General features: G+C 45.9%; 10 protein-coding genes and 1 long non-coding RNA gene across 27 annotated transcripts in view; 2 read left to right on the top strand and 9 right to left on the bottom strand.

Moving 5' to 3' along the window:
- The window catches only part of ift122 (intraflagellar transport 122 homolog (Chlamydomonas)), a 26,223-nt gene extending 20,400 nt beyond the window's left edge, over positions 1-5,823 (bottom strand). For all 3 annotated transcript variants that reach the window (XM_060044392.1, XM_060044402.1, XM_060044436.1), the window contains exons 1-10: positions 5,667-5,823; positions 5,085-5,151; positions 4,785-4,869; positions 4,633-4,711; positions 4,456-4,532; positions 4,229-4,295; positions 3,986-4,132; positions 3,265-3,340; positions 2,197-2,388; positions 919-1,057 (exon numbers count right to left, since the gene is read on the bottom strand). In XM_060044392.1, the coding sequence (XP_059900375.1) occupies positions 919-1,057; positions 2,197-2,388; positions 3,265-3,340; positions 3,986-4,132; positions 4,229-4,295; positions 4,456-4,532; positions 4,633-4,711; positions 4,785-4,869; positions 5,085-5,151; positions 5,667-5,725 (988 nt within the window). In that variant the 5' untranslated portion in view covers positions 5,726-5,823. The remainder of the gene's footprint in view (positions 1-918; positions 1,058-2,196; positions 2,389-3,264; positions 3,341-3,985; positions 4,133-4,228; positions 4,296-4,455; positions 4,533-4,632; positions 4,712-4,784; positions 4,870-5,084; positions 5,152-5,666) is intronic.
- A 17-nt stretch (positions 5,824-5,840) lies between these two features.
- Positions 5,841-8,627, top strand: mbd4 (methyl-CpG binding domain protein 4). 2 transcript variants are annotated; one of them, XM_060045989.1, is made up of 8 exons: positions 5,841-5,971; positions 6,167-6,378; positions 6,489-7,300; positions 7,420-7,485; positions 7,629-7,763; positions 7,884-8,033; positions 8,135-8,238; positions 8,337-8,627. In XM_060045989.1, the coding sequence occupies exons 2-8, from the start codon at positions 6,191-6,193 to the stop codon at positions 8,409-8,411; spliced, it is 1,530 nt and encodes a 509-aa protein (XP_059901972.1). In that variant the 5' UTR covers positions 5,841-5,971; positions 6,167-6,190; the 3' UTR covers positions 8,412-8,627. The 2 variants fall into 2 exon arrangements, with proteins under 2 accessions (XP_059901972.1, XP_059901964.1); XM_060045981.1 differs by having other exon boundaries at positions 5,846-6,378.
- Positions 8,628-8,757: 130 nt separating this feature from the next.
- Positions 8,758-11,694, top strand: LOC132453280 (uncharacterized). 2 transcript variants are annotated; one of them, XR_009524623.1, is made up of 6 exons: positions 8,758-9,209; positions 9,313-9,449; positions 9,551-9,678; positions 9,818-9,933; positions 10,077-10,266; positions 10,488-11,694. XR_009524623.1 is itself a non-coding variant. In XM_060046092.1 (6 exons), exons 1-6 carry the CDS (start codon positions 9,083-9,085, stop codon positions 10,596-10,598), a joined length of 753 nt encoding a protein of 250 aa, XP_059902075.1. In that variant the 5' UTR covers positions 8,758-9,082; the 3' UTR covers positions 10,599-11,694. The 2 variants fall into 2 exon arrangements, 1 of the variants encoding a protein (XP_059902075.1); XM_060046092.1 differs by having other exon boundaries at positions 9,818-9,877.
- Positions 10,855-17,031, bottom strand: LOC132453095 (protein disulfide isomerase Creld1). Of its 2 annotated transcripts, none has more exons than XM_060046024.1 (11): positions 16,681-17,031; positions 15,371-15,497; positions 14,672-14,754; positions 14,362-14,472; positions 14,142-14,233; positions 13,805-13,984; positions 13,586-13,681; positions 13,391-13,474; positions 12,944-13,039; positions 12,704-12,844; positions 10,855-12,236 (listed from the first exon to the last, which is right to left on the bottom strand). In XM_060046024.1, exons 2-11 carry the CDS (start codon positions 15,485-15,487, stop codon positions 12,016-12,018), a joined length of 1,221 nt encoding a protein of 406 aa, XP_059902007.1. In that variant the 5' UTR covers positions 15,488-15,497; positions 16,681-17,031; the 3' UTR covers positions 10,855-12,015. The 2 variants fall into 2 exon arrangements, with proteins under 2 accessions (XP_059902007.1, XP_059902016.1); XM_060046033.1 differs by having other exon boundaries at positions 16,805-17,031.
- Positions 17,032-17,126: 95 nt separating this feature from the next.
- wu:fl23c11 (uncharacterized) lies at positions 17,127-23,285 on the bottom strand. 2 transcript variants are annotated; one of them, XM_060045242.1, is made up of 16 exons: positions 22,873-23,285; positions 22,347-22,374; positions 22,021-22,155; positions 21,676-21,804; positions 21,460-21,560; positions 21,159-21,267; positions 21,031-21,072; positions 19,842-19,975; positions 19,680-19,742; positions 19,531-19,588; positions 19,198-19,448; positions 19,039-19,089; positions 18,871-18,922; positions 18,655-18,750; positions 18,529-18,567; positions 17,127-18,439 (listed from the first exon to the last, which is right to left on the bottom strand). In XM_060045242.1, the coding sequence occupies exons 1-16, from the start codon at positions 22,993-22,995 to the stop codon at positions 17,622-17,624; spliced, it is 2,229 nt and encodes a 742-aa protein (XP_059901225.1). In that variant the 5' UTR covers positions 22,996-23,285; the 3' UTR covers positions 17,127-17,621. The 2 variants fall into 2 exon arrangements, with proteins under 2 accessions (XP_059901225.1, XP_059901297.1); XM_060045314.1 differs by having other exon boundaries at positions 22,021-22,158; positions 22,353-22,374.
- A 3,454-nt stretch (positions 23,286-26,739) lies between these two features.
- Positions 26,740-35,074, bottom strand: LOC132452662 (interleukin-17 receptor E). The gene is made up of 13 exons (XM_060045411.1): positions 35,020-35,074; positions 34,827-34,926; positions 34,196-34,335; positions 33,979-34,047; positions 33,807-33,873; positions 33,447-33,625; positions 33,276-33,323; positions 32,842-32,887; positions 32,582-32,733; positions 30,187-30,255; positions 29,806-29,857; positions 29,570-29,677; positions 26,740-29,371 (listed from the first exon to the last, which is right to left on the bottom strand). The coding sequence occupies exons 1-13, from the start codon at positions 35,020-35,022 to the stop codon at positions 28,563-28,565; spliced, it is 1,842 nt and encodes a 613-aa protein (XP_059901394.1). The 5' UTR covers positions 35,023-35,074; the 3' UTR covers positions 26,740-28,562.
- Positions 35,075-35,083: 9 nt separating this feature from the next.
- Positions 35,084-36,739, bottom strand: LOC132453289 (uncharacterized). The gene is made up of 4 exons (XR_009524625.1): positions 36,081-36,739; positions 35,954-35,969; positions 35,369-35,473; positions 35,084-35,282 (listed from the first exon to the last, which is right to left on the bottom strand). It is a non-coding gene; the product is annotated as an uncharacterized LOC132453289 (long non-coding RNA).
- Positions 36,740-37,871: 1,132 nt separating this feature from the next.
- brpf1 (bromodomain and PHD finger containing, 1) lies at positions 37,872-55,138 on the bottom strand. Its single transcript, XM_060044364.1, has 16 exons — positions 54,675-55,138; positions 52,699-53,486; positions 51,646-51,835; positions 50,926-51,213; positions 49,926-50,443; positions 49,099-49,297; positions 48,414-48,545; positions 46,175-46,303; positions 45,310-45,772; positions 44,899-45,198; positions 44,115-44,393; positions 43,226-43,373; positions 41,438-41,571; positions 40,575-40,690; positions 39,300-39,454; positions 37,872-38,369 (listed from the first exon to the last, which is right to left on the bottom strand). Exons 2-16 carry the CDS (start codon positions 53,439-53,441, stop codon positions 38,186-38,188), a joined length of 3,978 nt encoding a protein of 1,325 aa, XP_059900347.1. The 5' UTR covers positions 53,442-53,486; positions 54,675-55,138; the 3' UTR covers positions 37,872-38,185.
- A 332-nt stretch (positions 55,139-55,470) lies between these two features.
- Positions 55,471-89,416, bottom strand: LOC132451183 (serine/threonine-protein kinase WNK2-like). 11 transcript variants are annotated; one of them, XM_060043568.1, is made up of 31 exons: positions 88,703-89,415; positions 87,488-88,309; positions 78,039-78,211; positions 77,535-77,755; positions 76,961-77,118; positions 75,917-76,005; positions 75,243-75,462; positions 72,943-73,216; positions 72,714-72,829; positions 71,461-72,354; positions 69,891-70,829; positions 69,742-69,780; positions 69,087-69,260; positions 68,478-68,879; positions 67,752-68,135; positions 67,491-67,534; positions 67,117-67,276; positions 66,898-67,014; positions 65,950-66,123; positions 65,639-65,690; positions 65,161-65,259; positions 63,803-64,581; positions 63,332-63,389; positions 63,162-63,223; positions 62,350-62,993; positions 61,821-62,032; positions 61,442-61,672; positions 60,625-60,723; positions 58,995-59,039; positions 58,172-58,476; positions 55,471-58,018 (listed from the first exon to the last, which is right to left on the bottom strand). In XM_060043568.1, exons 2-31 carry the CDS (start codon positions 88,139-88,141, stop codon positions 57,680-57,682), a joined length of 8,157 nt encoding a protein of 2,718 aa, XP_059899551.1. In that variant the 5' UTR covers positions 88,142-88,309; positions 88,703-89,415; the 3' UTR covers positions 55,471-57,679. The 11 variants fall into 11 exon arrangements, 10 of the variants coding, with proteins under 10 accessions (XP_059899551.1, XP_059899676.1, XP_059899613.1 ...); XM_060043693.1 differs by having other exon boundaries at positions 72,976-73,216; XM_060043630.1 differs by having other exon boundaries at positions 88,944-89,415.
- A 9,489-nt stretch (positions 89,417-98,905) lies between these two features.
- On the bottom strand, positions 98,906-108,313 carry LOC132460336 (caspase recruitment domain-containing protein 19-like). The gene is made up of 8 exons (XM_060055329.1): positions 108,108-108,313; positions 105,127-105,318; positions 104,645-104,798; positions 104,373-104,540; positions 102,456-104,121; positions 101,985-102,222; positions 100,393-100,458; positions 98,906-98,946 (listed from the first exon to the last, which is right to left on the bottom strand). The coding sequence occupies exons 5-8, from the start codon at positions 102,537-102,539 to the stop codon at positions 98,906-98,908; spliced, it is 429 nt and encodes a 142-aa protein (XP_059911312.1). The 5' UTR covers positions 102,540-104,121; positions 104,373-104,540; positions 104,645-104,798; positions 105,127-105,318; positions 108,108-108,313.
- Positions 108,314-117,575: 9,262 nt separating this feature from the next.
- The window catches only part of fgd (faciogenital dysplasia), a 52,923-nt gene continuing 29,991 nt past the window's right edge, over positions 117,576-140,507 (bottom strand). The window contains exons 2-19 of the mRNA XM_060043446.1: positions 134,822-134,983; positions 133,312-133,513; positions 132,319-132,937; positions 130,495-130,584; positions 128,256-128,392; positions 127,296-127,452; positions 126,889-127,027; positions 126,279-126,337; positions 125,142-125,288; positions 124,944-125,036; positions 124,729-124,808; positions 124,464-124,494; positions 123,587-123,691; positions 123,048-123,101; positions 121,789-121,890; positions 121,434-121,565; positions 118,906-119,046; positions 117,576-117,834 (exon numbers count right to left, since the gene is read on the bottom strand). Of these exons, the coding sequence (XP_059899429.1) occupies positions 117,586-117,834; positions 118,906-119,046; positions 121,434-121,565; positions 121,789-121,890; positions 123,048-123,101; positions 123,587-123,691; positions 124,464-124,494; positions 124,729-124,808; positions 124,944-125,036; positions 125,142-125,288; positions 126,279-126,337; positions 126,889-127,027; positions 127,296-127,452; positions 128,256-128,392; positions 130,495-130,584; positions 132,319-132,937; positions 133,312-133,513; positions 134,822-134,983 (2,699 nt within the window). The 3' untranslated portion in view covers positions 117,576-117,585. The remainder of the gene's footprint in view (positions 117,835-118,905; positions 119,047-121,433; positions 121,566-121,788; positions 121,891-123,047; positions 123,102-123,586; positions 123,692-124,463; positions 124,495-124,728; positions 124,809-124,943; positions 125,037-125,141; positions 125,289-126,278; positions 126,338-126,888; positions 127,028-127,295; positions 127,453-128,255; positions 128,393-130,494; positions 130,585-132,318; positions 132,938-133,311; positions 133,514-134,821; positions 134,984-140,507) is intronic.

Raw genomic sequence — 140,507 nt, 5'->3', positions numbered from 1 at the left:
TGCAGGTTATTTTTGTATGTATTTTATCATATGAAACATTATAATCGTAAGAATACTCATGAAAGAATATTGAGGCTGGATATTGCTCGCCAAACTAAAGAATCTTTTGATTTGTTTTTCTCGTTATACGTTGTTAACTTCCTTCCACACCACGCTACTGTTACCCGATATTGGATGTCAACACCTTCCTCAAGCACCGTTAACACATAGTGGCAGCTAAATTACTGGGATAACATTGCAGGCAGTGTTAGTGATTTATACTATTCACACATGCAGGTAGGTTCGGGAACATTTTGCTTGCACCCGTTCATGCATGGCATAGCAATACCGGAGTATGGGCCACGAGACCAGCAGAGGGCCGTAATGCAACACTCAGAGGAGTCACAGACTCAGTCTTGAGAGTGGTTCGATCCCTCCACACGTATGGCTGGCAGCTGCCATAAAACTCATGGATTGAGAGGAGCTCCCTTATTTCGGATCCTTTCCAGAAAAAAAAAGCTTGTGTACGAACATCAGAAGCTGTGTTGATATGCTTATCGGATCACCCGATAAGCATTGGGGTGTTGAGATAAACAGTCGCCGATTTCATATACGTCCTCAGTGGAGTCTTGTGATTGTTTCGCTCAAACTATGTGTTAGAGTCTTAAGCCAGTCGACGTAACGCTTTACGTGCCTTGACCCCGGCCACGTGACTGCTTTCATTCACTACCCGGACGTAAAGGAAGCGATCCGGAAATATTACCACGTCATTGTCAGGGAAATTGACGGTGCGGATTTGGTGAAATATAGATCCTGGTTCCCATCCCCACATGAAAATGAAAATCTTCGGGAACTTTGCAGGGTAAGACTGCATGTGTGAAAAGGTGCTTAGAAAAGACAGACATAGAGGAGGACAGAGAGGCGGACAGAGCCCGGCACCTTTCTGCTCGGTGATGAGGTGCTGCACGATGACATCTGTCATGCTGTCCCTGTACGCGTAGCGGTCCTTGTAGAGGCCGTGAACCGTGCTGAAAATCAGCTGGTAGAAGGCAATGGTCCCGTCCTGGCAGCCCAACACCTGGCACGCGAGAGGGAGACAGAATGAAAGGAGGGACAGATAAGAATATAACAGCACATCCCATTAACACGTCTATAAAAAGAAATGTAAGAGTGGCAGAATGTTCGCGTTGTTAAAAAAAACGGTGTCTCGCGCGGCGGCACCAGGGCTACTCACAGCTCCTGCTCTCTCGCGCTCATACGCCATGTCACACTCCGTTTAGTTATAGGGTGTGTGGGGGGGGATGTGCAGGGGTGTGAGGGAGGGAGAATAAGTACGACTTTGTATGACTGGAATTCAAAGTGGTTGCTGGTAAAATATGTAAATGGTGGATGGTTGATTTTTTTTATAATTGATACGTCATCTTCTTTCCTATCGATAACCTTTTTTTTTTTTTTACTCACCGTAAAGAACTTTCTATATATAACCTACAGGAGTCATAATGTACAGGGAGACATAAAGAGAGTCATAACCTACAAGGAATCATAACCTACATGGTGTATCAACCTACAGAGTAATAAAGGGAGTCATAACCTACATGGTGTATCAACCTACAGAGAGTGATAAAGGGAGTCATAACCTACATGGTGTATCAACCTACAGAGTAATAAAGGGAGTCATGACCTACATGGTGTATCAACCTACAGAGTAATAAAGGGAGTCATGACCTACATGGTGTATCAACCTACAGAGTAATAAAGGGAGTCATAACCTACATGGTGTATCAACCTACAGAGTAATAAAGGGAGTCATAACCTACATGGTGTATCAACCTACAGAGTAATAAAGGGAGTCATAACCTACATGGTGTATCAACCTACAGAGTAATAAAGGGAGTCATAACCTACATGGTGTATCAACCTACAGAGTAATAAAGGGAGTCATGACCTACATGGTGTATCAACCTACAGAGTAATAAAGGGAGTCATAACCTACATGGTGTATCAACCTACAGAGTAATAAAGGGAGTCATAACCTACATGGTGTATCAACCTACAGAGTAATAAAGGGAGTCATGACCTTCATGGTGTATCAACCTACAGAGTAATAAAGGGAGTCATGACCTACATGGTGTATCAACCTACAGGGACTCATACAGCGAGTCACAACCTACAGGGGCTAACCCGGGGGATAGTCATCTCCTGGAGACGTTGACCCACCACATAGTTGGAGTCAGGCTTGACCCGGCACGTCCACACCCAGGAGTTCTGCTCCCCGACAGTGCCTAGCCGAACCCCGTCCTTGGTGTAGAGGGAGGCCTGCTTGTCCGAGCCGCACATGACGATGTACTCGCCCTTGGAGAAGTAACTGACGCAGCAGGGGTCGTAGGTCAGCGGCCGGTCTTTACCGATCTTTGATGAAATGGAAAGAAAGAAAAAAAACATGAAGGAAAAAAGTGTTCTTCTCAATTCTGAAGGATAAATCATGTAGGATGAAGGGACCCAGGACAACCAGAGATCACTGTCAGAGACACCAATCAACACACTGCAATCTATTGAACCCTCACTTTGGGAATACAATGAACACAAAAGAAAAATGTTTCTCTGTCTTTATTGTGGTGGTACTCAAGGTCCATTGCGCATAATGATATCACTTTCAGCTGGGTGCATCTGTTTCTGCTCACTCTGGGAAGGAACAGTCTCAACCGTCAGCCTACTTGTACACTGAAATACACATTTGGACAGTTGTTTTATTACGAGCTATTTTGAGCCACCGTAATCAAAACAGCATGTTCACTTAAACAGATAAACAGGCCGCAGACAATGCCTGAGCCGAAGGTTTGACGCCGGAGAAATTAAGAGTGCATAATTGTCCATAATTACAGCGCTGCCAAAGGAGATTATGGAGGGAGGAAGAAATTCTGGGGGAATTATTATTGGAAGAGGAGCCAAATCGCTTCCAATGCACCAATGTTATGGATTCAACCGCACCTAGCTACAAAAGAGGAAAAAACCTGGTCCCCGCCAAAGCCTTAAGAATAACTTGCATTTAAGAAGAGACGATAAGTATTGTCCTGTTTGTATTTTTATCAGCACAGTGATGATATCAGTTATCTTGTGTTCCAATCAATCAGCCAAACAAATGATGATAAAAAAGAAATATGTTAACTGCACTCGTCAATCACCTCCTTCAAGCTCCGACAGTGTTTCACACTTTTCGCACAGAGGTGCAAATTGGTGACAGCCTGGTTGTCTGTACTTGCTTACATGGGAGCTGCCGTTGCTCACCTGCTTTCCACTTAGCTGGTAGAAGGACAGCTTCTGGCCCCAGTCCGCCACAGCCAGAATGTCATTGTGCTCATCCCTACGAAAGTGACCAGTAAATAGTTGGTTAACAATGAAGTTATAATGATCAACCATAGTCGTTGGTGAAACCATGGTGAGTTTAGCTATTCATCTTGCTATATTCCGTAGTGTATATACCCCTCCTAAAGACATCTTTATTTACTTCCCCTTTCAGTCTTCCTATACCATATGCCTTATGTAGATATCTGAATTGAAGAAGCTTTCCTGCTGTCCTTTTTCCGCTGACTCTTCCTCCCACATATTATCTCCATCTGCCGGTTTCTCCCTTCAGTGATTCTCTCGTATAGCTGCTGCTGATGACGAAATGTTTGCCCTGACTGTAGGGGGCGTTATAGAGCAGACACAGCTGCTCTGGCACCAACAGCCATACATCTCCTCATAGTATTCTTGCTCCCAAAACGATGTCCCTCCAGCAGTCCCTGTCATAATGGGAGTGGTTAAACACTGCCATCTGCTGGCCCTGCATTAGATCTGCATCTAAATAACCCTGTATTCTCGATACCTTCTTATATATTTATTATTTTCATCTAGGTGACCTTGAATTTACAATGTAAACAAGGACAACCGTTTTTTTTACACCCGTCATAGAATAAAAGTGCTGTGCAGTGCAAGTATGATTAAATCGTTTCTGAGAAGGACTAACTTGGAAGGGTTCCAAGCAATGGACCAGATTGGTGAGGAGGAGCCCCCTGGTTGCTCAATCTTGACCTTCTCTTCCCCGTTCTTGTTCCTGATGCTCACCACTCCGTTCATCATGCCCAGGGCCAGGTACTGGCCGTCATTTGTCCATCTGTGGATAGCAAAACGAAGGAATCAGAAACGCAAAAAATATAAGAATAAGGCTGAAATGTTAGTCGACACTAAAGCGTGTCTGTATGTCACTTACCCACAACATGTTATCTTGCTGCTTACTTTATGCTTTGAAACAGATTTCTGCTCAGGGGACCACAAACCTAAGAATTGTGTGAGAAATTAATGAAACTATCTGTTTGACTTGTGTTCCGACATGAATACATTATTTTCATAATTGTCTGAATACATTTATAAGCAATGCTACAGAACCATCCAAAATCAAGCACAGACATGCACGCACGCACGCATGCACACACTTACCAAAGTCCCCAGATGAACAGGAGGCAAGTTGGTGGGTGACAGGGTTGTAGGCAACACATTGGATGGAGTCATTATGTCTACGTAAGATACAAAAATAAATACGACTATTAAGATCCAAGAATTCTAGCTATATAGAACTACTTTTTACCTGTTATAGTGTGCAAAGAGGACACCCACGTGTATTTCAAAATGCCCTCCAGCTTAGATGTCCATATGATTATGCTTTTGTCAGCCGAACCCGATGCAAACCTCTTTCCTACAGAGAGAGCATGTTAACGTATGGTTTTGCTTGTATTTCAATGATAGTTATGATTCAAAAAAAAAATTACCATCTTTGGCGTAGGCAACACAGTAAACTGTGTCTTTGTGTCCTTTGAGCGGTTGAATAAGAGTGCCATCTGATGTGTCATACACCTGGAAAAACAGCGTTAGGGACCAGGTAGCCTATCATTAATTTATTTGATACAGATGTTATTAATATTTTATTCTTGTGTTTATCAGCTGTGTTTATTCATAATACTTTGTGATGATTTCTGTTGCTATTAACCATAATTCCCCCTCGAAGATAAATACAGAACAATCTATCTATATTCTATAAGTGTGCAATAAAATACACCTGACAGTCTTACCAAAACACGGTTACCAGCAGCAACAATGAGTTGGCTACCATCTGGTTTGAAGGCAAGGTCGTAAATACTGAAAGGGAGGAAAGGAAAGGAAATGAAAATATGAGAGAAGACACTTCAGTGAATCTGACATGTCGTAGCTGTATTCCTTTACATAGACTTGGTGCGTTCATTTAAAACACAGGAAACTTCATTCCTGTAATACAAATAACGGTCACTTGCAGGATGAATCTCACTAACGCCGAATATTGTGCAGCAGCTTCCTATCCATAGAGATGTTAGCCTAGCGGAGCAGCTAGAGACCCCAGCTAACGTTAGCTCCCCTCCACTATATGCTGTGATTACTGAGATGAAGTCCTCGTATACTATTATGTTATAATGCATGAGAAGTAAATCGTCACGACAAGACATTGGGAAGGTTAAAAATGCTGTAATTGAAGGAGTGACAAACGTCAAGAAGTATAAATTGGCTAGCTTGGTTACGAGTTAACGTTAGTTGACATAGCAACCCCCGTTGCTACCCATATCCATGCATCAAGTAGAGCTCAGAATTACTCCAAATAGCTCATACACTTTGGTTCTTACCATTGTTCAATTTTGTCGCGATCGTGAACTTTGTCTATCCATGTCGGCACGGCTCTCATTCTGTCTTTTTACTGTGAATATAATATAGAAACGTTTATTCAACAGGTTTGCACCAGGATCGGCTCACAAATCTACTCCTACTGCGCATGCTCCGAGATTGTGCTTCCTGTGTTTTGATCGGCGCGCGTAGCAAGTCGACGTCAGGGTTGTTTACAGAATGTAAGGAAAGAGCAAAGCAAAGCTATTTTCTGCTCACAGCACCATGAAACATCCCATTGTCAAATTTCAGAGCTGAGGAGATTGAGGTAGGCATGCGTTCGGATGTAACTGCATTATAATTTCGCATTTACAACTAGATACCTAGTTCTTGCATTGTTAGGATGTTCGATATTCGATCTGGGATTCTGAGCAGTCTACTTTTCCCATCAATCGATAGATACCATTAAGATGGCTAAATAAATTACAGCCCTATCTTTATTATATACCCCTGTTAAAACCAGGAATATAAACAATACATAACCGCAATGGATCATCCGATGGCTACATGCAATAGTCAGTTGGACAGTGACACAAATAGAGAAATTATAAATATTCAGACAGACAAGGATGAATCATCATCACATACTTTGAGAATGCCTACTGGCTGGACAAGATTAGTGAAACAACGGAAAGCAGGCAAGACAGCAGGCAAAATGGACGTCTACATTTCAAGGTAATTAAATTGGTTCAGATCACATGCATCGATCTAGATGCATGTTAAAAAAAACAATAGAAGATTACAGCTAATAACCTTAAAATAATAATTTACATCTACTCCTACAGTTCCCAAGGGAAGACATTCCGGTCCAAAGCATCTTTGCAAGCTTTCCTTCTGAAAGATGGAGAAGGAGGTTTACATGTAGACCTCTTTGATTTTAGCACCTCTCAGGATGGGGTGAGACACACATCTCTGGCTGTTCCCGTGGATAAGAGGCCGAGAAGAAGAAAGCTGGCAACAGGTGCCAAAAAGCTGGAAATTAAATCAGAAAGTTTGACTGAATTGTCAGATCTGCTTCCAAGTAAAATGGACAGAAAAAAATCGTCCCCGACCAGAACTGAACATCAAGAAGCCTTTGCATCCAAGCAGACTTTGGACGTCTCGCCTATAATCAAAGAGCAGATCGTAGAAAAGGCAGAGAAAGTTGACATTGGTACTGTGAAAAACATGCAGGTATTTTCAAGGGGAGGGCGGTGTGATACTATGAACGCCGGGGAATGTTTAACGCAGTCTGTGTCTTTAGCATCGTTGGGTGATTGTCAACCGGAAAGTAACCTAAGAGGTCGGCTGAGGGAGAAGCTCTTCAAACCGTCTGCTGCTCTGACAAGCCAAGCAAACACCTGGCAGAGGCCGGAGAATACACAGCCAGGCCCCCCGCCTCTGGCTATCATTGTGACTGTTGATGCGGCCGGCCAGAGAGTGAGTGAAGCTGAGACCGAGCAAGGAAGGTGTGAGGAAAAGATTCCAGTTGAAGAAGAGCTGAAAACTCTTTCTGAGTTCCAATGTGCTAATAGGGAGAATGAGAATGTCAAGGAGGAAGTGTCCTCGTCACCTGACACGCGTGATGAATGCTGTTCACCAGCAAGAGAACGCCAGAGTATGTATGGTTTATGCATGAGTTATGTTTTTGCGCATGTCATGATATGATATGCATATACTGGTGGCATTAAAAGCATACCTGCATGAGGACGATTCTTGTTGTATGTATTTAAACAGAGTCCACAACCTTGGGTGACAAACGAAAGACCAGCCCCTATTTCAGCGGTAAATCACGAAGAGACGGTAATTGTTACTGAATAAATATATGCAAATAACATAATTGACAATACTAATGTCAATATCAGATGTTTTTTATTTCTGTATTTTATTTTTGTATCTATTTTTTTTAAACAACATTGTGATTGCCCTGTCTTCTCATATTGTAGTTCTCAGCCCACCAAGGAGAAAAGCTTTCAAGAAGTGGACCCCCCCACGCTCCCCATTTTACCTGGTGCAGGAAACCCTTTTTCACAACCCCTGGAAGCTGCTCGTGGCCACCATATTTTTAAACAAGACCAGTGGTGAGTGGATAAATACGGGCAGACAGACAATAAACGCATTCATCATGTAGTACTAGTTCAATTATGTTTATAAGTCAGACGATATTGGGTTGATGTATGATCTTTATTATTTACCTTCAGGAAAAGTGGCCATTCCGGTTCTTTGGCAGTTCTTTGAGCATTACCCATCTGCTGAAATAACTAAAGATGCAAATTGGAAGTCAATTTCTGAACTTCTGAAGCCACTTGGATTGTATGAGATCAGAGCCAAAATAATAATTCGCTTTTCAGGTAAAGTTTTTACAATTTTCCCACTGTCAAACTGTTTCATGCTAAATATTGATCAAGCACATGTGGTCACACTACTGATCCATGTGCTTTTTCTATTACAGAGGAATATCTCGGTAAACAGTGGCGCTATCCAATTGAACTACATGGCATAGGAAAATACGGCAACGATTCCTACAGGATCTTCTGTGTGGAGGAATGGAGAAAGGTACCAAAGATTGTTTTATTACCAGCGGTTTACATTGTCATTGTACAAAATAACTTTCTTAAATCACACGTATGGATTGTTTTGTCGTAATATCTAAGGTCACCCCTCAAGATCACAAGCTGAATAGATACCATGCCTGGCTGGTTGAAAACCACAAGGAGCTGGGCATATGAGGCGGCACAAAGAAACTGCTCATGGTTTTAATTTCAAAGCGACAATCATTATTCCCCATATTGAATACCCACTCTGACTATAGAACCATATTAAAAAGTTGTAATGTTAGAAGAGTGAGTTGCTTCAAGTTAACAGGTGCAATGATCCTGCTTCCATAAATGCTAAAGTAAATTATGTTGAATAAAGTATGTTGAATAAAGTATTTATTAATATCCTGATGTTGTGATGTGTATTTAACCCCCCGAACCCCATTTTTTCTTACTCCATCCATCAATCAATTTCCTTGAGGGAGTCATCCCAAAAGGATCAATAAAGCCTAATCTAATCTAATCTAATCTAATCCAGTATATGTCTCTATTGGTAGATGCCGACCTAATCACACAGTCTCCTAATCACACAGTTGTCTGTTGTTTTTGCTGGAGTCTAGAGTTTTTTGTCTGTCCTTTGTCAGAGGCTATTCAACTTCAAGTCCACCCTGCTTACTGCTAACAATGGGGCTGGAGGTAAAGTGGTAAAGTGTGTATCTCCAAGGCAACTGTTGCCAATGCAAAACACTCAAGGACAACATTCCGCTTAACAAACACATGATTAACTAGTACTGTATGGACTGGGATTATATGTATTTATTTTTCATACATCCATTATAGGCTGCACCAGCCGTTTTCTTGGGATGTATGACGATGTAGGGTTCAAAAACGAGAATAGAGAGAGAGAGTTGGAACGCCTGCTAGAAATGGAAAGAATGAAACTTCACCGACTGAGGGACACAGCCGGCTTCAACTTCACCATGAAACTACGTAAGGAAAAAAAACGTTTCACCTGCATTTGAATGAGTTCAATCTCTGTTTAGATCGTTTTAACTTTGTATCAGTTGACCGTGCGCTGTTTACATCACCGTAGCAGGCATTCGCTTGGCCTCCACTCCGGTGATTATTCCTCACAGCTCACCTCCCTCACGCCAGAGTCGTTGCCTGATGGTCACGTCTTTGGCGTTGCCAAAGATCTCACATGTGACCCAGTCCTGGAAAGACTTTCAGGTGAATTGAATAGGTCGACCACCAGGCTGAAAACTACAATGCATTACTACTACAGCCTTCTCGATTAAAGATCAATTATTTAGATAATGCTTGGTCTCCAGAGCCTTCCCAGGCTGAACCCTCTGCATCCCCCGCTGGTCCCTAAACGCACCGTATGCCTGGAGACGTTGGCTGTCCACCACCACAATCAGCAGAGGTCCCTCTGCATGCAGAGGAAGGAACACTACACGTGAGACAGTCTGTCTGTGAACTGCTCTAATCCAGTCTGATTGTCAGGCGAAATTTAAAAGGGCGAGAAGAGCTTTGCTTTCTTTGAAAATAGGAGTATGAGTCAGTGATAAACGTCACCTCTTTTCCTGTTCTGACAGGTATCATCAAGGGTGGCGGAGACCTTTCTATGGTACCAGCAGTGAGAGAGAGGATTATCGGTATAAAATAGCCCCCCCCCCCATTGATTCAACAAGCCTCGGGGTCGTCTTTCATCGTAGGCCTACACCTGCCATGTGTTCCCTACTGCAAATAACAATACAATACCTACCGATCCTGTGACACCGCCGTTTCACTGAAATTCTATCTTTCACTGTTTACTGATGGGGAAGAAAACTGAATGTGCTGTCCTTTCACCAGGAAAGAGATACGAGAGCAGCTGAAAAAGCAGATAGAGGAGAAAGGGGTTGGGTTGAGGCTGCAGCTGGCCAGTAAAGTGAAGGAGGCTGACTACATGCGCGATGAGGAGCGCCGCGCTGTGACCAGAGACAGAGAGGAGCGCATCAAACACAACAGAGCGATGACGCTTTACCGAGATGAGAATAAGAAGGTATAAACACTTATATCTCAATGATCATCAACACACGCTTACGATCACAAAATAATTCCTGCACCGGGAAGTAGAAAATTATTCCAGTTTCACTTAAGGTTGCTGTAAGGGAATTAACCGACTTCTCCACTGTGTGTGTGTGTGTGTGTGTGTGTGTGTGTGTGTGTGTGTGTGTGTGTGTGTGTGTGTGTGTGTGTGTGTGTGTGTGTGTGTGTGTGTAGCTAATGGAGCAGACATGGAGAGACAGAGCACTAACCCGATCCCTCGGGGCTCTGGAGGAGAGGGAACTACTGCGCTTAAACCCCATTAACTGGAGTGGAACACTGAAATAGACTGAACCTCAACACATCCACTCTGATCGAGATGCATCTTTTTGGCAGATGGGACAGACTGTGTAATTGCTAATGGGTGGGTTATATTACCCCATTATAATTGGACACAATGAGACCACACTCAAAGTCTCATTCTCCACAGTGCTGGGTAATTGCATGATAACGTTTAGATTTTAATAGAATCAGTTTGTTTTTTGAGGATTTTCCGAGTTCATTGATAAATTGAGAAACATGCCATTATAGAGAATTTCTCAGATTATGTTTAAAGATTTTATTGAAAGTGCAAAAAAGGGAAATATTTTAGGAAAAAATGAGTCAAAGCTATTTAATTAAATGGGAAATAATAGTTAGCAAATTATGTTTTTGCAGCAGGGAAGTGAGCCTTCTAGTCTAATAAAGTGGGGGGAAATCACAATCAACCAAATAGCTTGATGGTTTCTAAAAGTCATGGCACACATAATTCTGTAAAATAAAAAAAGAAAGCAGAACATTTGGAAACATATCACAGTATTAAATTCCCCCCAAAAAATATTCTTTGAAACCAATGTCCAGGAAATAAAATAGAGTTTATGTCTTGCATTAAGGAGTGCAAATACATTTCTAAAACACACGTAACCACTCTAGTGTTAGAGCTCATCTGGCAGTTTGACAAATAAATTAAATGAACATGCAGCAGTCGATTCTCGTCCTGAAAAACAGATAATAAATAAACAGACAAAGTCATTGAAGTAACTTTTCACATGCATTCATAAAAAAAAATCAAGTTAAAAACAATGGAAATTAATAAAACAGTTCTTCATAATGGATGGATTCCAGAGTATTTCAAGGAGCTTGCTTTGAAATGATAAAGGCTCAACCCCACCCAAGCAGCAGGCCTACATAGTGCAACACCTTACCCAGCAACACCATATCAATAGCTCTACCATTCATTCTGAGAAAGCTTCGGTTTAAAAGCATACAGCCAAATTAAATAACAATAGGATAGACATGATAAATGCTCCGGACGTTCATATTATGTGAATAAATAACTTTCTTTCTTGTGCAATATTTTCCCACAGATGTAAAATGAAAATGCATAATAAATGTGTGACAATCAGTGGTGGTGTAATTGATTTCTTGACCCCTGCTTTTTGCAATGTTGAGGTAGGGGATCAAGTTCAATTCCATCATTTCATTGCATTGCGGTCGTTGCCAAGTACTCCTCCAATGCTCGCGGCTACATAGATATATTCTCCTGCATAGCCTGAGTTTTTGATTCAAAATTATCAGTCCTGTATTTCTAACAGCAGTCCAGGCAGCATTCAAGTAACTTCCCAACCGGAAAGGAGAATTCTGATTGGCTAGTACTTCGGGAGTCACCTTTACCTCTTGCCTGGTTAGCATTCCCATGTTTCCTTTATCTAACCCAGGGCTAGGACTAGCGTCCCTTCAGAAAGCCGTCAAGCATGTAATCTCCCTTTTCAGTGAACCAGTAGCCAGCCATCGCCGCCACGCCTCCGATGAAGATGGCAGTAAAGACCATGTCTCCCTTGGCGGCAAGTGTCGCCAGCGCACATATCACCACGCCAAAAAACATCTGCTGCAGCACCAGCACCTCGTCTTCAGTCATATCGTCGAAGAGACCTTTCTCTGGTCCCGCTGGGAAAGTAGACATTACCAAGTTAACAGGGGCTTTCTTAAAATGCTAGTTCTTTGTTTGTTGTTGTTGAATTTGAAGTTGATGTTAAAGCTGGAGGCAATTTGTTGAGATGTATGATCACCGAAATGTATGATGAAGAAATAAAATAACTAAGTGAATCTAGCTAATGATGGGGGGGATGGGTATCTCACCACTAGGATACTATAAGAAATGTAATGGCGCAAGACATTCAGTGATTACATTACATTCTCTAAGGTCAGATATGCATGTGCCCCGGCAAAGAAGTTCTACCAATGATGTCTTTTCGATTCATATAGCCATTCTTTTTTTCTTTCACTTTTGAGTGTATGGTTGCTTGGATATTGTTCTTGGATGCACTTGGATGGATAAAAGCGTCTTCCCAATGGCTAGCAGCAAATGTACCAATGTTTTGTGTCTGCCAGTGCATACTACGACTAGTACTTACTGGGTAGCTTGTTCTCCACACAGATGCTGTCTCGTCGGATAAAGCCCTGAGCGCAATCACAGTGGAAGGAGCCCTCCTCGTTGGTACATGCCTCGTTCAGCCCCGGACACGCTATCGCCCGTTCGCTACACTCGTCTATGTCTGCAAGAGAGGAGGAGGCAGGAGAAGATGCACGTTTATCAGGGGGCATACTGAAATATTGAGGAATAGATGTGGCTCAATGAATATTTTGTCACCTACCAATACATTTGGATCCTCTGAGCCTGTAACCGCGGGCACACTTCTTACAGCGGGCCGGCCCGCTTCCCATGCAGCCCACACATGCCTGGTCACAGCCTGAATACAGAGAATATTATACAGATATTTCAAAAACGAATTTGTGTTGTTATTTAATGTTGTCATAATAAGATTCCCTTCTGAGTATATCATTTTAAAAGCTTACAAATTTCATTTAATGTGTACAGTTATTGTCTCTATACAAATACGGTCTAATACTGAGCAGAGCTGGCATGATAAAGAAAGAACAAAAGATACATTGTTTTGCCTTCAAAATAACATTGCAATCAATTCTCAGGTCATGTCATCGTGTAAACATGACATTCCTGACCTGTGCTTCAGGAAATCAGTTACTTGACAGCGTGGCTGACACGTGTGAGCCAGTAAGGTGTGTGCGGCACGAGAGCTCACCTCTGCACTCGTACGACCCATCGGTGTTGTGACAGTAGGTATTTGTGGGGCAGCGCGCCAACTCGGTGCCACATTCATCAGTGTCTAAAGGAGACGATGAGGGCAAGGTAAACAACCTGTGCCACTTCTGACAAGACAGGTTAGCGCTGAAAATATGCGGGTGAAAAACGAGGAGGGGAAAGAGACCACACTCACCTATACACTTGTTGTCGTGGAGGATCCAGCCTGGTTTACAATCCAGGCATTTGTAATCCTGTGGCCCCAAGCATTTATTACATGAATGGTAGCAGGCTACAGAGGGAGAGAGAGAGAGAGAGAGAGAGAGGATAAGTCTTACAAGCAGTGCAGAACACATCGACAGATAAGGAGGCCGTCTTGGATCCTGAGGGAGGGGGGGCTGGGGGGGTTAGTCACCTGCACAAGCTGCCGTGCTGTGATTAGAGCTCTTCTCTCTGTAGTAGCCATCCCCACAGTTCTGGCACAGCTGGCCCGAGTATCCCGGGTCACAGACGCACCCTCCGTCCCCCAGACGGGTGCCCTCGCCTTCACAGCGGCCCAGGCCTCCGCACACTCCCCCCGGACCGGAGAGACACTCTGCCATGCAGGAAATCACACACACACACACACACACGCACACATTTATTACTTTTATTATAACAATTTGTGTAGAGATTGAGAACTTTGATTAAAGTGGATCTATGCAGTTACTGAAAAAAAAGGTACAATAATATAGCATGTGTTTTTGTGGAACCTTTGCACTGAGGTCCATAGCGTCCTGGTGGACAACAGAGTCTCAGTTCCTCGATGCACAGCCAATCAAAAAGGTCGGGGGCCTCCTGCTGTCTACAAACAGAAGGACCGTCATTGCAGGTCATATGTGTTGAGTGCACAGTGATACGTTCACAGCATCAATATCAGAAGCGCTGCATCCACGTCATCAAGAGAGGTAGAGAACACACAGCATGGCCTACCTGTGGAACCACCACGTCTCCACCTGGTCCTCGATCTGCTCCAGCAGCTGGTTACATTCAAAGTCAGTCTTCTCACACGCACTTTCGACAATCTCGAGCAGCCTGGTCTCACTGAAACACGGACAGCACAACATAGACTCAGACATCGCAGTGCATGTGAAACCAACAAAACTAAAATAAACTGTCACAAAACAAAACAAAACATGGACGCATGACGTAGCACGATTTTGATGATGAAGGGAGTTTGACGGAGGTCCATGAATGTGTCCACTTAACAAAGTAATGTTGAGGGAGTAGACCTCTCTCTTACCTGCGTGCATATTTAGCTAGCTTCTCCTCCTCCCACGCTGTGTTGCCACCGCCAAAGTTCTTACTGGACGTTACTTCCAAGCCCTGAGGAAAGTCAAAAGGAGGTTGAGTAGAAAAGTAGAAAATTACGTGCAAGATCAAAATTTATCATACAAAAATCATTTGAGTTATGCGCTTTTGGCCAAACCACAGTGATTCGGACCTATGAGGAACTACAGGATGGACGGTGATAGACAATTGGTTCCTCCAGTGACAGTAAAATATTTCTTATAAGGTGTACAACTTCCTTTCTTTGTAACGAACCATCTTGCGCGTCAAGTAAGGGCAAAGGTAAACCAGAATACAGGGCTGATAGGAAGTGAAATGATCTGTGCCTGAAATTATCAAATACATTCGAAGACACCAGAGAATTGCCTTTCTTGACAACAATAAAAGGAGCGGAACTCGCACACCATGTAGCCGATGCAACAATACGTTTTTATTGCATAAAAGTGTAGGGTGCACCATTCAGGCACCACGCCTGAACTCTATCAGGCCTATAAAAGGATTTCTAGAGAAATTTTCTCATGATGGATTTACTAATGGATTGCCCCGTTTTACACTTGACAAGTATTTGTAGTTTAGATTTTTTTTTTTTTTAAATACCTGCATTAGAAATGTTATATAGTGCAGGTTTGAAGAAGATGGAAAGATGAGTTACCTTAATGAAGCTGTCAGTAAGTTTGTGGCAGGTCTGGCATGGTGCCGTCTCTACTCTAACCACAGATAGTTCCCAGACGAGTACCAGTAAAGGCAGCGAAGACCAGTCACACCACATCGCTCCTTTCCTGTTGGGGAAGTCACATCATGGCATTTAACAAACCCAAGCATACCATTACTGGGCATAGAAAACTAAGACTTTCTTTATAGAATGAAACAATATGTTGTTTATGTGAACATAAAAAAATGTGTTTCCTTCTTATTCAAAGTAAGGTGACTGCCCTATTTAAAAGTATGAAATCTTGTATGAAAAGAAAGTGAGAAGCGCTGAGTTTCAATACTAGACAATCAGACCACACTTTCAACATTCAACAAAACATTTTTTTCTAACCAAGGGTGATAAGACATTGACATGATGTTCTGTCACTTTCTGTCAGTATTTTTCTAAATACCTCATTCAGATAGGTTTTTGAAAATTCCCATATCAAAACACTATTGATGGACTATTAGAAATAAATATAAAGAAAAGAGAAGCAGTGTGTCGAGTCGACTCTAGTCCGGTTATACAACTCACTAGTTATAAACCGATGAATAGTTAGAAACAATTGTTTTTATTAGTTAACAGACTTTCCTCATTAGTTGAAATATGTTTGTTATTATAATTTGAGGTGTCAACGAATGAGTAGGCCTACTGCTATCCGAAATTGATTTGTCATTCATCTGTTGGATGTGACTCCAACAGATTCATCCAGGAGATGTTGACATCACACCGATCCGTCTATTTGCAATTTCGGCGCTAAATCACAAATCCCTTGTGTATCATTCCCTTATCACCCAATGTCCACATTATATAATATTTATCATAGTTCCGGTTAAGAAACGCCCAAGCAATTTCCGAAGTTACATACGGGTTTAAAAAAAGGGGACCAAATGTAACTTTGATTTGAGTAGATGCTATCAGAACAGCGCCAGTCCAATATACGTGTATCCCTACGTTGATGTAATTTATATCCACAAATCTCCAACTGAGAAGCGATGGTCGGGGCAAGGGATGTGCTGTTATCAACCACAGAGCCAGCTCAGCATCAGCACCAACAAGCCTATTAGCCTAACCAGCATTACGCTAAGGTCAGGTAGCTGCTAACCTGGGCCGATTATAGCTTGTACAATTCGAATGTTAGCCCGAAAAGGATGTCTACATGTTGTAACTACAATATAATAATCGCATATTGAAGAGCTGTGTGAGCTATATTTGACACCCATAGTTGATGTTAGCTAGCTCGGTCTCACAACCGGCTAGCCTGCTCGTACCTTGGTGCAAAATGTGCACGTCGTTGAAACAACTGATGGCCAGATTTCACGCCGGTGGGACAATTTCACGTCTCTAGCCAAACCCCCGATCAAAGAATCAAGAGTTTCATGTTATAGCGGGCACCTTCATGAGCAGGAGGGACTCGGAAGGATGATTGGAGCTGGGCTAGATGAACACACACTCCTGTTGGGTGGTTGTCCTTGTGTTCCTTGCAGCTGGGCTGCAGCATGATAGGCGCCGCCCAAGTCCGCTGGGGATTCATTTCATCCACCAATCGCTAACCACTCATGTGAATCACAATGTCCAGCAGGCCCATGTTGAACTGTCACCGTGTTGATAGGAAGGAATATTAAACAGTTTCCATTTTGGTTAACTTAAGATATTTTTTATTTTCATAGGTAGGCAAAAACTATGCTGCACAGGCGAAAGAAAATGTATTGCTAAGTATTTGTATTGTATTTAATAGAAAACAAAGGCATAATCATACAAATCGAATATATTCTCCAAATGATGTTTTAATTAGTGTTAACACAGTGTTCTGCACTTGAAATACACACACAATGAACTCTTAGTAGCAGTCAATCATTTGAATACAAGTATTTACATAGAAGCATGCTATGTACACACACGTAAATCTTCATCAAGTAATCTGAAACCAACATCCAAGATCTGAGGATAGCAGAGCAGCATACTTACCCGCAGGAACGACTTAAAAATGCCTTGTTTTGTCATTGAGATATGCATCTACAGACTATGTCCGCGGATCATTTAGACAAGGGCCAAAAGTACAGTCAAGATAATAGCTCCTGAAAATACTGTAGACTAGTGTGCGGAATACTTGTTTTGATCTTTGAAACAATTTCAAAAAAAGTTTCAAAGTCTCATCCTTTAGTCTCGCTATCTAGCTCTCTTGCTTCCTCGCTCTCTTGCTCCCTCGCTCTCAGACCCAAGCCAGCCCGGCCTCCTTAGGGCCAGTGTCCGGGCTTGAAGGAGGGGTGGTGGCGTACGGCTGCAGGGGCACTGATTCCGAGGTATCCTCCTCCCCCGGCCCGACACAGTCCTGGGGCAGCCCTGCCAGCCGCAGGATGGTCACCCCCGCCCCCGCAAGTCCTCTGGCCAGCACCCTGGACGCCACCCTGAGTTTACCCGCCTTCTTGCGTCTCGCGGACGCCGACGACCCGTGCCTCCCCCCGGCCAGGTCCGTCAGGAAGGCCAGGCTCTGGGAGGGGAGGCAGTGGAGATAGAGGCCGCGGAACAGCTCGGGCAGCGGGCGGTTGGAGCCGGGCGCCTGGGGAGGCAGAGACTCAAACTGCACCAGGAGGAAGCGCTCGCCGGCGCGGCCCTGCATGTAGTCGGCCAGCACGCAGCTCAGCGAGGCGCTGAACGCGTCTACGTGCTTGGAGGCGACAGGGCTACCCTTCCCGGCCTCCTCTTCCTCTTCCTCGCCGTCCTCTCTGCTCTCCCTGCTCTTAGCCCCGCCCTTCTCCCAGCCCTGGCCGCCCCACTCGTCCGCCCTGGCCCAGGCAGCCTGGGTCAGGACCAGCACCACCTTTCCCCCCTGCCTCTGGACCCGGTCCAGCTGGGAGTGGAGCCAGGGCACGGGGCCCAGCACGGCCAGCTCCGTCTGGCTCCAGAGGTCGAGGGACACGCTGAAGCCCAGGGCCTGGAGGGAGGAGCCCAGGCGGGACAGCAGCACCGGCAGAGCCATCTCCCCGTCCGCTTGGTGCAGCAGCACAACATGGCTCCCGGCGACCATGCCTGTACAAAGAGGAAGGCCGTACATCAGACAACTATATCAACATGCCAGTATGTACTGTCCTGTACAGAGTCAGAGCTCTTCTTTTTACCTTTGACGTCGCTCTCCTTAAACCATCTCCAAGCGTAACCTATGGGAGTAACAGAGTGGGATTTTAGTTATTTTGTTAAGAGAATGTGCGTTAACAGTGGCAGGAGGGAATTCTTTTATGGCTGACCTTTAAGTAGTCCTTGGAGCAAATATGCCCCAAGTAAAGACATGCACATGAGAAGGAGGCCGAAGAAGATAAGCAAACTCCATCTCCATCGGGGCTCTAGGAATGAGATGTGAAAAGTACACGCAATGAACTTTAAAGTAAACAATGTTTATGGACACTAATAAATGTGTAATAATAATTTGAAGTTGTCAAGGAGAGTCAAGGTCAGTGTCATACCCGCAAAGGGACAGTGTGGTTCCAGGTTTGAATGCGACCCATGTAGCATGACCTAATCAGATAGCACCAGAAGAGTATCTTAAAGAGATTGCACTGGTCAAAAACAAAATGCAGGAATTGATCAGCTATATAATTATCACATTCAGGAAAGGAACAGACAAAGATCACCTGAATACAGAGAGTAGGGTGCGATGACATGTTCACAAACTCCCCATTTTTCTGTTGAGAAAAATAATTGATACATTAAAAAAAGATTTGGGTTGCTCAATATGATTACAGATATTCCTTTGACCAAATGATTGAAATATTGGACTATAGTTATGTTACCCAATGCTCATTGGCTGTGGCTCTCCAGCCATCATCTGTGTGGTTGTACAGACTCTGTCTTGAGCCAGTAACCTCCTCACAAACACCCCCTGCGGAGTCCTTCTTGCAGAGCCACACTTCTCCCTTCAGCCTGCAGGGGGCAGTCACATTCCAGCTCAACGCCGTAGCCTGCCTTGTGCTCCCATGGTTACCTCTCAGCGGGGCCACGGACATGGACACAGTCACATTGGTCTGCATTTTTTCAATAATTCCTAAATAGAAGATAGCGATAAAAAAGGTTTGATGCAACTTAAAAATATATTTTCATCATAAAACCAGGTAGAATGTCCTTACCTTGCAAGTTTTTGAAGGGACAGGATCTCCTACGAAGTGGCTTTCCCTTCAACCATACCTGTGTCACACAAAAAAGAAGGTTATTTTCATCTTCAAAGTGTGTAAAGGTTGTATCATCATTAGCAGATACCCAACAACCAATAGGCTACCTGGAAGCATAGGCACGGTGCTACAGTATTTGTCGCAATGTTGATTTCTTTTTGGCCCTTTGGCTGAAAGAAAACAACAAAAGACATCGTTGCACATAAACAACCTTGTTTTGTACTATCTTGAACGGTGAGGGATTTGAATGATTGGTGTTTGGGACTCACCCATTCAAGAACCTCTCCAGGCATGTCATTCCAGAACTTTTGGTACAGGACTGTCTCTGTGTAGGGGTCTGTGATGTCCAGTCTAAGGATGATCTGATCTGTCTCACTATCAGCGACAACCTCGAGTCTGGGAGCTATGGGTAGTTAGATGATGGTTATACATTGTCTTACATATTGACTATTGCCCAATTTCTATTACATTATTAGGCCTATATATATGCTAATCCTTATTCATTTATCCTAAATACTTCAGGCCAAAAGCAACACAAATAAGTATATAAATTAGGTTTCGTACAGACAGACAAACATATCTCTGTGGGTATTTTAACACACACACACACACACACACACACACACACACACACACACACACACACACACACACACACACACACACACACACACACACACACACACACACACACACAGTACAGTACTGTGTGTGTTTGGTTGTTAAAGTTTGGGCACCGTTCTCTGTGTGTCTATTGTGAAACTACAGTTTATGTAAATAATGGGGCTGTAAGCAAATATTTGGTCTTATTGGTCTCGGCTTTACTCTATGTAGATTCACAATTTAGATCTTGTTTAAACCGCTTTTATTGGTTTAAACGTTGTTAGGCCTAATCAAATTCCTTTATAATAAATGCATGCAGGACTTTAATACATAATACAAATAAACCTCAAACTTGATTTGAGTGATCACAGTATCCCTAGACACATTCTGTTGTTCTTGTACATTCATCTCAGATTGCATTTTCCATCAAGGCTTTATTTTCACCAAACCACATTCAGTAAATTTAATTAACCAGCACGTCAGGTGGTAGCATATCAAGTGGATCAAATACAATGAAAGAAACGCAGAAGGAATAAGGCATTGCCACATTTGGCAAGCTTTTCAGCTAAACCTTACATGATTGGGTATTTTATGTTGTATCATGCTATAACACAGAGCTGTCAATCACAGGCTAAGATTAGCAAGTAATTTCATAAATATAGTGTTAGACACATCACAACTGATTCAGTACCAGTCTGTAGCTCCCACCTGGGTTATGCACGGCTGCCCTAACCATTGATATGTTAAGCACCTTTTCAAATTAGGCAAATCATTGTGGTTACTCTAAAGGAATCTAATCCATACTTGTACAGCCCACCTTCTATTATAACCGCTGAGTTTATGTTATTTTCTTACCGTGACAGTCCTTGACACTGGCGTCTAGGTTGAGGAGGCACACTGTAAAAAGAAAAGAAGAACACAATAAGAAGGAAGTATACTCTTGGGACTAAGCATGTTTGATTGTGTTTCGGCACTCATCCCACCTTCTTCTAAGGATGGAACCGTCAAGTTGAAGCACTTTCTGGATCTGGAGTGCACCTGAACCACCACAGGACTGCCAAACTTCACCTCCTCCCTCAGCATCAGCCACAGCTACGGGACAATGTACACACAGTAGGCCAGGAATCAACCGTGGGAGGCTTGTGAATCTGCATTCCACTTCATAACAAACACACAGCTGAGCTACTCAAGTGGAACTGGATGACTTGAGTAAATAATGATACAGCAGAAACTCCCATCAGCGCCGAGGCCCTGGGCCCTGTCCGGGGAAGGAAGGAGCTTTACCCTGTGCTCCGGCACGTGTTTCTGAAATCTCTTGACAGGTCGAAACTCCACCGCCTTGCAGTAGCTGATGCCCGGAGAGCTCAGACACACCTTGACCGAAGCTGTAACACACATACAAACACACAGAGTCTACAATTTGTTTATTTCTCTCTCACATTAAGCTTGTGTGAATGTGTGTAACCTTGAGAGCGTGTTTGTTGTTTTATCTTGCTATACCTGTTGGGTCGGATAGCCCACTCACTCCACCACTTCCCTCTCCCGTTTGTTTTGTGCCAAATCTCTCTTCTTCGTTACCAGGTGCCATCGACTTCTCTGATTCCTGCTTTTCATGTTCCAAGTCTTCACCTGCCATCGAACCCCATAGCAATGAGTCATCTGCCACCATAGTTCCCCTCAGATAGCAATCACAGGTATGGTTGACCAAAACCTCATAGCAAAACGCCAGCAAGGATTTATTCAAAATGACAATTGACATATAATTGATCAGGGTGGAAATGAGTGTCTCAAGGGGGAGGGAGAGTATGTTTGTTGTCTGTGTCCAAGTGAACATCCGGAGCCTACCTTGGAATGCGATTAAGATTTGCAGGCAGGGTTTACAGTCCTCCCTGTCTGAGCAGCAGAGCACCACGTTGAGGTCGACACGTTCAACGTCCACTGTGAGCTCCTGGTCCTCAAAGGGAAAACTGTACAGAGATACTGAGGAGTGCAAACATAGCAGACACGATCAAGTCACTTTCATACATTTGCTGATCGATTAATCTCAATGTAAAAAACTAATAGATACATATCACTAAATGCAATACGAGGTCTTATGTGATCTAACAGGAGATTTTATTGTAATCGTTATAGGTTTGTGTTTTCGGGAATATAATATCATTTGGCCTCACCCTCTGTCACTGAGCAGTCAGTCAATCCCTTTGAGGAGAAGGAGAATAGTGCGCACACACACACACACACACACACACACACACACACACACACACACACACACACACACACACACACACACACACACACACACACACACACACACACACACATTAAAATACATGAACAAATAATTGTATTCTTGGAATGATACTCATGCATCTACAAATACTTAATTCCAATGACCGTTCAAGTCGAGGACAAGCCTGGAAACTGGGTTCAGTAAAAGTAGACTGCCCTCTTAGCTGAGACACAGTAGTAAATTATAAATGGACATTGATATTTCTCTCGCAGTCTCGATGTCACATGAACTTAACGAACAATTAGAACAGCACAGACGACTTTAAAGTAGCCTCGTTTTTTTTTTTAGTTTCTCAATTGAAACTATGATGGACTTTATATTAACTGTTGATCAAGTACAAATATGGCAAACCCGTGCGCTACAAATATAGGCGACGCCAATTAATTTATACCCCCCGCTGTTACCTTGCTGCAGATTAACCTGGATGCTTGGTCCACCACATCCAGCGCACCCCCCGTCGAGAACAGCAGCAGGAGAAACAGTGGTGCTGGTGGAAGACAGTGGAACGGCGGCGCGCAACGAGACATTCCTGTCCATATGCTTCTGGCTGCGGTGCGTCCTGGTCCTACGGTCTCCCGGAGCCTCGCTCGCTCCCATTCAATCCCTTTGCCCGGTATATTCCCTTCATCCAGAAGATAACACAATAAAGTGTTTCTGCCCTTAGAGTTCCAGTCGATCACAACGCCATGTCTTCTTCTGAACAGATTATAGCAACAGCATCGGCATCTGGAATGTGACAACCTTGGCACTAGCTCTGTCGCGCTGTCGACTTGACTATGGTCTGGAATGACTCTGGAGAGCTTCCTGATGAATGGCACCTTAGTGACGCAATGTCTCCTACCTGCAGAGTGAGACTTGGGAAACTGGTTTTACGACAGCTACTTGATTTATAATCTAGGCCTATCAACGTGGTATCAATTATTCTTCTCATATATCGGTGACTGGACCTTATCCTGCATTCAAACCGCCTAGTTTAGTTTCGGGGTGCCAGTCGGTCCGAAAAGTTTGGAACCCCACAACCAACATAACCTATTGTGATATATATATTTTTTTTTCAATGGCATTGTCCAGTATGATTTTTATGTTAAATATGAATGTTGTATAGGAATTGTTGTTTGCATCAGAGTGTTTTTATTTTATTTAATTTGACAATTGAAACGTGCTATATGTGATATAACCTGTCGAGTAGGCCTACGACTGTCATCCCACATCAGAATGTGGCGTTTCTTTCCAACTGTCTATGCAGGCCAGATTAAATTACGATACCAGACGGTACACTTTGTTTATCCCAACGGGGAAACTGCATGGGTCACCCTGGGGTCATGACATGCATGCATCCATAATATCTGAGGGGGCACGTCGTAAAATAAGAAACATTCTAGGGACCCATCATCACATTTCTGAAGGCACCTTTACAGTTTTTTTTACAATACAATAAACACAATTTTGATTGTTTTGTTTTGTTTAGCAAAATCCAACACACGAATAGCACAATCACAAACCCAATTAGCAAAACACCTTAGCTCCTTTGCAAAATGAACCACTCTTGTAAAAACTATACACTAACTTATCAAAACCATATTCTTTTACCATATGAAACACACACGTTGCATATGACTTAATTCTGTTTGAACCAGTTACACTCTGCTGTTGAAAACCTTAAACACTTTCGGCTAATTCTGCTTCTAAGTGCATATAGTAGTATGGGTGAAGCACACAGTGAATTTGCAAAACATTGCTCGGATTTGCACAACTCTAAACACAATGTCTGCGCACACTTTTTGCAAAACAATACACACAGTGAACACTAAACACACTTGTATGAATTACTGTAGAAACCACACAGGACACAAGACTAATGCTGTTGACCCCCCCCCCCCCCCCCCCAAAAAAAGAAAACACAGCACATAAATTGCTATTGTTGGTCTCTTCTCCTATCTGGATATGGCCAGAGAATCTCATCTACATCACAGGCGATATCCTCATTCGCCAGACAGCGGGGAAAGAATCGCCGTGCATGCCTTATCCACCCCTGTATGGCTGTGGCCTCAACCTGGTCACAGGCCTCCTCCATGGCCTGAACGAGGGCTACCCGAGCCAGGGGGTGCAGATCGTAAACCTTCCACCGCCATGCCGAGAAAAATTCTTCAATTGGGTTAAGAAATGGTGAATATGGTGGCAGGAAAAGGACTGTGAAATTTGGGTGCTGTGTAAACCAGTTCTGAACCAGAGCAGAGCGGTGGAAATGAAACATTGTCCCAGGTGACAATGTATTGGATCTGTATGTTATTGATTGTGAGGTTGTATAATCTGTCTAAAAAGGCAAGGATGTGAGGGGTTTTATACGGACCCATGTTGGCATGGCGGTGGAGGACCCCATTCTGGGTGATTGCCGCGCAAAGGGTGATGTTACCCCCACGTTGCCCCGGGACACTAATAATTGCCCTCTGGCCAATTACATTTCTTCCCCTCCTTCTGACCTTTGAGAGGTTAAACCCCGCCTCGTCTATGTAGATGTACTCATGCTGAATGGCCTCAGCATCCATTTGTAAGACTCTCTAAAATACAGTGAGACAAGATTGTGTAGTTCAGCATAGATTTAGTGTACAGCACATTTACATGTAAAAAAAGGTTATGTGTGCAGTATGCAACATCAGAGTGCTAAAGTGAACAATACATACCTCCACATACTCATGCCGCAGCTGTTTGACCCTCTCCGAGTTCCTCTCAAAAGGCACTCGGTACATCGGTTTCATTTGTACCTGATGTGCCTTCAGGATACGAGCTATGGTGGACAGAGAGACCTGATTCACGTTCTGAAAAATGATTTGGTCTTCAATAATTTTGGCCTGGATTTCACGAAGCCTGATGGCATTATTTGCCAAAACCATATTCACAATCTCCCTCTCCTGCAGTGGTGTGAAAATGGGAGCCCTTCCTCCTCGTTGTACTCGACCCTCAATCCTATGTAGAACAAAACACATGTAACCTACTGTAAAATGTCACAGGAAGGGGCATCAAAAGTGCTGATATGGGGTGCATACAGTAAGAAGCTGTAAACAGGTAATTTTTGTACCCGTTTTCCAGTCTGAATGCCCTTATGACAGATGCCACGGTGAATCTGCTGAGATTTGGCTGGACTCTCAGTCCAGCCTCCCTCAGCGTCAATCCATGGTTCACAACATGGTCCACAAGAGTTGCGCGAATTTCATTGCTTAAAGTTGGACCTCTTCTCCTTTGAGCTTCACCTCCGCCTGCTTGAAGTCTTCCTCTTCCTCTTCCTCGGCCTCTACCTCTGGCACGGCCTCTGCCTCCTTCTCCGATTCCCCCTCTCATCCTCACTCTTCCTCTTCCTCTTCCTTCCATTTTGGTTAAGTTTGGTGAACTCACCTGCTGCATTTTTATTGTGCTTAAACCTGATTGGTGTGTCTACAATTAAGCAATCTTGTGTTTGCACACCTGATGGCAGTGTTCAATCAACTGGCTCATGGGTGTGGTAATTTGATAGTCAGTGCTTTAGAATTGCAAGGAAGTGACATCTTGATATACTTCTGTGTCTAATGCATAGACGTGTGTGTTAGTGTTTCAAATCACTGTGTATTGTTTTGCACAAAGTGTGAACGGACTCATTGTGCTTACAGTGGTGCAAATCTGGGGCAGAGTTTTGCTCCTTGAGTGTAAGGTTTTGATAATTGGGCAAAACTTTAGATTTTAGTGTTTATTGTATCGTAAAAAACTGTAATAGCATCTCTCCTATCAGCCTAACTCAACGGTCCCTGGATAATAAATCAATAATTCTGAAGCGTTTCATTTGTCAGTGTTTTGAAGTTGTGGCATGCCGATACAAAGCACATAAACCAAGCTGTCCGCAATATGAGTCAGTTTATCGCCATTAAACACATCAGACAAGACTTATGTTTTCATGATTGGGGCACTCCAGGGAAATGCGTCTAGGAAGTCGGATTACCCAAATGCTAAAGCAAAGGGCCTCTTTGATTGCTGTTATAGGCCCACAATACATCACATTCCAAGAGGATCAAAGCACGAAGTACAACATTCAAATGTTAGTAAGTAAAAACAATGTGATGAAACAATGTGTTCATAATCTAACCAATACATTATTTTTCTCTCTCTCAATGGTGTTATATGGCAATTTGAAATACATCGACAGGAAGCGCGTGTGTGTGTGTGTGTGTGTGTGTGTGTGTGTGTGTACACACTATAAACCATCATGGTCAAAAAAATGTCAACAAATTACTTACAAAATAACCTGTCTTGGCATCATTTTATTTATTAGAAACCAATGCTACATGCCACCTTTTCTGGGCTCCTCCAGACAAAAGACGCAGGGTGGTGTTGTTGAATCTGGTTGATTGTAAACATGCCGACGGTGCTCTACTGCCACGCAGAAGATCCCTCCCCGAGTGTGTGTGGAGACGACTGGTTCAACCTGTGAAGGCCGACACTCAATGTGCATCTGATGTACAGCCTCACCCAGCCCCAGAGTCCAATCAGAGTCAGCCAGGTGAGGCTGCCTAAACCAGCCATCATCCACACACACTCCCACATACCCGCAGCACCAATTTGAGGCTGGTGATAAGCCCCAGCTGTAGCCTACTCCAAAAACAAATAAGTACATAAACTGGACTCTACCACAGGGTTACCATACCTAAAAAGACATTGTCCCGACCCATCTCCAGGGTGACCCGCCAACCCACCCTCCCGCTCCCCCTCCATCCTGGAGACCGGAGGCCTGGGTTGCTGCCTTTCCTGGCTGAGGTATCGGTAGCTGGGCTGTCTGGATGGGCTTGGGGAGAGGGCCAATCGCCTGGCCAGGGCAGTACCCGGAACTGCCTACGGGGAGGCCACCCTCCCCCAGGGCGACAGGGCTATCCCCCCCCCCCATCTCCCTCGTGGAGCATGGGGCCTTTGGCTCCTGTGCTGGCTGGCCGAGGGGCCTCTGGGCCCGGGCTGCTGCAGGGGGGAGTAGCTGCTGACGGTGGCCCTGTCCCTCCCTGTCCTCTGATGGGTTCCGACACACTGTTGGAGAAAGGCCTGGTGCTGGGTGGTGGCGGTCCGTCAGCACTGCTGGGCGCCATGGCGTCCTCAGGCAGCCCCTCCGTGTCCTTAAAAGTCTGGAGAGGCGCAACGTCGGGGACCAGGTCAATGCCACACTCCACCCAGGCGGCCGCCACGCTCCACCCAGGTGGCTCTTCTGGGCTCCTCCAAAAACAAGCCACAGGGGTGATGTTGAATCCGGTTTGTAGTAGAGGTGGTAAGCAAATAAACATGTCTGCCAAGCAGGAGATCTGTTAGTTTGAGAGTGTTCGTTTGGAGACGGCTGGTTTAACCTGTGAACAGTAAGTCACTGAATGTGCAACAGGTGGGCACTCTCACCCAGTCCATTCAGACTCAGCCGGGTGAGGCCGCCTAAACCTGCCAACATACACACACACTCCCACAGTAGTTAAATAAGCATGAAGCTTATTTACACAGGCAAGCTGCCTGAATTTCTTTCGGATTCTATTCTCTTTTTCAGATCAACGTTGAAACAAAGGCATCAGACTTCACGCACATCATGTGGCATTGATGGATTGATGGATGTGAGCGTTCTACCCACCCAAAAAGCCTCTCAAATGTTGAGTAAGACATAGTGTACTGTTCTAGGCATTGTCAATGTCTATTTGCTAGGCAAATAACCACATATTTACTTATGTAAAAAAAAAAAAAAAGGCAAAACAGGTGTTTAGATGTCACCACCAGTGGCAGATTGTGATGAATAGCTCTTTGAGTGGGTGGTTGTAAGCGGCGCTGGTCGTGGTTTAACAGCATCTCTTTGGAGGACTGGCTTGTGTTACACGCTGGAGCAGTTTGGTGCTGTCACAGTGCTAGAACTAGAGACGTTGCATGCCTGGTATGCCCCGGGGTGACCCTTCACCACATGCATTTGTTTGCTCCTATTCCCTGTTTTGGCGCACAGCCAACACAATGGTCAGGAATCTTGACCTGTCCCAACATGGAGCCAATATTCCTTTTCATCAAATTATCTCCAGATTTGACGGCTCATTCGTCGAGTCCTCGTAATTATCTGGGACTATGGCAGCCACGTTTTCAGTTGGTGGGACAGTCGTCGTGCCAACCACAGCAACAGTACTTTGGAGCGCAGTCTGGGCCAGCAGTCGCACCCTAACTCCTCCCAGTTGGGTCCCGACACGATGCCCCCTAGTTCCTGGATCAGGCCCCGGAAGTCCCCCGGGAGGCTGTATCGCGGGACCCCTCGGAGCTCGTCGGGGATGTCTCTGTTGTGGTTGAGACCGCGCAAGGAGATGAGCACCACGGGGTGGCTCCTTCCCGGCTCCCGCAGCACCCCCTTCAGGCGGGCCAGGGTGGCCCTCAACACCGGCCCCGTGATCGAAGAGCCCTCGCTCGAAACGTCCGAAGGATCATCGCCCTCCAACAGGGCGTCCTTCTCCGTCCCGTACGTTAACGTCCTTGCTATCGTTCTCCAGCCTTCCTCCCCGTCCAAGGCGTCCGTCGCTTTCCCCCTCTTTGCCTCTACCTTGCGGGTTCCTTCTCGTTGCCTCCTCTCCGTCTGAGTCTCCTGCTCTGTTGTTCCCTCAAAGACACGCTTGGCCTCGGGGCTCCAGACGACCAGCAGCTTGCCCTGGGCCTGTTGCACTGCGTCCCACTCTCCGTAGAGCCAGGGGAGCGGGCCCAGGTCAGCCACCCCGCCGCCAGCTCCGGCGCCAGCCTGCCTGTCTGAACTCTGGCTCCAAAGGGCCATGCGCACGGCGGCACACAGCTCCCCCTGCAGGATGGAGGCCAAGGCGCAGGCGGCCGAGACGTGGGCGGGCTGTCCTGAAGAGCACACCAGCAGAACAGGCTTGTGGATCGACAGCCAACCTGCACATGTTGGCAGGAGATCGAAAAAAGGCAAAACAAATTATGTTATTTTTTTCTTATGTTTGTATCATATTAACGTAATTATAATAATGTTATAAATTATTAATGAGCGACTACCAGACTACGCATGCAAGTCTCCATTCATCGGCAATGCAAGGAGACTTGCATTGTAGATACCAAAAGTGTTAGAGAGCTGACCTGTTGTTCCGCTCTTGGTCACCTTATACACAACAAAAGCCAGCAGCAACAACAGCGCTCCGACCAGCAGGGCTGCCGCCACCAGCACGCCACTCCTCCGGTGTGTGTCTGCCAAAACAATTATCACCGCATTGCATCTGGATTCCTGGTTTACACATCCATAAAGCACCGGTCATGTCTCAACTGCAGGCGTAGTTAATGGAAGAGGTGAAAGGTACACCTGGAAGGACACTCACATTCAGGGCACAAGATTCTCTTCCCAAGTCGAGCCGGTGCAGACTGCCACACCTGTAAAAGAACACGCATTTTGTTCATGTGGGTTGATTGCATGTTAGGGTTTAGCCTTACACACATGGTGTTCATGTGGGTTATATGCATGTTAGGGTTTAGTCTTCTACACACATTGTATTAATGTGGGTTGAATGCAAGCTAGGGTTTTGTATAAGACACACATGTTGTTCATGTCGGCTGAATAATGTTAGGGTTTGGTCTAACACACACTTGGTGTTCATGTGGGTTGAATCACGTTAGGGTTTGGTCTAAAACAGGCTACATTTGCAATAGAGGAACAAATAGGAAGAAAATAACCCTATGTTTTGGGATTTGTTGAGATATACCTGCACACACGGCCTCTCAGTGATGGTATGAACAGGTACATTTAACTGCAAGTCACCCTTGCTCCCATCCTGTCAATACAAAACACTGGTTAGCATTCAGTACCAATGAATTGGCTAGGCAAAAAATATATATTCACCAAGGGGAGAGCAACCGCACTGCATTTTATAATTTGCACATGTAATCGTTTGTGAGATAGCCATGCCGATGTTTTAGATTTTTTTCAATCCACACTGGCAGGAACGGTGGTATGAGAGATGTAGATACCATCAAAATTCAAAATCGGTTGCAGAATACACCCTTTTTTCTCTCGTGTAAACAGTACTTATTTGTGTTTCAACTGTCAACTCTGTTCCTCACTGTCATTCTGAGACTAAACTTTCAAGGGCCCACGTTTGCATATGGAAACATATTAATGGGGAAAAGCAGAAGGCAATTGGGGATGTCACACAATTTTTTAATAAACAAACCATTTTGCAATGTGGATTAAAGGCACCCAGTGCAACTTTCGAGGCTTAAAAATAAACATTCAATTTCTAGTCTTTTTTACACGTAGTAAGTTTCAATAACTCCATACCATTACATACCGACATTTAAGCAGCAAAGATGAGACGTCGTTGTGTGGTGAGAACTGATACAAAATCGATAACAACAACAATGCCGCCATTTTCTTTATTTTTTGTAACCTACAATAAATAAAGCAGGCTTCCAGTCAATGGAAAAATGGCTTCTCCCCACCGGCGATTGTTGTTGTTTACGATTTTCTATCAGTTCTCACCACACAACAACGTCTCATCTTTGCTCCTTGAATGTCGATATGTAATGGTATGGAGTTATTGAAACTTACTACGTGTAAAAAAGACTAGAAATTGAATGTTTATTTTTCATTGAATGTTTACATAAAGTTGCACTGGGTGCCTTTAAAGAGTTGTCGAACTGTATTGGACTACAAAGATTAACGTATATTGCTAAGGGCAAACTGAATGACTTTAATAAACTCTGGGAACCATACATGGCTGTCATGACAGACATTAGATTCACGTAAAGTGTATATACAGTTGGGGATTATCATTAGGGCTGCAACTAACGATTATTTTAATAATCGATTAATCGGTCGATTACTTTTTCGATTAATCAATGAATCGGATAAAAAGAGAAACATTTTTAATTGCTGCATCTTTATTCAAAAACTGAACATTACTTCAAATTCACAGTGCAGACTGAAGTGTAAAAACACCAGGTTATTGCTCCAACTTCCCAGAACTATTAAAAGTAATATTAAATAATAAAAAAATAATAATAATAAAAAACTGTGATAGCACAAAAAAAAAAATATATATATATATATATAGTATATAAGGGATGTCCATGGTTAACCGGTCAAACCTATTGATACCATTTTCGAGACTCCTTGAAATAGAACTTATTATTGCTTCAATTGCTGATAAGCTGATGATAGTTTAAGTTAGGACGTTAAACAGGTCATAATTCTATCTTTACTATCTATTTTATATTGCTGGGACAAGTTTTCACCAAAATCTCAAATTTATTGCATTTGAACCCATCAATCATATTACTGAGCCGACCTGAACACATCACATTTGACATTGTTTGCGACTTTTTTTTTAAGCTAACTAGCTCCATATCCTGCCGATTTTAACATGGATTTAAAAACAGCATTACTATTTTTAACTGACGGGACTTTCTACTACACCGTCCGGTTGTGTGATTACTACCGCTGCTTTGAATGACCGACTCCGAGCCCGTCTGCACACCGTCTGCAGCAGCAGCAGCTGACAGAGTTTTCGGTTGGACTAGACGGATACTGGAAGGAGTTTTTTAACCCAAAGACAGTGAAGGTACAACACTTTTATATAGGCCTACAGTCCAGCGTTAAGATATGACCAAAATACAAGCTGTGGTCGCTCACACTAAAGCTTGCAGTGGGCGTGCATGAACCATGAACCCACCTGTAAACGGTGCCACGCCTACGAGTGACGTATTAATCGCGCGACTCAACAAATCTACGACCAAATTCGTTGCCAACGCTTTTCGTAATCGATTTTTATCGATTCGTTGTTGCAGTCTTTATTTTTGTGTATATAAATTTACTATTTATTTATTTTATTTTATTTAAGTTATTACTTTATTGGTATCCTTATTATGATGGTGCAAGTGTCTGTCTGTGTATGTTGTTAAAAAAATAATAATACGACAATAAATATATTCTTAGAAAAAAACTAAAAAACATTTTGCTTAGAAATGAAACTACCATTATTAGTCTAAAATGTACTGGTTAAAAAGATAAGATTGACAGTTGAGTCTATGCCTCCTCGCTCTCTCACTCTCACTCTCTTTATCTTTCTATATCTCTCCCTCTCCCCCTCCCTTTCTCACCGTTGTCCCTGAGTAAGGGTCTCCTACGGAGTGACAGCCGCTGTGCTGCAGGATACAGAGCTGAGCGGAGAAATTAGCTGAGGCGTCAGAGGTGAGGTGGACCGACATGCTCCTCCCACCAGGGCCAACACGGGCCTCCCATTCGCTCTTATCTGTGCAAACGACCAGAGAAAACACGTTGACGTTGTAGGCAGAGAATGGCTGAACGAGCACAGAAGGACTAGATAGGGAGGGACATGAAAGATAATAGATGATCTCACCCGATTTGAAGGGACAATGGACGTGACGGTTGTTTTTTATAGAGAACTATGAAATGGAAAGAGAAGCATTTCAGACTTAAACACAAAAGGACAAGATGCATAATATGGGCACATGCGCTCACATATATGCAGACGCAGCATTGACCGCTTGGACCCTTGGCTTCGATACCATATTCAATAGGCCAAGACTGGCCTGTAAACAGATGCAAGTGAAAGTGGGAGCTGCGATTTTTGTGGATAATAAGCACTTAACCAACAATTCTCAGTAGAAAAAGTCAGATTTTATATACATATATATAAAAAATGACCCCTGAATAAAAACAAGTCATTTAAAATCGGTTGTTATTGCCTATCAAATAGTTTGACGTATGATCCAAAGGCCAATACATCGTCCATATATGTCTATACACCAATTCGCATACGCACATGCTCACCTGTAGACACATTTGTGAGTGCTTGTCCAAAGTTGATATGTTGTACAACTGTAGAGCAGACCACAGGGATAAGTCATGATCGGAAAAAGGAATCACACAAAAGGAAAAAAAAATCTCACAATAAGACCCCATCCTCATTACTAGCTCCTTCACTTCTGTCATACCACTTACAAGACTTGAGCTATTAATCATCGCCAGCCTTGAGTTCAGTATGGGCGTGCAGAGGCCTGTGTCGTTTCTCCAGCAGAGGGCGGCAGAGGGCTTCAGGTAGCGAGAAGAGCACCGCGAAGTCCAGGCGATGTGGTCCGTGTACAGTTTGAATTCACTAGAGAGCCAAACATCTCTCGCTGCTGCACACACATGCATATACACGGACACAAACAGAAAGACACACACACGTTTTTTTCATCGAAAGATTTAATGAAAAATAAAGTTGGAAGTTAACTAAATTACCTTCAAATAAATATTTAAATAATAATAAAGGTTGTCCTTTCTACAACTTCTTGTCACATGAAATGTGTGTGTGCTCACCTTCCAGAGAGATGTTTGCAAAAGGACACTCCATGACTCGCTTGGCATCAGAGTGTGTGTAATACACCTGTCCATATAGACACAGGATAGAAACGGTCATTACACGGTATTAATAGACATTTAAAATAAGCTTTAAAACAATCAAATGCTTAGTTAATTTACGATTTTTTACCTGTACACAGACACAGGGCAGCAAGTACGACACATTCAGAGTCGCAGACAGAGATTTTGAAGGATCAATCTAAAATATAGAAATAACAATACAAATATAAAAACATTATATGAAACACCTTGACACAAATCCTAGATCAAAAATCTAGATCAAAATCTTGTACACGCAACATGATTATGGTGTGATAATAGACAGATAACCCTCCCCTGACACTTACAGTTATGCGTTTGGATATGGCTTTGCACAAGTTTTCATTGCGGTAGCAGAGTATGGTGTACACTGAGGGCCCCGGGGCCAGGGTCACATTGACCTTCCTGGAGCCCGGGGCCACAGACAGGTGAAACTGGGGCACTGGATCTGAGTTGAATCAACAGAGGGGGACATTTTAAGAAAGAAAAAAAAACAGTCAAATAGGGAATGTTTCAAAATGAATGACAAAATATCAGTCAGCAAAAGCGTGTGTTCAATATTTTTTTCAATTTAGGAATGATTCAGCAGAGGGACGTGTGTAGGAAAATCTGTTTGCAACTTGTATGAAAGAGATAGGAAAAGGGAGTGTTTGCAAAAACATCCTCCTGAGCAAGTCACACTCGGCCAATTGTTGATGTTTTTGAAATGTGTCTAAAGCAGTAGAGGGGGCAGGTAAAAACACCTGATGGGCTAAGCCCCCTTGAGACCTTTGTGGCGCTGGGCCTGTATCAGTGTACTGTACTCCTCCTGTAATCCTATTCCCTAAGGGTATAGTGGCTGCTGACGGCCCCAGGGACTAAAGGGAGGGAGCAGTGGCACGGAAGAGAGACAGAACAGCAAACAGATTGCAAACATGACGATAATAAGGTTTGTCATACCTGGTACGTTGTACTTTTCAGTGTAGTTTGTTGAACCTATAAATGACGCGGACACGGTTGAGCCAGCGTCGGCCTTCACACATGAATAGTTCAGCTCACACTGCAGAACAAATACAGTATCATGGATCAAACCTCCACAAGTATTAGCTGGAGTCTGAGTTTGGAGAATAGGAACGGGGAAAAGGGTTTTCACCATTGTGTGATGGTTTCTGCAAGTTGGGGGACATTTTATTTTTTTTCGTGGAGGATTCTGGTGCCCTATCCTCCACTGAAATCAAGAAGACAAACAATTTAGCTGATATTATTATTTTCCAAAGTTCTTTTTGAGAATGACTTTTATTTCATTGCAAGTGAGAAGAGAATGTCCAACCTTATTATTTAACTTCTTGATGGTAATATGTATACCTGATGACAGGATAATAATCATTATCGTATGGTTTGTTGTATGGTTGAAGTCTAAAAGAAAGCAGAGACCCAACAAATGTTGATTTGAAGCAACCAAAAGCTTTCTCAAAGACAAACGTTAGATGATCTGCGTGTACCTTCGGGTCGAAGCCGAATGTGCATGCTGACACACTGAGAGAATCCTCGAGTCGCCAAAGTCTCAGTGGAGGAGAACCTCAGAGGAGATGAACCCCATGCTCCAGCTGACCATGCCAAAATAAACAGTAGCACAGGTGTGTAGCTTTCGATCATTCACGCCACTACAATACATCCTTAATGTGTGTTAGCAGCTGATCAGCAGATAACCCCAAATTTCAGGTTGCATAGTGTCACTGTGTATAACTATGTGAGGATTTTATACATGAATTGTCACATAGAATATCACAGCTGACTTATTTTTGCTAATTACATTGTTTGTATTTTCCCCACTATAGAAGTAGGCTAATGCAATACTGTCGTACTGGAGCCCAGTCCCATGCCCTCTTCAAAATCACAAATATGTTACAACAAGTCATGAGTTTTAATTGTGCTGTATCTGTTAATAAGGTTTTAAAACCAGAGTTGCACCAGTATAAGGCACATTGATAGGTTCATACTATATAACGGTTTTTAGGAACAAGTAAACAGCAGGCGGCCAAAGCATTAACAGCGTACGGATTACACTTAAGGCACTTTGAACTCACCATCTTCCTTCGGAATCTGAAGAGAGGGTGACAACAGCAATACATTATTAAACTATAACGATGCAAACAAGCATAGTGAAACAGACATCAAACACGCGTCTGAACCATGAACCACAACTCGACTCACCTCGCATAGAATCCCCTCCGCAGTGAGGGAGAGCCGCACAAAGCCCAAAATGATAAACAATGACAGATACCTGACAGGACACATTGTAGGCTTACGATTTAAACAAATAAATGTTGAATCCTTAGATATTGCGAGTGACACCGATCGTCCTTTAGTTACGAAGCCTTGTCAAAGGCTTCGGAATTCTTTCTTTCCATAATGGTTGACAGAGCTAGTTACGGAAAGCCCTGCGGGTTAAACACGCCTCCTGTTTCCTATTATCAACCCAACTTACAAGACTGACGGGACGGCTAGAGCAAGCAGGGGTTGTAAGAAAGACTGTTTTCCAGGTATTTTCTACAATTAAAAGTAATTTCATTAATTAAAAAACATGTTTTACTACATTTGAGGGATTCCATTTAGCTCCTTCACTCCCACCTATGATGTTGATATTTCACTACAAGTACAATGTTAACCATATAAATTCAACTTTAGAGAGGTTATAAGCAAGGTGGCTGTACGACAACCCAAATGTCCCCACTTGTGAAGGATTCTTAAAGCACTCAAACCTAAGTTGAGTTGGAAATCACTGAAAAACACTGGAAAGAATGTTATCCATTAAAGATCCTAAAATGATTACAATTATTAATCAATTAGTTTTATTAAAAGAATTAGTAATTGAAACTGATTAACTATCCAAACGTACATATCTCAACAAGAATGATTGCCTAAAGGTTAAAGCTTGTGTTCTAATAATGAGTGTCTCCTATTGTTCAAAAGTTGCAAGCATTGATGTCGTAATGTTGGCTGCACGTTGGACAAACATTACATCTGGAGGTATGCATATGTATGTTTATCTATAAGAATGAATTAAGTATTAAGGGAAAGTATTTTAAGTAAGTATTTTGTTGTTGCATTTGCTTTGACCTTAGCGTTCAGTGATTCATACAATAAACCCACTTTGTGAAGGGCTGTCCGGTTTATCCTGAAAAGAGACAAAAACAAACATTGACACAGCTCACGCGCAATTGTATAAAAACTCAATTCTTTTTATTAAACTTCTATCTTTATGCAATTTTTTATGTATAAAAAAATTCTACAGCCAATGGCCTGAGACTACAGAGTTTTCGATTAGTCATCAAGAATCATTCACCAGCAGCCTGCATGATACGCACACATGCTCTCACACACACACACACACACACACACACACACACACACACACACACACACACACACACACACACACACACACACACACACACACACACACACACACACACACACACACACACACACACACACACACAAAGGCATGATCAACAAGAATGTTGGGTTAAAAAATAAACATCAGGGCTGCCGAGCCGTGTCCGCTGTCAAGGTGAGCGTTCCGGGATTCGTGGGAGCGGAATAAATAAACAGTTTGGTTGCACCGCAGACCTGGCGACTCGGAGTGGGGGGGGGGGGGGGGGGGGTGGGAGTCGCACTGTGGAGTCTCTGCTTGTGCTCTTTGAAACGGCGACATCACGGTAGTGGGGGTGGTTGGGGGGGGGGGGGGGAATAAGAACAAGGCTGATGCACAACACAGCGTCACCTCACCACAGAGTGTGTGTTTTGTGGAGGTACAGTATTGGAATTTCCTGTCTGAATGTGAACAGAAAGTGTGTGGGAGACAAATGAGAGCGCCTCGATTTCACACGATTTATATCATATCCGCTTTGTTTGTTTTCCTTAAACATCTTATCAGGCCGCATTTAGATCGATCCGCGTGAATTATGATTCTGGACACATCTATTTTTTTTTTCATCATCATCACCATTATCATTATTATTATTATTATCATTATTAATACCCTTTTTCCTTTATCTTAAATACAATATCTTACATTTCAGGTTAAATAACAAACTTGTGTATGCGTGCGTGCGTGTGTGTGTGTGTTGAGGATGTAGTGCTTTTCACTGGGTGCTACTTCCACTACTTGTGTCCATCAGCAGGACCCCAGACTTGGTGGGCTGGGGGTCTTCACCTCTTCACCCCCGCCCACCCACCCCCACAACCCCACCCGCCTGCTCCATCACGACACGCGGCGTCCGGGACCAGTGTGGGCGAGCCTGCCGCCGCCGTGTTCAGTCGCTGTCGCTGGTGTCGCTGCTGGGGTCCCCCTGCACCTTGTTGCGGTGCTGCATGGCGCGGTGGTAGGCCACCTGGACCGACTTCCGGATGTTGGACTTCCTGCCCTCCAGCATCTTCTCGTTGTCCAGCTTCTGGTCCACGCCCAGCTGCACCAGCTTGGACCGCGGCAGCCACTGCCTACGAGACACGGGTCACACGCCATTCAAAAAAATCCAGAGGTGGCCGCTCTAACTGCGCAACGCAAAAGAGCGTTAGTGCCGATAGTACGTTTCTTGTAAACTATGAGAAAGGTGCGGGCTTGCCAGACATTTTTCTTTTCCGTAGAAGCTATCAGATAACAGATGTGAATTTAATGATAACATTATTGAAAAGTAAAAAAGTTACACATTCTGACTTGAACTCCCAGTGTCACCCCCAATGCAAGTCTCAATGTAACTCCCAGTGTTACTCTCTATGAAACTCCAAGTGTATCTCTCAGTGTAACTTGGCACTTCTTTTCTTCTAAATAGAGGTTTATTTTTGGAGTCTGATTATGCCCTCATCAAATGTATCGACGTTAAAATATTCCAAAATATTTTCATAAAAAGGGTAATAGTTAATAATTTAACATATACACCTCTCAATCATCCATATATTATAGTATTCATTTTCTTAAATGAAATGCTTCCATCAATGGTTAGGAAGGAAGTTAGGAAACCTGCTACGCAGGTGTAGTAAGTGATTCATGTTCAACGTGACATTTTAGGACATCCTCAATATCAAGTGGGACGTTAAAGACGTAGACAAATAATTCAGCTGCAAAACCATGACCTAAAAAGACGCCTCGTCGTCTTCCTCTCCTCCTCCCTTAAGACCACATTTGCCCCATTTCTCCCTGAAGCAAAACTATAGTTCTGAGTTTTCTGTATGTGCACTTTGTTCAAAGCAAAAAAACTGTCAGATGCCTGAGACAGTATGTAGATAATTATCGGAAACCATCTGATTTGTGACTTTTTTTCTAAACCACATTTGAAAATGCAAGATAATAAAGGGCACAAGCGGAAACTCGAGAATGGAACATGAAGAACATGATGCTCTGGAACTGAAGGGAAACATGTGCACACGTACCACGTTCGCTTGTTGTCAAAGAAGAGCACCAGGAAGAGGTGCTCTCTGGCCTCCTGGGTCATCTGCTCCCCCAGCTTCAGCACGTCAAGGGGGGGCACTGGGATGGGCACGCCCCGGTGGAACACCCCTTCCCTGGGCATCTTGGGGTCAATGATCTGCAGCGAGCGGTGGGAGGAGGGAGAGGGTTAGATCAGCTCAGTGTAACAATGGGACACGGCATACTAGCGCGATCATGTTTCGATGTTCAATTGTACAATTATCTTTGCGTATATAATTTTCCGTGGTGGTGTGAACAGCCTTCAAAGTAGCTATAGTATGACTAAATTAGACCTTTGGAGGCATGAACTTCCACTCCAAACCACAGTCACACAATCTTTTTTTAGGGGGCTGACCTGAAAAGTAAATGGCATCACCAGTCATTGTTTAACCAGTCGTTTTTTTAGTTGCCGCCCCTACCACCAAGTTCAAACACTCCAAACTGTGGAGTGTGCAAAAACACACCTTCTTTCATTCTAAAAGTATTGACAGAATGGAGTTTCTTGTAATCATTGACAAATGGAGTGTACACTCCTTATATAAGTGCAATACATCCGAGGGAATAAAAGGAGATTTTCGGCTCCTTATACAAGGATTGTATAATTTTAAACACCCTGAGACAGAGACAGAGCGAGAGACACACACGCACGCGCGCACACACACACACACACACACACACAGCCATAGAAAGTGACAGAACCCCACAGAGAGAGACACACAGACAAACAAACAGTGAGAGTGAGAGAAAGAGATGGAAACAGAAATCGACAAAGAGAGACTGAAAGAGATGGGGAGAGTCAGAGACAGAGAGAGACTGAAAGAGATGGGCAGAGAGAGAGAGAGACTGAAAGAGATGGGGAGAGTCAGAGACAGAGAGAGACTGAAAGAGATGGGCAGAGAGAGAGAGAGACTGAAAGAGATGGGGAGAGTCAGAGACAGAGAGAGACTGAAAGAGATGGGGAGAGTCAGAGACAGATAGAGACTGAAAGAGATGGGGAGAGTCAGAGACAGAGAGAGACTGAAAGAGATGGGGAGAGTCAGAGACAGATAGAGACTGAAAGAGATGGGGAGAGTCAGAGACAGAGAGAGACTGAAAGAGATGGGGAGAGTCAGAGACAGATAGAGACTGAAAGAGATGGGGAGAGTCAGAGACAGAGAGAGACTGAAAGAGATGGGGAGAGTCAGAGACAGAGACAGAGTCAAAGACGTAGACAGACAGAGTCAGAGACAGAGTCTCACCAGAGCCGGGTACGAGGGGTAGCCTCTGCACTTGGCCCAAACCAGATCTAGGGCGTCCAGGGTCGAGTAGTCGTCTGAGGTCATCCAGCACCCAGAGCGGCTGCGACTACGCACCACTGAGACAAAAAAAAAAAAAAGCCCCCACCGCATGGTCACAGAAAGACGACACACCACCACACACGCACACACACTCCCACACACATACACACAATAAGGAAACTGGGCCTCCGTCAGCATAACACTGCGGCAACAGTGTCTCCTTTCCATTGTATACTGTTGCAAGTAGTGCTTATCTCTACATAATCTTCTGTTGACGGGAGCGGTTAAAGAAAATGTTCGCTAAATTGCAAAACTACGACTACTGAACAGGTATGTGTGTGTGTTTCTGCTGTGCAGGTGTGTGGTATTTGCTGGGAAAAAAACAACCATCTCTGTGTGTGGCAATGATCACTGTGGCCTTTCCCACACAGATATACTTTGCAACTATAAATCTAAAAAAATAGTTATTTCATGTACTGCATCACATTATAACTCTCCATCATGCCTTTCCAGTGTGTCACAGTGTTTCATTTCATAGTCTCACGCCTGGAATACAAGCATTTCATGGCCTGTAATGACATTGCCTAACATTATGGTGCACATGACCAGTACTACCTGGGACATGTTACCTCTCAGGCTTCCACACTGTGCGATGAGTCACCATTGTTTCCATTTCATGCATCATACCTGTACCATCTCAACCACTAGAAGATGGCAAACAATGATACCAAAGGATGAACCTCCCCCGCAACATGCATGTCTGTGTTTGTGTGATCAAGCGTGTGCATGTCTGTGTGTGTATATGCCTGTGTTTTTGTGCTTACGGTGCGAAACACTGCGTGAGCCTCCGACGGAGTAGGAGTCGTTTTCCGTGCCGGACGTTTCCTCGCTGCTGTCCTCGTGGAAGGCTGAGCGGGAGAAGGACGTCTTTCCGCGGCCCTGCTTGGATGGAGTGGTGCTGAAACACACCCATACACACACTGTCAGTCAGGAGGTCCCAACAGGAGCTATTGAAATACTCTTGGCACGAGCAAAGTTAGCCTAAGCTTCTTCCAGCACCTAACTGTTTGATTACTGGTTTGATTATAACTTCCTCAATACGAAGAAGATAAGACGATAGTTCTTTATAAGGTGTCATATCTTTTGCTGGGCTGTGTTCTTGCATTATACCATTATACCAATGCCATCCGCGATCATTGTACATGGCCTCTCACCAACACACTGACAACAGGCGGAATAGCCCCTCCTCTTAATGCAATGTGAATCATATAAATGATTGTAACAAGTTCCACAGTTACAGGTGGCTGTCACTCTACACATAGGTGACTTCTATGGGCTCCACCAGACAATTGGACGCAGGGTGGTGGTGATTGTTGAAAGACCGGTTTATTTTCAAGGTTATTTGAAAATGATAACATGGTCTGGTGTTCTGTGTTGCCATTGAGTCGAAAAATTGAAGAGTGTGTTTGGATGGCTGGTTTAACCTGTGCAGACGGATGATTCAATGTGTAAAAGGTGTGCAGCCTCACCTAGCACCAGATTCCAGTCAGTCTGCCAGGTCGGGCTGCTTAAACCAGCCATCAGACACACCCACTCCCACAATGATCATGAATGGCTGTTATTGACCTTACCCTGCAGAGAAGAGGCTTGCTAAATCTATGATATAATCAATGAGAGTTCACAAACCAGTACTAGGGATGTCACAAGCACCATTAAACTCCAATCTTAACTCTGATACACGTTCAAAAACTCAAAGAGTACCCGTGTTATCATTATGTAGACTTTTTTGTTGGTGTGCTAAGAATTCTAATATTGTTTACTTCGATGTACACATGAAAGTAAATTAAATGTATTATATACGGTCTAGCGTAAGTCAGTTTAACGTACAGTTATTGTTAGTGCGATAGCTTTGACCACAGATAAGGAGGGATGGGCTGCCCCACATAACATTACCTCCAGCTGTTCGGGTCGTCTAATGTTAAATTAGCAAGTTAAAGTAATGTTACTAGCATCTAATTCATTCGAATGACATGACATGATGTCACTAAACTTAGCGTAAATAAATCGAATATGTTAACTCGTCAGATATATTATTGGTGGTGAAGACAACCCTCAACAATGATCCAACGTTTTTTACATCTTCTAACTACTTATTTTGTTATTGTTTTGACTGGGCGGCCTACAGTATATAGCTTTAAGCCCTATGAGCAAAAGCAGGTGTCACAGATTAGAAAGGAAATGGGACATTGTTTTTTACCCTTCTAATGTTATAATGTTCTGTGCAGTGTCCCTGACAAATAAATAAATAATTAGACAAGAAAGATCGATTACTTGGTGGTTTTGATGTCATCTAATGTCTTATATTTTGTCTAACTTTAGAGTGAGATTGTTTTAAAGGATCATGACTGTTCGTATTGTTTTAAACAAAAGACTTGCTTGTATTCTCTTGCTAGTCTGAATAATACTGCCATGATAAACTGCTGGTAAGAAGCAGGTGAGTGGTGAGGGGCTGAATTGATCAACTTGTGTGGCGAAACCCCCCCCCCCCCCCCGACATCGTTCCCCTACTGGTGTCCCCAGTCAGAGGAAGTGGCCCTCTGATGCGCCCCTACCTGGTGCGGTCCGAGGCCGCGCTGCTGCTGCTGCTGCTGGTGGATTCAGAGTCGGAGCTGGAACGCGGCAGGCTCCTCTCGTTCCTGTACACCCGGAAGCTCTCCGTCACCGGCTGGTTCCCGCCGTCAAACCCGTTGCTCGGTAACCCTGGAACGCAGAGTATATTAAGTTGTTTAAAATAATGAATACACTTTGGTGCCATGATTGAATAAATGCACTGAATAAAGCAATGCATGAGAACACGGAAAACAAGGCTTTCTCGTCTCTTCAGAACGTTTTAAAACTTTAAGGTCGGCTTCTCTGTACGCTTTGTTTAACCGTTCCTGTTGATCCGTCTTACTGCTTGGCTTTGTATTCAACGTGCAGATTCACTGTTGTGCTTTACTTGTCAAATTACTGTTTGGATTTTAATTTGTTTACTCTCTTGGTAAAGAGATCTTGATCTCAACAAGACAAAAATAGCCATAACATCTCACAGAGGGACGTATCAACTACACACCTAACCAATATCGTATCAGGAAAATGTCAGAACGTATTATTTACATACAGCTCAGTCAGCTAATAAACTCTAGAATCTAAATTGCTATATTTACTTCCTCAATTAATTATTAAGTGCCAAACCGCAAGCTACAGGAACCAGTAACAAAACGTGAATGGCTGTGACCACTTCAGCGTACGGGTCATTTGTCAACCCACCTGGCTACGATTCCAGACCACAACAATAGAATCAAAGTGAAAGCTTAGACGCAAATCTACTGTAATTCATGAGATTGATTGGATTCTAGGCGCAAGACTATCTGGCGCTGAACAAACACGTGATAACCCATAACACAATCAGAGGTAAAAGGGCTGATTTCCGGATCAAACAACACGAGGCGGATGGCGTACCCAGGAGCAGCTCCTCTGCGTCGCTGTCGCTCTCCGAGGTGGAGCTGCTGTGGGGGCTGCGGGGCCTCTTCCTCGGCCGCGACGGGGACAGCAGGGGCAGCTGCGGGGGTCCGATGGGGCTGGGGCTCACCCCCGTCCCGCCGTGGCCCAGGTCCCGGTTCTTAGGGGGGCGGCCGGGCCTCTTGGGGGGTCCCGCCGTCTTGGGGTTCTTTTTGGAGAAGAGGACGGAGGTGCGGCGGCCCACCTCCGGGGCCAGCACCGAGGAGGAGGCGCTCAGATCTGGGGGGGGGGGGGGGGGGGGGGAGAGGGAAAGGGTTACTTCTTCACATTAATTTTAAACTATTGATTCATAAATGTGCAGGAGTTCAGCAAGAGGAATAGAGTCTAGGTCATAACACTGTTATGACAAAAATTATAGTTGCGATTATTTTGCTGATTATTTTTCGACAATGTGCCAGAGTTGTAACGTGTGTATAATGATATTAATGTGTTTGGGCACACAAAATTGGAGGCATACATGTTTTACCTCTCTTTAATTAATTGCGTCCTTTCACAAGCCTCAAATGCCCAATTAATTATGCTTGAAAAGGTTGAGTAGATTAATAAGGTCATGTTTAAAAAAGGTTAAGATCAAAAGATTTAAAGCCATAACCATTTAACCACATGTTAAATATACTGATACATTCTGATAGATTCACTATGTGGTGTCCTCGTCAATGCGTGTTTGAATGTGTTCAGGTGTTTCCTGATACATCGTATGACCGTGCCATGCGTCGGGACTGACCCTTGCCGCCGATCTCCTGGCTGCTGCTCTCCCCTCCCTCGTCGTGGCGCCCCGGGACGGAGGGGTGGTGGGGGAGGGAGGCGAGCCGCTCCCCGCCCAACACGGGGCCCAGGCCGGCGCCCAGCTCCCGCTGGTGGGCCAGCTTCCTCTTGACGACCGCCATCTCCTTCCTTAGGGCTTTGGCGCGCCGCGACTGGCCGATGCTGTGCTTCCCCGCATTGGTCTCGTCGAAGCGCGCCTGCAGAAAGTGCAGCTGGTCCTCCAGAGGCAGCCGCCGGCGGTTCTCCGGCAGCAGCAGATCTACAACACGAGTGCACAGGGGCCAGAGGTCATACATCTGCCCTGGAACTAAGAAAGGTCAGGAGTGTGTCAGGGGGGGGGGGGGGGGGGGGGGGGGGAGTGTTCCCTTACCCTCCTCATTGGAAGACAGCGGCAGGTCTCTGTCTCGCTCCCTGTCTCTTTCCCGCTCCCTCTCTCGGTCCCTCTCCCGGTCTCTGTCTCTGTCTCTCTCGCGTTCCCTCTCCCGTTCCCGTTCCCGTTCCCTCTCCCACTCGCGCTCCCGCTCCCTGTCCCGGTCGTTGTGGGGGCTGTCGGGGCTGGGCTCGCGGGGGAGGTGCAGGCCCGCCTCGTAGTCGAAGCCGATGCGCTCCGCCTGCCGCCGTGCGCTGCGGATCACGGCGGCGCCCATCTCGCGCAGCCGCAGCGCGGCGCGGTAGAACACCGTGTCCTTGGCGTTGTACTTGAGGCAGTTGTTGACGATGAGGCCAAAGTCGGACTCAAACGCCTCAAACGTGAGGTAGTGGTGAGACTCCAGCAGGTTCCACATGGTCTGGAAGTCCATGGGCGTGTCGATGTGGTCCAGGTAGTCGGGTACCTGTGGACGGGTTCGATGGACGTTTAATAATGAGGCTGTGCTGCAGAGTGGATTTATACAGCGATACACTCCACGTTGATCGACGTGGATGTGGAGCTCATTGACCGAGATAAGACTGTGGCCACACTGATTCAGCCAGGGAACGCTCTAGACATCGTTAACTAGACTTGAACTTTCTTGCGCTAGCCCATTCGCTAATAACATCTATAAAACAATGTTATTGTTTAAAAGCAATTTGACCTTATTATATTATACATATTGTGTTAACCTGTCCAGGGTGAGAGACAAAAGAAATTTCCCCTTGAGTTTATGCAAGGGTTTATGCAAGGAATCCCATCTCAAATTACAATGGATGAAACTGTATGCATGTACATTATTTCTGCATGCGTGTCATCAGGTTACCTCTGCCAGTGGAACAGGTTCGGTGAAAAAGTTACTGGTGTCTCTTTCCTGTAACTGCTCCAGGGTACTTCTCAGCAGCACCAGGAAGGGAGTCAGCTGCATCTCTAGCGCCATCTGCTGGACCTTGATCTGAACACCCAGGTTCAGACCACAGCAGACACACATTCAGAATACAATGAATACATCATCCTGCATGTAAAATCTAGGGGCGAGTACTGCCAGTGGATTAGGTAGTAGTATGATAGTTACACTAATGCATGCATTAAAAAAGCACATGGTTTCATTATTAAACTTCAGGACAAATCAAAATAAATATATAACAATGTAAGAAATATAAAAATATATGGAAATATGTGTAGATTTGTCCTCAGGCACGTGACTGAAAGAAGTGCAGAACGAGGCAGCAGGTCGAGGACGCAAACCAAAAATAGCTGCACAAAGCACAGGGAATGACCTCTGAATTAGTGGACTAGACTATACAGTATCTCCCACGAGTACTACGGACTAACAACTCGTGAGACGTAACCGTAGAGTGTGAATATTATGGAAGTAGCGTCCGTGACATTGCCCTTTGGTTTACACACGACTGTTACTGTATGTTCCACATTAAGACATCAACCACCAATGCTTGAGGTTTTTGCATGCAAACAACACCGGGAAAAAATAACATCTTTGGCCGGCTTGCATTGAATATTAACTCATTAATGTTCAATCCGAAATTACTTGTTAACTTATTAAATAACCTTAAAAGGCACCCAGTGCAACTTTATGTAAACATTCAATGAAAAATAAACATTCAATTTCTAGTCTTTTTTACACGTAGTAAGTTTCAATAACTCCATACCATTACATATCGACATTCAAGGAGCAAAGATGAGACGTCGTGGTGTGGTGAGAACTGATAGAAAATCGTAAACAACAACAATCGCCGGTGGGGAGAAGCCATTTTTCCATTGACTGGAAGCCTGCTTTATTTATTGTAGGTTACAAAAAATAAAGAAAATGGCGGCATTGTTGTTGTTATCGATTTTGTATCAGTTCTCACCACACAACGACGTCTCATCTTTGCTGCTTAAATGTCGGTATGTAACGGTATGGAGTTATTGAAACTTACTACGTGTAAAAAAGACTAGAAATTGAATGTTTATTTTTAAGCCTCGAAAGTTGCACTGGGTGCCTTTAAGGCCGTGTTGCAGGGTTTATTTTCCAACTAATTTGTGCAATTTGCTTGTTGGCAATAAAGATTTAAACTGTTATTTATTGTATTTTTTTTTTTTTTGGTATCACAAAACGGAATGTAATGCGAAAAAGTAGGTACTATTTTAGCGGTTTGCTATTGACTCTCATTTCCCCCAGAATGCATTGCATGACGTCACGTTGGGGAGACACGGACCAAAGCCGCAATGAGACCCTTGAGAGTAGAGACTAGTAAGAGAGTGTCCAGGTGATTAAATACAGATATTATCTATAGTTAGTATATGCTACACGTGAACCTCCTAAAATGGGGCAATGTCATCGGTTCGCTATCTCGGCATATTGGGCAATATCCCGAGCATTTTCCATAAGATGAGTGAGTGCGACTGTGCGTGTGTCCTTTCCGGCTTCGGCATACTGCATGGTTATGAAGGCCTTGTGGTTGGTCGTTATTGTATGCACTGCTGTTCATTGACTAACTCCAGCGCTTGTTGCTGTGTTGCTAAATGATGGCAACTCTCCACTCATTCTCCTCTGACAATGCATTTAATTGGCTTTGACCGCCATCAGTTCTCGGCAATTCCTCATTCGCCCTCTCACGTCTGACACGTTCGAAATTATACTGCTGTGGGCCGTCATACATGTTATTTGTGGTTCTTGCCACCTCTTAGACGCCATAGTTCTAGTACTAAGCTGAGGCTACCTTCCACCACGTCTCCCCAACGTGACGTCATCGCCGAATGGCGTTAGAAAACACCCGTTACTGCCAAAAACTGGACTTTAACACTATTTTGGAGACACTTTATAAATTATACACATATTTTGAGTGCTTTATGTACCCATTAGTCAAAACTTCCGGTTAACCTGCACGTAGGCCTTTAACTAGCGTCTTTAAAAAGGGGCACGCTTTCTGCATCCATCCGCGTTGAACCCCCTACAGGACGTTACTGGAACTACACATTGGCCTCTGCCGCCAGTGAACGGAATGAGCGGGAGTGTGAATTAATGGAGGGCGGGAGGGATGAACAAGGACAGCGGGGCTCACCGTCTCCCTCTTGAGCTTCTCCCTCTTGCGTATGAGCTCCACCAGGAGGCGGGCTCGCTCCAGGTCGTGCCTCAGCCTCTGCCAGGCCTTCAGCTGCTCCTTCAGCGCAGACGGCTTCTCCTCGCCCTCTCTCTGGAGCATGGGCACCGCACATACATAGAAACGAAGACAGACAGACAGACAGACAGACAGACAGACAGACAGACAGACAGACAGACAGACAGACAGACAGACAGACAGACAGACAGACAGACAGACAGACAGACAGACAGACAGACAGACAGACAGACAGACAGACAGACAGACAGACAGACACACACGTCAGATATAACAGTGATTCATGATAAACTGTGGTGGAGATTTCCCATGGGAAAAATATTCTATATCTAGGCCTATATATTATTTTTTTTATATTAAACATATTTTAGGTTGTCCAAATCTGCGCGATATTGTACCCTAGCTTTTTGAAGCACTGTTCAAATTAGTTCTACACAATTAAACCAGCGAAGAAATAAAGAAAATACAGAAATAAACAGAAATGTCTCAAAGTCTGATTTTTAGATCTAGACCCAATTCTTAATGTTACATGGTGGTACAGCAGCAGTACGGCATTCTTTGGAGAAAACCCTGCACATGTGCAGTGTGGGAGCACGTCTGTGTCTTTGTATGTGTGTGCGCGTCTCACCACAGGAAGTATGGCACTGCTGGGTGGCGGCGTGGGCAGGATCTGCTCCACATTGCGTTGGGACTGCAGGTGCGTCTGCAGCCGGCGCAGCAGCGGCACGCCGTTGCGACTCTGCCGCTTCAGGGTCCAGTAGCTGTGCAGCCTCTGCATGAACTGGCTCTTTCGAGGCACCGTGAGGTTGCTGGTGATCTTACCCAGCCTGGACACAGGGGAGCCCCAGCACGGTTCCGTTATTCAGACCACAACCTCTAGGTTCTAGCGGTATAAAGAGATTTGTTTATGTACTATGTGCACTGGGTTTCTGTTGTCTGATGGGAGTTGATTGATTGTCGTGTTGTGCTGCAGGAAAGTTATTTCTCCACGGGGATAATTAAAGTACTTATCTATACATGATTTCCTAAAAAATATTTGACTTACTTAATATTTTTTTTTTTTTTTTTTTCTTTTTTTAGGTGGGGGGGGGGGGGAAATCATTGGTCCAAGGACTGATCGGTGTTTCGAAGTATACGGCTACTCGAATTCTAAGCTACCCTGGACGGGATTTAGCGTGAAAGAAAAAAAAAAAGAAAGAAAACGGCGATTGTCGCCGAAAAGCGACAAGTTTGCAGGTGTGTAGATAGTCTTAAAGGGGGTGATCCCAAAGATTTTCAAGTACATAAAGTTCAGTTAAGGCAATTCTTATCGAGGTAACACAATGTTGATTGAGAATGTAAAATAAATCTTTGAGATAACCACTGTAATGTCCCAAATTAAAGATGACGGATGGATAACTAACGGAGAGCCGAGGTAGAGAGGCGTGTGTGCGTGCGTGCGCGTCGTCAGCATACCTGTGGGGGGGTATGCAGGGCACCGACACAACCGGCGCGGCCGCCCTCTTCTCCGCCAGAATCTTGCGGGCGCGCTTCATCTTGATGCGGGACTTGGCCTTGGCGCGCTTGGCGCGCTCCGAGCTCCAGCCCTTGGAGTCGTCGTCGTGGCCAATGCTGGGCTCGTCGTCGTCCTCCAGCTCCCCCTCGCTGTTGGACGAGCCCATGCTGGCCCCGCCCACCCCGGCCAGGGGGCGGGCCGAGCCGGGCGGAGTGTGGATGTCGCAGTAGGCCGTCTTGCGCACGCTGAACGACGTGCCGTTGGCGCCCGTCTCGCGCACGGGCTCCATCTTCATGTAGAGGCCGGCCTGCTGCGCGCAGGTCACGTGGAAGGCGGTGTAGCAGTTAGCCTTGTGGCACTGGATGCAGGCGCCCGAGCCGCGCTGCTTGCAGATGTAGCAGGTGAGCTTCCAGCGGGCGGGGGGGATGTGCTCGATGCTGTCGATGGGCTCCAGGAACACTGTGTTGGCGAAGCACACCTGGCGGGGGGGGGGGGGCATGTCTCAGTTCACTACTACGGTTCACTACTACAGCACTGGGTTAGAGGGGCGTGGAGCGTTGCGTTGCTGATGTGATCACTGACTGACCCTGATGTGATCACTGACTGCTAAATGGGAGAAAGGATAACTTTGGGAGTTAAGAACTTTACTTCCATCATAGAGAGGAGCCTGACCCCACATTTGTGGCTCATTATCTAAACAAATGCGGAAAATGAAAAGGGCATTGCTGTTCAACATTTCACCATCATACTTAATCCCATCATTGTACACCCCCTACTTAAAGCAAAAATCATAACAAATAAAATAATTTAGTGTTTAAGTTTAGAGTTGAAACAAATACGATACGATCACGTACACACACACACACACACCTCTCATTTGTTCTCGTAAACAATCAATTCAGAAATATCTGAACACAACCGAAGAGCAGGTAGTCGTGTCAGGGGGCACAGGCAGCTCACCTCCGGGATCCAGAGGGCGCACACCACGTGCGCCCAGCGGGCGTCGTCCGTCTGCTTGAAGGCACCGCCCTTGTTGGGGCATAGGGCGCAGTCCACCGCCCTGCTGGGGGACTGCAGGCAGCGGCGACACAGCCACTGGCCCTCGGGGATGTAGGGCACGCCGTAGCACTCCTGGTGCACGGCCAGGTTGCACATGTCACAGAACAGGATCACGTTGCTGTTCTGACACTCGCCGTCGTTGCAGATGCAGCACACGGCGTCCTCGTCGATGAGCGAGCTGGGGTCCGCCTGTGCAGTGGAGTGGGGGGGGGGGGGGGAGAGAAGCAGTGGTTTCAGGGGGGGGGGGATTTGTTTTCTTTCCGTTAGTGATCTGTTATTTGTATCATCTCCCTGCACTTTGTCTTACATTGCCATTGCATCAATAAGGAACAGATGCATTGTTTTAATCCAAAAGAAGGTTAAGCTTGCCTAAACGTAAATTATAATTGATCTATTTTACATATGTAGCCCTTTTTAATACTTTTACCATTATGTTGTTCTGCTGCTGCAACATCCAATTACCCATTGGGGACTAATACAGTTTTATCTTAACTTCTATTATCTGAGAGTGAGGGTTTACTCTGATAACAAACCACTCCATATCTCCTTCCCCCTTGAATCCATCCATCCGAGTCACCCTGCCGTCTCCACTGCTTAGCGGCTATGAGTTCAGGTGCGCACCTTGTTGTGGCTCTCAAAGTAGGACTCCTTCTCCAGGCGGTCCATGAGGTACTCAAACACCTCCTGGGGGATGGGCGTCACGCCGTCGGACCGCCGCTTGTCGTTCATGATGTCCAGCCAAATGTAGTCCTCCTCGTCGATGTCGTACTCCACCTCCTCGTCCAGCTCCTCCACCGACTTGTCTATGTACCTTTTGGGGCGGGATTGGGAAGAGGTGGTGAAGTGACTACCGTGATGAACAACCACCAGGGGCGGGAGGAGGTGGGTGGAGAGGGTTTACAGGGAGCATACGGTAGTACAGATCAGTTCACAGAGAGAAGCCAGGGACAACGTCATCTGTTCAGCCAGGCAAAACAAAAAACGGACACAGTCACGGTTATCAAGATTCATGGTTATTTCTTATTGTGCCCATGTTGTTATTGCATTAGTCTGACAAATCAGACTTTAGAGTAATTCTAAAGTCTGATGTTGGACAAAGTGACTGGAGGCGAGGATTCTGTAAGGGTGTAATTGGCAAACACAAACTCGGCCAGCAGTGTTATAAGTGTCTGTAGAGGTTTCAAATCAAGACTGCGTACAATGGCCAGTTGGCCACTGTCGACTGGCAACACTTAATTAAAGCCCCTTCAGAAAGTCACATGCACTCGTGTGAATGAGTTTTCTTTCGGTAGAATATCTCTGTGATTAAACACTTTTATGTTCCCGGCCAAGGCTGGGCACAATCTCCCCCCAGAAGTACTGCTATAAAATAGAAGGGCTGCCAGATACGAGATTACTATTGAATAGACTTAGATTCAGTTAGTCTTAGTTTGTAATAACATGCATCTGACACAATACAATAGGAGTATGTAGAGTGAGAACCTTGAAGATTGGTTACAGCATATTGACTACAGTTAACCGGATGCACAGGGGAGCTACACGATTTTGAGTGACTGTGTCAGGTGTTGAGGCTGCATTACGTGTAATCTAAGAGCCCTTAGAGCTAGACGGCCAGACAACATCCTCTTGGCCCATTTCATGTTGTGGCCGAAAAGGATCCCAGTCAAAACTCACCTGTAGTAGGACAAGTGGCGAGTAGGGGCGTCGGGCCTCTCCTGGTCCAGCTCTCTGAACACCGCCTCGGGCAGCTTGACTGCGGGGCCTGACGGTGCGCTGTGGTGATGCGACGAGCCCTCCTTCTTCTTCTCTTTGCTCTTGTGCTTCCCGGACTTGGGGGTGGCTTTGCCACCGTTGGCAGCCGGCGTGTCTGGCCCCCTGTCCTTGCCGTTCCCCCCGGCATCGCTTCCCCCCGCGCCACTGTCCGCGCCGTTGCACGCCGCACCTCCGCTGCCCCCCGTGCCGGACGACGGGGGGTCCTCCGTCTCGCTGTCCTCCTCGGACACCACGTCAATGTTCTCAAAGATGTTGATGCGGTGGATGCGCCCCTGGATCTCCAGCTCCACCATGCGCTGGGCTTGGGCATACGTCATCGTATCCCGGCCCGGTGAGTGGGAGCGGTCCGACCGGCACGGGCTGCCGGGCGTATTCCCCCCCTGGCCTTGTCCGCCGCCCTTGCCGCCCCCTCCGTCGCCGTCCATGGAGCCCGCGAGTGACACCCGCGGGGGCCTGCCTTTCCTCTTTTTCTGGGGCATGTTAGGTGCAGGCGTGGGGTTGTCGTGGTCATAGTGGTAGAGGTGATACTCTATCCCGCTGTAGCTTTTGTAAACTTTGCGGCAGGTCTCCACAGGACACTCGTATGGAGGCTTGGTGGCCCGGAGGTTGTGACAGAATGTCTTCACGTCAAAGTCTAGCCCCATTGTGCCAAGGGCCACTGCTGGGACGGCTCCAACACAGTTTTACATCTGAAGCATGGGCAAAAGGCAGCAGATGAGACGCAACTTAGCATATATATATAAATAGAAGTTTTAAAGACAGTTTAAAGGTAAATGTGACACCAACTAACTCAGCTCAGGCTGTTCACTGGTTTTGTTATCATCACGTGACAAACGTCTTTCTGCACCATGGCAACAGACTGACTGATAGATATCCTCAGCCTCAGTTTAAACATTTAAACAGCCACCTGTTCTAGTCTAGCTACACTACATCTACTTTAAACATGTTGTCGTGGGCGGGTCAACAACAACCCATCAAACGAATCACTGTATCCTGGACTACAAACCTGGACCAACCTGTCTGGTAGCAAGTAACAAGGATTTTGAAAAGAAACAAGCACAACGGAATAAATTAACCCGCTCTAATGTTAGCTTTAGCATATAGTGCGTCCTCCATGTAGTACACTGAACGAAGCACCCCAGCCTGCTACTTATGAGCTACCAGGCTAACGATAGTAAACAAAAGCACCAACCGCATTTCCAACCACAACATCAGCCACACAGCAGAGAGGACAGAGCCAACGTTAGCTCTAGCTGTCGTTTGTTAATTTTGGCGGATTTTTTGTTTTGTTCCGCTCAATGTGGCATAATACACCCCATGCCGTTTACACCAGTGCTTGTATTCACGTGCTAAACGTTAGCCCGTTAAAGCTATTAATTTTTCCGTAGAGGAGAGGACGCTTCGGGACTTCACAACACAAGCAGGGGACACATTTAAAGTTCGCAGATTGACATATAGTAGTCTTACTGTCGCTCATCATTCTGGCTGCTACAATGTTTCCCTCCACAATGACCTCACCCTGAGAATGCTAGACACCAGCAGCAGAATGACAGAAGAATGTTTAGTTAATAAGACTACGGTGGGAAAAAAGGTAGGGATACCTTGCTTGACTAGGCAATGTGTTGATTTAATAATCCACCAATTAATAGTCTTGAAGCTGGCAAGACACACACACACACACACAAGCGATGCTTGGTGGTACACACTATACAGAGTTATTTTGAGTGTTGCCGATCAGGGTAGTCTTGACTTCTATATTCATATTTAGCTACTACACATGAATTGTTGGAATATAAGCTAATATTAATTAATACTCAACGCCCCATCCAGCTTCATGGTCCTCAAACCATGTAGCGATCTATATTATAAACACTTACTACTCCGCGTTCCTCGAGACTGCGTGCGGCGAAATCTCACACCAGATCGGAAGGTTTGCAGACCGATGTGTATCGATCAAATGGTCCCAGGTAGATTTACACCAAGCGCACACGCATTGGAAATGTTTACGATAAAAAACAGTATTGCATTGAGTTCATTGTGATAGGAATAATTCAGGAACTCGACCGAACAAAAGGGGCCACCATTGCTGAACGCCATTGGCGCGTGTATACACATTCGTCAGGCGAAGCAGGATCTACTTCTTTCCGTCCAGATTCAAAAATGTCCACATGTGGAAGTTTTTGTATGTTTTTAGTTAAATCAAATATGCGATAAGGTTCAGTAGACATTTTACTCTGCATTTGTTTTATAATGAAAACGGTCTGTTGTTTCCCTGATAGTGACGAATCTACCGATGTGTTTCGCCTGCTATAGGCTTTGATGTTTTTTTTTTTCTTCCGCCAGTTTACTACTACTGAACCGTACTGAACATCATGGGCGTCGGGCGACTGTCAAGGCGTTCAAATACTGGACCCCACTTTTGCTAATTCAGCTTAAATCAAAATAACGTATTTTATTCAGAAATATATTTCAGAAATTAAACGTATGACATTGATAAATATGTTTGAATATATTTTATTAATATTTTTGTGATATGTCAGAAATAACTACATTATATGTAATAGGAGAAAAGTAAGCTTTAATTGTATGTTATTGTGCATGTACAATTGTATTAAAAAACAACTAATTCCATATCAATTTGTGGTAAATGAACAAGGATAATAAAAACAACACTCAAGCTCAAAATAATTTTATTTCTCTCACATGTACCGTCTTAGTGATTAGAGTGCAGCTGACAGGTTGGATCGGGTAATGCAGTGGGAGATGCAGCAGACCCAAGCAATCCCACACAGAGCTTAAATGCAAGCGTTTAGACAATCAGCGCATATTCACTAGAGGGTAGTGTTGTTCCGAAAGAAATTTGATGAAAGCACTGTGGGCACAGATCTGTACATTTTGTGCGTCCATGTGTACTCAACCCTCCATCACGGCGAGTATTCAAACAGTGTGTATCCCTCACCGGCTGACGACAATAGTCAACAGTCTGGGAGGTGGAGAAATTTGTACCAGAAACAAGTTACAGAGAACAGAAATCTCTTACTACTGGAAGTCTTTAACCAAAGCAGAAGACATAATGATCTATAAAAGTCCCATTCAAACCGAATTGATGAAATACTATACATCAATACTTCCCCTGCTCTTCCCACACAAAAATACAAAGAAAACTGTACAATTCACAGCTTGGCAGGGTTGGTGTGCTGTAACATTGGAATAGTGTAAAGGAAAATTTAATTTTACACCACAGTAGCTGTAACGTTAACCATTGCTGGGAGGATAAAACTAACACAGTAAAGCCATGCTCAGTGATGTAAAGTACACCCAGATCATATTTGAAACCCCTAACCACATGTAATAAGTGGGAAGATCGTGTTCTGTTGTGCAAATATCCCATATTGGAGTCAGAGTTTAGCATTTCACACAAGGGAATTTAAAAGTAGAATGTAATATGAAAAGAAAAAAGGGAAATAATGCATAATTGTTTTTCACACAAGGCAATAATACTGCTTCTTCAACATCTCATCACAGACGAATTTTGAAGTTCTTTAAGTACCATCTATCCTAGTTCTTCATCCATACATCACAATAGCAGCGTCAAAAATGTTTCACAATACAAGAACACTAAACAAAGATTGCACCAAATAATTTTACACATTAAACATATATAGGACAGTGTTGAAAGTAAACAAGAGGATTTCATGTTTGTCTTGTGGTTCGTAACTTCGGATCAACTTTGCAGCCAGCTCCAGTTACACATATGGGGTGGGGGATAAGGCTTGTGGCAAGGCCACTGTCAAAGCTTTGCACGGGGTTTAGAAAATTGCACTTTAAAGCCTCAGAAACCCAGTTATCATGTTAAACTGCTACATTCTGATTGGGACACTACCAGAGGTCTATATAGAGGACTTTGTACAGTATACATGGCTCTGGACAAACCGACAACCCAACCATTTCCAGCAAAAAGCTAGGACAACTCACCCACACTCCTCTCGCAATTTAGTCATGCTATTCACGAGGCTGTGTCCAAATGAACCGTTTGACCTGATAAAGTGTAGTTTGGCTGCTGGCTTGGTTAGTCTCATCTCTTCTAGTACCTCAGCTTTAGATATACCGTTTCTGCAAGGCGGACAGACATGTCACCATTATGGCGTTGTGTTGCCTTCACAGGTAGGGAGCGTAAATGAGGATAAAACAGGACTTTTATTACTTAAATAAGAGCATATACTGTGTTAATAGTGCATTTCTACAAGGGCATTCATATGTAAACCAACAACAAAAAAAGTGTCTGCAATGCATTAAAAACAAGTAGCACTCAGGCCACCATGGAAATAAAAATCACTTATATGCGGACGTGCTTTGCTTCACAGAAAAAAAGCTATGTTCAAGGCACTACATTCCTTTCGACATTGTCATAAATACTGTTCCTTCTTCTCAAGCCCCCCTGTTTGGATTCAAATGTAGTGTTTTAAAGTGGACAGAAATTGAAAAGGCAAAAAAAAAAAATCACTGGAATCAGCAGCAAATGAATTGTATCGAGAAACGTCTCATTGTGACGCCGTGTTGTATATGCAATATGGCTTTAAGCTAGACAAAACCAAAGCCTTGAAGTATTAAGACACGCATACGTTAACTATACAAACATACATACTCACGTCAACAATAGGCGTTTTATAAAGATATCAACACTTAGACAGAATTATTTACAGTAGAAGCACACATTGTGGACACGCTCTGTGTGTGCGTGTCTCTGGCGACCCAAGAGTCAGAGCGTAATGGATCAAGAGTACCGCTCCTGTAGACACTGTACTGGTGTTCCCCTGCTTGGCTGCGACCACCAGGGATCTCTTTAGCATGGGCGGGGGAGGAAAACTGAAGATACAACCCTTCACATCGTCCGGTTGCTGTTGGTACACACGGCATTGTCAGGATGGTGGAGGATGAGAGGGAAAGCCTGGACCGTCGGGGTTGCTATGGTAACATAGGGCATCACTCCGGCGACGCCTAGCAGCCCGACGGCCCCCACGGGGCTCGGCATGCCGGACCACTGCTGGGTGTAGATGGGCCCGGGCAGAGGACCTCCGACGTGGCCCACCGGCATGATGTAACCGGGGGGAAACACGGAGGCGCTGGGACCTAGAGCTGTGGGTCTAGGAGGGCATAAAGCGGTGGACAGAGGGCAGGACAGAGGCAGCTGCAGCTTGTTAGCAGCCGTAGGGCATCTTACCTGGGAACAAAAAGGGAAGTTTAAAAAAAATGACCTTGAAACTGTGCACTTTCCTGAGTCATAATCGCATCAAAATGGCACGGATCTCAGGGCAGTTCAACGATTGTTCCCAAATCTCTTCTGTCCCCGATTATGCCTCTCCGCGGCAGATACCTCGTTTGCGGCCGGTCCGATGGCTTTGCTTCGGCCTCCCAGGTCCTGCCGGCGGGTCTGCTCTTTGATCTGGTTCAGGGAGGGCCGCGGCTGGTGGGCGCTGGCTAAAGTCTCCTTCGTCCAATCGTCTACCAGTCTGTGAAGGTCTTCTGTGAAGGTACCCTTCTTGTTGTTGTTGTTGCTGTTGTTGCTCTGGATCCTAGCTTGCCCCGTGATTGGCTGAGGGGACTGAGAGGGAATGGCTGAGACGAAGGGCTGCGTCTGATTGGAGGCCGTCTGAGCGACGGGTGTGCTTTGAGATGACCCTGGAGGAGAAGTAAACAATAACTTTACATATGCCATCATTTATCATGTCGTGCTAATCAATTGGCCGCTTGGCAGTTTGTATCTGAATCAATTGAATATTTTTATAGGTAAATTTACAAAGCTGACATCACATCTTTCAATGCAAATGGGACATACTTGCATTAGAGATTATGATAATTTGAAGAATATACACTTTATTTCCTACTGAGCAGCCAAAGGACTTTAGCAGTTTTTAAAAAGTATCGACGATTAAAACCAAATTTTTTCAAGCAAGCACTAAATGAAACATTCAAGACTGAAGGCACACTGCCATGCAAGACAAAAAACATATCAATGTATACATGTATGCATTTTTCCTTGTATTTCAAAGTCTACCTGTATTTTCAACAAAATCTGCCACATTAATTCAAGTGACAAAATTGCACATTGTTAAAAACATTACGTATCCATGCAAAAAAAACAATAAAGACGACAAAAGGTATTCCAGACAGAAGAAGAAAGTAATTGAGATAGTTACTACTACTGCGCTCTTTGCCTAGACAAAGTCGTTTCAGAGTGGACCCTATGAAGGAGCAGAACAGCACAAGACAGAAACAGTTAGGCCAGGACTCGGGACAAGCTCCCTGAAAGCCACACAAAGCTACCAAATCAACCGGGGAGAGAGAAGAAGAATAGAAGAATAGAAGGGTGTATGGGCCGGTGCTTTAGAGAAGGGAAAGGGAGGCAGACCAATGGGTGCTTCCGCTCATGCGCCTATTCCAGAGGCTGATGTGGGACGTCTAGGTGATGGAGAGGACTACCACAGAAAAACTAACCCTGGGACCCAGGTTATTTTATGGTTATAATAGCTGTCCACAATTTGGTGATGAAGGGATTTAGTTTATCAGGAGGGCGTGGCAAAGATACCTTAAACCTTCCGACAATCAGACTGCCCGTATTGATTCTAAAGATTGGACCTTCACATTATGGTTAACATAGCACTTTGTTCAGTGGAACTGTACTTGATGCCATTAATGGATAATGAAGTCTTGATGAGTCAGTTGAATCACCTTCATAAAGAGATTCATAAAACACGTGCCTGATAACATTTAATAATGAGTATCATATAACATTATAAACAGAATTAAACTCCTGCCACATGGAAGTCCATTAGTGAGCATCGTAAGCCTAACGATACAATTATTTGACTGGAAAGAGGCGGTTGTGGATCTGAGCTTGTATTCATCACGAGAGGCCTAGCACAGAGTAAGTCCATGTACTGCAAGAATGCCTGTGAAACATGAAATACGTAAACGGAAAAGGAAAAATCCATACGGGAAGAGCACAGACATAGTAGCTGGAACACATTATAGTCGGTACTTGTCAGGAACATGCAGGTAACAGAAAAGGGATGGAGGAAGAGGAAGAAGTAGTAAGATTGATGATACAGCCCTTTAAAATGGCGGAACAAGTCTCCATCAGTGCGGTTTCTGGCGCCTGCACCATGCACGTCTTCCCCCGTCCAAACATGAGGGACAGAGAGCTGGCCAATCAGGGTGGGATGAGGGGGGGGGGGGGGGGGGGTCCCTGAGTTAGTATACAGAGGACTGCTTGACTGAAATTAGGGAGACACAATAAAAAATAAAATAGTGGATGAAGACACATTCAAACAAAGAAGGAACCGTGGCACACACACACACACACACACACACACACACACACACACACACACACACACACACACACACACACACACACACACACACACACACACACACACACACACACACACACACACACACACACACACACACACACACACACACACTCTCTCTCTGGACTAGACTATCTTCCATCCCTGTACAGTGTTGAGGGGGGGGGGGTTCTGCTCAAAGCCAGAAGCAGCGCACAAAGCTCTTGTATGTTGCACGTTACAACTAACCCACAAGACAAAGCAGTTGAATGGCCTCAAGGTACGAGGGGGTGGAGGCTAGGATGAGGAACCAACAAAGGAGGGTTGGGGGTACAGTCCGTCTGTCTGTCCAATGAGGGTCAACCAAAAGTAAAAGGGCTTTGGTGGTGGGGGGGGGGGGGAGCAGAGCATAATTCAGGTGAAACCAGAATATGGCAGATGAGTGAGGGGCAAATAGAAAAGAACAAATACAAACAGATGGACAGAGACACGGGTCCACTGAGGAATCTAGTGCGCGGTTTGCTACTAGATTTATAGGTCACTCTCTCTGACGTTTGGTGGTATACCGTCCAGCCTGCGAAAGGTGAATATAAAAGGGGAAGAAGAGAAGAAACAAGAGACACTTCTGTAAACGTGCACAGCGACTGGGATGAGAAAAAAGCCCACCATTAAAAAAGCAGCAGCAAAGAATAATAGGAGACAGATGGTCTAAACCAAGAGAGCAGCAATGTTCCTATTGCAGGGGTGAGCTAGTGAACTGGAGGCAGCGCTTACACATGCCGTCAACCCTGACCCTGTAGATCACTATGGAACCAACGTGCACTCCCAATATATCACTATGGAACCAACGTGCACTCCCAATATATTCCACAATTCAATTGGCTGCTTGAAAAATATGAAATGGGGATTACTTTATTTAGGTGCCACATCAGCACAAAAATACAGAAGTGAGTGGGCTAGCAGTCATTGCATTTCTAAATGCCTACGTGTCATCTCGTCTCATACGCAGCAATTAATACAATGTACTATCCTAAGCACCAATTTATATAAATCGATAGTGTAGTACAAATTCAATTCAGTAAAACCCCAACCATTAGTCTCCAAAATAACAACTTTTGCACGTTTGGTTCTCATTTTCAATGCATGCATTATAAAATAGTGTTCACATCATGTAGTTTATACGCAGTTAGTATTTGCATGAGGAAGCGAGGACAAAAAAGGAAGAAAGAACCAGAACGAAATAAAGAATGGGCGTGGCTTGGCTCATGGCTGGGGATGTGTGCATGGCGTACCTTGGCCGGGGCCCGCATGGGGGGCCACGCCGTCGCCTTGAAGCCCAGCGTAGATGTTGTCCGAGGAGAGGGAGCCCTTGACCGAGCAGGGCTGCTGGGTCAGCACCTGCTCCGTGGCAGCGGCGGGCCCCGTCGCCGAGCTGCTGCTGCCCCCGCCGCTGGAGCGCAGCGAGCCATCCGACAGGACAGAGCTTTTGGAGGGCGAACCAGATGAGCTGGCCGTGCTTTCACCTGGATAGAACCAGAGGGAGGAGGAGGGGACGGCGTGCACCATGAGTCATTTTTATGAAGTACACCTACCTAGAATGACAAAACAACTAATTTGTTCTTGGTATTTCATGGGCAGGGGGAGATGGATGGGACACACACACACCCTCACCAGTGTTGAGGTTGTTCTTGAGCTGCTGCACCATGGGATTGAGCAGCTTCCCGGCCTTCAGCTTGTGCTTGCTGGCTCTGCGTCTGCGGCCACTGGGGGGCGCTGCGTGGAGCAGTCCCACACTGGGGGGCAGGGTCTTCCCCAGCTCAGTGTACAACCGCTCTATCTCGTTCCTCTGGAAGGCCTGGAGCTCCGAGATCTCCTTCATGTGTCTAAAGGTGAGGAGGAGGGGAGAGATAGGCAGAGACATGCACTGGTTACTGGTTGAGACAGGCACCTTAGAATACAATAGATTGCTTTGTTTTCCTTACAATCCTCACCCAGCATTCACATCAAACGGCAATTCAAAATATTTAAAAAAAGTTTAAATTAGACTTGTTTAAAGTGCTGAATATATATATATAAAAAATATATATCTATAAGATGGTTAACAATAGAAGAAATGAATACATTCCAGGAACTGGATTTATTTATAAACCAGAATAAAGAAAAAGCCTGTGGGCAGTCGCTCCATAAGCGGCCGTCTTACTTCTCCCTCAGTTTCTGCAGCTCCTTCTTCATGTCCGCGTCTTCGAACTCAGAGTCATTGTCGCTGCTCATGTAGGACGAGGGCGCGGCGGGCGAGGGCGCGTGGCCGTTCATCACCGCGGGCTGGCGGGCTGGCGAGTCCGAGCTGTGCACCGTGCTGCTGCTGCTGTGGCCCGAGCGCCGCAGGAACGCCACCGCCCGCTTCATGAGGTCGCCGCCGCCGTGCTCCGACGACGCCTTAGAGGGCGGGGTTGGGCGGGCGGCCGGGGGGGCCACGCTGCTGCTGTCGTCGTCGGCCGAGTCCGAGTAGGGCCGGCCGGGGCCGTCCACGGCCTTGGCGTGGGGGAGGTGGACGGGGGTGACGTCGGGGCTGGAGGGGGCGGGGGGGTCCTGGTAGAGGTCTGGAGGGGCGGAGTAACGGTTACTCGCTGGAGGTTTGGCCGTTTTCACGGCCCCGTCCTCCAGTGCCGCAGTGGTCACAGAGAACCTGCCCAGGGCCAGGGAGCCCTTCTCCCGGTTGTCCGAGCCTTGGGTGTGGGCACGAGACCCTCCGGAGCCACTGGAGGGCACTGGTGAACTGCAGGAGCTGTGGCTCTTTCTGCCTTTCTCTAGACCACAGATTACATCTGGAGGGGTGGGGACGATCTGAGAAAGTAAACATGACAAAATAAAATGATCTTTTAATGTATTCCTCAAGCAGCTTATTAAAAGTGTTCAATTATGATTAAGTTGGAAACAGGAAACATTTCAAGTACTTTAGCTCGATAACATTTTTAATCAAAGATCATTTTTATTGATGTAAACAATACTTACTTGGAAACGACTTTTGGTTGGTGAATCATTTTGACAGCACGTCCTGGGTAATGCTTCAGTGGCTGAGAGGGGATCAGGAGGTATTATGATTCCAGAAGTATTATTTATGATACAAGCAAAATGGAAACGTTTTATTACAGATGAGAAAAATCTAATTTCCATTCGCTAACCTGGCGCTGCAGAGTCTGTCTGGGCACCCACCATTTCTGATCGCTCAGGAATCTGGGGCTTGGGCAGAGAAAATGGTGGGGTTGAATATTTGAATGTAATGAATTGTAAACTCATGCTAGCCAGCAGCCTGAACTCAGTCTGCAGAGTGAGTCAGGGCTAATCCATTGGAGGCCTTCATATGCACAGACATAAATACACACACATATTAAGGACAACATTAAGGAGCCAACAGGGCAGCACCATCTGTCTGATGGCTATAATTTTGCAACCGTTTCCTTCTCCCTAAACCCAGTATTAGTCTCCCTGATTACAGTCAATTGCCAAATCGATAGCAGACTGCAGGGAAACGGTGACAGTGTCATTAACCAAGAAATGATTGATGGCTGCATGCAAAGAGCTGACCACACAAAACAAAAAACACACGCCCACACCCATGTACGTGCACAAAGACACAAACTGCACATGCATACCAGAGCATCCCCCTTCTTCTTGTTGAGCGCTATGTCGCAGCTCTGGCCGTCAGACACTGGTGTGGAGCTGGTGCCCTCGGTGCCGGCAGAGCCCTGTGAGTCAGAGGTGTTGCTCGGGGCCTGGGTGGGGGCGTGCTCCTGGTACAGAAGGTTCCGCAACTTCTCGTCCAGGGTCTTGATGGTGCGGTCGACGAACTCCACCCTTCGGGGCATTTCGCTGTCCGATTCCCCGGGGGCGCCGGGCTGCTGCTGCTGGCCGGAGGTCTGGGCCAGCTGGGAGCTCTGGTGTGCCGGGCTCTGGGGCTGCGAGGTCACGGCCCCCGGCTGGATGGGGGTGGCGTACGGCTGCTGCAGGACCACCGGCTGCTGGGAGCCCAGCGGAGGGGGTGGGTCTCCGGTAGGACTGGGCTTGGGATTGGTCTGATTGTGCGCCGAGGAGGCCAGGCCACCGGCCGCAGCCTTGTGGTCCATCATCACATCCAGAGACATAGGCGGAGCGATCGGGCAGCACGGTATGTCCGTGACCAGGGAGATGCAGTGCTCATCTACAGGGAGGGAGTTGTGGTGGTTGACGCTGGGGAGATTATGTGTGGTACTGCAGGGCTGCGTCTGCTTCACTCGAGCCTCGCCAACAGTGGGGTCCTGGGGCGGTGCTGAGCTCTGAGCAGCAGGGGGAGAGGGGATAGAAGGCGCCGAGGACGGAGCCGGGGCTGCAGTGGTGGTGGTGGTGGAACTGCTGCCGCTGGAGGAGACTAAAGAAGCGCCAGCCCTTTCAGACTCTGAAAATAGAAAAAAAAACAGCAAGGAAAAAAAGAATCAAGAAGATAAAATAATGAAGATGAAAGTTGGCCGGTAGATATTGCAAGAAGAAGGGTGGGGTCCAGAGGTGGTGGATGATTACATCATACACCAGGCTCCCCCATAACCGCTGTAAGCAGTGCAGCAGCATTCTTACATAACTGACCTCCACAGCATAAACACACACCCTTTTTCTTCAGCAGTACCAGCAGGCGAAACACAAATGATATAAATCAACTGAACCTACAAGCCATCTAGCAGAAAAACAATATGTATCCTCTAGTCTTTGGTCAAACATTTGGACATCTAGCAGTCCCACGTTAAACGTGCTAGACATATAAATTGGTATGCATCTATAGGGGAAAGATTATCATGCATTAATTACAGACTGAGTGATTTGCAAGCAACCACCAGCAAAAAATAATAGGGAATTGATGCAAAACAACGTTGCATTTAAAATGGCCACATTACAGAATCCCAACGGAGCGCAATCACAATGAGCGATACAACCCTCCAGAATGGCAGATGAATATTCAAACGCTCATATGATGCGCTTGTACCTTTGGCTGTGGTGCTTTGAGATGAGGGCTTCTCCTTGGGCGTCGTGGGCGTTTCAGCCACCGGGCAGATAATGAACCACCGCTTGCCCGTGTGAAGCACTGTCAAGGACACAAGAGACAGACGGGAGGATAAATCTTTAGCGAGCCATCGACGTGGTTTGAAGGCCAGGGTTATTAATAAATCTGTGTAATAATGGTTGAGTTATGAAGAAAGTCTGTGGAACAAAAATGAAGAGGATACCGCTGCTGATCATGAACAATACAACAGAACTGGGGATTCCCCTGAGACTTAATCTATCCAATCCTGGCCCTTCCGATCTCCGAGCCCAAAGGAGCACTTCAGAGCGACTGTCTACTCAAGCAGGAAATCTCACCATCGGAAGCACACAGCCACCACGTGGGGCTGATTAAATGTTATGAGCCCTTATCTATACAGAAATGGACATTACAGATTAGGCAGTAATAACAAAGTCCTTACCATTTTGCTGATAGACTTGTTGAGGTGTGTGTGGCGTAGTGGCCTTCGAGCCCTGAACAAAATGAGAGCTATTAATACACGGTGGATGCGGATGCATCTAAATAAATGTCAAGATAGACCAAACCACGTTTCCAAGCCACAGATTGAGAATACAGCCACAAAAGCTTTTGGCTTCAGCTGTTGGCACATGCTCTTTGGCCGAGAGGCTTGCAAACACATCCTGAGACCGGTGGCGTCAGGGCTGACGTATCCAAGGCCCGGGCACTCCCCGACAACGACCCCGTTGCCCTGCCGACAGCCCCGTCCCTCACCTCGGAGGTCATGAGGGTCCCAGGACCCTGGCTCTGCTGGGGGCTGCCGCCCTGGTCCGAGCTCCGCTCTCCCTCCGTGTCCTCGCTCAGCATGTCCTCCGCCTTGTCCACGATGTCCTTCAGCTGCTCGATGAAGGCCTCCTTCTCCAGCAGCAGGATGAAGTCGTTTTCCACCTGAACACACGGGACGAGACGCAACCAAAGACGAGAGGAAACAGGTTTTTAAAAAAGTAATCAATACACTGCAACCAACTACTTCAGCTTCGCTGAAAATTGGAAAATCAAAAGGGGACACATGTGCAGTAAAGCTCGATTAACATGCACAGCGTCTTGTTATTGTCCCATCCATTATTTTCAAAAAGCCTCCCTGGTTTGAAGCTAGCATTTGGGGAATTGAAATGTGGGCATCCATGGCAACGTTGTTATGCACAATAGAGAAAAACACCGACCCACCACTTCACGGAACTGTCCTATTTTTAAGCCATTCATTCGTGGGCAGAAAAAGGCTTTGTTGAAAAAAACCACCCAACCCGAGTAGAGATGGCAAATTGACCACAGGCAGTTAATGGAATTCATATAGATTGGTTACCCTTTCCAACCGATGGCTTCTGTGTAACTCTACACAGCCCAAGTGGATGCTTCATCTTAAAAGAGCAATTATTTAGTATGTGTTTGATGCCATTGGAAAAAAAAGCGCATACATTTCCATGTATTAGCACACGTCTATGAATTGTCAAACTTAGCTTTGGAGGGGAGAAGACAAATGCGGGGGAAACGGGAAGGAGAAGGCCTTGCAGTAGAAGTCATTGTTTTGCTGCATTGCAGCAACTGGGAGTTTCAGGGTTGTTTGGAGGAAGCAGCATGAGACCAGGAGTGTGCTTGAGCCAGACTCCAAAACGGATGGGACCGAGGTAGAAATGACTCGGCCTGCGACAGTGTGAAACCTACCATGTAAGTGGCGATCTCCTCTGGTGCGTCTCCATCCAGGTCAAACTTGAACGTCACCATTTTGTGGTTGTGGGTCTCTAGCTGACATTCCACCATCTTGTCCCCCGTGTTACAAACCTGCACCGGGAAGAAGAAGAAGAAGAAGAAATGATCCACGTTTCCATGACACTCATGGCCAGAAATGCCCAAAACGTGCCGTTGTCCAGAGAGCAGACCCACGTTGAGCATGGTGAGTTTGGGCCTGTTGATCTTCTCCTGGCGGGCGCGCGTGCGTGTGGACCTGCGGTGGTGCTTGCGGACCTTGCACTCTCCTTTGCCGCCGTGCGTCCCCTCACAGCCGTCGCTCATCTCCTTCCCAGAGGTGGCGTCTGAGTTCACACTGGTTTTTGGAAATTAAACAGACATCATCAAGGTTCTGTAGACGACGAGTAATTCATTCAAACCACACCCCTTTGAACGTTCTCTGGCAGACATGTTATTAAAAGGACGACATTAATGTGTCTCAATTGATTTCAAATGAGTCACTGCAGTCTGTGTGTGAGAGTCAGCAGGGCTCGCCTGGATGTGGTCGTTGACAGGAGGTAAGCTAGTACCTGTCATAACTCTGTCCTGCCGTCGGCTTCTCGACCACCTGATCCTACAGACGGGACAGATCACAAAAAAGGCAGGGGAAATGGATTATGCTACCTGAAGTATCAGGCGTTTAATTTTCAGAGATTACATTTCTGCCAGAATTTCGAAAGCAAGGGGAAATAAAGTATGAGGGGATGCGTGGGTGTGCAGGAAGCAGCATAAGGCAATAAGGAAGGACACACACACACACCCACACACACACGAGGAGCAGGGGGTCCTACCTCAAGCTTGCTCTCCGTCTGGCCCTGACCCAAGGTACCTGGGCCGACGGTCGGTATCTGCTGAGTCACGGTGGCACCGGAACTCGTGGGTCCTGACGAGGCTCTCTCTGTGGATGTGGAGGAGGAGGAGGGGGGGGGCTGCGGCGCTGCAGCCTGGCTCTGTGCCTGGTGCTGGGCTTGCCCCTGTAGAGGGACTTGGCAGGGGTTCTGGTTGGGATCCAGCTGGTCGCTCGCTGCAGTGGTGCCAAAGCACGGCCCACTCTGCACAGGTGGAACAAAGACGGCCGACTGTTCTCTCTGCGTGTGTTGGATGGGTGGGGCCACCTGGACCAGCTGAGCCGTGGGGATGGGGTCTTTGTGGCCTGGCTGGACGGGCTGCTGAGCCTGCATCAGACAGGAAGACCAGGCAGCACTTGAATTTGTCTTATTCTTTTTATTTTCCGACTGGTGTCAAATCTGTTTTGTATACAGGATATTTTATTACTCTACCATTAATTGAGCAACCTGCATTCAAAGTAACGTAGTTCAAACGGTTTATTTTGCAGTCTCTCAAAAATATGTGCGAAAATAAACACTCAAAGGGTGATCAACTAAAAAGGTTATCACCAAATGTTCACACCCAAGATAAGATTGAACCTACTCGACAACACATGCAAAAATAACCCACAACTTCCTTCCACTTCACGCCTCCTTAGCAAACAGGCCTCTCGCAGCCTGCAGTGTTACCTGTTTCAGGGGCTCGGTGCCGGCGGGCGGGGGAAGCTGTGCGTGTGCACAGTGTGTGATGTGTGTGCCGAGGGTTGCTGTGGCTATCACAGGCTGCGCGTGGAGAGCTTCGAGGCCGGCTACCGATGCGCATTGGTGCACTGAGGGTACGGGCACTTGCATGCTGAGCCCGGGGGATGGGATCAGGTGCCCGGGCGTGACGGGCGCCAGAGTGCCCTCGCCGTGCAGGGGGGAGAGTGACGAGGCAGGGGGGAAAGGCGGGCCGTGAGAGAGGAAGATAGGAGTGAGCGAGGCAGGGGAGGGGTAGAACGGCGGGGCGGCGCAGGTCAGAGTGCGGCAGGGCTCGCCGGCAGCCGTCATCACCTGGATGGCCGGGTACGAGGAGGGCGGCTGGGGAGAATGCTATAAAGGGAGGCGAAAGATAATAAAGTCAGCAGAAGCAAAGGGTTTGAGCCCGTCGCATAATGTGAGGGGTAAAACATTTATTAAAAAAAAGACGAAAATATCAACAGCACCTCGATTGTTTTTCCTGTTGCAAAAAGCAATTGCAGGAAAAGAGAAATTTCAGAAAGAGGTGTTGTAAAAAAACGGCTTCACACTGAGACTTACCTGGGGTGGATGTGCCGGGTTGGAAATCTGCAGGTGTGCAAGTTGCTGTTGGGTAGCGACCTGAGCAACTGGCTGTTGAGGTGGCAATGCATGTGGAATCGCACTCAAGTTTGATTGGTTGAGAGTCTGTCCATTTTGTTCGTGCTGAGGAACGCAATGACCAGCAGGAACATTCTAGAGAAAGGAAATTGGAAGGGAAAATATGAAAGACTGGAGATTTCTGGACCAATACATGGAATCCATGTCTCATGTTTGGGCGCCGTTTTCCGTAGCCTAGACCCCGGGGAACATTCCTGCTTCAATTCCGTCCCTGAACAGGCATCCAGCCAGTGTCTGCTGTTGATCTACTAGCAACTCTGTAGCATAGAGCTAGGCAGACAAAGCAGGCCTGAAAGGACTGACACGCTAATAAATCAAATTGAAACCACTGCAAATGTTTTCAGTACCATTTCAGTTACAGAGCTCGGCTGGAAGCGTGTAGGAGGAAACTCTAGTTCCCGTATGGTGCGTCAGTTGTCCACCACTCTCAAACACAGCTGCTTCTCATTTAGTATAAATACAAACTTTAACCATTCAGACAATTGAACACGAATAAGAAGGGTTTTTAACCCCTCCAACAGTGCTTTCTGAAAATATTAAAGGAAGGGAGTTCTACCTGATTCAGGAAAGCAGCCATTTTGAGATAAGGGACGAACTGATGAGGAATAGAAAAAAGACCGGTCAGAGAAAACAACAAAAGAAATGCGAGAAAAAAAAAAGGAGCGGGAGCCACAGTATAGTAGTTATAGCAATCGAAACACTTACCTGTTGTTGGCTGACTGCCGCCTGGGTATGCTGGGCAGAGGCCGGTAGGTTCTGGGGTGATCCTTGCTGAACAGTGGCCTGTTGAGGGCCAGGCAGGAAGGTCTGTCCCGGTGCCATGAAGTACGCCGGCGCATAGTGGGTCTGAGGGCCGGAGTCGGGCTGGCCTGCTGCTGGGTAACCCGCGGGGGCTTGTGGCATGGGGGAGGTTGCCGTGGAGTAGAGCTGAGAGGCCGGGGTTGGAACCTGTTGGGAGGGGTGAAGGCTCTGGTGCTGAACAGCCGACGGCGGATGCAGTGCTGCTGCAGCTTGCGGTTGAAATGAAGCCTGTTGAGACTGAAGGCTAGGCTGCTGATTACTGATGTGCTGTTGTTGTTGAAGGGCATGCATGCTTTGTTGGCCATGTGGACCTTGAGATGGAACATGCCCCTGCTGCGTTTGCTGGACGCTGGCTTGCTGTATGTGCTGCAAGTGCTGCTGCTGCTGTGGTTGAAGTGGGAGCTGTTGGTTGTAAAGGGCCGGTGTGGTGCAGCTCTGCGGTGCGATGCCTGGTGACAGGCTGGGGAGACACTGGGCAGGGGCAGCCAGAGAGCTAGCTGGGTTTGATAGCGGCTGTGGAGGTGTGCTAGTCGATTCTCCGGCGCCCGACAGGGACTGTTGAACATGCATGGAGAACATCGCTGCGTTTTGTTGCTGAGTCGGATCAGAGTAGCCCTGGGCTGATTGACATTGCTGATGTTGAGGCGCTGCTGGGTAACTCTGGGCAACTTGTTGAGGAACCGGCGATGCCGAATTCTGAGCCGAGAAGTTAGCCGCATGCTGGACGTTGGCAGCGGGGTAGCTCTGCCCCAGCTGGAGGTACTGCAGATGGGCGTGTCCAGCCAGACCCGAGGGTGGAAGGACCTGGGGAGGGGGTTGGTTGTGGACTCCCGTTGGATTGAGCTAAACGGACAAAGGAATAAAAAAACATCAGGAAACAATAGACCCATTGGAAGTAAGCTATTTCAGAACATGGCAAAAAAAAATTGGAATCCACAAGAAAGGACATGAATAGTACAGGAAGTGGATATAATGAGGATGAAGACTCAAAATGAGGTCGCACAACATCCGTCTCAACAGAAAGCGGCAGAAGTGCGGCAGATGTGGACCAGCGCGAAGCGGTAAGGAAAGGGGAGAGGGGTTAAATGCCCAGCGCATCATTTAACCAGAGATCTTCTGCTCATTGGTAGAGGAGCGATGATGCAATACAAGCGGGGCCATTTATATAGACATAGACAGCAGTGGATTGGGTCAGTGAAGCAAAGACTACAAACTACAATATAAAGGCTGGCTTGAAGGAGAGGGATTGGTTAGGTTAGTCAGAATCTCAGCAAGATCTTTCCCCCCCAACAGAAGGATCTTGGGATCATTGATCTTTTAGAAGAGGATGTTAAGCCGTGGCGATCTACGCAGGTAGCATGTCCATGCGATATTTAGCTTTGCCGCCTACAAGCCACCAGGAATCAGCTATACAGGCATCAGGCCTGAGCAGCGACTGGGGGGGGAGGAGGACGAGTCCCTCTGCATGACCTACCACTCCTACCGCCCAGCTGAACTGAGACTCTCCACAACAGTAGCTGGCTCTGCGGTCCTGTGGACGCGTGCCGCTGGAGGAGTGGATCTTGAGGCTGCCGTCTCCGTAGCTTTGGACGGTCCTGCTGGCCGCCGATGGGTGCAGCAGGGGTCTGACGTGGCAGGCCGTGACATGACTGGGGGCGGACTTGCGGCTGATGATGTTGAGCAAGGACTGCTGAAGAACAGAGAAGTCTGAGCAATCGCTGTGCTCTTTGGGCCCCCCCGTGCCCAAAGGGGCCGGCGTCCCACAGGGGTTCTGGTGCTGCGGCCGCTGCAGGGCGCACAGACAGTGGTGCGCTGGCACGCCGTAAGACGGGCTGGGCCGGCCTGCCTCTTGAGACCTGAGCATCAACAAATGGAGGCAGACGGGGCACATGCGGCCTCCCATTTGCTGCTGGAGCTGATGTTGGGAGTGTACACTGAGCAGGCTGCTGAGGTCCGAGTGTCTACGCCCGGAAGCGACGGCGGACACATCCGTCCCGCCACCGAGGTGCACCGTGGAAGTGTCGCTATGGCGACGGGACTCTGAGCGCTGGAGGCCGGGGGGGAGCCACGTCAGCTGCGAAGGAGTTGGATGGCCGGGGAAGCCGTCCTCGGCTTCGGAGTCATTGGAGCTGAGCTCGCTATGGCTCCCAGACACTGAGAAGGTCGGACTTATTGATCTCTTGTTCTGGGCATCGAGCAGGGCGTGCAGCTGGGCGATCTGGTTGGCCCTGAGAGTGTCAATGACGGAGGCACTTCCTCGACGCGCCACGGACCTGGTGAACTCTGGATCCAGAGGCCCTTGCCAGACTTGCCCTCGCTCACAAGAGCGCGGCCGCTCAGAGGACCGCTGTGAACCAATGCTCTGGCACTGATCCAATAGCAACCCAAGGGCAAAACACGTTACTCACCACACACACACACACACTCACCAAACAATAATATGGAATGCAGATGAAAAATAATGACAAATGTAATGACACCAACTGAGCATGTCTCTATGGCTGCCAAGACGTAATGTAAAACACATAATGGTCAATGTTTATCGTTAATTGATTTGAGCATGTCTTAGGAGTACATTCTAATTTAATCATCCTAATTATAATGTGTTCAGGTACACGTGTGCCCAGGGGATGTGTCAGCCTAGGTCTGTCGGGAGCGTGTCCATATGTTAATAAACATAATTGATCACGGGCCATATGGGGGTGAATTATGCTCCTACACACTGACCTGCTGTGTAACCATGGTGACGGGCTCCTGCAGGGACTGGTAGAGGACACTCTGCTGGCTGCTGTGGGAGTCAGAGTACACCGCCGAGCCCAGGCCGCTGTCGAAGGTGCAGTCTGCTGCAGGGACACACGCGTACTGGTAAGGCATTCAACTCACACGGCACACACTAGCACATGACTTGGTGAAGGGGCCAGGGTCTGGGTCCCTTCTAGACAATAGAGTCTCTTACACGCCACAGAGGTGGCGCTGGCTGGTAGGTTACCCAGCCGGCTGTGTTGGTCTGCCTCAGCCTCCTCCGGTTCCTGCAGAGGGGGCGGCCCTGCGTTCGTGGCCCCGGACGAGAGGCCCGCCGCCGGGGCGGTCTGGGCCGCGGAGGCCGCGTCGCCCTGGTCTGCGGGGACGGACACCGTCCGCCCGCGCCTCCACTTGATCAGCGCCACGCGGTCCCGGATCGACTTGCCCACCGTCTTCACGTCGTTGTCCTGGAAGAAGCCGGACTCCACCTGACGGAAGGGGGAAAGGCGCGGCGTCAGGATAATTTTTACACTGGAAAGCCATCAGAATAGGAGAATTTGCGTGCATGCGAGAGACAGAGTGGTGGTGGGTGGCTGGGTGGAGTGAGCGGGGAGGGGGTGACATCAGGAGGAAATAGAAGGCTATTTTAAGGGAATCAGAGAGGCAGAGGACCTCGGTCAGGAGCTGGGTTCAGGGAGTTTAAACAATGTTCACAACAAAACAAAGCCAAGCCAAACCTGACTCATGATAACGGCCCTATCCTCAATGCAGCACAATGGGCTCGACAAATTGAATAGCTCAGAACTGCATCAGTTTTATTTCTACAGTGGCTAGCACACTAAAATTATTTGAAACCTTTACAGATTTGAGCTTGTCTGCCTTAAGAACTTAAGATATTAATCCCGAGTCTGCTTTGTGAGAGTGTAGGACTCAAGAGTGGCCTGAGTACTAAGTAACCACAGTGGTGTCCGGGGCTGCTGTGACACAGGGGCATACTGACCAGGCAGTCCAGTTGTGCTGCTGGCCAACATGACTTCCCTCCTCCCAAAATTAAACTTTGCCAGTACTGGCAAAGTCTAGGTTGTATAAAGGCTGGGCATAAAGCCTGAAAATATAAAAATACTTAAGTTTTAGCACTAGCGTTAGGATTATTTGGCCTCTCATACAGAAACGTAAAGTATTACTGGGTATTATACACGACATTGACCTCAACTCGCAACCATTTAGAACAAAAGACAAGGACAAACACCCTTCCCTCCTCGTCTTTGCTGCTCCACTCCCAAACACAAGGCTCGGGTGGAACGCGGACATATGACGTTGACATCTGATAACGGTTCGTCCACGCCAACGTGCCCGGACGCAACAGACATGTCTATGACTAATCTGTATTTTAGCCACGCCCATTAGGCTCCACCTGCCGATACGAAATGAGGAGCATTCAAACACAACAAGAGGGCTCCCTGTCCTGGAATCATTCTTTGCCTGAATTTAACACTCCAATAAATCTAACAATATGCAGGTTTTGGGGATAGAATCCTCCAGTGTTTATGCTTATCCCCCTTTTCTAGCTACCATTACGTGTGTTGTGGGTCATTATACATGACTTTCACATTAATCCTAACGTTCCCAACAGAGTTAAGTGCACCAACAAACCTCAAGTTCTATTGACAATGCCAAGGCACAAACCGTGCATCTAGAGCACTTAGATGTAAACCAGTGTTCTCTTATCATCACCCATTACGCCAAGGCAGTCAATTGCCCTAAATGTAAACATTATTTACGTACAATTATTTCGGTGATGGATCCGTACACTTCAACCACTCAATACTCTATTATGCCAAGCTAGACCTTTAGCACGTAATTCAACCCTAACTTACTCCAAATATCAACATGAAAATAATATTGCAACATCAAATTGTGGTAAATACAAACAAAATGTATTAAAAAAAAAACGGGAGCATGAGCAGTCCTAGCACTAAATGCGCCCAACAACTGTTATCTCAGAACCACAGAACGTCTTATCCAAGAAGGAGTTCGAAAGACACAAAACAAAAACACAGACAGACGAGAGGGGAGAAAACGGCAAGAACTAGATTCCACAAAGTGAAGAGTTTGTTATCAGAAGGACTATGCATTCCCCAATGATGAGATAAGGGCACCGCTGGCCCTAAAGCCACACAAAGAGCTCCAGCAGGTATCAGGTATACAACCTCAATCAAAGCTTTGTTCCAGCCAGCCCCATTGTTGTTTTTTTTAAGTAAGAGCTTTTATTTGAATGAATACATAGATCCTCCGGATGACCATTTCCATTTGTATGTAAACCAATACAAAAAACCATCACCCTTTCATTGTTTAGGGGCAGGATAGTGTATTGGTACGGATGGGCTACATCTGAGGTGCGCAGAATATCCTGTAGTCATCCTTGAGATCCTGATGCCCAACCTTGCTCCTTAATGGCATGCATCTAAACAATGAACTGTAGGTCAGTTTGGATAAAAGCATGAATTAACTCACCATCTCTTGCGCCACCACTTCTGGAACGTCCTTCTCCAGGTCGAAGGAGAACTCTATCGCACCGGTCTCCTTGTACTTTCCTTTGAGCTTCTTAGGGTCCTCCACCCACAGCTTAAGAGCAATGGAGGCCTTTTCCCTATCGTCCTCCTCCGCTAGCTCCACCCTCACACCCGTGTCCTCCGCAAAGAAAGCGTGGTTCAGCAGGTCCTTGATGGAGTACCTGAGGGAGAAGACAGATCGGTCACAGGACTGCACCCAGTGGGACAGTTTCCCAAAGTGTTTGCAGACAGACTTTGCCTTGGCTTGCCTTTGTTGAAAGAACGACTTATTTATACATTAAAAACTTGTCTTCTCTCAGACACTGTAATTATATCATTAAGGGATATAGTGCTCGGAGTCGTCGAAGCACTGAAGTTCTTGATGTTCCCAAACGGCTGAAATACACCCCTCTGATTATCATCTATTCTGCGCGGACAAAGACGCACATCATAAACCCTCAACCACTCTCAGTGGGACATCAAAAGTTCGTCACCGTTATTTCTCTTTGTACAAACTCCGTATTGCAGGTAAAGGCACAAGTTGTCAGGAGAGAACTAATGCAGAGAAGCTGCGCCACGGTGCAAATAGAGCTGTCGGAGGGCATCTTGATGGAGCATTGGGGGCTGGGAACTCACCGCTCCTCCTTCTTTTGGCAAATGCACTCCCCAATAATCTCCTTGATTTCAGGGTCCATGACCTTATTGTAGCTTGCTGGTTTCACACCCTGGAGAGAGGGAAACCAAGTCAACCATGAGGACGAGACAATGCTGTACTAAAGTAGTGCATGGGTGAAGAAATAGTGGAGAGGGACTAACGGAAATCAGGAAACCTTCAACTAAACCTTTTCGGCCTTATATTGCATACATGTTTGCATATCTTGAGGGCTCATTAATTCCTATCATACCAGACTCATTTGATATTGGATAGGGAATGGAAAGCAGTCGACATCGGTGTATGATTGTCACGAGAGGATTCAAAGTACCAACCGAGTTTCTCTTTGATCGACCTCTATTAATAGTCTCTAGTGGTCCCGGCAGGGTATTCCGATATGCATACAGCAATAACGCAGAGCACAGCATCGAGAGAAAGATACTTGAAGGGTGCTGGCCTGCCATTTACATTGGTGGAAGGGCATCTCTGCTTTGACGTAGGCTAGATGATGGTCACAAATCTGACTGGATCCAAGCCAAGTGTGGGTGGGTAGATCAATACCTTTTACCGATATGGGAATTGCCCCCAATCTAATAACGTGGCTGCGGCTGCATGCGTGACTGGGCTGTATAGTCAAGGAAAATAAATGGGAAACACCCCAAAGGCTTAATCTAGAGAACGAGGAACAGCTGGGCGTTAGTGCGTGAGGCCATATGGCTCACAAGCTTCCATAGCCCTGATCACGACAGCCTACGTGACATCAGCATGAAACATAACTAAAATAGGCCCTCACCTCACCTCTGTGCGACCTATTATAAACAGTGGACGGAAGCATTGACTCACGATACAGAAATATTTACTCATGGTGATTGACAAACTGTGCAATTTTAACATATTAGAAATTCTTTGTTATTGTGTTAAAGGTTCTTACTGACTGTTGAAAGAATTTACGTGCCACTCCCCACTCCCAATATGAAATCACTCTGAAAGTCATCAGGAAGTGACATTTGTCGAAACGTGTCACTCACACTGGTGACTTTGCGGTAGATCTGGGCGGCGTTCTGACACTCCGAGTACGGGTATTCGGAGGTGGCCATCTCCAGCATGCACATCCCAAAGGCATACACGTCCACCGCCTCGTCGTAGTGCTCCTCGTACATCTCCGGCGCCATGAACTCCGGCGTGCCTGCAGAGAGCAGCACACCAGTGACCAACGGGAGCGTGGCCTAGGGCTCACCTGGTGCTGCATGAATGGCGATTCAGGATAGATCACGATTCTCATCTTCCATGATAGCCAATTTCCAAATTATTATTATTTTGTCCCCAGTTTGTTACAATTGTTCCTTTATTTGCATTCACATTATTGCAATCATTTGAGTTTTTTCCAATCTAAGCCAACATGATCTTAAATAAACTATACTGCTTCAAGCCATCATTTGCCAAACCGCCTTTCTGCGTGCTCAGTAATCGGGAGTAGACCCTGCAATGAGAACTATGTACTCTATCGAGAATCTATTTTAAATTGGGAATCAAGACTACATTTTAAATCAAATCATAAAGCGAAAGACTCCCAGCCCCAGTGGTGGTGGTCCGGTTGCTTACCGATGACACTCTTGGCGAAGGAGGCCCTCTTGAGAGTAGCAAGTCCAAGGTCACCAATCTTCACCGAGCCCGTGGGACCAGTGATGAAGATGTTGTCACACTTGAGATCCCTGTGGATGATGGGGGGGGTCCGGGTGTGCAGGAAGTGGAGGCCCTTCAGGATCTGTCTGCACCAGCTCCTCAGCACCTTGGGCTTCATCACCTTGAAACGCTTCAGGTAGCTGAGGGGAGGAAGAGACAAACGTTGCCTTGTTAACTGAAGAATGGAGTATAATGGACCTCGGCCATTGATTAAGCACTTAGGCTTTCCTTATTACACAGAGGACTCAACGCTTTATTAAATCAATACAACTATTGACTTAAAAGTAGTATTATATTATTAAATATTCCATAACATAAGCTTGGCCGGAAGACCCCATGCACATTTGAAGACATGCCATTCCAAATGTATTCAAGTGCTCGTGCATACGTTCAGACAGTGATTGCTTTTCAACCAACACTCACGTTTTAAGTGTCCCTGAGGTCATGAGCTCCGTTACCAGGACGATGCACTTCTTCCCCTTCTGGGGCGACTCCCAGAAGTCGTAAAAGCGGACGATGTTGGGATGCTGGAGGCCTTTCAGCATCTCCGCCTCCTCTTTGAAGCGCTGTCGCTCCGCTTTGGTCAGCTTACGGTCCTAGACGGAGGCCAGGGGTGGAGAGAGTGAAGACACTCATTATTGAGGACTTCATTGATTAGGTGTGAAGAGCGTTGGTACAGATGTTTTTTTAGGGAATGGCCAGATGGAAGAGTTCACCTAAGAGCCTGATAAGGAAAGTGAGTGTCTTCAGAACACTATCTAGAACCGCTATAGGGCTCAGTAAAGCTTGACCCTCAGCCCAAGGGTCCCACTTAGACAACATAAATAACCCGGAAAATATACAACTCGATTTTCCAAATAAACCTTTATGGCAAAATTAAGTGGGAGTTCTTACATCTTGAAAAAAAGCGACCCGCCAGTTTGAACAGTCAATCAAATACAATACATTATTTGGAGTGTCTCCCATTAGCCAATGTGCAGCACCCTGGTTCTGGGCCCGACCCATGGTTTGAGAAGCACAGATCTAGCCCAGCGGTGCCCAACCTTTGACTTCGGGTGTACTTAATTGTCATCAAGACCTTATGCGCACCACCTCTTATGGTAAAAAGTAGATGAATACACATGCAGAAGCTGAACAAAGAGGGCCTGCACCCCCTTTAAAAACAATTGTTGCTGCAAGAGCAAAGAAATGCTTCTGCCTCCCACTGCTTTTGTTTACCAAACACAAAATAATGCAAAACATCAATGGAAAGCATTGTAATAGAAAACATGATCAAAAAGCCAAATGGAATGCAAAAAAAGCCAAAAAACAAGCCATAATAGTTTATTGGTGCAGTCAATCCATGAGCACAGGATGCCGCCATAGCCCCTAAAGCACCAGACTGGGCCGGATGTGTGCAGGGATGACCACTACACCAGTCTCCCATTGGAGCAACGGCTCCCACGTCAATGTGGTCACACCCACCTACAGCTACAGCGCAAGGTTACAGATTATTGATCTGGCCCTCCATCCTTCAACAGCTCCCCCGCTGGCCCCTTTCTTGTCCACTCCCTTCCCCTCTACTTAACTCAGTCCCCCCCACCCTTACCTCCTTCCACCACCACCATATCTGCAATCATCCTGAACGCCCTGAGAGGAGTCTGAATCAGCCCCTCCCTGCTCCAGCTCTCTTCCTCTCCAACTGATTCTCTCTCTTCCTCTCATGCATTCCACACACTCAACTTTATTCATCTAGAAAAATGTGCATACATGTGTTTTGTAAGAGGTCTAAAACAAATTGAGTATAAACCTAAACTACAAATGACACCAAACGACATGCATTGCCTGATCTTTGCAGGGATGTGCAGCGCCGTGCCGCATTTGCATGCTTGTGGGTGGCATCGCGCTGCATGTGCATGCATGTGTGTGGCATATTGAGTTTTGTGTGCAAGTGCGTGGGGGATGGGGGAAATTCACTGCACTCTAAGCGTTATGAATTATTCAGTTCTGCAGAGATCCCGCTTTACAGAGCCAATCTGAGCTAGGCAAGGCAGGGGCCTGAATTTAGGCTGGCATCGCCTCAAATGCACTATGTTTTGCATATTTATATATATTTTTTTTTACATGAAGGACTGGTAAAGACAACAACAGAATAGTGAGTGGGCGGGAGCTTCCCTGATGTATTGGAGCATCCCATTTGATTAAGGGTACACGCCCCCCCCCCCCCCCCCATCCCAAAGCCCCCTGTGCATGATCTCAGTGTTCCCCCATGAACTGTGGTGTATTCTCAATTTCAAAAACCCCACCTCCACCACACCTTTGCACACACACACAGAAGTGTTGTGCACAGCATGGAAGGATACACGTACAGACACAAAGGATTCTGGGACACATGCCCAACCCCCAGGATGACACACGCACACAAATAACTTTAAAACGTGTGTGTGCATATTTCACAAATCTTATCAACTGTGTGCTTGTGGCTAGAGAAAGCGCCCAGCTGGCCCCAGTACGCCATAGAGACTCCGAGGCGAGGTTAAACACAGAAAGCCACCATGCTGCGCAGCTGCCGCCAAGAAAATAGATGGTGACACTGGCAGGAAGTAATCAATATAGCTCTGCTCCCATAACTATTGCCACCCGCTTCTGTGACTCTATTAGCACAGCTGTGCTAGGCTCCCCCAGAGACTGGAGATAAACTGGACCTTGGGACCAAGACGTATACCCACAACAATTATTTCGTCCTTGACTCAGACACACGTAAAACGCAAAGCATGTTTTTATTTTTCGGTAAAATGATATGATAATCTATATCATTTTTTCATGATTGCTAAAATGCAAAAAAGAAAAGGCTTTCAAATCTGATTTTACTGGTCTCCGCCAGTCATTTCTTAGCAGTATGTGACTGTTCTGCTCTGACCCAAACTCTGGTCCCATCCTTGTCAGGACATCAACGCTAAGGGGGCATGCCAACACCATGGTGCATTTTGATGTTTGGGGCTCCGTCTGGGCATCGGTCATTATTGATGCTTGCGTCCGAGAGAGGGATAAGCTTCTCGGACACGTGTAGTACAACACAACGGTGTGCAAAGTTGGAGGGAGCCATGGGGCTTACATCTCCCCCCCTCCTTTCTAGAACTCAAACTGCGTTTTTCTTAACCGTCTACTAGAAAAGATTTACATAATTTACGTGTTTGAAGTAAATTGATTTACATTAATGGAGATTATGCTTCAATGTGATAAGAAAAAACATTACAGATGGAACAATCCATCACGGCATTCAGAATAAACTTCTCACCAACACCTAATAAACACACTTTAAATTACATCACAGGCCGATGGCAAGCTGCTATTGGTCAACAATTAACTAAATAAATATAAAGTAAAACCTTTGTTTGGATGTTGTAAACTTAAGTAGCTTACTTCTTAAAGAAACATTGCTACTACATTACACATCGCTACTAATTGTTGTTGGTCAACACAGTTGAAAAGGCTGTGTTAGATGAAGCCTATGCAACGTGGGCCTCCTTAAATCCAGATGAAGAGGCCCAACATTACAGCCCTAGCAACTTCATATACAAGAGAGGCATACATTCATAGATGAAGTGTTGGAGAGGAACACTTTAAGTGTATTGTCCCCATGATAATAAGCACCCGTCATGGGAAATAGCTTTTCAGAGGCACCAACCAATCTGTCCTAGCATGGCTAAAAAAAACACATAATGAGCACTGTTATTGACTGGGCAATTCAGCTAGTTGAAAACAACCATCATATCCCTGAGTCCCTTCACCATCAACATGGGTTGCTTCAGGATTTATTTACCTTCATTTCTTTTTTTTTACCATGACCCAATTACATGCTCAAGCTAGATCAAAAAGCTAGCCGAGTCCCACAAACTTGGTTAGGGCTAACAACCAGCGGTTCAGTGACCTACAGTAGGGCATGATTGTTTACACTCGAGTTGCCCACTAATAGAATCACGCAGCCCTATGATGGGGTATGGCTCTGGGGGAGAGAAGATTGGGGCGGGTCATCCGTTTGGCGCATCCATCAAAGTGACATATTGCTGATAGTGGGCCGCTGACCGTGTGCGGCAATCTCAAACACACAAAGATGGATAGTTCCCTCCAGAAGTGGCAATGTACTGAGGGAGCCATAAACGCTGGGGATGTGTGACTTCAGGATTTATTCACTGTGTGGAACCACAAGCATATCAGCCTGCACAAAAAAATATTAAAAAGAGATGAACACAACTGAAGTGTTCCTACGTCATCTTAAATCATTTCCATTCCAAGTTGGTTTGATTAATCAACTCAACAGTATAGCCAGTAGAATTATGCAGAATATATAGTAATTAGCAGGGTCAAGATAAAAACGGGTCAAATTGTACAGATAGACACTACGGTCAAGGAGCAGAGCTTAAGACCTTAAAAAGTACTTGCAATCTTTGAATCTTACTTCAACCTACATGAGTCAGCGCGATGTCCCAAAAATCTAAATAAATGTGAGTCAAGATTTCACCCCAGCATTACAGACAAATGTTGCATCACATCCTGCTGTGGTAATTTCCACGGTCAAATCCTTCACCTGAATGGAATCTTGCATTTGTGTTGTCATGCAGATCTTTTATGCATTCTTCATTAAGTACGCCAACAGACTGCAACCAATGGAGCATCTAGCATGGATTAATGGATACATTCACAGGGGGAAAGTAAGATGTCTACTACGGGTGCCCAATTCTCTGCCAGTAATTAAGTGCAAGGAACACAATAGATTTAGATCTAGCTTCTCAAGACCCTTTTTCAGAGATGCAAATGTAGCCAAATCTTAAATCATACACTGGTGTTGTATATGAATGGCTGACACATGACAGGTGGCCACGCCGGCATTAAAAAAAGTGGTTCCACTTATAAAAGGATGACACCACCCACTTTGCTCATCTCCAATTTCAAGATAGAAACCACAGCCAACCAATTCCTTTGAAGTGTAGAATGCTGCAGTTCCACTTAGCCAGGATAATGCAGAGTTATAATCAAGCACACAGCCGCTAGCCCCATTGTGTTCCATCCCTCATGAACCGTGGGTAGACTTGGCAGGCAGCTGCCCAGCCAGGCTGTTACCTTGCTGTTCGGGAGAGGACCAAGTGAGCCGCCTAAACCAAGCGCATTGGTGGCTGCAGGGAAATAGTAACAGTAGGGAGTGTGAGAAAGCGGGATGTGCAAACCTCAGACATCTGCCTTATTGAGGAGAACAGCTAAATAAGAGTCAACATGCATTAGTGCAGCATGACAAGTATGGCTGTACTGGGTGCATGAAAAAAAAAAAGGGGAGGTGAGAAAGGGGTATGAGATAAGTGCAGAGTACTGGAGAGCCCCACCCAGACACATATCCAAGACAAAGCTGACCAATGCACTCGCTGCACTAAATTTAACCATATTTACCTCATGGTAAATCGCACACGTGTTGCTGGAGGGTCGAATACAGGAGTAAGTGCTCAAGGATGAACGGGACATGGACTTGTCGGGCCCCAGTGCCGAGATAAAGCCCACTCACGTCACTAATGAACATGGTTAAGGCTGGCAAACAAACAACGCCTTCAACCAACGAGGATAAAGCGAAGAAAATGTGTGATTAAAGGCTTTCTTCCTTCTAGCAGTGTAATACTGCTTATGTAATGACCCAGACTACTGCTGGGTCATGTTCTAAATGATTAAAAACCTGTGCGTCTAAGGCAGGGAAAAAGAGCAAGAGCGAGAGAGACAAGAAAGCAAGAGACATGGGTGAGGGCGAACTGCACGTCATAGAAAACGAGAGAAGGGAGCAGCTTGCACCAAAAATGCTTAGACAATTAGTTTGGACAGCTTTGTTTAATGTATTAATATTTCTATGATATATTTGATTGACACAGTGTTCTCTCCAATGCATGGGCTTGATCTCTACTGACCAGTATGAGGGGAGGGCTAAAGAAGAAGTTGGGCCTCTGAGGTTCAAATTGCCATGGTGAACTGGTCGCACTACTGCGACCAGTTCTTTTAAAAATTTCAGAGAGCTGCCCGAGTCTTTATGCCCAATAGGCTGCCTTAGACAACTAATTGTCCATCATGATCAACAAAAGTGAATGGTCTTTGCTCCTTCCCTATGGGATTCTTCCGATAAAGTTTTGTTTGAATACCACATGATTGATAGGGATGGCACACCCTGCTAATTGTCATTATTGATTTGACAGTCAAATCTGGCTGTCTAGAAAAGAAGACCCCAAACTAAGCATTAGCATCAGAAAGCTACCGAGTACAAGCTACCCAGAATTGGCATGAGGAGGACTTAAGCATGCTTTTCAAATGCATGTGCCGCCTCATCTCTGAGTCAGTAGAAAAGGTGTTTTGTTATAATCTTACTCTGGATGTCTGCTTTACTACTAGACAACGTGACAGCTGGCAAAGACCTTGTAACCACTCCTATTTCCTGGCCGAGAAATAAACATCCATGCCTGATCTGACAATACCCACTATAAAAAATGTGAGAGTATGGTTAAATAACTGTGGTGCTATGATACCCATGGCTTTGGCTTGGATAATTCAATAACAATCAGTACTTTTTACTGTTTGCAATGCCGTGTAAAACACTAAAACCTAATGAAGCCAGTGTGTACATCGGCCGAGCACAACACTTTGAACCCTGGGAGAGTCAGAGGGCACGTTCCCCTGATTCAAGCTCAGCCAGGTCTAGGACAGAGGCTTCCGGAGCAGCCAAGCGTGCGGGGCACAGATGTCCCCAGCTGAACTGGCCGGGTTGGCCAGGCTCTCCGCTGGTTTATCGGCCGCTGCCGTGTAGGGGCACAGGGCCAAAGCAGCAGCAGCATCAACAACCAAAAATAAAATATTGGTTAGGTCATCAGCGGTCCATTAAGCTCTGATGACTTTACCAATATTGAATGTTTTTGTTAATCAAGTCAACAGTGTCCATATAATTGTTCACAGTTCAAACCGGTCCATATCTTCGCTATGCAATGTTTTTAATCACTTTCCATTACATTAGATTGAGGAGTCATGTGGAGATCACCTAGCTCCTGCATTAAATATAACCTTTGTCTTCATACCACAAGGTCTAAGTAGGAGGCCCACACAGGATAAAGGGGCTGTCAAAGTTCAAACAAACGAACGTCCTAAATTCCTAATGGGATAAATAGTCTTAATGAACACATGAGGCATTGCCGCATTGGGGCAATTTCGTGCCCTTAACAAACTAGGGTTTGGCAGCAGGTGGAGTACAGGGTGGACAAATCAAAAAGGTTTACACAGATTGGTTTGCAGAGTACATAAGAAAATGTAGGCAATAAAAAGATGCAACATTTACTCAGCACAGGCCTCTAATAATGAAGGATAAAGCACAACCACCATAACGTAAATCATACCATGATCAGATGACTCGTGTTGAAATATTTTTACTGGTTGTCTTTGGTTTCAGTCAACGATCAATGACTGAATAACTCACACCAGTTCCTACCCTAACGTTTGTGAACTCAAATCCATCATGGTCATTGTTCACACCAAGAGGACCTGGAGTTCAGCTCAGAGCCTGCATCTCCATCGCTTTCCAAACACTGAATGAGAATGGACACACACACACACACACACACACACACACACACACACACACACACACACACACACACACACACACACACACACACACACACACACACACACACACACACACACACACACACACACACACACACACACACACACACACACACACACACACCAGATGACACACAAAAGCAGGTAGCAATCGCTGCCAAGACTTAAGCTTCTTACATCATATGCATGTGACCGAAGTAACACTGTATGGTAGAGCTGAAGTATATGGGATTTTGATGGAAAATACATTTTCTTTATCAGGTACAGCGATACACAAATATTACAATAACCACTGCTAGCCTAAGCTTCTAACTTTAAGAATGTTATTATGCCATTAGCCATTGCAAGTCCATTAGGTTTTAATGACAAATCTTCAAACTGAATTTAATGATTTTAAACCCATTTTTTATATATAATAAGGGCGTGAACAAATATAGTAGTAGAACATCATTTGTTAATTAAAGTTTAAAGTCAGGTGGCAGGCTATCTTCCTCTGTCCTAAGTCCATGTTCCACTAAAAATCATCTGGATGTTTGGGCATGTTTAGCCCTATCCTATGTGCCGATTATAGAGATTAAACCTCTACCTCAAAAATGCTGGAACAACTGACCCACCAGCATGTCCAAAGTTGTCTTAATGAGTGAACCACGTGCTACCATTACTGAGCGAACACACAAATAGAATATGGAAACAATTGGAACTAAACTGTAGGAAGTTTCTAATTTATATCCACAAGCCCACTGAACAATGGTAAGAGGAACCAATAAAGCAGTACTCTTGAGAACAGATAACAGGAAAGCAACTACGGACACGTCCGTCTCTTAGGTCAACATTATCTGAGCAAGGGCCATCTGCGTGACAGACTGAGAAGAGATGGAAACCAGGCTTAGATGGGCACACAAGATGGCAGGAGATGGGGATAAACAAGAGAGAGTCGGGTCAAAACATTTGCAGGCGGCCATCACGTGACCTGTTTGAGGGAGAACAAATGATACAGCATTAACAATTTCTCACACACACGAATTGTGAGTCACAGCAAGTCAACTGACAGGAGAAATACAATACTTCCTAGCAACGTCATTGGAGTGATTGAGGTCATCCCCGTATCATTCAGTTATTGCATAGTCGTCGTCCCCCCCCTCCAGCCTGAGCCACACCTGTAACTCCTGACTGCAAAACGGCTCACTCTCATCTTGTGACCACACACACACACACACACACACACACACACACACACACACACACACACACACACACACACACACACACACACACACACACACACACACACACACACACACACACACACACACACACACACACACACTCGCACAAAGTGACTTCAACCCATGACATGAGTCTTTTTACACTTATTCACGTGGACTACGGCCTAAACATGTTTTTCCAACTCCACAGGCCAACTAATCGTTAAGGTCAATGGGGCTGCCAAAGTGGCCCCAGCAGTCCCTTCACATCAGCTGCTTCCTGTCTGCTTAGCTCCTGTCACAGATGGAGGCAGGCGGGGAAAACACCGGAGCTCCTCACAGCCAGCAGACGCACGCTGCTAGGCTGGGACATAAGCATACGGCCTCTAGTCCTTCAGACGTGCAACATTAGCATAGATGGTATTTTTAGTAGGAAGGGAATTGTTGTAACTCAGCCTGATCTATTGTGTCCATAAAGGATGGAACCCATTCTGTCTACAAGGAGGGAGGAATTGGAGGGCAAGTAATGCTCACGGTAGTGCCCTTAAGCCTCCTGGGAAACAGAGGGGAGAGCGGGAGAGATAGAGATAATCCCTGCTACAGTCTCAGAAGGACGGAAATAATGAGTCAATACCACTGGCACTGCACAGTATAAGCTGGCGCTTTTCATGCGTCTGTAACACAAGACAAGAGAGACTCTGCTTGTTCTTCCCAGCAGAAACCCTGAGTTTCACATCGACACAGGCACATGTTCCTACCTGAGACCCTTGGCGATAATCTAGACTACATAAAGTGTTTACGATTTTGCGGAACCTATTTGCAACATTCATGCGAGAAGTTCTGCTATTGACCGCTCCCTGTTAAGAGATGGATGCTATTCTGTCACGATGTGGCCCTTTTTTAACCCTCTCTAGATGCCCTAAAGAGGGCGAGAGAGAGACAATGAGATGTCCCATAATTTTTCTCGCTGGGAAAACAATTCCGTATTTCTCACACCAACAGAACTAAAGTATGGCTTTTGAAGAGTTTAAAAACATAAAATCGTACCTGTAGCTCACACCAGGCAACTTCCACCCAGGTCTCTGTGTCCAGGCCTTTGTAGACCGTCTTGAAGGATCCTCTGCCCAGCTCAATGTCAAATTTGAGGAATCTTCCCCCAGGTGAGGTGGAAACCGCCTTCATCTCAGCCTCTTCCTCGTTTTCCTCGCTGGACGCCTTGACCGCCACTTTCAACCCATCGCTGCACGTGACGACGTTCAGGGCATCTGGGCACTTCTCCTTGTCCTCATCGGCACCAACGCTCTCAGTTGCACTGTTGTCTTTTTGTCCACATTGACTCTCAGTGCTAGAACTTTCCTGAATTTCAGCCCTAGCCACCCTCGTTCGATCTACTACGGTGCGCAGGTTTATGTTTAGAAGTTTGCTCTTATTGTCACATTCAGGTGCTTCAAATGCCTGCTCATCTGAGTCAGAGAACCATAGACTTCTCCGGATGAATCTCTGATGCACGATCCTCTGATAATTGGAGGAAGGGTATGCACTAGGGTCACTGCCCCCTCTCACTAGTTTGGACGAGTCCATGTTATTGACGTTCCCGTCGCTGATGCCCTCATACATATTTATGTTGAGCTCGCACCGAGAGTTGGATGGATAATTGAGTCCTTGCGGGGGTTCCGTGTTTGAATCTTCCCCGGGATCCATTTTAAAAACTATCAGTAACGTATCCGGGCGGAATTTGCCATTGGTATAATTCCCACCACAATTCGGGGCTGAATACCTGCAGCGCCCACTCGGTGACGCAGTTTTTCAGCAAAGGCCCGTTTCGCAGCGACGGATGTCATAGACGGCGCGTTCAGCCAAACTGAAGAGCTGCAAAAGAATGCAGTACATAAAAAAAACGAATAACAAATACTGCACATCACTATTCAATATACCGGCCTAATTAATTCATTATTAGACATGTGGGGTGGACCGGTATGGGCCCCATGACCAGGGTTCACGGTGATTGTCAGAAATAGGTTACAGTTTAAGTAACGGTTGAGAATGAGCAATCAATCAAATTCCCGCACTATTAGTAGAACAGCAGCTATGTATGTAGCCTCTGTTAAAACGGCGGAAGACCACATTCAGACGGAAAACGACTCAACCTGTCAATATCTGCGGTCGAGTCACGTCAGTCGTCCTATTCGTTCAATTGGAAACATTTCCACTGGCGTGTTACAAATCATATAATTGAGTGATAACGTGATGAATGCCACTTACCCGGTCATACGAGGGGAGAACGGGGGCAAAGTGGAGCAAACTAACGCCAGCAGCACGCCACGAGCCGACGTTAGCGGGTAGTCCACGACAAAAGGTGGACTCCTAAACGCGCTATCTGCATGTCCTCATACTGACAGGCTAACGAATAAGCATGACATACAAATTCAGGCTCAATTCGTCCTCGGTTTAAAAACAAGCCCCGTGTCAATAACGTCTACGAATTTCGGATAGAAAACCTTACATCCATATCTCCAGAGGGATAGATGTCTTAGACGACGCCGAGCCCCTCCGGTATCTCTCTCAGTGGTGGCTGTGTCTGTTAGCGGGCTATCTGCAGCCGCACGTCTCCGCCTATTTTCACAGACGTAACTGTTATCTCACCGCAAAGTCTTTGCATCAAGTTCACAGCCGTGGTCGTTTTATACGTTCGCCACACCAATGTCAATGTGCCCGTTAAGAGAAGTAATGTGGTGTTTCCCATTCAGATGATGATCCACTTTGTTCCACGCCCCTGGTAACTGCCGGAGGACCGTCCAATCAGAAGGCAGCTGTGATGATGATTCCAGCGTGGCTGTAGGGATGTGAAACCTCAGCTCTCGACGAGAAACAATGATGGTGAATAAATGATATTACGCAAAAAAAAAAAGGAAGGAGTGTAGGCCATAGAGTAGCTATCGTTTAGGTGACGGAGAAGTCAGAGAGGGCCAAATGGCACATGACGCGCCTTCGTTTTAGTGCGTTACGCCCATCTGCATTCCCTGTCATCCGTTTTTACAACTTGGATTAACACCGGAGCCGAGCCAATTTTGCGAAAATACTTCCCCCTGTCTTCTGAAACCTAATAGTTATCAGCAGAATATGTTTATATTCCAAACAAAACCTCGTAGTTTGGAATAATATAATTTATAGAGACGAAATGCAATTTAAACATAATTAAATTAAACGGTAGACATATTGAAATGTATCTGCCATTTGAAACGATGCCTTCTTGGGATATAGTCTGGTGGCATTCTGTTTGGCACTTAAGTGATCTCATGAATATTTAATGCTGCCTCAGTTTCCAAGACACACACACACACACACACACACACACACACACACACACACACACACACACACACACACACACACACACACACACACACACACACACACACACACACACCTAAAGTCAGACACAAAATGCAGTGTTGTTATAGAAGATATATCGATCTTATAATTTAACAGGATAAGAGCTGAGCTCTATTATATTTAGTGGTGAAAGAAAGAATAGACTGTGTGTGTGGGGGGGGGGGGGGGGGGGATTGAGTAGATAACTGACAGGCAATAGTTCCCTGTGGTAATCAGCTGAGCCGTCACATGCAAAATGTCATTATGCTCAATAAAACAAGCAAATTGTGTTATTTTAAAATCTCTCTCTCTCTCTCTCTCTCTCTCTCTCTCTCTCTCTCTCTCTCTCTCTCTCTCTCTCTCTCTCTCTCTCTAAAGGAGACAATCGAATTATTGGGTTAGTCATTGGAAAAAATCTGTAATTTTTGTCTTATTTAACAATGATGTTTAAACATCTCACTGTATAAAGTACAGAGAGAGGATAAGGTGGGTAAGAACCGAACATTTTATTTTTAAATAAATGTTTCCATGAAACTATTAATCTGAAAGAGATTCAGGCCTGATTTAAATTAGCATAAAATGTGAAGAAAATTACATTTCTATAAGGGATTGAGCTGTATTAAGATACCTTCAGCTAATTGATTAGAGAGGCAAAGTTGCTATATCGTACAAATAGTGAAGCACTATTTTCAGACATACTCAGGAGGACAGGCATGCGTGGAATGGGTTATACTATGGGTATTTTATCTTTGTACAACTTTCAAGTAGAACAGCATGTAACATCAATGATTCCTTTAACTTTTAAGACAAATTGCCATTCTTTCTGAAGGGTTTCAATCAGTTGCTTAAGATATATGGCTCTTGATAATCCTAAAAGTTCACAATAACAATCAGCAGACTATATGTTTTGGTTGGTATCTGTTTCACTGTGCAGCTCCATTGGAGCAAACAATGCCTACTCTGTATTGCATGTCCTGTTCCCAAGAAGAAAAGCATGACGGTACCTAATGACTTCAGACCTGTGGATTTAACAGTTGTTAGGTGCGGTGCGTTGTCAAGGTCTGGTCCATTCACACAGAGCCTACAGAGCGATTGGGTTCACTTTGCTTACCAGCAGAATATCAGAGTAGCTGTCCTTACTCCGACCCTTTTGCTTCGTTCTCAACTGAAAGCTTTGAAGTCATTAATCCATTAGTTTCCATTGATTTTTCGTTTTAACATCATCCATCCCTATTTAATAGCCACGACATAGCTGCAACCTGTTATTTCCTAAACATAGACCTCAGGTGTGTTTGGTAAGAAGGAGAAGGGGAAATAACCTCATGGTCAGATGTTCTGGATCACCAGGTTCAATGTTTTCCCCAATATCACACACCCAGCACTAATGACTGTAGCAGCATCCTCAAAGAGATCTTCATTAAGTATTCAGAGGACAGAGTCATAGGACAAACGTCAGCACACTGTTAACCAGTTGGAGCAGTCATGTGACGCCAATAATGGCCTAAAATAAAGCAAAACTGCCATCGACATTGTTTACTTCTGTTATTGTGTTATATGCATCCTATTCTATTCTATTTTATTCTATAGCTGGAGTAGCAGTCTGTGATATAATGTTGCAGTCCGGCATGCTGAGCGAGGGAGCCGTGTTTGCTTTGCAGTACATGAGGCCGTAAACTAAAAGCCCTACAGAGAATCATGGAAATTAGATTTACAGTTGGTTCGATCCTCGCCTGGAAGAGGGCCAGGGTTTGCGGTGAGTAAGAGAAGGAGGCTGCTGATAGGACGTGATGGATGAAAGCCCATAAGTGCTGATGTATAAACCAAAGGGGTAAAAAATGAAATGAACCAACGGCAAAAATAAACTTTAAGTGGCTGATTTATTTGCTCCAACATTTTAACAGACTAAAACACGAACAAACATTTTGTCGGTTTTTCTTGCTTTTTCAGGAAAGTCGGCAGGTGCAGAAAATTGACTTTCTCACTATACTGAGCACGCAATGCAGGAAACAAACTGTCAAAAATTACTTTGACAAAATAATTAATGCAGAAAAAAGTACCATACTAGGTATGAATGTGTGTCTTACAAAGAAATATAGAAGAGGTTGGCTTGCTTGCATCACTAGATATGTAAGCACCGATATAGTTAAATTATGCCTACAGCTCACCAAGAATAAACCCCATAGCGGGCTAGTGGGCTTGAGCTGGGTCTTGTAAATCAATTAGGACATTGGAAGCGATCCATAAGTACGTATTTTTCTTTCTCTTTGTTTCTTTTTACGCACTGCAGTTTGTTGAATGGTATACAATCTCAAATAATGTGATTTTCTTGGATGCATGCATAAGGATGTTAGAGTCTCGTATATATCTGTGTTTGTAAGGACATTATAGTCCTCCAAAATAACTTCCAGATTGGATAACTTCAAAGCTAAAAGACGAGAAAGAGAGAGCCCTTAGCATGGGGTTGTAAATCAACAGAGGTGGGCTAAAGAGCAGTAAGTGCCTCCGGGGTAGCCTTCAGCCTTCCCCCCCCCCCCCCCCCCCCACACACACACACACACACAAACTAGCACAGCAGCAGTGAAGGACAGTACATTAATTTACACCTGTGAGAGAGGTTAGGTGCTTTACTAGGATGGCCAACAGGACAGAATGGTTCCAAGGAAAGGGTTCGAGTCGAGTTACTCCGAAACGCCACGTGGGATGGATCTACTGTTTCAGCTACGACGAAGGCCATTACAGCTGCTTCTGGGCAACGCTATTTACTTTGGTTAGCGATCCATCCATCCATTTCCTTTACTCGATTATCCCCGGTCAGAGTCGGAGGACGGCAGGGGAACTATCCCAGCCGACCACGGGCATAACCCTACTCACAATGTGGTGTTCCTAGTGTGTCCGGCCCTGCATGTGTATGTGTATGGAGAGTAGAGGAAACCTGAGCACCCAGAGGTCTCTAGAGCAGCCTGCCCACAGAGCTTTCCGATGCACCACCTGCCCTTGGTAACTTTCCATAGTATCTGTTGCAAACTCCATGGATGAGGCCTGTGATATAGCAGCAAATATCAAAATACCTTAAACCATCACCTATGTGGATGACGTTCTTCCTCCCTTTCACCAGCCCCGGCCCCCCCGAATGAATTACCTTACCGTTTTTACTTTCAATGTGTCCCTCGGGTCTATTTTAGACACGGAATCCACTTTGAATTATTCAACACAGATGTAACCATTGAAAGCTCGGACCAGTGGAGTGCAATTGACTTAATGAGGACCTTTGGTTTTAGGTTGGTCAGAACAACAATAGATTTGCGGTGGACGGGTGATTGATGAGTCTGCTGCATGTTGTGTACACTGGATGAAAATAAATAAATAAACAATATAAGTATGCTAATTGGAAACTCTCCATGCTTATCATAATGAAGTGTAATTCAAAAGAAGGGGCCGATTTCGATCGGATCCTGTCATTTATGCTTTCAAGTGTGTGGTTTGTTTTGTTTGACTAAGCAAAGGAGAACTCGCTCTTTTGTCAACAGTATTGAATCCCTCTCTTAAGAAAAAAAATGTACAATTGAACGGATGAAACTTAGCCTGGATTAGCCTGTAGTTATGATCTTGTATTTTCAACATAAAAAATATGTATGGGCAACAAGAAAGTTTAATTTGAGGACATTGGAACAACACAAGAAAGACTGCATATTTCCCAACCATTTCCCAGCCATTATCCTACCACATTGTGTTGTGAAGGGGATAAAGGACAGTCTCTGAAGAGCCTGCTTCAGGGTTTAAAGCAAGAATGGGTGACCCTGATCAACAGTAACAGTGTTACATTTTGGACACATAGTGTCTGTCCCTGGATATGCAAGGCAAAGTACGGTCTAGCGTGGAGAAACCTGCTTTAAAGAGGTTTTTATTGCTTCTTATGGTATTATTGGGGGCCGGAAGGACAATGTTTAGCCATTGTCTGTTCACTGTTAGTTAGATAGGTTCTACAGATTGTGGGAAATAATCAAAATAATTACTATCTATTTTATATTAAGTATTTATTCAAAGGCATTGGCACCACGCCTTTACCCTGAACATCGAAATGAGCAAGGGCATGAAAGACAGGATCAGCCAAGCAGTCATCTTGTAGGAATGATAATAGGGCAAATAATATTACTGCTTTGGTGTACTATCGTACTCCGTCTCCCCATTTAGCTTCTCCCCTGCTGAATAGAGTAGGACCATGGCAGTTGATGCATTTCCAAAGGGCATGATTATTCAGCTGTGCCTGGTAGAAAATTAGAGGATGCTGCTTGTTTCCCTCACTAAAGACAGGACATCTCTCTGCTGTGTTTCCGCCCAGCGCTCCTCCTTCCATTCTCTTGGATGGAAGTGAAGACACTCCCCAGACAATCTGTGGGCAATTTGGAAAGGCTGCATCTTGCTGCTTTTTAGATTGTGTGTGAGACTTTTGGCATGTGATGCTCCCGATTTGTGGTGTATTCATGAGTTCAAATCTCCCTCACCCTCAGTGACCCAAGAAGGTCTGAGGGTGACCTTCAGTGACCTTAGAAGGTCACTGAGGGCTTTTGATTTTGATTTGATATGACATTGTGTTAGTTACTTCCTGGCCACAACACAGATTATAAACAATATTTTGTTATGTATATTACGATCTCAATAGATCAGAAGGACACTGAATTAGCTGAGAAGCTTAGAATAAATCGTATCGAAACAGAAATGTGTTGATTTGAATCACTGCGCAGCGTAAAAGCCTTACATAACACAATACGGTGTCAGATTTCTGTACAATGGGACTGGGTCACTCTATGGTCACTCTATGTAAGGCTGTTAATTAAGCCAGTGGGATAACGTTATCGTCACTATTAGAGACACTGGAGAGCTGCTGGCCTGACTCATCCTGTCCATTGAAAATCAAAACAGAGTACACAATGCATAGCGCTCAGCCCATGTCTTTTGCATCACCCGAACACTGAGCTTGCTTATTAGTTGTACCTACAGAGTAGTAGCGAGCAATGGCATATGGAGTGCATTTCCCATCATCAGCTTTGTTACACATTGGTTGGGGTCATCCTTTCACGGATAAAAAAATAATAATTGCACAGATACACCTGCTCTTTTTACATTTTTTTGGCCATTTATTTTGCCTGACGTAGTGTCTGACAAGACCGCTCTCTGTCTACCTTCCTCTGCCCTTTAGGCTCTTCCTCCTATATTACTCCTTGGTACACCATCACCGTCAAGTCCAGCGTCTCCTGACAAACGACCAATTATCTACTGGGCCCTATAGCTGTAACCTAGCAACCTGAGGTCCACCAGGTCAGAGTTCAGTGGGTTGAGGTGCCTCCGTCAGCACTGGTGGGGAAGTGAAGACGTTCTGTGTGCGCATCTTCACCCTGCGTATATCTCACAGCGTGAAGAGGGGTCAGAGAGGAAGGATGTCGCCTATACTTACAGAAGCATTTCCGGGAAGTCTGCCTTTGACAGACAGGTTTAAAATACACACGTCAGCAGAAATCAATTGATGCAGTAAGGTTAATGTAAGTCAGAAGGCAATTCATTTTCCTCTGACAGCCACAAGATCTATAAACTTGTTGATGGGTCACTGTGTAAAACGTTTGTCAATTCAGGCCTTTAACTTGAGTAGATAGATGAGCCGCATCCTCTATATAACATAACTGTAGCCAGCCCGAATATGCACAAGATTATTGTCACAATCATATTAAAAGGTATTTGTAACATAAATAAAAAATGTAATGTGTCAACAATTCCTACAGATATAAGATAAATCATTCGACTCAAGCACAGGACTAAGGATTGTGTTAAATGTATTTTGTGTTCTCCAATGGACTGTGCTGGGAAAATTTCCGGTTCCACTGATGCACTGTAATGGGAGCGTTTGTACGTTTCTCCGCATCACTCATGAATTAAAGAATAATAAAGAGCGACAGTATATAAAAAATAAAGCGATGACTTCCATATCACATCCATATCCACAAAGTTACAATTTCTCACTTGCACCTTCCCTTCCTTCCATAACCCCACCTCTCCCACCTTCCCTCAAGAGGCAGCACACCTCTGCCTCATCCCTATCACACCGTATTTCATACCTCCTCCGTCATTTCCTATCCTCCACTCGTGTGTGATCCATGCCACCAGACCCCGCAACCGCCTTCTGTTGCTGGTAAGGAGACTCCGGTGTATTGGAGCCGGCGGTGCGTGCTGTGAATGGCCTACATACCAGCCTGCGACCCTCCCCTCGGACTCTGCGTGACCCAGGTGTACAGGCAGCGGCCCTCACACCCTTAAACCTTTGATAATCTTCTGCTACTAATACGAGCGCAAGCATGCAAGGAAACTCATGCACGCATGCATGCGTGCATGCATGCATGAGTGCAAGCACGTGCTCACAGAAGCATACACCCCCCCACACACACACAGACACACACAGACATAGATAAGTTGTGTTTATTTTGATCGCAAGTGTTACCGTGCCAAAAAATGTTTTGTTCTCCATGTTGTATAAACGAACAGTAACCTAAAGGTCAGTGACATGTAGATATGTTGTGTACATTTTAAACACAGTGGTTTTTTTACAGAATGACATACTTAAAAAGCAAACTAGGATTTTGTGTTTGCCAAAGAACTCAAAAAATATTTTCACACCCTGGTTGGCCAAGCATTTTTTACTGCCTATTTGTGGTTCAGTTGAGGACGAGTAAACATCTCTTGGCATGGAGAAGTACTTGATTTGGCATTCAAATCAGTATGCTGTGATTGTCTGGCTGACTTTACAGATGGGCTCTGATGGATCACCATGTGTGGTTTGTGTTTGTGTGGATGTGTGTGTGTGTGTGTGTGACATCGGACATTCTGGTTTTGTCTGAAGTGTGATGGGACCTGAAGCAATCCCTCCAGGTCTGATGATTGAGGCCGATGTGAATCCATGCCTGGGGTTTTTCAGCAGTAGCCAATGTTTTGGTTACAGCTGTTTGAGTTCAGCGGCCCCAACTATAGCAACCAACTATAGCAAAACAAGAGCTTGTTATTTTGGCTGAATATCAACTCCGGACTTTCGGTTTCTCACTATTCTCTCTTCCTTAATATTGTCTCTCTGTATTTCCCTGAGTCGATAGACTCTCTTGTGGTCAACAACATGTTGCGTTAATTCATGTCCTACTGCCTAATGACCTTAGCAAACTGATCTCTGTACTGCGTGTCCTACCAACACACTGACCTCTCTCCCGGTAACTTCCACTGGAAACAACCGGCGCCCAGTCCAAAACGCCGTGCATTTACCAGAATGCCCTTGTCCCTCAAAACACTGCTGGAATGGGGAGAATGGGGGGAGAGAGACAGAGAAAGACAGAGAGGGTGGGAGGGGGGGGTCTGGTAAAAGAACAACAGGCCATTTGTTCCTAGTGGATAAACAGGAAAGGTGATAACAACAGCCAGGCTCACACGTGAGCTCCCTGTCTGTCTGGCTCTGCCCCTGAGTTACCCCCCTGGACTGGCCAGACAGAAGCACACAAACACACACACACACACACACACACACACACACACACACACACACACACACACACACACACACACACACGGACGCACACACACACACACACACACACACACACACACACACACACACACACACACACACACACACACACACACACACACGAGCTGACACCTCATAGACCAATAACACACACACCCACAATAGACACACCCCGGGGCCGGCACACACACACACACGGCTGGAAGCTAAATATTTAATGATATTCGCCGAGCTGAAAAGCAGGACGTCATCAGTCTTTTCCAGACAGTTTGATCCCTGAGGTCTGACGGGACCACGGGACGCATGCATGCATGGAAGGGCGTGCCTCTCTGCTGCCCGGCTCAAACTGCCTGACCCACTTCTACAGGTTTACCTGACCAGCATATCTCTTCCCAGCCACAGACCTCAAGCCCCCGAACATTCAATTACACAAGCATTCAGTCGTGTGTATGTTTGTGAGCAAGAGTCTCTCACCAATGAAAAGATCAACCGTGCGTGCGTGCGTGCGTGTGTGTTTGCGTGCGCGTTACTCTTCCCCAGCGGTGGGTGAGTCAGGGAGGCAGCAAAGTACACATCCAAACACAACTGCTTGTTAAAACGGACGCCTTAATTAGACAGTGTTTCAGCACTGTCACTGGAACCTCAATAATTAGTGTCACCCTCTCCCTTTCATACACTTCAATTGTTAAACGCGATGTGAATAAGGGCAACAAGGGCCGTTATTCTTCCAGATTCCCTTGAATCAATGTAGATGAATATGGTAGAATACATGTCCTCAAATCAAATGATCCAAACACATTTTTACAAAGGACCCTTCGGAACGGAAAAAGAAAAATCCTAATGTCATACTTCTATCCTCTTCCTCCCCCACAGATACCTCTAGTAACCGTGGAAACAGCCAGACAGGCCAAGCTCTTGATTGATGACACACAAACGGCTCCTCTGATGGATGGATGGACACATGCAGATAACACATCTCTATCACAGAATCTCCTTCGGCTCCCAGAAGGAGATGAGGATGGGATCCTTCTATCAAATACATTCCTATCTTCAAAGAAGTTTCAGATATTTGAAAGTAGGACTAAGAATAGCGTTCTCCTTTACATGGAGGTGTGCGTTGTCACACAGACACCTCCGTCCCCTGCCTCCAACCCCTGCAGAAAGACTCTTGTTGCCTCTACATAGTGGACCCCCACTCAGAGAACACAGCACAGGGAGAGGATCCAAACTCAGCCTCTTCCCGAGACTTATGTGCAACTAAAGCAACCCTGCAAGAACTCAAATTAGCTGTGAGTAAATCAAAAACAGGGAAGCCTTCCTTTTAAGTAATTTCTGATCCTTGAGGCTGAAAGAACCTTTGTTGAAGTGCCTTATGAGTATGCTTATGCAAGGCTTCCACTTTTAATGAATGTGGATACGCTTAGATAAGGCTTAGCCAAGCAGAAACCTGATACGATTTTCCTTAACCTCTCCTAGCAAAGACGCAAATGCAAATTAAGTAACATTGCCATCTAGTGAATGTACCCTCCATTTAGCTGCTAGAGGCAGAACACTACAACTATCAGCAGGCTGACCAGGGCTAGAACCACACCACACAAACAGCCTGGCTGGATATTAACCCACGGCATCAGGAGGCAGTGGTTATACTATTAATGGATGTTATGAACTAACTGGATAATCTAATTTTTGGTAGCAGAAAACTATAAATATTATCAAAGGTTTTATTTTATGGACGCCTCTCTCTCTCTCTCTCTCTCTCTCTCTCTCTCTCTCTCTCTCTCTCTCTCTCTCTCTCTCTCTCTCTCTCTCTCTCTCTCTCTCTCCCTCTCTCCCTCTCTCTCTCTCCCTCTCTCTCTCTCCCTCTCTCTCTCTCTCTTTGTCAGCTGTTTATATATATATATATATATATATATATATGTGTGTATGCATGTCTATAACACCGAAATATACTTTTCCCATACTAAACTAAAAATGTACCAAATATACCTGAGCCTATTTTGGTCACATGGATCCAGTGAGCAGCAGTTCAGAGACATTTAAGGATAATGCCATTATCGGGTTTTCAACAACATGATGACCTCAGCAATGTGGGGCCCTGAAGCTGTGTAGACCGGTGAACAAATCGTTTTTGCACTGTTCACCACTGAATAGCAAATTGTCAAGCAAACTGTATGGCTAAAGAATTGTCTTACTTTACAGCTGAGCCGCCGCAAAGCTCAACTCAGTCAGCTGTTTTCTTCTCCTTTGAGAGATAGCGAGCCTCATCAGAACCCACCTGCTCATTCCTACGGGCTAGGAACATCAACGGTTCAGTGGGATCGACCCATTTGTCCTCAGTCTCAAATAATGCGCTTGTGGGTCACACATTCCTTTTTTAATCCGTTTCGAACAGGCAATGTACATTGAAAACCGGTATTCCGGTGATTTGTGGAATGTCATGTGCCAAAGTCAGGCTTTTTATTTTCCATTTTAGCCTCAAAATTCTTTGATTGGATATGGACCGTGTGTAGACAAATATGTACAGGCTGAGCAGCACCGTCCTAAAGCTCAGTTTGCAGAGGCACAGGGGAGCTTAATATTCTGACGCTTGTTGATCTCACGCTTACTCATCCATGTTGTAGATTGCCATTTGTCCTTGGCTCAAAGGAAATCACAGCGTTGTTTTGCTGTGCTGCCCGGCCCTGCCACAGAACAATGGAGGAACGGACCAGAACCTCTTCAGATATCACCGTCTGGGAGTAACAGAGCAGGGAGAGAAGGACATTGAATAGACTCAAGCCCCCGGCACGGAGAGGAAACAACAAAAACAAAAAATGGAATTGAGAAAACCTGTGAAATAAAAAATTATATTCAGGAGAAGAAAACAACTTCACAGAAATAGCCAAAATATAGCATACAATTATTTGTGTAACAAAACTATGATTTCCTACGGGAGATACACTGAGTCACAGAGACCTTCAGTTAGATTGAGCGAAGAGTGCAGGCTCAACACAGAGCCACCTTTCTATCAGCGTGTATGATTCACCTCCATAATAATAGAGCGCTGTGAGGCCCACGGTGAGGCAGAAGCAGCTCAGGTAGAACCAGGGCCCTGCACACAGAAAATACAGTCAGACTTTGATAAACCAATGTCCATGTCATCTATTTTGATGATACAGGTGTGAAGGTTAGTATACTAGGATCAATGTTATGTGGTGGAGAAATATTTAAGATACAATTCAGCACTTTTGGATATGAAGTGACGAAGGAGATAGAATACAGTATTTTACTATCGGGTTATAAATGTGGTTGCACGCATCAAGATAAAGGTTGTTATACAATCAAGAAAAACATGGGAATAAAAAAAGGATGCAAGAATATAATGGACGGATAAAGTGCCTTCTAAAGCGTATATTTATCATATTTAGAGTACATCTATAAACAAAACAAAATCGTGAAACATGGTCACTCGTTGTAGAAATATCTCTGGGGGATATAAAAAGCAATCGTTGTGCCGCTCTCTAATTATCCCAGATCTCCAGTATCATCTCACGGACACACTGTTGATGACCCGATTTTGTCCGTAGGGATTCACCTTCGACCCACTGGATGCAACAGTGTCTGTTCATAGGAATGCAGAACAGAAGAGACTGTTTTTGTACGTTTTGGTTGTCGGCTGAACGTGAGCTAAGCTGACCTACAAAGCCAGAGCTCTTGATGTAATGTGACAATGCGGTGATGTCATTTTAACATGCAGGGAGATGCGCACACATTGTGTGATAATAGAGGTGACAGGGTTCAGCAGACAGTGCCATTGGATGAAAAGCGCATCAGGCTTCGAAAGCTTATTGAAGGACGAACCCATTTTTGTAGAGATGTTCTTTACAGTCATGCAGCTGTATTTTCTTCTAAAAGTGCGGTCAACCTACAGACAGTTTTAGAATACTCAATAAGAACTGTATCAGAACTATGGATCAGGGCAGCACTGTTCATTGGGTTTTACCCTTGTGGTTTAGCACAGATCTCTCTTGGACTGTCAAAGTGTTGGTCTTCTTGGGTTCTGCCATTTCTAGAACAGAGAGAATATACAGAAGCCAGGGGAGTGAGTAAATAGCAAACAACAAAGATGACAAGCTGTAGAACAGAGACAAAGCCTTTCTCCAAACATTTGCCCCTGATACACTGAGAAGCTGATAGTAAGCAGGCCAGACATCCCATGATAACACACAGTGTGGTAGAGTTTAACCTGAGGATTTCATAGCAGAGTAAATACAGGTGAAGCTGGAATATGCATAATATATGAATAACTTAGGTCTATTTCATATCTGCCAGTCAGCAATAGCTACAGTTTAATTCTTGGACAAACCACCTCAAATAAATGTAATGAAAACATGAACTGTAACAGCTCTTAAAGACATTTCCGTGGACGGAGAAATGTGCAGCTCACGGTTCATGTTCAACAAAAGCTCCAGCACATATTTCAATACATCATTTTTAGCCATATACTTACTTCCTGTGTGCAATAGACTGGTGAAATGGTGACATCTATATTGATTATTCTATACAACTATTTTACACATAATATATATATATATATGTTTTTATCAGAATAATGTGGTGTTAAAAACCTGTGTATACACCACATCATTCTGAGACGTGGGACAAAACAAAGGATTTCTACAGTCTCTGTGCTCATAGCCAGTGTCTTGACCCAATGACCTCGGAGGCTGACCCTGCTTGGTAAAGTGCAATAAAGGTCCTCGGCGTGGAGCTGGAGGGCTTGGTAGAACCCCAGACACGCCTCATCTCCCTCCTGCTGCAGGTGCTCCAGCAACCCAGAGAGCCTTCCCCTGGTGGCCGCCGCTAGGTTCCTGAACTACAGCAACACACAGATACAGCCTCACCCTCAATAAAACCACAAAGATAGTAGGATACTGGTCAGTGGGTAGGATGGACTCCCAGGTGAACAGACAGTTATGGGTTCGAATCGCAGTACGCACCCGTAGGCAATCTTTAATAATACGCCTCGCTCCCTTCCTGCACATTAATGAATTTTTTTCTTTTTTTTTTGTTGCATTATAGTAATTAGCTATAGGTGGGTGTGGTCACCCTTTGTGCCTCATGGTCGTTCAGAATCTGGGGGTGGATCCTGTTGAGCTGCAGAACCAATCTGTCGAGCAGTGCCGTGTCCATCCTCTGGTGCCCACACAGGAACTGGGCGTCCCTCTGGAGAAGTGGATCACGGTAATCATCAATGTCTGGCCGAGGATGATGACAATTACAGCGGCACAGAAGACAAACGCGACTGACACATTAGGTGAAAATATGCCTGAAAATAAGTACTGCTTCTCCTACGATTAAAAATATGTCCCTGAGAGACCAATAAGGTCTTTAAATTCCTTTAACCGTTTACCTAAAACAACAAATGTGAACAAACCTCCAAAAACCTCCCATGCCATGCGGTTATGAATTGTTGGCCTCTTTTACGTTAAACGCTCAATGTTAAAAAGCTCGGCTAAACCTCCTGCTTCTCGCTGCCGCCATCCTGCGGCCATGCAAAGGATGGCATTAGATCCACAAGCCAGTCTTGTCTAGGCCCTGGGCTGACAGGTTCCTTATTTGAAGTCAATTTCCGGCCTCATATGAGCTCTTTACGCCAGTAAACAGTCCCAGGAGCACAAATAATAAGAACACGAAAATTCTAACAACAACACCAATGAGGTGGAGAATAAATATGGAGTTTTGAAGAAATTTTTCAAAAAGCCAACGTCAATGGAAAGGATATCTCTCTATCGAATGTCTCGACCTCTATCCTGTCAATAACGCTTGCGTGGGGCATCCCGTCCCAGGCGATCCTTAGTGAGATTAGAATGGCCGGGAGGGAACGAGGTTATCTTGGCCGAACAACAAAAAAGGGAATAGACCTACATGCTATTTATAGTGACGACTATCCCATAGATTAACCAGAGCAGAAGGGGTTTATACCGCTAAGACTAGCTTTTTCCGCTTCATTCATACCTGAGTCCCAATTAATGAATTCAAAGCAGTAAGATCAATAACTAACTGCAGTTAATCTGACTTCCTTGAAAAATAACAGTAATGCATTTAAAATGTATTTATTTAAATGAAATCTTGCGCAAATGACAATGGCCTGCAGAATTATGTACAAGAAAGGCATCCTTAAAAGTGCAATGGGTCACTCTCACAGACAGATGGCAGTGTCTCCATACAATTTCACCAAAGGCACAGCCTCCGAAATGGTACTCACTGTTTTCACTGAATTATGCCTTTTAGTTTCCTTCAGTCATTGACGTAAGAAAAAACATCACCTACTCAACCACTAAAACTATTTAGTGGTTGTTTGTTTTGTTTCATTATATCAAATATGTGTCCTGCTCACACAGATATAATCCGTATGGAGCATTCTTTTTTTGGTTTCACAACTTGGGGCTCCTGGGAGGTGTGTGGGGCCACTCGCGGTATTCTGTGCTCCTGCCCTCCAAGCTGTCGCACCACGCCAGCACCACGGCCACCGGCCGAGCAAGCTGCTGAGCTCTGCGCGGCACCTGACTCCTGTTCTCCACGGCCCATCGGACAGGGCGGCCCGTTCGTTGCAGGTGAGTTGCGCTGGAGATAATGGGAGTTTGGATGTGGGCCTGCCTCGTCCTGCTCCAGTCTCATGTCCCGGGTTAAGGGAGATTGTCTGTAGCCAATTCCAGGGAGGGGAGTTGAAGATGGAACGGTACGATCGGCGTAGGGATGCAGGAGACAAGACCTGTGATAGAAAAAACATTGTTACGATGAGCCTCAGGTTGTGTCTGACTGAGAATAGTAGGTTCAGCATAGCATAGCTACCGTTATTGTCATTCCTCTTCTGAGGCCCCCACTTCCATTACACTACTTTTTGACTAACGCTGCTTGATGCATCTTATTGTGAAAAAAGTGTTCTTTCTAGTTATTTACATATGAACTGCTACTTCCGTGTCTGTGTGTGTGTGTCTCAATCAGGGTAAGAGCCCTTCTCACCCAAATGGTGCTTTGTTGTCAACAAATGCACCGTCACGGCCGCCTGAAAGCATCGCCGCTGCCTTCTGACGGCTGTTGTTGTTGTTGTTGTTTCTGCTGTGATGATGAGGGAAACCAGTCCTGCCCCCCTCACACTGCCTACGAAGCCACTCTTCTTCCTCTGTCTCCCTGTGGCCGCAAAGCATCAAACTTAGCATTAGTGGGGGGATCAGTTTCAGTTTGGTAGCCATGACGACGGACGAAGCTTCTGATGTTAAAGCAAGTATTTTCACCTCTTTTGGTGGCTTCTCTTCCTCGTCTTCGTCTTGAAGCGCGCATGCAGACAGCAGATGATGAAGGCCATGGTCAGCACCACAATGACGCAGGAGCTCACGATGGATGCCCACACGGCAACGCGGAAACCAAACTCCCCGTAGGCAGACATGGCTGTACAGAGAGAAAACCCACATATGTGCTTCATGATAAAATTCATCCATGTGAAATGACTGCACACACACACACACACACACACACACACATTAGTGTCTATCTTGTTATGAATATTTTATTGTAATCCATGTGTATGTCTTAGTGTTTGTTTGAAACCTTTCCACCATATCATTAACAATGATGTGGTACGCCCAATGTTTATTATTCTTACAGAGACATGGTCCTTTATCAACTCTTCCATGATCTATGTGTCCCCGTTACGGACACTCTGCAGTGTGCATTACGAGAGCTCTATCCTGAGCCTGTATTCTCATGTTTTACTCACGGCTACAATAGGTTTCCCCGACCCACTGGGGGCTGCTGGGGCTCATTTCACACACCACATTACTGCCCATCAGCCTGGTGTGGTCTGGGCACTGCAAGGAGATGACGGTGCCCACGTTGGTTCCGTTGCCCTGGATGACCCTCTGGGTGCCCAGGGATGGCCGAGGCCTGGGGGTGCACTGCTGGGCGAGGGCTGCAAATTAAAACACAACGCTTTGTGAACTTACGCACCTTCATTGCTATCGGGCTTGTACAGGGTGACGTCACATCCTAAGGCCCCCGCCATTGTTAGGAGCATTGGACTGTTCGTTATTTAGTTGGTAGTAAAGTTTTTTTTGTCTGACGGGTTGTGTCAATAAAGTGAAATGTATTGATCATTATGGTGAGACATTTTTGTGTTTCAAACTTCAACAGCATTCCCCATGAATACCCTTTTTTTATTGACCGATGTTTAGGTTAGCCTGGTCCTACCGTACTTCATTTCATTTGCACAGAGAGTCTGGACCTGCTCAATTGCCAAACGTTAACTCACTTGAAGGCGGATGTCTGTTGAAGTTTAAAACTATTGGATCTGCCCAGTGCCACTCTGGATCTGCCATAACCAATCGCTAACGTATGGCCGGGAATCACGTTGCGCGCAGGCTGTAAACCAGGCCTATTCAACTAGCGGCCCGTGGGCCAAATGCGGCCCCTCTTAATTTTTTTCTGGCTCGCAAGAGCATGCAAAAAATAAATAAAATAAAGGAGAAACATAGTTGCATGCAAATCAGGTTTCTGTTTGTAGCCGGTGATACTAGCCAGTATCAGTACCCCACAATCAGGAACTGGCATCACTTATTCTGACAATGTTTGGCTCGACCGATACGTGAGTCTAGCTTTTCTCATATGAATGACATTAGAACAAGGGCACTTTGCTCCATGACCTATGAGAAGCTGAGTGTCTCAGGATGAGCCAAACTAGGCAAACAAGGCAGTGCAATCTTTCTCACAGAATCACTGGCTCAAAATGTCTCATATGTGCAGTAGTTCTGTTTTGTGATGATTCAAACAACATTGTTGAATTCTAAATACGTGTCCAAAATATGTGAGAACAAAATCTTTTATAATGATACGATTAAAAGTGAAGAAGGAAGGAATGCGTCGGACAAGTTTATTCCATGTAGTAGTACTATATTAAGTTAACACTACTTTAAGTACGATTTATTTGTAGCATTTCATTCACGTAGTTTTACTCTGTGTGGCCCATGAACCCCCAGTGGTTTTCCTTTTCGGCCCACTTGTTAAGGAGGTTGAATAGCCCTGCTGTAAACAAACCAAACACTGTGCGTGAAGATGTCCGTCTGTTCGCTGATTGGACGCAGAAAATATGGACAGAGAAAACCCACTACACATACCGCAGCGCAGACCCAGACGGGAAATTCAAATTGAGCAGACGTACTTAGGCGGGCGAAGCCAGGCTATGTTTAGGTTAACGTATGCATAGGGTTTTACCAGAAGGCTACTACAACTCTCTTGAGTCCTTTATATGGCGGATTAACTCAAACCGAAAATCCCATGATGCCTTCTGATGAACAAGTCCAATAAAAGGGTTGCAGGTTGATAAAGCATTCTTCTTTTTTCTTCTAACAGCTAACCCAATGATTGATTGACTAATAAGGTTAAAACTAACTCTGATCCACTATAAGAGTCAAGTCAAGCGAGAGGTAGGTCATAACAATTCAATATCAAGTATTAATGCATATCGAAAACCTGTCCATTTTAAATGTACATTTAAAACGGTAGAACCATTACACTGAGATTACACTATATGCATATTTATATTATTAATACTTTATTTATGAGATTAAAAAAAAATTGTGCTAGGATGACCTGGCTAATAACTGCCCTAATGCACTGCAGGATGGGACAGCAATTCCTCGGCTATCAGGCTGAACCCCGCAAAGAAGCTGGCTCAGCACACAAAGTGACAAACTCTTTCACGCCGTGTGACACTCAAGCACCAACTGCTGACGATATCAAAGAAGCAGGAGGACATTTGACAAATTCTTGGAAACATTGTTGAAATATTCAGCATTTGGTTATCATGCAGCACAATGCTATTTGTGAAGATGATCTTATTATTATGCAATTATGAGTAGGCTCCATATGGCATGGAGTATGGCTACATAAGTCTGCATATGATCTTATTAAGAAGATGTCAATATCAGTTCATGAGTGTGTGCGTGTGTGTGCATGTGCTGTGTGTGTGTGTGTGTGTGTGTGTGTCTGTGTGTGTGTGTGTGTGTGTGTGTGTGTGTGTGTGTGTGTGTGTGTGTGTTGTGTGTGTGTGTGTGATAATGATGACGACAGTTATCACACACACCTCTTCCTCATTCGTAGGAAGAGGAAACAAACAGAAAGAACGACGGAAGGAAGAAGAGAGGGATGGTGGAGGACAAAAAGAGAGAGATATGAACTTTATATTTGCTTTGAATTACATTAGCCTCATCTTCATATTCTGGTGGAGTGTGTGTGTGTGTGTGTGTGTGTGTGTGTGTGTGTGTGTGTGTGTGTGTGTGTGTGTGTGTGTGTGTATGTGTGTGTGTGTGTGTGTGTGTGTGTGTGTGTGTGTGTGTTTTGACTATGAAGGTATATTACTAAATGAATGTTCACAATTTAAGCACGTTTAAAAACGTTGGCTAAGTTTAAACACGATAAAAAAGTCCCAACGATTTTTTGAACGAAAACCATGCAATCAAATATTTAAAAAACAATAAACGAAAACGGCTGTCGATCACCTAGATTCAATATAAATATGTTTATGAATACAAAATCCATGTTTAAAGATATGGTTTTAAGCAGAACGAGATGGGTAAGTAATGCGTTAGACAGGTATAGTGGCAACAGTTGAGGGAAATGTATTATAATGTGTAACATACCTACTATAGTTTTCGTAAATGGTTAAGAGCTACCACTAGCGTACTACTACTACTACTTTCTTACCTCCAATGTTTTGGGCACGACTGTCATTCGCGGGCTCAAGAGATGTTATCGACGTTGCCCCTGCCATACTGACACAACCCTAGTCCGCTTTTCGACCCGTCCACACCGACCGAGAGCCTTGCCTCCTCGGTGCCCAGTGGGTCAGCAGGAAGGGATCCTGAACCGCGACTGTGTTGCGCCAACTCGAAATTTCGTGTACGGAGATGTGCCACGCCCCCCCCCCCCCCCCCCCCCCATCTCTCTGTCTTTATGTCGGTCTCTATCATGCTGGCACGCTTTCTCCCCGCCCTCGATCTCTCTCTTCATTTGCTTTAAAACAACAATAATATAAAAAATAAATCAATCAACACAAAACAATATCTATATATTCTGAATTGTATATATGCATTTAATGGAATGCATTATGAATAATCGGGCAGCCCATGGACCGTAGGAATTAGGATTTTCTCAATTTACTTCGTTGTTGTCAGAAAGTGCAACATGCAATAGGCCTCTCTCTCTCTCTCTCTCTCTCTCTCTCTCTCTCTCTCTCTCTCTCTCTCTCCTGGATTTGTTATGGTTGAGGTTGCCATGTTCCCATAAATGCATTGGTACACAGGTTGGGCCACTCATGCATACGTATTACCAACACAATTGAGGAGAAAAGAGAAGCAGAGATAGGAACCACAAAAAAAGGCAACACCCCACAGACACGAGACATGAGCTCGAACACAACACCCAATACAACACGTATTTGTAGAAGAAGACAAAAAGGTCATTTTACAGAGAATTTAAAGTCTCCAAAGTCATTCAGAGAGAGACAGACCACAGATGTACCCATACCATGGTTAGACTAATTGAAGGTAATGCTTTCATTCCTTTTGTCTGTGGTCCTTTGTGGGCACACAATGAAGACACTTTTTTGAACCTTATGCAGAGGGTGAATGCCTGTGCCAGAGCTAATACAAGGAACTTGTCGGGTGCCATGGCTGTTCACGCAGATTTCAATGCAGTGACGCAGATTGCTGTGTCTCTTGTTGTAATGAGTTGAGGCCGTACTGAATTCTGTGCTCACATTATGCCCCTAGTCTTGGTGAAAAACCAAATGAGTCCCATTATGTCAGCGAGACGCCAGACATGAGTGTGTGTGTGTCTCTGGTGCTCAGTAGCCCTCCAGGTTGTGTGGCTGCCCTCCTAGACAGCCCCCCCCCCCCCCGTTGTGCTCCCTCCATGCAGAGGGGGGAGGGAGGCCTTAAGAGAGGGAAATGTTCGGAGATTGGCTTGAATTTGCTCCATGTTTGTCACTTTATCTATAAATATAAAACTAAAGTACTTCTTCTGTGGTTCTTCTGCCTGATTTAACATTTCTTCTGAATTTGGCAGGGTGGATGATGAGGTAAGTAAAATAAATTCGGGTTATGTGAATCTGACGTGACAGAAGAGACACAGAGAGGTGAGGAGAGAGGAGAGAGGTAGGGTCTGGCTAATCTCAGATCCAGCAGCCCAACAATGTTGTAGCATAACTTCTGGGGTGGGGGGAAACGGTACAGAGCCTGAGCCCTGCAAGTCCAGGTGTTAAACCGTGTTCCCTGTTTGGTCAGGGAAATTTTCTACCGAAGAAAACTCATTGTCTCTAGTGGTTGATGATTTCAGACGGGGATTTGAATATGTGTATTTTTTACATTGGCCCGTCTACACATTACTGATTTGAAAACTTCAAAGACACATTTACTTGCTGCAGGCCGAGTTTGTGTTTGCCAAATATTCCCTTACAGATCCCGCCTCCAGCCAAAAAGAAATATGAAGCAAAAGAAAGCGTAACGCTCCGTTCACTTAACCCAGATTTATGTTCAACGTCTTCCATCAGACTTTAGCTATTAATTTAAAGTTTGATTTGTGAGACTATGGTCTGACATGTCGCCTGTGTGTTCTCTGCGGAAAGCCCCCCGCCTTCCACTTGATAAAGGGTTGCAGAAGAGGGCTGGTGGGACCACTCTGCCACAGAGGTGATTAACTAGGACGAGCACCATAACACGCTGCCGACCCGGGCACAACCAGCAGCACCAAACAAACTGGAGCACCCTATGGCTTGAGGTAGAGGACACTGAAGGTGTCTGTGAGGGACCGGCGTGGTCGCCCCACGTATCTGGGATACGGCCAACTGGGAATTCCGAGTGTGGGCAAAAATGAGGGCAACGGACAGAGGACTAAGAAAAAAGTGAAGTTTTAATGTCTCCAAAACATTCACACAAAAATATAGCAACGTTCCAAACGAAAAGGAAATGACTGCATCGGTCAGCAAACAAAACTAAGATACATAACATAGGATATCATAACCTTTCGTACTGGCCTCACGTCAAGCCAGCACCACCTTCCAGCCCCCAAACACCAAATGAGCAGCCCTTAAATAGGGAAATGCCACTTGGCCCAATCAAGGCCGTATGGGCCAGACCATTAGTAGGGGGGGGGGAACATTCTTCACCTAAAGCTACATTACTATACTGCCCCCTACCGGGACGGAAGACTAACTTCCACCAGCCCAATCTAATATATATATATATATATACACAAACACACAATATAATAATAACAATAGCTCCAATGCGAGACAGTGAGAAGGGGGAGGATTTCACCTTCTCACATTTCCCACCACCTCTGGAGTTTCGCCAACAGGATGGCGAGACAAAAAGTCTGCCACAGTATTCTGCCTTCCCGCCCGGTACTGCACCGTGAAATGAAATGGCTGCAGTGCCAAGAACCAGCGGGTGATGCGAGCATTCGAGTCCTTCATGCTATCCAGCCACTGTGAGGCGCAGTGATCCACAACGAAGGGGTCACGACCCCTGTCTCCCCCTTAGCAGCCTCTGTTACACAATCACAGAAAAGGCCGCTTTACCAAGGGGATCAGTGGCCTGACCCATGTTCATCGCCACATAGGCGCTGCGTGCTTTGCCGGCGAGGTAGGGTACTATAAAGACGGCCCAATCCTCTCTTGGCCAGCCAAAGCCATTGATAACCTCACAAATGTCATGAGGTACTGCTCAAATGTCCTTATCCTCTTCCAGCCTGGGAATGGCCGCCCTGGGCCAGGTCACGGGCGCTGCTGGTGCAGGTGCTGGTGCAGGTGCTGGTGCAGATGAAGGCCTCCGGTCAGCCTCGACGTCCTCCCTGAGCTGGTTCAGCTGCATCTGGACACTCCTCCAGCGCTGCTCCTGCTTGGACGCCTCCCGCTCCAAGAGCCTACGCACTGCGGTAAGGTCCGACTCCTCAGGCGGGTCTCCGCCGGATGCCTGGTCCTCACCATGGCCGTCTTCCTCCTCCATCTCCAGTAGAACCCCTCTGGACAGCCTCTGCTCCATTCGTCGCCAGATTCGGCCTCGTCCTCGTTGTCCACCGAGTCCTCGTCTTCCCCCTCGTCTCTCCAGTTTCTCAGAAGCGTCGAAAAAAAGATCCCACCACTGCCACCAAATGTGAGGGACCGGCGTGGTTGCCCCACGTATCTGGGATACGGCCAACTGGGAATTCCGAGTGTGGGCAAAAATGAGGGCAACGGACAGAGGACTAAGAAAAAAGTGAAGTTTTAATGTCTCCAAAACATTCACACAAAAATATAGCAACGTTCCAAACGAAAAGGAAATGACTGCATCGGTCAGCAAACAAAACTAAGATACATAACATAGGATATCATAACCTTTCGTACTGGCCTCACGTCAAGCCAGCACCACCTTCCAGCCCCCAAACACCAAATGAGCAGCCCTTAAATAGGGAAATGCCACTTGGCCCAATCAAGGCCGTATGGGCCAGACCATTAGTAGGGGGGGGGGAACATTCTTCACCTAAAGCTACATTACTATACTGCCCCCTACCGGGACGGAAGACTAACTTCCACCAGCCCAATCTAATATATATATATACACAAACACACAATATAATAATAACAATAGCTCCAATGCGAGACAGTGAGAAGGGGGAGGATTTCACCTTCTCACAGTGTCCTTTCCGAGATCAGTGCCTAAAAAAGGCACCGAAAATGAGGTCATAATGTGTTCACATACATGCACGTAGGCATGCACTCATGCATGCATGCAAGCCCACACTTACACACATTCTGAAGGCAGTCATCGTGACAAAACACATGAGTATATACCTGGATACCTGGATATACGTTGGATCACTACAAGGGCTTTCCTAGTCTTCAGAGGTAACATGGATCTCATGGATTTTTGGGTCTGAGAGGGAGGCTGCCGCTGCCAGGCCCCCAGCCTGACTGGGGCACTGGGGTAAGGCTGGCCACAGAGTCTAACACAAGATGCCAGGCAGGAAAAATGGCTCTTTGAGAGAAGGACGTTTAGACCATCCAGCCTTTCTGAGACACTGCCATATCAGGCCAAGAGACAGCATGAGACGTGCACCACAGGAGGATTATGGGAAGTAACACAAGAGAGAGAGAGATGATCCAACGTTTGTTTTGTGCTGTGAGCCAGGTGGAATAGTCTCGTGGAATACAAAGGAGAGGCAAGACAGATTAGCAGACAGTTAAGAGTCAGACTAAAAGCCAGCACACCCGTCATCTCTCCCCCAGCAGGACACCCCCGGCAGGTCCGCTCGACGCTTGGCCAGCAGCCTCTCATCACGCTGTCTGTGTGGGGAACTGAGGGTTTATTCATGTAGTGAGAGAAAGGAACTCCCTCCATTAAGGTGCTAACAGGAAGGCGACCCGACGAGGCTGTGGGCGCCCCCCCAAAAAAACACTGGAAGAGATGAGTTAACACGTACGTGGTAACACATGGGACCACACACACCACACACACACACACACACACACACACACACACACACACACACACACACACACACACACACACACACACACACACACACACACACACATGCAACCACACAAGCACACATATGCATGTGTGCATGCACGCACACACACAAATAGAGCACGACCACGCATGCACACACACACACTGTAGCATTGGTTTTCATCGTTATGTTCCTCATTGCGTTTGATCTGAACTGCTCTCTTCTGATGGCGGGCTCAGGCATACTAGCACCTTTACACCACTGTTTTGGCTGCGTCTGGGTTTCCAGTTTCAAAGATTATAGTTTCGGTATGAGCCTAGTTTCAAAACGTTTTTTTTCTCTATATCTAATGAAGATACAATCATTTGGAAAGATTATTAGGCCTGTGTAGGAGTACATTGTAGGTGAACACAGGGAGGCATTTGTTGTTGAAGCTAACTTTTTTGTATTGTTTATTAAACAACTATTAAAATAGTTGTAAAGTTTCTAATCCTGTGAAGGCAATCTAATGCTGAGTCATCACTACTCGTCAATAGAGCTTTCATAGATAGGTTATTCTCTGGCAAAACAGGACTCCCAGATAGACCTGACTCAAGTTACACCATGGCGGTTCTAATTAGCCCATATGTTGGCTGCATTTATTGGCCGTGATTGTGAATGAGTTGTTTAGTTTGTGCTCTGCATTGGTTTTGTGATAAATGAAATCGAAAAGTTCTGTTGCATCCACTCATCACCAAGTAGTAAATAATTAAGTGAGGCTGAATTCCTTTCCTCACTATGATGTAACTCCTGGTGTAATCATCTACATGTTTAAGATGTTAAAACTAGGCACATGATTATGAGTTACATTCATCTGTACATTTAAACTAACGTTGCTTTTGCAACATGTTCCCCTGCTAGAGTTGTGTGACAATTACCACAGATAGTTAAGGATAACGGTAACAAAGTGAGCGGTTGAAGCCACTTCCTGTGCAGAAAGGAAGTGGTTACATATTTGTTTTGCTGAACCTTGTTTTTGTTTGAGTTATGTCTGCAAAGATGCCAGCCCTAATGTAAAACTCATTGTACCATGAAGCTTTGTTGACTGTCGTGAACTTGAATGCCAAAGATGTGTCTAATGAATCATAAATCTTTAAGCATTGGAAATAATAAAACAAAAGATATCAGAGTAGAAAAAAAGTTTAAAATCAACAAGGAGGGAAGAGAGGAAGACATTGGTTGGGGGATGGCAGACAACATCACAGGATGTGGATGCAAAGCAGACAATTAGGGCAGAGGTGAGAGGAGCAGGAAATGAAAGTTAAGTGACAGTGGATGCAAAGAAACAGATATAAACAGCTACAGCACCTGCTCTGTTCAACCAGCGTTACCTTTTGTGTGGGTAGCACACTGCCCCTGCTCATGTTAACATATTAACACACACACACACACACACACACACACACACACACACACACACACACACACACACACACACACACACACACACACACACACACACACACACACACACACACACATCTAGCTGAAGCACATTCATACTAGCACCTCCACTGCCCTTTCCATCGCTCTCATTATATGAATGGTGCGTCTACCTTAAAAGATGGAAAAGCTCCCCATCTTAACATGGGACCTTCATGCTTTGTGGAAGAATAAAATCCGCCCCCTGGAGAAGAAGTGCAGAAGTGAGGGCTTGTCACAGCAGGGTGTCTGTCCTGTGGCAGACAGCAGGGCTTCATGGGCTGTACAGTATATGTATGTAAGCTGTAAGAAGCGGGCAGTCAGCAGTTTGTGCTCTATCTCTGCCCCACGGCTTCCAGCAACCTTCAATTCCTCATTTTGACACACGCTGTTGAAATGGCCATAAATAAAATGGTTATGGTTCACAATGCCCTTCCATAGCTCGCGGCTTTGTGGAGAATCACAATAACAAGTGTACGACTGCATGCCTCACGTTAAACGAAAGGCGTATACGAGTGTGAGGAAACATTGGGAACAAAGAGAGAGCCTGAGAGAGAGAGAAAGAGAGAGAGGGAGAGATAGCACCCACATGAGAGGGAATACGGTACTGACTGATCTTAATCAAGAGGTAAGGAAAGTTAAGGCTGTACCAGTGTTTCTGCCCAACACAACCATATTCATCTTTACATTTGACAGAAATAACCAGCATATAAATATCACTATTTTTCATCAATGTATAATTTTTTATATTATACAAACATAAAAAAAAAAAAAAACTGTTTGAAATGCATCATCAAGTGTTATTTACACAAGGCTCTTTACAGCGTTTTGTGTCAAAGCTATTGCCACTGGTGCAAGAGCATGAGCGGCCATTACACAGATCGCAGTGACGCATTACTCTCATGACTTGACGTTCATTATCTGGTGCTTCCAGGTTGAAGCATCCGCTTTTCTGTTGCCAAGCTTCTGTTGAGGCACTCCAGGGCCGGGCTGTGCAGTGCTGTCCTCACGGTGACCGGGGTGTTGTTGATGATGATGCTAATGATTGGTGTTTTGTGTTGCGTTCCTATTAACAGATCAAGCTGGTCATCTCCAAAACGTTGACCCCCAGAGGTCAAAACTTACCAGTGATGTCCCTTTTTAGCTCAAACATGCACACGCACGCACGCACCCACGCACGCACGCGCACACACACACACAGTATGTATGTCTGTATTCTGGCATTTGCAGATCAAAATCACATCTCGGTTGGCATTTCATCTGATACTTGGCGTATAATATCAATGTGTGAGCATACACTTTTAGATCTCAGCCAGAGGAACATTAGCAGATGATGTTGAAATGCAAAGAAAGATAGAGAAAGTAAAAATAGATTCTCCAAGCAAGAGAGGGCGCCAGACATAAACTCACAAGGCATTAAAGATCTTAAGATACGACAGCAGGGTTCTGAATGAACCCTGCTGTCCATTTATTGATGATATGCTTGACTGCTCTTCCACTGTGCACAACTCTGGTTAACACACGCAATACTGACTCTGCTTACTTACAGTACAACAAGAACCCATTTTGGAGCAAAACAGAAAAGGGAATCAAATTCAAATAAAAGGGAGGGGTGGGCTAGGGGAGTTAAAGCGGGTCAGCAAGGTTTGTAGAGCGAGGTTTATAAATATGAGTGGGTTTTCATGCAAACAGAGAACCAATGATTATTAAGTACTTTATGTGAAAGCTTGTGCTGCTGGGAGGAGGGTCTTACAGTACGGTATCGCAGTTTCTGGCACATTTCCAACAGTAATGTTGGAATAAAACCGCCGATACGGGCGCTAGGGTGAAAAAACACTCTGGGTAGTCTATCCAGAAAAATATAGCAAGAGAAGGACTGGACAGGCGGTGCGAGATTAAATAGGAGATTGATTCATATTCAGTTTCAGTTTTAAACTGCCTTCTGTGATCCAGCCCGACGATCATGTGATGCGTCTCCATCCTCTCCTGGTATAAAAGGTCTCGATAGTCATTTGGATTTCCCATTACAAAATCATTCTCTCGACGTCCACTTTGCGTTCAATTTCTAGGTCACAATATGTGCGGCAATATGCAGTTCTTTCATTATTCAATAAAACATAACAATTTAAAAAACGACTTTGGAAACACGAAACCGTGCAGGTACGGTAACAATCTTGCCTTTCTGATCCATAATAACATGACGATTCAACTAATCCAAACAGACTCTTGAACGGGGATCACAGAAGAGCCTGGCTCAGACCAACCACCAAAAGAATACAGACAGAGAGGTTTTATTAACGGTACGTCATACAGGCTTTGGAAGGGGATAGTCTACTTGGAGGACAATGGTGGGAGGGGAGACAGGTGGCCAGCCACAAGCTTAAACGTCTTCTATCTACTTCTTCTTTCTATTTTAAGTTAAAACATCCTCTTTTTTTGTCGCTTTGCTTCTCCTTTACATCTCACTACGAGTATAATTACTGTACAATACTGAACGGCCACGCGTGCCCTGGCCTAGGGCGGGGTCAGGGAGGGCCGTGGCGCTGGGGTCCGAAAGAAACTTTAAACATTAACATTCAATAACCCAATGAACACTGGAGCCATGCGGGCACTCCTGTGCACACGCATGTACACACACAAACACACACACACACACACACACACACATGCATACAGATGCAGGCACACACACATACGCACTCACACTCACACATACACCTAAATCCGAATGACATACATATTAGAGTTAATGCTTCACAACATGGTCACTGAATGTACAAACAAACTTCTTCATCTTAAAAAAAAAGACAACAAAAATCATCACGGGAACCATCTTATAAATGCTTTCTTCAGCTATGTTACCGAGCAAAACGACTTCTTTAAAAGCTTTATCCTCGCATATAAACCCAACCACGTACAGGAGGGACCGGGTCTGGAGGCACAGAGGGGAGAGAGCGTGGAGGGATGGAGGGAGAGAGAGAGAGAGAGAGAGAGAGAGAGAGAGAGAGAGATATGACGGGGGAGTAGCGAAAAACAGAAACTAGTGGTCCTTTTAAAAAAGATTCACAATCAATAACAACAACAACGTAAACAAACAAACAAAAAAAAGTGCCAAGGTAAAGTAAATTCAAGTAATGTGTGCTCTGTACACAGGGGGCGGAGAGGGGGAGCCGGGAGGGGGCATGGAGGGAGGGGCAAAGAGTCCTGTGGCGTCGACATTGGGCCACTCCTATTGGCTCTTCCTGTGGTCAGTCTGAGTGGCCCCGGCCCCGTCCGTGGGGGACTCCCCGCGGGAGGCTTTGGTGAGGAGCTCCACCCACTTGGCGAGGAGCTCGCCGTCGTGCGCGGCGAAAACGAGCGTCTGCGGGGCGTGGGTCAGCCGGAAGGCGTGCTTGGCGTCCGACTTGTCGGACAGCGGCGGTGAGACCACGGTCACCTCGAAGCCGGGCAGCGGCACCGCCCGCGCGCCCTTCATGTCCTGCACAGAGAGAGGCGGGACACACGGGATCAGGGTATGAGCAGAGGGGCTTTGACCCAGAGCGACTCAAAGGGGTGCCCTAAGCTTTAAGAGAGGGAAATGTTCTCGGACGATATCCGCTTTGAGTTCACTGGGCCTGCCCCTGGATGTGGCGATTTTCATTTTAGACTGGTCCAGTGTCATTTCTGAGCAATCAGGGAATATCTTCTGTGATTGGTTCAAGGAATCCATCTTGTATGGTCTAGCTGCAGGTGCCTGATTATGCACACATGAACAAATGTCATTGGGTAGCGATAGTGACTTCCTGTGTTTCAGTTGGATGGATGAACTCCAGCAGCACTGCAGCATGCCGCAGTCAGCCCCCCCCCCACCCTCTCCCCAACGTGGTCCGGGGACGCTCATCCCAGTTATTAATCCTAATCTCTGGGAGTGCAGCTTTCTGCACTGGGACTGGGATATTATTCTGGGAAAGGGCAGGGATAAAGGGTTTACGGAGTGACTCTCTGCCCCCTACAGAGTCCTACTGGGGAATGTTGCCAGGAAACCGTGTCCCCAATTGCACCTGGTGGCCACTCCTATCACATTCAACACTCACACTAACTCACAGTTTGTGGGCATTTGATGATCGCCACGGAGCGTCATGAGGGTCCAATAACCATATATTCTAAGTGTATTGTAAATAAAACCCTCTGAACCCGTCAGCATCATCTCCTCCCTGTGCTCCAGATCCAACCAATCACATCGCTCCCTCTATCTATAAAGGACAGGCGGGGTGCTGCCCACACGTGATTGGCTGCAATTGTCCGGTGAATACAGAGGAAATTACATGACCTCCACACTGATGTCCCCATTGAGTCATTCACTGTGACGATGATGATGATGAGGACGAAGATGATGAGTCAGTCAATCAGACAATGAGACATTAGAGACGGTGTTAACTACGCAAATCCGTGCGGACGCACGCACACGCACACGCACACGCACACACATAGACACACACACACACACACACACACGAATAGGGAGAGGTGCCGATCAGTGCATGTTGATAATTCAATGAACTCTTCTCACCTGTCCACTGCTCTGCAGGTAGAGCACCAGGGGCTCAGCCTTGGCGACCCCAGCCCACATTTTGCTCCAGCTCTTCCCCTTGTCCTGCAGCTGGAGGTAGCCACACAGCAGGCAGTTCTCCCCCGTCAGCGAGGTCTGTCTCTGTGGAGAGTCCACACGGTACACGACGGTATCAGTACCGCGGTCACACAGCCACATTCTCTTCTCTACGGCCATAGAGACCTTCAAACCTGGGAAAAGGGGAGTGAGGAGAACCTGCAGAACACCTGAGCACTATGGCACGGGCAATCGGTGATAGAGATTGGGATAGAATGTATAAATGACATGGTGTTTTATTATATATAAAGCGACACTAACATAAATTTGCACTCTGATAACATGTAACATATCAATCGAAAATAAGAAAATGATTCCACATACTAGTAGGTTAGCATACTGATGATATTCTGCTACTCAAAGTAACCCCTTGGAAGTCCCCTCAGTAGTTGTAAACATGATCAAATTGAGATGGTCTTGTTTGGGGATGTATATGCAATGAGCAAATGACAGTGGCGTCCCTCCAACTGTACTGGGTTACGCAACACAGTCTAAGCATAGGAGAATGTAGGACGCAGACAGATTTGTACAGTGAACCTGGGCTTAAACTCCTCTGCCAAGGACAGAACCAGCGGCGCCCCCATGTGGTGTTCGACCATATAGCATGCAGAGCGCCACTTTCTGATTTGAGTGATGAAGTGATACCAGCGTTGCTTGGCTCAAATAAAGGAGATTACATCTGGGCTTGAAAAGAGGCTGGGATGTCACTATAATAGACGATCTAGGACAACGTTGTTCGTCCAGTTTAAATTAAATGCAGACATCCCTGGACTAAACCCCCTAACCCACAGCTAGCTTAGCCCTTTAATGAGATTATATGTCCTGTAGGGTGTCCCTGACTTACACCTGATGCAGCTTACTCAGCAATGATGTATGAGCCTCACTAAGAACCAATCTCCGATGTCATTATCATGCTTGCATCACGATGACTTTCCCTTTTCTATGCAGATATACTTGGGTGAGTGTGTGTGTGTATATGTATGTGTGTGTGTGTGTGTGTGTGTGTGTGTGTGTGTGTGTGTGTGTGTGTGTGTGTGTGTGTGTCGGTGTGTCGGTGTGTGTGTTTGTGAGAAAGTGTGTGTGTATGGTGCAAGAATATTCAGCATGTGTGTTTGTGTTTGTGTGCATAGGTTGTTCCGAGTTTGTGTGAGATTTTATTAATAGATATGCATGTGTGTGTTTGTGTGTATGTGTGCCTGAATAATAAATTAGTATTTATATGTGCACGTTTTTGTTTTTATTTATAGATGTGTGTGCATGTGTGTGTGTGTGTTTGTGCCTGAATATTAAATCAGTATGTGTATATGTACGTTTGTGTCTTTATTTATAGATGTGTGTGCATGTGTGTGTGCGTGTGAGTGTGAGTGTGCGTGTGCGTGTGTGTGTGCATTGATTACGGAAGTGCACCACATCATCAAACAGGGACATACTGTCGTCCTTGGACAACAGAGTGAGTGTGAGGGCTACAAGAGACACTGTGCTGAACTCCGGAGGACACAATGGTGGGCTTCTTCCAGGAGGGGGCAGAGGGCTCCGGCAGCGCTGCTGGCTGCTGAACAGCCCCGACTGACAATGAGCACTGGGAGACACCGACCCCACTGGAGCACACAAGGCTGTTCTGCAGACACTGCACCCAGACACTATGTCCGTGTATGCGTGTGTGTGTGTGTGTGTGTGTGTGTGTGTGTGTGTGTGTGTGTGTGTGTGTGTGTGTGTGTGTGTGTGTGTGTGTGTGTGTGTGTGTGTGTGTGTGTGTGTGTGTGTGTGTGTGTGTGTGTGTGTATGCATGTGTATGTGTCCGTGTGTATGTATGATTGTGTGCATATGTATGTATGTATGTATGTATGTATGTATGTATGTATGTATGTATGTATGTATGTATGTATGTATGTATGTATGTATGTATGTATGTATGTATGTATGTATGTATGTATGTGTGTATGTATCTATGTATGTATGTATGTGTGTGTATGTGCGTGCATGTATGTGTTTGTTTGCACTTGAGTGTGTGCACTTGAATGAACGTGAAGGGCCCGTTACCTCTGCGCTAGTTCCACAAATCAGACTCGATTAATTCAAAAGCCTGATTTCAGGGAAGCTTAAATCTGGGTGAATGGAGCACTTACTTACGTTTGTTCAATCAATTATGTTGTTTGAGGCGGAGATATGTAAGCGCGTAATAAGCCAACACAAACTCGGCCAGCAGTAGTAAACTGCAGAAAAGCATCTGTAAAGTGTATAACCACCACCGTATACACTGGCCACTGCAGGTTATTAAAAATCGCACAAATGGGCTTCTCTTATGTACTATATCTCCTTAACGAAACAGGAAACAAGTCTGTCCCTCCAGTTTCTTGTTTCTTGCCCAGGCTCTGGGTCGCCTCAACCACAGGTTCTGCTATGACATGGAAGGACACGGGATCTGAGATTACCTCTGGAGCCGCTTTCCTCTTCTGGTCGCCGCACGCCAAGAAGCCCTCCAGGCTGACGCTGGCGTCGAAGCACTCTGGACACACACGGCTGGTCTTGTTGTCCAGACTCTTGGAACACTTTGCACAGATGGCCTGTATGAATATGAATATGAATATATATATATATATATATATATATATATATATATATATATATACATAGAAAGAGTCAGACAGACAAAGATGAGGTCAAAAGACACAGCGGTTTGTAATTTATTGTCCAAATACATTTTTTCCACTTGTGCCATGACTCTCCAACACCAACAGACCCCTCCCCCCTCCCTATTCTTTTCTCCTCCTCCTTGTCTGTGCTTACCGCTCCACAAGACTTGCAGTGGTGTTTTCGCTTGGTGAAGTTGAAGCTCTCGCTGCAGCCCTTGCAAGTCTGCTTCTCCTTGTCCTTCTTCCTGGAACTCTTCTGCAGGGGGGGGGGGGGGGGGGAGAGAGAGAGAGAGAGAGAGAGAGAGAGAGAGAGAGAGAGAGAGAGAGAGAGAGAGAGAGAGAGAGAGAGAGAGAGAGAGAGAGAGAGAGAGAGAGAGAGAGAGAGAGAGAGAGAGAGAGAGAGAGAGAGAGAGAGAGAGAGAGAGAGAGAGGTTTTGAGTATCAGGTTAGCTTGGCCAGATGAACACAATGCAGGCTTACTGTAAAAGGGAAAAGTTTGGAGCCTTGTTCAGAGCCCTGGCTCAATCTTTTCATTCTCACAGTGCAGATGCATTGTGGGAGGAAGTGTGAGAGTCATATTCTCTCCGTGCCATGTTTCCATGGAGCGACAGACCGAGCTTGTTGTCTTGGCTACAAATATGCACTTCTGTCTCTGTTAGATTCTGTTTGAGGGAGATGAAATGGTATCTGTCAATCATCTCCCTGACGGTTCCAGCACTGGGATATTATGATCAAGAACTCATACAAGGTTATCATTCAGTGGGCATTCAATATACATTTGAAAAGCATTCTGGTAGCCTTCAGCACTGAGCTAACACTTACTGTGGCTAATCATTAAAGCCCGGAAACATCCCAGCCTAGTTCCCACGGAACAGCCCAGTGTCGTCATGGCAGGTGAAAGCAGTGTGTTGATGGAAGTCTGGACAAGTAATTACCCCCAGATACCGACGCTACGTGCACAGTAAAGCCCTGTTATACTCTCTTCCTACTTTCAATCAAATGATTCCAGAGCCGTAAAAGATGTGAGAACCAGCGGTACATAGTCTCGAGGGTCGGATGATTGACACAAGATATACAGAGGGATAAGCTAAGGGTAGATCATTGGAATCGTCCACAGCTTTGTTGGTTAAATTTTAGGCTGATATGAAGTGGTATCATGGTTGGGTATACAAAAATCACTTTTATTATTTGATGAAAAAATATTTTCTTTGTATTTGTCAATGACTTTATATAATTAGGTTGATATATAAAAATCATGCTTCAATAATGTGGTGTGGTTACTTAACATTATCCAAGTGACATGCATCCACACTCATTCTAAAAGGCAGGAAACATGCAGGGTTACATAGTAATATTAGAGGATCAATATGATGGACTCTGTGCTTTCTTAGAATGGATCAGAGTGAGTTTTACCCTTTCATGCAGGCGTTCACCATCTGAGTCCATGGATGTGTTGGTCCATGGCCCCTGAAGAGAACAAAAACAATACACACATACTGAGTTTCTCAGTCTTCGGGCTGCAAAGTTCCCATTTCCACCACTAGATGGCAATAGGCTCCCACTGGCTGCGGCGCCGTTTGACCGAGGTCCAACTCCAGTCAGTCTCAAAGTGGGTCAGAGGAGACCCAGAAGAGTTTTTGTATACACTGGGAGTTGGACTTCCCCTTTAAGCTTACAAAAGAGCCCTCACAACCCGACGACCCGCAGACACACTATGTGTGTGTTCATCCGAGCTACAAATAATGAGGGGTCTTTATGCTTTGAGACTTGTACTTGTGATTAAATAACTTTAGGACTCAATGAGGTTGAGCGATCTGGAACACAGACAAAGAGTCAGGCCGTGACACAGAGCCGCAGTGAACCGCGGTCACATCCCGTAAGCCAGACTCACGGCTGTGGGCCGGGCCGATACGTAGATACATTGATCATCGAGCCGCTGGCTGCTGACTCACCGGTGAGTCAGGCTGGTGGTCGTCCTCCCGGGAGAAGGAGCTGTTGTAGGCTTTGTTGAAGGTCTCGCTGTTCTGCTTGTGCCTCTCAATAGTGGCCAGGATCACCTGAGAGGAGGGGAGATCAGAGGGGAGAATACTCATCATTTGGCCTCTCTCGCTCGCTGGTGTACAGTGCAATCAAGAAAGAGAAGAGAAAGGGGGAACCGATTATGGGATTTATTCCTGTCCGAAAGAGGAACAAAGAAAGTGAGTGTGGCGGTGGTGAACGCTGCCGGCCAGCCTGTGTACGCTACGGGGAAATTACATCAGAGGCGAACAGTCGTCATCCCATCAAAGCCTCAGGACCCACCGCAGAAGACCAGAAGGTTATACTAGAATCTACAACGTTTCTCGAGAGGACATTCGCCATTCAACCCGTTTCTTAAAATGTGTCTCTATTTCGCCGCCGTATTTCACATCCAAACTAACTTATTCAGACCACTTTGTTAGGAAGAAAGACACATAGGCAGACAGCTTCAAAATCTCTGCCCGCCGCCCCCCCCCCCCAAAAAATAAACCCAGCAAACCATTCTGTGGTTTTAACTGGCCCGCCTCATACTCCATGAAGCGTTTTAATCAGCTTTGTTCAACTGTAATGGGATAAATTAGCAATAATGAGGAGCTTTATGAGACAACACAATTCCCAAATACACAGCGCACAGCGCAAAGCCCCACTAATACCATTCAACAGAGCAGAACTCTGCAGACAAATTAGGGCAAAGAAAGGGGGATGTGCTATCTAAGGTTTAGTAAAACAGAGAAAAAGGATAGAGAGAGGGATAGAGAGGGATGGAGATTGCTGTGTGTGGGGTTATGTGTGTTTTCAAGGGATCCTAACCTGTATCCAATCTTCCTTCTCCTCGGCTGTCCTGTAAATCATAGAAACGGACCATGAGAACATTCCATTCTAGTCGTCGTTTGCATCCAAAATCATGTCACCTTTTACCGCACAGATCCTAACTAGCCCTTTTGAAAAGAAAAGAAGAGCTGTAAATAATGCTTTTAGTCTCTGTAGTTTAAACACCCACACACAAAAAAACCTGTGACAATAAATCAAAGAATAGCCTTAGGGCCTGGAATGCCTGCTGCAGTGGGTGTATTACCGGGCCTGCAGCTCCAGAGAACGCTGCTTGCCGATGATGGCAAACGTGTGTGGGAGGTTCTGCTTCACAATCTCCTGCACCTGGTGGACGGAAGCAGGGAGAACAAGGACGGGAGTGGGGGACGCCGGAGGTTATTCTACACACTCCCAAGTACAGACGATGCCTTTTGTTATCAAGTATAGATCCGCCAGGAGAAAGGTCAGGTGCGTCCTCACCTCCATGCCAGCGATGTCGATCCTCTCCCTGACGCTGAACTTCTGCCCCATCAGCCGGAGCTTTGGCACGCAGTAGAGCACCATGTTGTTGAACTGGTAACCAGAGACGGGAGACGGTCAGGGCTGGTCTGAGAGCGAGCAAACGTAAAGTGCATTGTCGCTGTTAATGCGTCCCAGTGAGGGGAGGGACCTTCTCACCAGGTAGAGGTATCGATCCTGCGCCGTGCCGTTTTTGGCCGACATCTTTTTGATGTGGCCCTCCTTGATGAGCTCGTTGGCCGGGTTCACGATGTCCTCCTCGCCCCCCAGACGCTCATACACCTCCAGCAGCTTATGCATCTTCTCCTGGGGAACACGGAACAGACACAAAGGGATGACGTCCAGTGTGATGGGAACGTTCAGTTGCTTTAATTACGAAGCTAGTGAGGCGGAGAACGATCAAAGTCTTTATCCGAAATTGGCTACACACATGTTTCGATGCTGGTGTAAGTCTTATGAATATATTCATAGAGGACGTAAAATTCCTCCAGCAGAGGGGGTAGTTGCGTAATTCCTGGAAGGTGTCATCATAGCCTGGGCTAAGAAAAGCCCTCCAACACTTAGTATCTCCTCTGTATCGATCCGAGCAAAAGTTTTCCCTACTCTTCGACGGTGTTCGTAAAATTGAAGAGAAATACAAGCCGAGACATACGAGAGAGTAAAAGGAGAAGAAATGGATGAGCGTTAACAGAAACCCTGCTCAGCCTCTTCCGCCTCAAAGCGGTGAAACCTGAAGCAGGAAATGGCAACTTCCTGTCAGTGCTGATTTAACCTCTGGTCCCCTCACCTGACTGGAACATATCCAACAATAACTAGGTGATTGATTAATGCCAGGGGTAGCAACAGCTACATCATACAAACGTGCGTGTGTGCCAGCTGCATTTATGACCAGATACGTATTACGAGTAGTATGTAAAGTTATATTTTTAGGTTTGTATGCTATTATTACAAGCCATAAACGTAAGCCAATATTTGACATGGTTTGAGAATAAAATGTGCTAATGTCTCACATTATTGTGTTGTTTTTGTGATATGGAAAGTACGGTATAATTAAAAGTGCAATCTGAAATATAATTTTGTGAACTGCTGCACTTCCAGTATTGAATACAAAGTTCAATACGTGACCAAGTGATACAAGGAAGATAAAGAGGGAGAGAAATAGAATAGTGGCTGGTTGAAAAACTGCAAGGAATATGATTGCAGACAGAGCAGACAAACTCTATTAGTAATGAACTTGGTAATTAGGGAAGAATCAAGCTTTATATATATAATTATAGTGTTGAGAAAAATACTCACCATTTTCCTGATTGCCGCGTTAGAATGATTAGCTGCTGTAGAGATAAGCTCCAGTGCCTCTGCAAAACACACAAACAAGGACACACAACGTTGAATGTTGAAGCTATTAAATTTTCGGAAGCAAAACGCACACATTAAAAAGCAAATGTGCAGATTATCCTCAGTATCTCAGGAACAATGTGCCAAAGGTTTCATACACCTGAGGCGGATGAATGAATGACTTGACGCTACTGTTGAAGATAACAGGGAACAATCCTTGACAAAGATTCTCCCTTGGACTATATAGGTTCATAGTTGCTAAGGGATTAATGAAGAGACTAGAACAACATATTGCTATTAACTGATGCATGAAAGCCGGGAAGGGTTTGTCTATGATTCACCAATTTGTTTAGCACACCATTATCACATATATTATCTAGATTAAAAATATATATTGCATTAAATGCATTAGAAAATGAGTATTGGCCAAACGTTTCTCAACCATCTATACAATCATGAAATAATGAAATGAAACTCCCATTTCTATCCATTCACACAACATACCAAACATACCAAAAAACGGAAATGATTCATGTTTTGTCACTCAGTGCTTTTGGATTCGGCCACATACTTTCTGTGTCCTTCCTGTCGGCCGCGTCGTCCGCCAGCTTCTTCAGGTAGTCCTTGAGGAGCAGCTCGTAGCGCGGGATCCTCTGGACGGGCTCCAGCATGTGGTGCTGCAGCGTCAGGTTCCCGCACACGGCCTGTTGCTGCAGGGAGCCAATGGGAAGCATGGATTTGAACCAGAGGCGGGGTCAGAATATAATATCATCGTTTTTCACCCCTTGAGTAGCATCGGCGACCAGTGAAATGATTCTTGAGGAATTGCATCGACTTACATGCAAGAAAGACGTCTTTAATTCAATTATTCAGCATCAGTTGAATGTCAATTGCCCATACAACTATTGTGGCTCTCTCAGCTATTAGTCCAATATAAACCAAGCCCTCCTTGGAGTGGTGCCTAAATCAGATGCATACCTGTATGTTCTGGACCACGCTCTTAAAAAGGGAGGACCGCTGTGTCCATGTATTGACCAGGTCCATTGCCCGGTCAAAGTTCTTCACGTACTCTCCGTACATCTTCATGAAGGGCGCCAGCTTCTGGAGGATGTCTCCGATACGAGGATTAGACTCCCTGGAACACAGTACACAAAGTCTGTTTGAGAAGTGCTGGACCTTTTGTGTGTGTGTGTGTGTGTGTGTGTGTGTGTGTGTGTGTGTGTGTGTGTCTGCCTCCCTGTGTATCTGTTTTTAGATTTAATGTATTCAGCGATGGGGTAAAACAATAATGTGTTGAAGCGTAATTTGTCTAACCAAAGCTCTTTAGGGAAGCTTTTTTTCTCCTGTGGCTGACAGCGGTATGATAACACATACGCATACACACACACAAACACACACACACACACACACACACACATAACAATTAATACATTTCCTGTCCTCAGTGAAAACAGAAAATGAAAATGCCCTGAGAGGCACATCCATTAACCGGGCACACAGACACGTACACACACACACTGACTCACACACACACACACACACACACAAACACGTACACACAGACACGTACACACACATTATTGCCATTGAGGGCAATAATTCTCCCTACTGCCAAGCAGCTGCCTTCAAAGTATTATAGCCAATATAATAGACAAACTGATTACGCTCCGCATCCGAGACCGTAACCACCATCTCATGAACATTCCCTTCCAGCAGAGTGTGTTTGTATCTGTGTGTGTGTATATGTGTGCGTGTGTGTGTGTGTGTGCGCGTGTGTGCGCGTGTGTTTGAGTGAGTGAGTGAGTGAGTGAGTGAGTGAGTGAGTGAGTGAGTGAGTGAGTGAGTGAGTGAGTGAGTGTGTGTGGGCGTGCGTGCGTGCGTGCGTGCGTGCGTGCGTGCGTGCGTGCGTGCGTGCGTGCGGGCGTGCGGGCCTCTCACCACTCCCCGATGATGCGTGTCTTGAGCTCGGGGAGGAGGAACTTGTGGTGGAAGCAGTAGATGGAGGAGATGTTGGAGAAGATGCCTGTGATCACGTCTTGGGGGATGGCCGCCTCGGTCAGCTTAGTGCAGAATACCTGGAGGCAACACAGCAGCGCACACATCAGCACCCTGCTGTAGCACTGTACATAGTACAACCACTACTGCCCTACTGCCAGCTGCTACTACAACTACTACTTCTGCTAAAAGATGCTTCCTGAAAGAGTATGTGGCCGGAGCCAGTTTGTTGACCTTCAGGTCCTGTTACCTAGTTTATCTTTAATTCAGATCCCTTTGCAGGGAACCAGATGCAATTATTACAAATAGTTATGCTGTTATTCCCCAATGAGCCTTCATAAAAACAAACAGGCAAAACACAATGTTTGTATAAATATCACATGGATGAAAAAAGGCAGATTTAGTTTTGTTCTCATCAGCAAGAATGCAAATACATTTTGATATTTTCCAGAACACGTTGTGAATCTTTAAAATTCAGAGCGACTAGTAAGATAGGCATCAGACTGTTGAAGTGGCAGGTAGCTGGCAGGTATCTGAAATAGAGCAACATAACAGGAAATGGTAATGTGGTTTTGCTTGCCCTGAGTACCCCATAAACCATATAAAGTCCCTGTTATGGATTATATCATCATCCCTACCCCATGAAGTTAAGAAGAAATATAACCACGCCAACTCGATAGGACTGGCTACAAAACACACAAAAAATGGATGACCCATTGAAAAGCAGCAGTCTATTAATTAAATAGACGAGAGAGATTAGGGGGCAGGGAAGAGGGCCAGCCCAGAGATTATGCTTCACAAAACAAAGAATGAGAAAATAACCCCAGGCATGTCTTCTTGAAGCCAGACTTGAGTTGTAATGAAGCAGAATCTCGAGTCTCGCTAGCATGACTAAGGCTCCTTCACAAAGCAGGATTTGAGAGCTCTGCCATAGATGTTCTTTGCTTTCTTTTTATTGTATTTACCTGGTTGGCTCAAGGTTAAGCTGCTCAATAGCCATTGATATATCCTCCATGGCAAACAGGCTTTTCCCAAGACTAATTCACCTCTCTCTGGTCTTAGTGACGGGAGCCAAAACAGAGTCAAACAGAATCGACCCTGTCCTTTCCGATATTGTGGATGTTCTTCCGTTTCTAAAAACGAGTAATTCTTAAAACAGGAAATTAAAAACAGCCTCACAATTGCTACATTTTAATTCAGTATGTAAGCATGAGATAATTGTAGGTGTCATATTTAATGAATGTTATAATTTAGAATAACGCAATTACTGGTGCGATTATTATTATTTTGGGCTTTTTTTTATAATTTGTTTACAGGAAATGCATTTGTTTATAGAAAATTTGTTAATTTAGAAAAGTGCAGCCTGGCAACTCCATCAAACTCAAGCTGTTACCCTGCAACGTGGAGCTGTCCCAGAGCCTGGTAAATAATTTGATTCCATGTTTAATCCAGGCTTACACACATTAGTGCTTAGTGGACTGTCTCCATCTTCAATGACACACATACTGTTCCTAAACAAATACATGCAGATATAAGTGAACGGCACAAACACAGAGACAAAGGTGTGTTACTTTGTATAATCAACTGAGAAAAGAGGAAACGGAACAAACGTTCAACGATCAACACAAGGCAAAGAAGCATGCACTATTAATACAAATAGCCTGTCACACTAGCACACCTGACTAAATCTAGTGAACAGAAGAAGGGTTGTCCTCGTCTAGTGGATCACAGTGCCATAATGTATCCAGCTCAAAAAATGATCGCAATCACAATCGCCAACCACTGGTGCAGCACAGGTATTTCAGAGAGGAGATTTATGGCAGAACCACCCAGATTAGCCATGCAAAGTCACACCTAATAAGGAAGGTAAATGATACTGGTACAGGGATTCAACAATGGGCCCTTGCATGTGTGTGTTTGTGCATTGCCTGTGTGTGTGTGTGTGTGTGTGTGTGTGTGTGTGTGTGTGTGTGTGTGTGTGTGTGTGTGTGTGTGTGTGTGTGTGTGTGTGTGTGTGTGTGTGTGTGTGTGTGTTAAATTTATGCTTAGTGAGTGTGTGTGTGTGTGTGTGAGCACGCTTGCTTCTGTGTGTGTGTGTGTGTGTGTGCGTGTGCGTGCGCGCGTGCGTGTGACTGTGCACGCTAACTTCTGTTTGTGTGTGTGTGATATGCTTGGCAGCTACCTGGTCTAGGAGGTTCAGTCTCTTGACGTAGGCCTCCTCCGTGTGGAGAAGCTCCCTGGCGATATTCAGCAGCCTCTGGGCCTCGGGGCTCTGTGGAGACACAACAAACCTTTGGTTCAACACTCACCACACCACCCCACCAAACACCATCACTATTAACCACAGGATCACACCATAGAAGGGGATGAAACGCCACCCTCGAGTTACAAACACCTGAGGTTGTCCAGAAGGGAAACATTAAAAAGAGCTCCAATCAAGAGAACGTGGTTGGTGTTTCCTACGTTGATATCATGGTAATAACACAGATGGGGGTGATCGATAGGACACAACCTTGTGATGGACGCGGGCATGTTGTCAACACCTGGAAGTGTCGTGGTCAAACTCAAGTGAGGCAAGAAGAGGCTGCGGGCACATTCCACGTCAGCGGCGCTGACACAACGCACGAGAGACTACAGGAAGCCCGTTGCGACAGAGATGGTTTCATAACAATTGTCTGGTGCTCTCTCATGCTCACTCACGCTCACACACACACACACACACCCAAATACACGTGAGCGCACGCACCCAGAAGCACACGTACACAGGCAAGCATGCACACGCACCCACACACACACTCACTAACGCAAACACTAACACACATACACACATGTTTGCGATTGGCCGGAGGAAGCTCCCACACATAGGAAATGGGAGGTTATGCTTACAGTAGAAAAGATGTCTGTAAATCTACTCTTAGAGTGACCTTGACAGGTAACCTCATCAAGAGGCAGCCCGGGTTAAATACTTTAACTTCGGTCAAGAGGATGTTACAAGAGCCATTTTATGCTGCCGTATCTTCTTGCAATGTGCACTGACAAAAAAGCCACATCCTGTGTAAAAAAAAAGCTGTAATTATTCGGCTTTCAACATCAGCTGAGACGTCGTTGTCCTGTCAGCAAGATCCACACACACACACCCAAACATGTGCAGACGTCACACACACATTACAGGAATTGATAAATATGGGGAACACCTATCCAAGTAGGATATAGGTGTGCTCCTCAGCGGAGGAGGGCGTGCGTTTGTGAACTTGGGCTTAAGAGATTTGGCACAGGAAGTAAAACAGCAGCAGCCCTGCCCTGAACTCAACAGCCTCGGACACCTTACCTCACAAACATGCCCCTACTGTTCACTATATATCCTTTATAATTGTCTCTGAGTCTATCTGTGAAACAGACACTGGGAGAGTTATGATATTATTGAAAATTTCTGTTTCAGCATATCAGTAGCATTATGTCTGTACAGACGTCCCATTGGCTGAGCGGGTCTGGACCGGTTTTGCCCTGATCTGTGTGAGAACAGTGGCTGAGTCTATAACTGTGGGACTGTGTTACCCTGTTAGTCACGGTGGTTCACAGTCAACGGTCACGCTCACAGGGAAGACATAAACATAAACCCCAGCACTGCTGCGGGTTGGACTTCGTTCTCAGCACTATTTCATCTGGCAGCCATCAACACATGCATTTACTGCCCCGAGTAGGTAGAAACCTTTTTATAGCAACATAACTGCCTTGTCCTTGTGTCTAGTCTCTGGTGCCAACACAGCACACACTAAGCAGCCTGAGGTTGCAATGCGGAAGGGACCTTCTTTTCTTTTCTATTCTTTTCTCTTCACTCAGACTGAGATAATAATAGACTGTGTCTGTGTCTGTGTGTCTCTAATTTTTTCCACTACATGAAAGGCCCGATGGCAACACAAGACAAGTTAAAGTGCACCCCCGTTCCAGAAGGCGCATTCCACCGCACCACCCCAGGTGGTTCTGCACGGCGCTCATGAGTACGTACTCTGTGGGCCTCCGAGAGCGCGTCCGTCTTCTCCGCCCCCTCCGCCTCCCCGCAGCTCCCCTCGTCCAGGTCGCTGTCCTCGTCCTGCGTGGAGTCCCGCTTGTTGCCCAGGGTGACGCAGCAGGACACGCTGGTCTCCGTCTCCGTGACGCTGTCGTAGCGGTCCTCCTCGTCGATGGCGTCCTCGTTGGGGAACACCTCGCCCTCCACCGTGCAGGACGGGCTGTCGATGCCGCTGTCCCGGTTGGGGACCTTCCCGCTGCCGCTGGGCTCCGAGGAGTCCGGGGGGAGGCCGCGGAGCTCCTCCCCCTCCCGCAGCTCGGCCCGCTGGAGGCACACCATGACGCCGGGCACGTCCACCTCCTCCTCCAGGGCCAGGTCTTCGTTGCCGTCGGCGACGGGCAACGAGGCCAGGCGCGAGAGCTCCGCCTCCTCGTCGGCCCGCTCTGAGTGGCCCAGGGAGAGCTTGTCCAGCAGGGAGGAGGCGTCCCCGGAGTCGTCCTGGGCCCCCGTGGAGCCGGCGGGGCTCTGACCGCGGGGGGCCGAGGCGTCAGAGACCAGCTCCATCTTCAGACACAGCTGCAGCTGGCTCCTGGGAACCACCCCCAGGATAGGGACCCTGCAGGGAGACACACAGGGGACCCTCGGGTTTACGCATACGGAGAGGCTGGAGGAGAGGTGGGACAACATGATATTGATAACACCTTAACGTCCTGTATGGGATTCCTACAGCTGCACTGCACTCTGTCCCATTTATGCTACAGCAATTTCCTTAATTTACTTATATGTAAACGTTTTTTCTGATGTTTTGAATATTTATTGACTTGTATTTATTGTACGCTTTGATTTTCAAAAGTTGCTCTGGATAAGGTGGTCTGCTGACTAAATGACTAAACACAAAATAAAATCGAACATGTACTACTACTGCTACAAACCCCATAACTGTGAACAGACACAAAACAATGCAGTGAGTGAGAGACATAAAGGGCCTACCTTGAGCTCTCAAACTTCTCGATGAGCAGCCCGACCTTCTGGGCTTCTCTCTGTGTCTGAGGACCCTGGACAGGAGCTGTCAACACAGGCTTTGGTTTGGGGGGCGGAGGGGGCGCCGGCAGGGGCCTCGACGGCGCGGGGGGGATCCTCTTGGGCTTCTTGTCCTGTCCGAGGGCCAGCAGGTGTGGCGGTTTAGGGGGCACTGCAGACGAAAGGAGCCCAGGTCAGGTAGCCACAGAGAGAAGGAGAGACAGGAGAGCTCTCCTGTGAAACAGCCCTAGCGATCTCGCGGCATGTGACCCGTGTGTGCTCCTGAAAGTCAGAAGCTCCATAGAGCCCAGCTGGATGCCTGCTCGCATTCCCCCAAGACGTCAAACCCTAAATGTGTTGAGTCCGATAAGAGTTACATGCGAAGAGAGAAGCGGTATGGGGAAGGATTAGCCCAGAGACACAGCCGTCTGCGGACTTCCTCGTTTCAGAACAGGATGTTAAGATGAGTGTGAGCATTTGTCACAGTGGTGTCAAAACGAGATCTAATAAAAAAGGATGCTGAGCCGAGCCGACAAAAGATGTTAAAAAAGGTTGGATCGACCTTTTTAAGATGTACAATAATCAACTATGTAAGGTTTTAATTTAGTTTATTATCTGACTTATTTGAATTGAGGAAGCAGGTAGAAGTGACGATGTGTTGTTGAACAGTGTGTGTGTGTGTGTGTGTGTGGCTGTGTTTGTGTGTGTGTGTGTGAGTATGTGTCTGAGTGTGGTTTCCTTCCTAGTAGTTGCTCTGGTGTGTTTGCACATGTGGGCGTGTGTGTGCATGCACATATAGTGGTCTGCATGGGTGGGTGTATTGCTGTAAGCAATTACATATTCGTTTTTTTCATTAGAACATCAGTATTATGCAGGGGCAGGATTCGTAACGATAATAAGTGGGCGGTTGTTACATGGATAATGTTGCCTGCCTGCCTGCCACACACACAAACACACACACACACACACACACACACACACACACACACACACACACACACACACACACACACACACACACACACACACACACACACACACACACACACACACACACACACACACACACACACACACACACACAACTAGCAGCGCCAGACAAAATGTGGAACAGGCAAAGACACGTTCAGTATTTTGTGTAGCGCTGCAGGGCATGTTAAAATCAGGTGGTGTAATGTTTCACTGGCTGAGTTCATAACCTATATCCCATTAGCCTATATCCCATTAGCCTGCAACGATGGCTGTCCCTGGAGGCGACCTCCAGCCAGGCAGGTCAGGCCGACACGGGGGCCACTGAAGTGACAGGTGACATATCACAGAAGGGCTTCCCTTCAACGACAAGCCATCACAAACTACACGGCCTTGGGAGGAACTGCAGCCGTGCAGAACTAAAGCATCCCAGACGTTTTTGGACGGACGGACGGGTCCCCCACGCATACGTCAGCGGTGGGTCGTGTGCTGCGGCCGTTTCTTTTCCTACCTTGAGGTTTCTGGGCGGTCGGCGGCCGGGCTGAGGACTCTGATGGGGGGCGGGGCTTGAGGGTTGGCCTCTCTTGACATGGTCTGGGGGGAGGGGCCTTCTTCACCAGCTGCGGGGAACACAGGTAGTCCACCGACCTGCACTGGTACTTGGGAGACAGATCTGTGGAGGGACGGAGGGAGGGGGAGAGGGGGGGAAGGGGAGGGAGAGAGGGGGGGTTATTGATCAGGACGTTAGGCTTGCTTGCCCCATTAGACACAGTTCATTACGGGGTTTGATCAGCGTAGCAGAGCATCAAAGCGGGACCCCTTCCTGACATCACCTAGCCTAATCCTAATGTAGGTGCAGCGCAGTGGAACGGTCACAGACCACCGACCTTCGCCTCTGGGTCTGTGTGTGTGTGTGTGTGTGTGTGTGTGTGTGTGTGTGTGTGTGTGTGTGCATATGCCCGTGCGGGCGTGTGTGCGTTTAAGATCATGTGTATACTGTGAAATAGAGAGCCGAGAGCGAGGGCAAGCAGAGGAGAACTGGAAGCCACTGGCAATTGATTCTGCCTCTGGGCAAAGGTGGCCCTGAGAACATAAGAGCTCAAAACTTTTTGTACTGCAAGAGATTGGATATTGGTTTCACTCAGCCACCGCTGATGCATTCAATCTTCTTGATACCACTTTGTGATTATGTGTGTGTGTGCGTGTCTGTGTGTGTGTGTGTGTGTGTGTGTGTGTGTGTGTGTGTGTGTGTGTGTGTGTGTGTGTGTGTGTGCGTGCATGGACCCAAAATGTATTTCCTGCCTGCATAGAGGGGATATCGGTGGATCTGGAGTGCCGTCAGGTGGATAACCTTTACCTGACAGGAGGCCGACCTTCAACATATTACCTCGGTTTTCCTTTTCTCTGAGCTCACTGTTGTGTGTGCGCATCACACGTGTTATGCACGAGCCCGCGCACACAACCGCTCAGTGTCCCTCGACGCCTGTAATTTAGCTGTTATCTGATGTGTGCGTCCATTAAAGCAGCAGATAGATGGGCTTTTGGTAAATAGCTGTGTAAACTGCAGCCTCGCAGAGATCCATTACTGCTGGCTTACGGTTGGACTCCAGTCACCCCCCCGTCTTATCTCCGCTGGACCGCGGCCCGTGTTTCCGTCTCGCTCGTCTCATTGGAATCCGACTCTGTATACTTTAATTTTTTTCTTGCTGTGGTCTTAAGGCAGTGGCTGACTTGTCTCTAGGAGATGAGTCCGTTCCACTTGGCATGGGCCCAGCCTCTCCTACCCTGTCCTCACCGCCAAAGGACGCACTGCAAGATCATCCAATCAGGCGGGACTTTGCAAAACAAAATGAATTGGAGGATAGCTTCGAGACTGACACAGGCACACAGATCACGGAGCGCTCGCAACTGTTTAGATAAGGCAGAAACAAGGACAAATAAAGGGAAGAATATAAAAGATTTCGGTACTCCCGCCGGCACAAGTATTTGGACAGCGTTCCCAGTGCTCCCCCTGACTCGTCAGCCTGCACCGACCCTAACCCTGTGAATCAAAAGGTGCGTATTAAGGAGACTCAGAGTGGAGACCTAGAGGAGAAACAAGTGAACGGGGCATGTTCCTCAGACAAGCAGCACACCAGCAGCCCACTCTTTGACCCAGGGCCGGGGTCACCCTTGGGAAAAACAAACACTCCGCTCAAGGGGCTGGGAGACACGGGCATAGTGGCCCGTACCTATGGCAACCTGCCGTCGCCATGGTTACCTGAACGAATATACCAGGGCCGGGGATCAAGAAGATTAACAGTAAACAGGAACTCGATGACACAGGGGAAGGGGCCAGCACTCAATCCCCTGCTCTGATCTGAAATCCCATAATATTCCATTAGGATGATGCAATGAATGAGGGCTGTATTGATTGAGTCAAAGAGCGTTTTGATTCAAGTGCAGAACAAGAACCAACCATTACGACTTGTTAAAAGTAAATAACCTAACGCTTATCATCTTTTACAACACAGCGTTGTTTGGAAATTTCCCCAGTCACGGTTCTAGGGAGCAAAGGCCATTCGGTCTCTAAGAGGCTATCTCTGAAAGCAACAGAAACCTCAGAGGTCTTCAGTTTGATTTGAAATCTAGGGAAAGCACGTGAAAAAGTTTCATTACCTTAGCTCACGGTCCGCTTCGTGCTTCACGTATCCAACAATTCAAAGGGAACCAAGTAGGAAAAGTACAACTTTCAAAGTAGCATCCATCAATAGCGTAGCATGTTCTCCTCCCACTCTGCCAACACAGTGTGTACTAAAGACTGCATTGTGTGGCGGTTTCCAGCACACACACAATAAACCAGGAACACACCCAGAACCACATCTTCCAACCTTGGCGCGGTATAATAGGCTGACACACACACTCACACACACACAGTCATCTGTTTGTGTGAAGGTGCGCTCGAAGAAACTGCACCTGGCCAAACCTGATCACTGCTCCCACCCTCCAGGCCACATGTGGTCCCGTCACGGCCCAGCCGACCAATCACAGCTAGGTTCCCGCACCTTCCATTCATAGTTAAAGCGAAAGCTCAGTGAAACCCACTCTTTCCAAAGAAAGATAGGAGTACTATGGTAAGTGTAGTTTTTTTGTGTGTGCGTGATTGTTTTTCTCATAATCTATTTATAATGTCCTATTACAATAGGACAAAAGAAACCTGTCCACATATAATGGAGATGAGACAGTATGATAATGTAGGATTTCCCAGACCTGAGCACCACTCTAAGGGCTCCAACGCCCTGCTAGACAAAAGACAAAAAACCATGACTGACAATGAGTCAGTCAACACACTGATTTTAACAGAGAGGGTTCACACGGAATACTGTTTACAACAGATCCTTAGCAGATACCTTTGTTGAAAACCCCCTGGAGTGCCTTCCCCTTCTCCTACAGGTAAGGGTCTCAACGCGAAACCAGGTTAAAAAAGGAACAATCACATCTGAACGCTATGTTGAAGGCCATAACCCCTGTGGCACCGATGGGGATCTCGGGGTTGCCATGGCAACACTTATCTGAAGGGCGTCCACCATTTTTATTTTGGTATATTTACTGAGGCTATTTTTGGTTGTTTCTTGGTCCCAATGAACAACAAGCATTGGTCTTGTTTACTTCTCATGGTGGAGCCATGCGGGTCGTCCTCATCCACCCCAGAGGGGACCAGGATTCTAAGAGCATGTTGTTGGTGACTTAACTGGAAAGACTGCATTACTCTGCCGGCTTCAGCCAAGCACTTGTGCTTGGCTGAAGCCTTGACTCAAGTGTGCTCATGCAAAGCTCTTTTTTGCAGTGATTCATTGAACAGTGCAATATTTACTTCCCTGCACAAACATGCTGTTCCTGTGTGTGTTGCCATGGTTGTGTGTGTGTGTGTGTCTGTGTGTTTGTGTTTGTATGTGTGTGTGTGTGTGTGTGTGTGTGTGTGTGTGTGTGTGTGTGTGTGTGTGTGTGTGTGTGTGTGTGTGTGTGTGTGTGTGTGTGTCTCGGGGGTATATAAGTGAAAAGCATGTGGTCCTGCAGAAAGCACATGACCCCTAGGTGACAACGTGACACCAGCTATGGAATTTCAGACAAATATCACCGCATAGAAACTGTGTGTGGGTATGTGTGTGTGTCTGTGTGTGTGTCTCTTGCAAAGAAAGCCTGCCTTTGATCCCAAAATTGCAAAAAATGCAAAGAGACTTTTGATTCATCCTAATCCTGAACCTAACACAACTTAATGCCTGCGAGCGTTAACACAGACATCAAACACGCGCATACATGCACAAACACACACACACACACACACATATACACAAACACACAAACACTCATCCCCAGCAAACTGCCGACTGACAGTTACTGTCAGCCCATTTCGGCGGCTTTCTGAGCGCCATTTATTACCCATCATCCCTTGAGTACAGTCCCCCCACCCCACTGCTGTCTGGGAGACGAATCCCTCCTATGCATCAGGGGGGGAGGGGGGCGTCGACCGCCAGCCAGTCACAGCTCCTCTGGTATCCCCTGACAACGCAGAGACGACAACCCCCACAGCTATAAAAGCACCCCCCCCCCCCCCCCACCATGCCCAAAATGCAGAATCGAGTCAATCCTTTCTTCACTGCTAACGTCTGTCTACACTACAATCTGTGTCTCTTCCTCCCCCCCCTCCCCCTCCTCTCTCTCCCTCTCTCCCCCACCCCCCTCTCTCCCTCTCTCCCTCTCTCCCCCACCCCCCCCCTCTCTCTCTCTCTCTCTCTCTCTCTCTCTCTCTCTCTCTCTCTCTCTCTCTCTCTCTCTCTCTCTCTCTCTCGCCAGCTCTGACTATATTGATTGATTCTGTGTCGGTTCTCTGTTGGCCTGACAGACTGACAGTCTCCGTTCCTCTCACTTACGTCTTCCTGAATGAAACTCCCTCCATTGACTTGACAAATCCCTTCCGAGACACCCAGACCGGCGGCACCTACGTGCAGAGACTGGTGTGCCCGCCGGGAACATCATCTTTCACGGGGGAGTTCAATGGAAACGAGATGATGTGCGATATTGTTCTCAATAGACAAACAGGAAACCAGGGGAACAGAGATAAGTTGACATCCTGGTGAAATAGTGTTCTACTTACACTGCCCTATTTGCTTTTATAGGCTGCTTAGTTGGAGGTTACTTGCGCTAATGTGGCTCATGTGGATTTCCCCCCAAAAATGTACCCTACCACTTTAAACAGTGTGGTAGGGTACATCAGTGTGTATTTGATACGGGAACATATTGTGCAGCCTGACTCCACAACGTCCCAGAGCGAAAGGAGAAAGAAATGCACTGACCTTGATTTGCCCATATATTCCTCCTTCGCTAGCTTTTAAAGGCCCTCACCCTCTGAGGCTGGAGGGGAGAACTGTGCCACAGCCAGGTTTACACAGCACTGCGGCAACAAACACTGTAATACTACCCTACATCGACACAGGAGTAGGAGCAGCCACGTGGAGCACCTCGTCACCACAGCAGAGAAACTCATATCAATACACACTGAACAACTCAGGCTGCACCAAATACACTCCAGTGTTTCTTGGCAAAATCACTAAATATACACAGAGGGGAGATTCAAATCACCATGCATGATATTGTTGACCATGGCAGAAAAGAGACGTATTATTGTCAAAGAGGCAGTGACTTAACATTGGAACTGTCGGTTCCCATGTAGGACTGATGAGAGAGGAATCCTTCTGTTATTGTTCCACAACAGCTCCAGTGGGATCGCCGATGCGACAACCAATGGACCAATCCCTGACACTCGTGAGCCTCTCTTGAGGCGGTGAGACTACATCACCCAGTAACTAACTCTCGGCGTACGACGCATGCATGCACACATAGAGGGGGCTCAACGGCCAACCAATCACACACAACAACATCTGGCTCCAGATTAACACTTCTGCCCTCATCACTGCTCGTCCCCTTGCACTCTATCGCCCAGCTATAGACCAGCCTTCGGGCGGGCATTCCACCCTGCAGCCGCCCAATCACGGCCTACCTGCTGAGGACGCTCGCGGGCTCCTGTTATGAGCGCGCGACTGGCCAATGTTGGTTATTTTCCTTCCACTGGCGTTGTGGTTTTCTCAGCGGCCCGGAGATGGGTGACTGGGTAGGGGGAGGGTGGGGTAAGTGGTGGTGTGGGTGGTAGTGGTGGTGGG

Source organism: Gadus macrocephalus, chromosome 1 (assembly GCF_031168955.1).
Source record: "Gadus macrocephalus chromosome 1, ASM3116895v1".
NCBI lineage: Eukaryota > Metazoa > Chordata > Actinopteri > Gadiformes > Gadidae > Gadus > Gadus macrocephalus.
The sequence above is the reverse complement of the archived record's forward strand: the minus strand, read 5'-3'. Positions and strand labels throughout refer to the sequence as shown.

Excerpts from the sequence above, each read along its gene's own strand:
- wu:fl23c11 (XM_060045242.1), bottom strand. The coding sequence starts at position 22,995 with ATGTCTCGTTGCGCGCCGCCGTTCCACTGTCTTCCACCAGCACCACTG. Across the intron at positions 19,976-21,030 it reads CAGTGTCAAGGACTGTCACG|CTCCCAGACTCGAGGTTGTC; the intron begins GTAAGAAAATAA and ends AACTACCCATAG. Across the intron at positions 18,751-18,870 it reads ACCACACTGTCCCTTTGCGG|AGCCCCGATGGAGATGGAGT; the intron begins GTATGACACTGA and ends TCTCATTCCTAG.
- mbd4 (XM_060045989.1), top strand. The coding sequence starts at position 6,191 with ATGGATCATCCGATGGCTACATGCAATAGTCAGTTGGACAGTGACACA. Across the intron at positions 6,379-6,488 it reads ATGGACGTCTACATTTCAAG|TTCCCAAGGGAAGACATTCC; the intron begins GTAATTAAATTG and ends CTACTCCTACAG. Across the intron at positions 7,301-7,419 it reads ACCAGCAAGAGAACGCCAGA|AGTCCACAACCTTGGGTGAC; the intron begins GTATGTATGGTT and ends GTATTTAAACAG.
- LOC132452662 (XM_060045411.1), bottom strand. Across the intron at positions 29,858-30,186 it reads CTGAGAGGCCGTGTGTGCAG|GTGTGGCAGTCTGCACCGGC; the intron begins GTATATCTCAAC and ends GTTCTTTTACAG. Across the intron at positions 29,372-29,569 it reads GACCAAGAGCGGAACAACAG|GTTGGCTGTCGATCCACAAG; the intron begins GTCAGCTCTCTA and ends CAACATGTGCAG.
- LOC132453280 (XM_060046092.1), top strand. The coding sequence starts at position 9,083 with ATGTATGACGATGTAGGGTTCAAAAACGAGAATAGAGAGAGAGAGTTG. Across the intron at positions 9,210-9,312 it reads CAACTTCACCATGAAACTAC|CAGGCATTCGCTTGGCCTCC; the intron begins GTAAGGAAAAAA and ends ACATCACCGTAG. Across the intron at positions 9,878-10,076 it reads AGTGAGAGAGAGGATTATCG|GAAAGAGATACGAGAGCAGC; the intron begins GTATAAAATAGC and ends TCCTTTCACCAG.
- brpf1 (XM_060044364.1), bottom strand. The coding sequence starts at position 53,441 with ATGGGGCTAGACTTTGACGTGAAGACATTCTGTCACAACCTCCGGGCC. Across the intron at positions 51,836-52,698 it reads CGCCACTTGTCCTACTACAG|GTACATAGACAAGTCGGTGG; the intron begins GTGAGTTTTGAC and ends CCGCCCCAAAAG. Across the intron at positions 44,394-44,898 it reads CCAGGAGATCGGCGGCAAGG|ATCTGAGCGCCTCCTCCTCG; the intron begins GTCAGTCCCGAC and ends CCCCCCCCCCAG.
- LOC132460336 (XM_060055329.1), bottom strand. The coding sequence starts at position 102,539 with ATGGACACGGCACTGCTCGACAGATTGGTTCTGCAGCTCAACAGGATC. Across the intron at positions 102,223-102,455 it reads ACGACCATGAGGCACAAAGG|TTCAGGAACCTAGCGGCGGC; the intron begins GTGACCACACCC and ends GTGTTGCTGTAG. Across the intron at positions 100,459-101,984 it reads ACGTCTCAGAATGATGTGGT|GGCCCTGGTTCTACCTGAGC; the intron begins GTATACACAGGT and ends TTCTGTGTGCAG.
- LOC132453095 (XM_060046024.1), bottom strand. The coding sequence starts at position 15,487 with ATGTGGTGTGACTGGTCTTCGCTGCCTTTACTGGTACTCGTCTGGGAA. Across the intron at positions 13,985-14,141 it reads CTATGGACCTCAGTGCAAAG|AGTGTCTCTCCGGTCCGGGG; the intron begins GTTCCACAAAAA and ends CCTGCATGGCAG. Across the intron at positions 12,845-12,943 it reads CAGAGGATCCAAATGTATTG|ACATAGACGAGTGTAGCGAA; the intron begins GTAGGTGACAAA and ends CCTCTCTTGCAG.
- LOC132451183 (XM_060043568.1), bottom strand. The coding sequence starts at position 88,141 with ATGGATCCCGGGGAAGATTCAAACACGGAACCCCCGCAAGGACTCAAT. Across the intron at positions 73,217-75,242 it reads AAGTGGTGGCGCAAGAGATG|GTGGAGTCCGGCTTCTTCCA; the intron begins GTGAGTTAATTC and ends CCCTTCCGTCAG. Across the intron at positions 68,136-68,477 it reads GCACCGAGCCCCTGAAACAG|GCTCAGCAGCCCGTCCAGCC; the intron begins GTAACACTGCAG and ends TGTCTGATGCAG.